Genomic DNA, 144,179 nt, shown 5'->3' with positions numbered 1-144,179 from the left:
ATGTAAACTACTTGCTAAAAAGCAAAGCTGTGAGCAAGGAAGCTATCTCCTGCTGCTTGATCCCTGTTGTATTCAAGAAAATTGTGCTTTAACATGCAATTTACTGCAGATTGCACTGAAGAAATTCTGGACTCCATCATCACTTCCTCCTCTTTAGAGAAACAAGAGCTCAGTGCCCGAATTTTGCATAGATGCTTAGGTCAAAAAGGTGAAGGCATTTTGTTTCAATACTGATGTTTGCTTATTGGCTCTTGGTAAAGGAATAGGTAGGCCACAAACTTTTATTAGATACTCTGTCAAGAGATGAGCCCTGTTCCAAAACAGTGTTTTATGTAGGCAAGATAAACAGAAGGTGTAAGGAGGTATATGGTGTACAAAAATGTGAGCATTGAAGCTTTAACAGCATTTCTGACCCTCCAGGGTCTCCAACACCATTCTTTTTCTTTGCAACCTCTCCTGCTTCCACTGTCTTTTACTTCAAAAATCATTCATTGACTGAGGTACCATTAACTGATTCCTGATGTCCAGAAAACAATCACCAAGTGTTTGCTGAGCTTCAAGTTTGAATTTCTCAAAATATTAGAGCTGATAGCAGTATTATAGTGTTGTCTTTTCCCAGTGATACTCTACTTTTACTTATGTAGCTTATTGAAAACTGATTTTTTAGCTACTCTCAATATAATTAAAAATGAAACATACCCCCTTTTTAATAGCAGTATGATTTGAATACTGAAAACTTGTGAGCCTCAAGGTAGTAGTGGCTTAGTCTATCCTTACAGATAATTTAAAATGCATGAAAATATGAAGCTTGTTTTTGCCAATGTGGGAAGTGAACATAATTATGACTTTCCAGCTGCTTCTACTAAAGAAAACAAACAAACAGTAAGACACACACTTTTTATTGCAGCTAAAAAGGAATATGCTCAAAGGGAACATATTTATGCCAGAAAGAAGAAGCCATAACCAGGTTATGCTGCCCTATCAAACATGCAAGCACATTCACAACTAGGATAGGAAACTGAGAGGAAAAAAAACCACTTTTTCAGCATCCATTGGCAATATTTCAAAAAAACCCAAAACAGCATTGGAAAGAGTTTTGGCTATGAAAGTCTGTGTAGGTATTCTGGGTCCGGGTTCATGTAATAGTGACTTTTTTAGTATCCTAGGCCAGAAGCCTCAGAACAGTCCAATGCCAAATCAACTAACTCCCAAATTCCCAAATAATTGCCATTCATTAAAAAGAGACCAGCCTTTTTGGTTTTGTTTCAGCTTTTAGTTAGTTCATTTTGTTTTTCTAAATGCTCAACACTTTATAATTTGTCTAGCTTCTTTTGTTCTCTACCATTGTTTTTATTGCATAATCTCTGGAACATTAAGAACATGTGTTCTATAATTTCTCAAAGAAAAATTCTTGGAGTGGAGACTAATACCTTGCTGAAGCAAAACTATCAGTATGTCATTTATTTATGTTCCTGTGTGATGTACAGCATAATAATAGTATTACAGGTCAAATAAGTTGGGGCAAATACTAAGCCATGACGTGTTTTTTGCTGAATTTTATAGAGAAGGCTTACCTAGTGAATAAACTCTTGCCACATTGATTTCAAATTACATGGGTTAATCTGCAGACCAGAATAACCCACTGTTTCAAATTGCAGGATGCAATGTAGATCAAGTCCTTATTCTTACTTTATATGTTGCTTGTTCAACATAAATGCAGTCAAAATATCTGGACAGCCTGTATATAATTTGATGCCCAAAGGTATATAGAAGAGAGGAAAACTAATGAAGAATATTAATTTGCATGAATCATTCATAAAATATATATTTTGTTACACTTTTAATGAAGCCCTTACCAGAGAATTAGTAGGAACAAATATTTATGTCTCCTGATGAAGATCTTTTTTCCACTTATTATGGTCACCTGCAGTTCATGCACTGTTATCATTAAGTGCCCAGAAACAAAACATGTACAGTACAACAACAATGCGTTCTTTATTTGTAAAATGAGTCATATTGCTTCTATCCTGCTTCCCACAGATCAGAGCTTTAATAGGGATATAAATAAGAAACTTAACATATGTGACCTTCTGACCTCAGAGTGTTAAATTCCAGGGACTATATTGCTGCACCACTTTTTTCTTTTATTTGAATGTGTATTCATCATAGTTCTGTTGGAAACAGCATGATTTACAATTTATATTAGGTTATGATATGAATTACATTCAGATACAGGGAGAGGAAAATTGTGGAGGAGCAATTCTTGCTAAAGATGCTGAAAACAGTTTCCACTTAACCTTCAAATGTTGTGGAAATGACACAATTGTATTTAGGTAAAGTTTTATCTTTGGGAAACATCTGCTTTTCTAAAAAAACTTCATTTTTTTCTGTCTAATGTAATAGTTACTGTTAACATTTGGATCTTGAAATATACAATTCCACAAAGGAGCATGTCACTTGACTAATGAAGTCTGCCAATAAAAATATTGCTTAGTCTGTGCAAAAAGTCTTGAAATAAATCCACAGAATGCTACTGTGCAGAATGTACAGATCCAAATAAGGTTTCGCATCTTGAAAATGTTCTGACATTTGTTAGAAACTTTTGTTATTATCTTGACAATATCTGAGTGTGAAACAAAGGCAAGCCCTGAGTACAGCAAATACATCTATTTGCTCTTCATTATTTGTAAAATAGTGATTTTTTAAATAAAATTCCAAAGAAAATGAAAATATAATATAAATTTCTATTTCAAACCTCCAATCAAGATATGCTAAGTATTCTTTAGGAGAAATAATCATTGGAGACCTCCAGTTCAATTCCACTGTGCTGTGAGTCCCAGCTATTCTGAGAGAAGTTTGTTTTGTTTTATGAGCTACTTTTTCAGTGTATAGATTTTTGCTATTTCATCCAGAGCTTCTCCATACACAGAAATGCTTTCAAATTTTGCTGTTTTTTTCCTATTTTGATGTAATTGCTCTGATCGTCACAAAACATGTCAGCTACAAAACTCTTCAGAATATAGTTCAATATCCCTAATCAATAATTACTAATAAATAAGCCTGGGACTAGCAGAAACACTGATTTGGTGTAGGAGATATCTTTCAGTGAGTTCACTTTCTACTCTTATATAGTAAGGAAATCATATTTGGGATGTACCTGTTTGCACAATTTAGAATTAATTTTCTTTTAAGAACAACCCTGGTGTTTTCTGAGGTCCATTCAAGACAATGTGTTAGGTGCTGCTTCAGAAACCACTAAAGATGTGAATCAGATGCAGGAAGCTTATGACTGTGTGCTTTGTGTGTGGGAAAGAAGACTTAAGGAAAGTTAACAAAACTGTGAATTGGCTGAAAATGCAGCATAAGGTCTGGCTCTCAGCTAGGACAGATTTTGAGTGCAGAAGATGAAGGATTTGCTATTACCTTTGCCTGCAAAGTGAAAGTCTGCAGTAAGGCCTATGTTTTGGAATCAAAATCATGATGTTCAAAGTGTGCTTTCTGGATGACTTTAAATTCTTCTAAAAGTTGTGCCTGAGGTATATAAAATGTATGCAGGAAGACCAAACTACAAGAACAGCTAGCATTAAGAAAATGGCTTACATTACTTTTTAGTGTTTGCAGAAAGGGTGTGTTGAGGTATTTTGTTGGTTGGTTGTTTTTTTTGGTTTTTTTTTTTTTTTTTTTTTTTTACTTTCTGGAAAACCTACTGGACAAACTGTGTAATAGTGCTCTGTTTAAAAAATATAGCAAGAGAGCAATTTTTATGACATTGAATGTGGTGTTGGGAAGAAATCCATTTTTGGGAGTAAGTGAACCTAGAGAAGCTGAAAATGAATCCTTGTAAATTCATATTTACTAGTTAAATTTTATGTATGTCTATTATTATGTAAGAATATATCTTTTTCTTCTGTATGAAGAAAGGATAGAATTCTTTTGTTCTTAAGGTTTTTTTTAATATCTAATTGTTGGTATGAATGAACTTTGTAGTCAAAATACAGCATTCTATATATTAGGCCTGGAGAAATCTATAGCCTTTTTAAACGAAGTACTTGAAACACTGAAAGTGGCTGAAACACTCAGAGGATTTTTCTTTGTGCTAACGTTTACTTTTGGGTGAAACTTAACTTAGGGTTCTGCTGCTACTTAGTAAAGTGCACAGGAGCTGAGGAGTGGAGTCAAGTTGTGCTGGTCTCCAGTCTCCCATAAAGCAGAATGATGGGGTGATTTGTGACATACCATGGTCATTAGAAAGTGGTATCTGTGGAGAGAAGAAAAAATATGTATTTGTCAATGCACTCTGGGCTTCATCTTTTGTAGTCAGAGGGACTGGCTAAGTCTTACTCATTCTCATTTCTTTACATAACGATAATTTTCCCATCCTGTAAGGATCCCAAAGGTTTATTGGCTATTCTGTGGTTCAATCCGTAATCTTAAAACTGCCTTTTGCTCCTCACCTATCCTGACATCAATTGGAAGAGCCAAGAAGTAGCTCCAATGGCACTGCTTAAAGCAATCTAATAACACTTTTTAAACAGAGGAAGGTCCTTGGCATTTTTAGGAGTAGCTTTCTCTGGAATATTGTGCAGGCATATCTTTCTGTGCAGTAGTGACTTTTTAAAATGCCCATTGTCTAAATATGCAGATTAATAGCTCAAATGGGTCTGAATTTTTGTTTCCTGAACACCAAGAACTTGTCTTTCAAGGTTGCCACCAATACTTGCATATACGATTTCTATTCATTGGAGGTTACTTATGTATTATTTTTTCATGAATTACTATTGCTAATTTGGCATTCCTGGACTTTTTTTTTTGGGGGGAATGTATTCTTTCCAGTTAAAGTAAGCCATTAAGAGTCAATCCCCCCCTCTGCTTCCCACCTTGAGACAGCAAACTCAGCTCTCCTCATGTGGCCAAATACTTCATGTTGCAGCAGTGAATTCTTCAGTCTTTTTTAGGATATCTGACTTGCCCAGCACCAAGATGATATCCTGGTACAAGCTCTTCTTTAGGTATTAGCTTTGCTCTGGTGCTTAAATCATGACTTTTCAGCATTTATATCTAGCTGAGATTGACTGTTCCTAATGGAATTTCACTGCTATTAGTCCTTCTGAGTCCATGTAATTGGTCTGTAGGCATACGAGTTGCTTTCCCTTGCTCAATGACTATTTTTTGGGAGGGGCTGAAAATGGGAGGAGTGACTAAAGTTCACATTGAAGTTTACCTTAGTTAGAAGGAAAAATAAATGGCTAAAAATTGGTAAAATGTTGAATTTTTAATAAGAAACTTTCACATTACATAGTATTGCTAAAGTCAGCAGATGAAAAAATTGTTTGACTTTTTACTTTCTCTGAATGATCTTTTTCTTGAGATTCCCTTGCTTATCACCAATTTTTGTATGCAGTTAATACTGCCCTCACCATACTTGAAAATACATAGTTTATCTAAACTCTAACCAGACTTGCTGTGGAGCTCAACATGGAAGGCAGAAAAAAGCTGAGTAATCAGAAATGATGGTGGCTTTGACTGGTTAGAGTGAGGGACAATCCTAATTGGGTATTAAATGTTGTTATTCAAAAGTGGTAATAGAAAACTGAAAACAGGCAGAACTGTAAAAAAATAGTGATTAAAATGATAGTGGACCAGTACCCTTAGAAGTTTAAAAACAGCGAACTTGTTTTTGGAAAAGAGGCATGATAAATTTAAATGGCATCTAGCTCAGATCTGAGGAGGAGCAAAGTCATGCATCAAAGGTAATTGAAGGCACCCTTTGAAATGGGCTGAGGGGAGATGACTCTTGACCTTGGATTGTTTGGAACTTGCAGCAATGTGCAGGAACTCCTCCATCATGACAAATGATTTGAGTTTCCATTAAGTGAGTATCTGAGCATCATTTATGCTGACTCCCTGATATTTCACTGCCAAGAGGTCAACTGCTATATTTGAGCACAGATGAGAGTCACTTGAAGATGAATCCAGGTCTGGACACCTTGCAGAGAGCAGCACTTAAGGACTGTGTTAGTAGCAGAACTGGGGTTTTTTTTGCTGGATATTAGATGGATAGCTGTGATTGAACTGCCACAGAATTGGCCATCGTTGATGTCTGAGTAGAACCAATCCTGCCTGAAAATCAGAGCATGAATCAGTGATTTCTTGGCTCTTGACAAAGGATGTGATAATGACCAGACTGGATAGCAAGATCAGCTTCTTGTTAGGATTCCAATCCACAAATGCTACCCAGGGGCTGATGACTGAATAAAGTAGATACTTTTAAGTTTGAGAGAGACTGAAATTCAGCAGTGCCTATCGCTGTGAAAACACAGTATCCTGAAAACCCAGAAACTATTTGATTTGCAGAGAATAAAATCATATATTTTGGAATGCAGAGGGTATTCTAATTGAGTATAAAGAACATAGATATGTAACACTGGGGATTGTTGCAACAACTTAATGGCCCACAAAGATTGTTTGTGAGAACAATCACAAAACAGGAAACAGGAAACCTGGCCATTTTTTGCAGCTCCTGCTTAACCCAGTAACACAGGATTCTGTAAAGTATATGAATGACACGTGTTCCTAGAATCTGTGAACATCTTGTTTTGAGCAGTTGATGCTTGATTGTTCACTGACATTAGAGATTAAACCAAACCCCGGTGTTTCATTGCATACTTAGGTCTTTTCCCCTGTAAATCAGGCATGTTATGGCCGTGTATACAAGTGTGGGCCAAATTTCAATACGAGATGTAGGATTTCGGGTTCAGCTGTTGTTCTGAACATTTGCATTGTTCCTGATACTCCACAAACTTTCTGCCCCAGTTTCCTAACTGAAAAATGGATGTGATAAATGATTCTTTCTTTTCCCAATCTTTTGTTTTTGCTTTTTTATTTGTTTATTTTGTTTTGATTTTTTTTGAAGAGTATATTTATTTTGCTCAAAACACATCTAAGTAACTTAAGGCAGTAAATAGTAAAATGCTTGCTGTCAAGAACTGAAAAGCTTTCATGATCTGTGAATGGAAAATTTTCTTTTGACTTTTCCTTTTTGTTTCTATCACAAGGGATTTCTTAGGGAGGTATCAGTTTCCTACACATGATAATTAAGATTCATATGACTAACTTGACTTAAAATTCAGTAGAATACTCATATAACCCTCTAGCGGTCCCCAAATCCTAGCTTATTAGTCTGAAATTGGCAAGTGGAAAATAGTTGAAAGAAAACTGGGACAGTTATGTTTAATATTAATGCAAAAAGATACAGAAAAACTATAGTGATAAAAATAAAATTTCTTTTCCTATGCAGTGGAAGTACCTCAGGCAAAAAAAGTTATAATAATACACATTGAACTTAACTGAAATACAGACATAAACATTTAAAGATATTCCCCTGTTTTTAATGACACAAAATATTCACTATAGTAATTAAATTAGGCATTGATTGAAAAAATAGTTGGTTGTGAAATATGTTTCATAGTATTTATATATAACTACAGGAAAAGAGTTCTCCCTCTTTTTATCTCTTTGAATAGATTAAAATATTTAATAAATTTCCACCAGGAATAATTTGTACTTAAAATTGAAAGATAAGACAGACACCTTCAACAAATTAAATTTTAACATAAATAATGCTACTATTTTAATTATATCTTTCTTTTGTGTGTATGTTCTGAATAGAAAAAATATAAGAAAAATGTTTCCAGTCCAAAGTCAGTTAAAACTTCAAGCATATAGGTCTATATTAACTCATTGTTTACAAGTATTGTATAGCAATAACATTAATAATAAATAAAACCAATACCAAATAATAATATTTTTATCTGGACTTTACTTGCATTTAAGTGCAGTTGTTGGCATAAGAAAAATTGATGTCCTTTTCACTTGTTCTTTTACTCCCAACTTGAAGACCTTTGTGAGCATTTTTGTTGTTAATAATAATTCCATTCATTTATGGATAGAGGTAAAGTCACTTTCTGAATCTTTGAGAACAGAAATATCCTTGTCAGAAAAAGAATTTCAGTGTTTTTACCAGTGATCTGAGGTTTTTGGTTGATAGGTTAATTTTGCTGGTTTCTTTTTCTTCTCTTCGTTGTCTCGTGTTTTTGAAATTTTTTCCAGTTAGTATATGGTCCTTGTAAATAACACAGCATTTAGAATTTAAAAAATTTGTGCTACATTATTATCATAAAAATCATGCAAAATAAGAAATATTTCTAAATAAGAAGCCGAAATGTTTAGTGAATGCCATATAGTATTTTCTTGTTTCGTTGGAATTATTCTTTCAATTCAATTTAGGATTTTCAAGTTTATGAATTGTGATATGAACTACTTTGAGGAATTCTGAAGAAAAGTAACCCCTGCTTTAGCTTTAAAGCTGGCACAGGAATCAGTGTGCTTGAATATTACCCCCAGAATTTTTCCTCACTGGATTTCTAAATCCTGCCTTGGTAATATTCTTTGTTTTCTGTTCTCTCCCCTCATCCATGTTCTGAGCTGCATACAGATCAAAGATGGTTGGAAAATTCTGTTAAGCATTTCATGTGTATTTTGATGACCAAGACTATGAATCTTTTGGTAAAAGCTGGGGACAGTGTGTTTGGTGCTGAATAGATGCATATGGCAAGTGCTTTGAATCAAGACAGAACTAAGAGGAAATGATCTGCAGTCCTCTGTTTGAGCACATGTTTAGGTGAGATTAAAAAAAAAAAACCCATGAAAACAAATTGAAAGACTTTATTAGGCCTGAAAGTGGGAAGCAGATGTAAAGTTTAGGGTAGTAAGGCTTAAATTCTCATGTAACTCTTCAGAAACAGACATGTAATAAGACAAACAGGCATCTTTGAAATTAAAAGCCATTGTGATTTTAGTGTTGCCACAAAATCAATATCCTAGCTTAATTTACCAAAGCCACAGTAAGAAAAATGAAAAGAAATAGCTAAATTCTCTTCATGAGGTCAACCTGTCAAAGAAACTTATACTACAATACGATTTTACATTGCTCAGTGGCTTACTGAACAATAGGTTTCTTTTATCTTTTGAAGCTTACAATAGGTCCCAAGAGACATGAAACACTGCAAGCATGAAGGCCCTGTCACCAAAGAAAAGCACATGTCACCAAAGAAAAGTAAAATGAACTCTTAACAATGGATTAAATTTTTTCCTGACTAAATTCTCGCTTAATTTAAGGAAATGAAGCCATGGTAACCTCTTAAACTCTGTTCTGTCCCCTTTTGAAGGTGGAAAAAGTTTGGTTTCCAGTGTGTCAATGTCTTGTCTCCTTTCAGAAGAAAGATATTTTGATAAGGAGACATCTTTGTCATCTGCTAGGCACCATGGGGAGAGAAATAGCATTCTTTAGGAAAGATGGAGTTATGAGCATGGACCCATCCTGTCTGAGGCATTTGCAAGAGTGTCATTGTGGTATGGCTATGAAAGATGGTCCTTTGTTTCATTAGAAATATTAAGATTTTATTTAGAGGGATGATGGTCAGCCTGGGTCAATGCGTGTGCTGGATTGTAGAAAATCCTTAAGGTCTCTTTAGTACAGGGCTTTAAATAGTCTCCTCAGTAAAAATAGTTTTATAGTAGTTATTTCAGGAGAAATCTGTATTGTAATTTTAGGACTAATTTAGTTATCACTTAATTACTTAGTGGCTTAACGTAAGCTCCCAGAGATGTAGGAAGTAGCTATTATGGTATTGGTATTGTGTGAGATTTTATCACTAAATTCTCCTGTTGGTTGCACAAGAGAAATATTTTGAGTAAAAACTCTGAAACTAAAAAAACAACTCATTAGCTCAACACTTCATTTCTCACTCTCAGCACATCAGAAATGATCCCTCACAATATGTCTACATTGAGCAATGCAATGTTACAATTGCAGCTATTGCCTCTTTCTGGTTGACTAAATCAGCTTCAGTGGAACACCACAATGATTTAGCTGTACTACTGAGAAAAAAGCTTGTCTGAGCATGGAAATGCATTGTGCTTACAGTCACCTATTGTCAGGATTTCAGTTTGTCAAACACATAATGCTGCTTTTACTTCTTGTTAATTCTAAGCTGGATATGGAGCTTGGTAATGAAAGCTGATAAATACATCTTTAGCAATCTTGCAAGAATGCTGTCAGCAATTGCCTTAAAGTACAACAGTGATAGTCCTGACTATGGTTGATTAGAAGGAGTAGGACATTTTCTTCTATTACACATCCATAAATGAAAAGGAACTTTCCAGCCCTTTTTATTTAAAGACTTCACCTAAATCCTGCTAAGATCAGTAAAAACCCTTTTGTTGATTTCAGCGGTAGATGAGTAATTGGTTTGCAACTGCCCAAGTCGTTTTGGCTGAAGAAAAGAAGTTGGAAGGTTTAGCAAGTATTGGAGAAATATAATCTGCTTAGAAGCCAGACCTTCCTAACCAGTAGTACAGGATATAAAAATGAAAATTAGCTTTCAGATAATTATGAAGAAAACTTTCCCAGATTCAGATAGGAAACATGGTGATTTGTGGCATCCAGTGCAGTAGAACAATAAATGGTTGAGTAGAAAAGAAATCTAATTTAGGAAAAGAATAGGAATTCTTATGTGCTATCAGTTCTTGGAAACATCTATTTTATGAATAAATTGAAGGTGAGGAGGAGGAGTATATCTTGTATTATTTATTTGTGATTGTGAGGATGTCTCAGGGTGAAGAAGTAGTTTTTATTGGCTGGCATACATGATTGACTAAGATACAGATACCCCATTGTTTTCTCCTTGTGTAGCAAATGAACAGCAGAGATTTACAGGCGCCTGGATGTTCAGTTTCACATAATCCCTGACAAAAGTGAAAACCATACCTAAGCAGTCTTTAAGATCTAAGAAAGAACTTTAAAAATGCAACAGTAGTGGAGAGGTGATTTGACAAGTCACAGTCTGAACCACAAAGATCATTCCTCTAATGTTCAAGAAAATGAAACCTACTTGGTACTTCTTCATCACCATGCATGTACCCTCAATTAAAGCAGTGCCCCTGATAGCAGGCAGTATAATCTGCATTTTATTTCACTCATGAGCAAAATAACAAGTTACTCAGGCCTGCGGCACTCATGAGTGATATGGGCCGTGTAATATCCTCTCCATTGAGTTTCCTATTATTAAGTTTGAAATAAAGAGTTCAAAATTAACTGTGACAATGATTTTATCTAGTGTTGGCATCACCATTAGCTTCTGCAGTTTACTGCTAATAAAACTTTAAATTTGCTATTACTTGTAATAACCTTTTTGCCACCTTAGCTGTAGAAATTAGACAAAGAACCCGGCCAAAACATGGCTAATGACATTTTCTATTTGCACGGAGGAACTGACTAGAAATAATGGCTGTTATTTATAAAGTGTTAATACTATAAAGTACAATATTTCAGATTTCAGCTGATTAATTTGAAGCACTTGCTTTTTTTAACAGGCATCAGTGTTTCATGGTTCACATATTTAGCTGACCAACTTAATATGCAGTGTGTCAAATGGATCAGCATTCTCTCTGCAGCTGTCAGGCTGTTTTGAAAAACAGACACACAAGCCAATACAGGTAATTTCCTCTTTATGACGTGCTGCCAAGATCTTCTGTTTAGAATGGAGGTTAATGAGGTAAAATCCTGAAATGCTTTCAGGTCCTAAAAAATTCCCCCAAAAGACCTTTATAAGATGATATCTTTTCTTTCCTATACTGTTATAAACCAAGAAAAACTGCACTCAAGTCATAGTTTCAAGTTTTGGAACTAAAACCCGTATCTCAAATTTAAGTTTATTTTCCTTACAATCTTTGTTTATCCTTTTGACGTATTTTCTCATCTATTGTTTCAAGCTTCCTAAGTGGAATTTGCAATAGTTTCATTGAGGCGAGGACTTCAGCATCTTTCATGTGGCATAGTGACATCCAGAAGCACAGATTGTAAAATACCAATGAAACCACAAAAGAATTAAGTATGGGTAGACCAATGAAGAGACAGTAGCAAAACGCTCGAGCTGAAATGCAATAAGCCATTTAGATTCCCTTAGCTAGAGTCTTCTAAGAAAGTACACAAATTCTGTATTGCTGCACAGTCAGACACGTCCTAAAAAGGTTGCAGAGGGAACAAGGACCCGTGCAAAGTAACTGATAAGGGAATTAATTAATACTGGATATGTGTCAAACACCTCTTTTCCCAAGTTTTCACAGCTTGGAATACTGGCTTTAAGATATGTGACTATGTTTTTCTTTCAAGATGTATTTTCCTTTTTAGGATGGTCACTTATTCCCTTTTAAATAAGGTATCGCTGGTTAATGCACATATGCAGAGTGTGAATCTGACTTTTTACATACCTGTAATTTGACACTTTTAGACTGCACATTATTCCAGGGACAGATATCTAGTAAGGCTGTTACAGTAAGTAAAAAAACCCCAAACCCTGAAACAACCCAAAAAAAACCCCACAAAAAAAGGGGTTAAAAGACTGAATAAAAGGGAACCTAGGAGAGCATAGGTCTTTTACCTAGGGATTTGGATGTTGCCAGGAAGAGAGGAACCTCTTGGTTTCAGTCTCTGTTCCATGGCAGTCACAGCACTATGTGACACGTGTTAAATGTCATTTCCAGAACATAGGCTGCTAGGTAGTGTCTCAGCTCCTAGAATGGAGAGTATTAAATGAGTGCAATAAACAGAGGGAGGTCATGCTCCTTCTTGTTGCTTTGCTCTGGCAGAAGCGATCTTTAATCCTTCATTATGCATGTAGAGCAACTGTAAAAGAGACTGTTTTTTCCCTTTTCTGCCTTCATCACAATGGGATGGTTGGGAAAACATGCAGGGAAATGGGTGAAATTAACATGAATTCCACGAAGGACTAAAATGAATGGAATCAAGGATCTTCAGGACTACAGTGGCCTAAGTGCTATCTAAATATATGTTTTCTTGATCATCCAGGGAAATTAGAACATGAGAAAATAACAGAGTTGTCAGGAAAGCAAGAGGAAGAAGTGAGCTCTTAATGATGCTCATCATGTGCTTGCAGTTCTAATTTTGATTGCTTATTTCCTCTTTCCCTACTGACTCATCATTACTTCACAGGAACCAGGCAGAAAGTTATGGACCATGGGAATAGCAAAAAGAAGTTAGTTTAATGAAGACTGACTAACATGTGATCATATGAGTCAGGAAGAAGAATTCAGGTGACTGTGAAAGCTGGTAGAGAGGGGAATGAAAGAACTGAGGGAGGAAGAGGCAGTACAAGGCTGAGATATTATTTTTCTGCTAGTTTGTGTTATTGTTCTTAAAGCTATACTTTGATTACCAGGGCAATTCAAAAGAGAAAAATTACACTTACATGATCAAATCTGTTTTATTTTGAAGAAAAAATTGTAGTATTCCCTTTGTCTCTGTTTCCTTCTTCCTTCCATCTCAGGATCCCAGATTGGATTTTGCATATCATGTAAATTATGCCAGTTAAAGCACCACCTCTTCAGAGTGCTCGGACAGCAAGGAAGTAATTTAAATAATGAAGCACTACACATCATGCAAATATGCACATTCAGTGCTTTGACCAGTACTTGTAGTTCTTGGTCTCTTTCTTTCTCCTAAATTTTAAATTCATCTTTAAAAAGTAATTTAACTAACTTGCTTGAAAACATGGATGTGGGGAGACACAGACTTATTATTTTGATGCATCATTTGAGAGAAATCCCAGCAGTGAGGATGATGATGAAGGGTGTAATACATTATCTTACAAAAGGTCATTTGGATGCTGCTCTTCTCAGCATTGCTGTCAAGAATTCAGGGCTCCCAGTAATATTCTCAGAGTATGTTGGGTGTAGATATTGATAGATATGTTTGGATGCTCTTGAGGCTTTTAAAGCAGTGAAGAAATCTTTTTAAGTGGAGTGGCACTAAGTTTAGCCTTAAAGCTCTGTTGATGCTAATTCTCATTTTCACAATATATTGACTGTATTGTGAATAATTTTAAACTGGTCTTAGGCAATGCATTTCCCAGACTTAAAAGTTTGAAAAAAACTGTTCCCAACTTCCATTTGAAAATGCCGTAGGTGTACTTGCGTGTGATGCCTGAGAAAGCAGTGAACAGATGATAAAATGCTCTGTCCCTAAGTAGCTTTAACATGCAAAATGTTTTGTTCTGTGGCCTCTGCTTCCTCCCTAGAGGAGAATGCTGAGAAAGAGAGACATTAACAATATTTTATCACCAAAAGGTTGGATTTCCAATAGCGTGCTTTTTTGCATATCTTGCTACCTTAATACTCTTTTTTTTTTGTAGGTGTACAATAATTAAAAAAAAATTCCCAACCTTTTAGGCCTTATTCTTGAAAAGCTTGTTCTTATCTCTGTTGATATGCTGAACTCACAAATCAGTGAGCACCTCTGTCATGAATAAAATGCTAAAAATTTTATGTTTGTGTAATTATTCATAGAAGTGACAATAGGCAACAATAACTATTTCCTTAGTTGTTCTTCAGTCACAGTGACACCAGTATGTATATCAGTCAGATATTTTCATTTAATTAAGAGATTTTTGTGACCTGGTAAGAAAAATAATGACAAATTTATGCCACTTTTGCTATGTGTTTAAAAAAAGAATGGATGTGGTACTCAGTGCCATGGTTTAGTTAAGGTGGTGCTGGGGCATGGGTTTGACTCGATTATCTTAAAGGTCTCTTTGAAACCTAGTGATTTTGTGTGTGATCTTTCAGGGTTTATTAGATGTTTTCTAGCATGTTTTTTGCAAAATACATCTTGACCTTTGACAGATTTCTCTGAGTGTTAAGGTAGTGGTCCCACCTATGTGATTAGACACAGATTTTACCAGTATATTAGGATTTGATATGCTTTGGACATGATTTCATCACCTTGAGGGCTATGCCTTCAGAAAGTATACTTTCAGCCAATCCCCTTTTAATTAGAAAAACTAATTCAAATTTTATTTTTTCCTTGCACAACTGAAATTCTTGTCTTAAAATTACACTCCCTTTCCTCCCTCCTTCTGCCCTATTTTAAAATTTTTTTTGTGTACATGTCAGCCATGTGAGTATGTGCTACCTTAAATACCTTACATGATCCTTTCACGATATATCTGTTAAAAAAAGGGGTCTGGGTTTTACCTTCAAGGACCATGGCCAGCTTAGCTTGGTGGCAGACATACTAGAGGAGTAATGTCATAATCAGGACAATTTTTTGATGAGAGGCACTAAGAGAAAGAACTGGATGTAGAACAGCTTGAAATTCAAATTGAAGAGCTATGAAAAATAAACTTTCATCAAAATCAATGAAAGTCTGTCATTTAGAGAGAAGGCATTACTTCAAGTATCCAGGTCTGTGAAACAGTCCTTCTCAAAGGGCACTTGTGTCATTTATTTCTGAGCCAGTGCAGTGGGAAAAGCCTCCGGGGAAGGAGGTGTGGGCTGTGATGTCCTCAGCATTCCAAGTGCAGTGGGAGGCCTGCGGTGCTGCTGTGGTCACTACTTTGCCTGCTTTGAGTTTCCCTTCCCTGGCTCAAGGTGCTCTCTAACTGGTCTGACCAGCAGGCTAGTTTCCAAATCTTTCCCTGGCCAGACAAGGCTATTGTGAGCTGTCTCATCTTCTCCTGGAGCTTTTATGCAGAGCAGCTGAATTTTGTGGTACAAGTAGAAAGAGAAGAAATTATGGAGGAAGACGAAAAATACGAAAAATTTCCTTTCAGTACACCGTTTCTTTTGACTAAATTAAAGTAGCTGTAGAAGTATGACTGTAGAAGCAGTAAACTCCCAGCTAATGACAGAAACAATTGTTTTAGAGTAACTTAATTATGTTAATTGATTTGACAACTTGAAAGAAAGGGGTTTTTGTATGGATGAGTGTTAGCTGGAGAGAATTCCTGCGGAGTGGAGACAGAAACTGCAATTTAGCACCAGTGCGTGGAGGGAGATCAGTAGGATGTACAGTAAGAGGACTGTAATGGGCCATAAAACTAATGTCTTTATTGAGTCCATGATTTTTAGTATCCATTAGTTATTGAATTCCTGGATTAGCTCTGGAAGGTTTTCAGTAAATCTTATGTGTGGGTGAAGGCTGAAGGATCTTTGGGGAGGGGCCATTTTGTGAAAATGTTTTTCTGCTAATAGCTGTATTCTTTCTTTTTAGTGATCATATGAATTTAGTTTGGCACAAAATATGTGAATTGTTTTTTTAAATGGTTGTTATGAGGACACTGTCCTCATCAGTATAGAGTTCACTAGATGGTAAAATAACATCCCATACCATCACAGCTTGCCGTAAAAGTCTATAAATCCAACAACTACTCCAAGAGGCTTTTGTCATGGGCTCATTCTCCCTCATCCTGCTCTCAGATGCTGAATTTGTTGTAATGGCCAAATCTCCAAATATCCAACAATTATGTGCTATTAGGAAAGTGTTCTGAAGTACTCCAGAGAAATAAATGTTCTAAGGAGAATTAACGGGTTTTATTTGAGCTTTTATCAAATCTGCAAATGAGGAAACAAATTCCCCAGTGAAGCATTATTAGACACAACTGTTGGCAGAGGCAGTGTAACAGTGCTGGCACGGACAGGTCGTGCTTTCCTCCACTGGCATGAGGCCTTGCCTCTTTCCTCAGCTCCTCTGAATCCCTTAGTGAGCTGAGGCAGCGCACTCTAATGCCAGAAGAATACTTAGATGGTTGACTGTATTAGTTTTTTTCTGTCTTGTTGAGCTGCTTTGGCTCCTGCATGGTTGGTGAAGCCTGCAGGCAGTGAGAAGAAGGATGACAATAGGGGCAGTGAGACTGGGACAGGGCACCAGCACAGCGGGGCAGCTTCAGCAGTGACCAGATGTCAGGCCAGCTCAGGCATTTAATTGGGCTCTGTGGCTGTGGGGGTTAGTCCATGGCATCAACTCCTTGATTCATGGGCCAGCTGGACAGCCAGAGAGAGAAGGGAAGTAGGAGCTGAGGAGTGAGAGGCTGTGAGCAGGAGGAGGTGTATGAGAAGAGTGTGGTGGGCCATAACCAGTGCCTCACCTGGGTCTGTGATAAGGTTATGAGATTCAGTTTCTATGAACATCTTCTGAAGGTGCTTTGTAGATCTCAGTGGTGTGCAGAAGTGGGAGTAATGGGTTTGAGTGTTTCTAGTGCTAAAGGCTGAGCCATCAGAAAGAGAAGAGCTGTAAAAACGTTAGCTTGCAAAGACTACATGGAGCTTAACATACAATCCTCTGTCATTGTAAGCAGGAACTGAGGGAAAATCCCACTTTTTACCTTAGAAGGCATTTCATTAATGCTGTCCCTTAGCAGCTTCAAGAGAAATTGCTCTTCTGAAGTTTTTAGTTTGTTCTATAAGGTTCACATGGCAAAAACTGCTGACAGATCAACACACTGAACAGTCTTTTGAGAACTGTAAGCAAAATTTTCCTCAAATATTGTCTTTTGAAAAGCCATCTTTCTGCTCAGAGATGGCAGCTAGTCTATTGGCTATGAAATATAACTGGCTGTGTTATTGCAACAAATCAGGCTTCTGGTGGTAGGCAGAGGAGACACAAGCTTGTATATACAGTCTCAGCTCTTGGAGAAATTGTAAGCATTTAAGGGGACTGGATTGGTGTCATGACATGAGACATTATTATTCCAGCTGGTGACATCCGAAGATTGTCTCATCTTTTTATTAAAATTAAAGAAAAAAACAAAAGCAACAACAACAACAAAAAAAACAAAAACCAAACCCCCCAAAAACCCAAACCACCAAACTCAAAACACTGCAAGTTTGATTGAATACAAATAGAGTAAGTGTCATGAGAATGAAGGAATGTTTGAAACGGTAAAGCAACTACAAGAAATTAGGTTGTATTTGCCTGACTCTTGAGATAGCCTGAAATAATAGTCCTGAATAAAAGTGTGTTTTCCAGGCAGCTCAGATTTAATTCCCAAGTCCCATTACTTGATTGCCCTTGTCCAACAGAAAGCTTCAGTGACTTCCCAGTGGAGAGGCAGAGATAGACAGGACCTTTTGATGCCTGTAGGCATTTCACAGTGAGTAGCTGCTGTGCCCCTTCTGTTAAAATCTCCAGTTTTAAAGAGAGAAGGAAAACTACGTGCTTGAAGTAGAATTATGGTCCTGAAAGCATAGATCTGAATGAGAGGGATGTTAGCATTTATATCACTTAGATAAGCCCTTTGGTCATAACCCTGAAGAAGCTTAAAATCACAATTTTATTATACCATAGGAAAACTATTTTAGGTAGACTTCAGGAACATAGGTCATAAGAAGCCAATGCTATCATGTTGTAATAAGAGTATCTTCACAACTTATTTTCCTCTTCATATTGCTGCTAGATTTATAGCATTATAAGCTACCAGAACAACAAATGTGTCTGTGTTTAAAATACAAACTTTGCTGTGTAATGACTTACCACTAAATCCTAATGCATTTTTGTTTTGTTTCATTTCATTTTGTGGCTCATTTCTTGCTCTGTGCTCCCAAAGATCTTCAACTCTGCGCTTTCTTTCTGAGTCAGGGATGCATTTTTAAAATAAGCACTTGTACTGTGAACCATAAAGCAAAATACAGAGATGGAATCAAAAGAAGAACATAAATTACTTTTAGTATTCTGCAAAGAAACTTCCATTTTGCTTTTCCTAGTGTTCTGAAACTATGGAAATCAATACTGAGACATATATTCTGAAGGCAAGTCGTCTGTGATTGGGGTGCTTGCAGCAGTGAGCTCTGAAGGGGTTACTTCTGCCCTGCCTGACACAAATGTACAGTTCTTTGCACTAAGTGTCCCTATAAAGCTACATTTTAGCCGCAGCTATCCATCTCAATGGCTGTTACTTTTTACTGTTTCAGACTGCTATCTTTTAGTATGGATTCACTGATAGATCAATATGACAAAAGCAAGATAAAGGTCAGCTAGATGTACATGTCTATTATAAGCTTGGGATGTTAGAAAGTGTTTTTTGGGGGATAGAAAGCATATGGCATCCACCAGAAGCCTTATAAATGCTACTTTCCTGTTAAGTAAACCCAAGTTTCCTTTCAGTTTCTCTCAACTTTACTGCCTGAACATTTTTATTTTGAGATCCTCCTGGCCCTTCAACGTCATTGAATTGAGGAAAATGGATTTGAGAGGGGAGAGTAGAAGTTGCTGTGAGAAAGAGGCAGTAGATGGGAGTGATGACATGTCCATACCGTAACAAGAGAAAATTGCAGTATGCGTGCTCTATTATAAACTTTATTATAAGCCAAGGTAAAACTTGACAGTTTGAAACTGACAGCATAAAAATAAAGAAAAGTATGGATTCTGTGAGGAGACTTCAAAACTTCTGAGAACAGGTGGAAATTGCCATAATTATATCTCTCCTATGAAGCTGTCCAACAGAATAAAGAAATACCCTGGGGCTACTTTTTCATCTGGATAGGAGGGAAAGCTTTGTGGGTCTGTAAGACCAGGGGCTGGCAGGAGCAGATTACTGGGTGCACGACAGACATCTGCCCAGGGCTGCAGGCACTGCCTATGAAGGCTGCTCTCCTAGAGCTCTTTGGTTGCCTTTAGGGTCAGAAAAATATAGAATTAACTTTGAAGCTTTTCATGAAATTAGGATGTATATGAAAGTTTCCTTTAATATTGGTTCCTTCACAGGAATACATGCTTAGCAACCTGGCTTCATGAAATATTCAAAAAATCTCTATGAAATTCCTTTCAGTTTCTTGAAATTGGGAACAGTTAGAAAAATGATTGTCAGAGAACACATATACACACCAACTATGATAAAATTCTGTTGCTAATATGTATAATATTGTCCCTCATCAAACAAATTTCCATTTTTACACAAATTTGGCACCAATTTTTACCTTGGACTTTACCATCTATGTTTTACCTCTCAATTTGAGATGAAAGCCATTAAACTGTGGACTCACAGCTGAAGAAAGGCTGAGGAACTGGATGTTTATAGGTTTTCACTTATAGGTCTGCTTTCCTGGAATTGCAGCCATAAAATAAGGCATCAGTAATAGAGCAATAAATGTCTGATGAATCGTCTTGCTAGAAATAATTTGCTTTGGAGAAAATTTCTCCTTAGTCATAGTTGGATAATACAGCACCATGTCCATTTTGAGTGAGTTCAAAGAAGCATGATACATGAAGACAGTTTAAAATATTCCCTATTTTCTTCTGAAAGGTGTTCTCCTTTCATCAATTTTTTTCTTAAATACGCAGCATTGAATGCATGTTGATATTCCCAAAGCAAACCAACAGTATTTTTAAAGGTCAGCGTGTAACTTCTCCAACTCAGAAGTGAGTAACTCAGAAGTGACCAAACTATTATCAGCAAGGAAATATCCCAATCTGCTCTCACTTAAATGATTTCTTAAAAAGTGAGGTCCAGCAGAGCATCTGTGTCTCCAAAGGCAGCTATGCTGAGCTGTGCCAACCTTCTGGCTTCATCAACACGCCCGGTGTGCTTAACTACAAGCAGTAGTGAATTAGTTTTTACAGATATGGTTAATTGCTCTGTCTCAGGAGGTTATCTGCAGCTGAAATTTAAGGTAAGATTTTTTACATGCTGTGTAGTTTGGAGTGATTCTTCCAAGGAGGAGAGATCACAGAAACTGCTTTCACAGAATACAATGTATTTCAGTTGAGGTCGGCTGATCTGTTGTTTTATAAAATGACTGTTGGTTTTACTGGGGGTTTTGTGTGTTGTTCGGGTTTGTTTGTTTGTTTAATTTTCTTTTTCCTTTGTTTCAAGTCAATTTGTCTTTGAGCAGAGCCATATTTCTGAAATGTCCCCTAATGCTGAATTTTGTTGAGCACCAAACTCTTCTACTGGGACTGTGTGTGCATTGGGTAGTGTTAATTTCAAACTGTGAATTCAGCCCTAACTTGATATTTCTGAATTGCCTGCCAGAAAGTATATGGAAGGCAAACATGCAGATGAGTTCAAACAAGTAGTGATTACTTGAATAAGAAGGGTGAGAAATTGAATTGATAAAGCACTAGATTCTTCTTCAGTGGCTCATAGTACCAATGCTGTACATGTTCTCAAGGGTTAGCACCACTCTGCAAGGAGCTATCAACCCCTTTTTATATTCAGTCCCTCACAGTAATGGTAATTGCTGCTGCTTTTTTTTTTTGAATGAAAATAGAATGTCTTTGTCTGAATATTTTTTTAAATGGCACAAGAAAAGTGGCATTGTTTGAAAATCCCAGTGGTGTCATAACAAGACTTCACATAAACATTAGATCAAGCAACCACAAGCAGCCTGTGAATTATTCTGGGAAGTTTTTAAAATGTGGGATACATGGCATTATTTAAGTATTTATAAATGTCATCTCATCTGCTATAAGGAAAGCTAATAGACTATTTTGCAGACATTTCAGCTCCAAAAAGCAATTGCTTCTGTAATCTATTTCTATAAAATCGGCAAAAGTGGAAGCAGGCGTACTGTGGGTCAATACCAGTGAAAGGCCTCTCTGCAGACAAAAGATTCACAGTCCATTAAGTTTCAGGTCTGTCCTGATATGGATTCCTCTGATGTATTACTATTATATCCTATTTTTGTTGACTCAGTTGCTGTGTCAGCAAAACCAAACATTTTGGCTTGTGTCCCAGCATCAAGCTGTCTGTGGAGGATATGTGTTTGCCTCCACCACGACAGTAATGAGAAACTGGCATTAGTTTGATTTGCATAATTGTACGCTTCTAACTTAGACTCTGTGTCAGTAGGAGACAACTTATTGTGATGATACTCACTGCACATTATTCGTTTTGTGCAATCAGCATTTATTTATGCAAATTTCATCATTACAAGAGGTCATTTTCCAACCTTCTACCATGAAATCACTTTTTCTGCCAATGAACAGTAAGAAAACACCATAGGAGAGCAGCCAGGTATATTTGTCATTCACACTCCTTGGCCAAGGCACCGCAAAGGGTTTATTGTGTGTGTGCATATGTGTTTAAAAATATGTTTTATGAAAGACTGACAGCTCTAATGACAAAACTAAAATTTGATAGACCACATGTGATTATTTTAGACAAATGCTGTCAAAAAAGGCACACACAAAATTCAAAACAAAACCAACTGTCTTGCTAGTTATGAGAGTTTCTATAAGAATAATTTATAGACTGAAAAAAATATTTTGTGTTCCCCAGATGATCAGTGGAATGTTTTCTGTGATAAGAAGCAGAACCCTGTAATTTATTCATGTGAGAGATAAAAAGACAGAATAATAAACTAGGATGTCCCACTTGTAATAGAGACCTGAAATAGCAATAAATGTTGAAAAAGCTTATAAGAATAACTTGGATCTTAAGGATTCATGAAGTAACCATCAAGATTCTCTTGATAAAAATGCTTCCAAGGTCACATTGTTTATCATATCACTAGTGGTAGAGGGACCTCTTAAGGTTTCATTTGCAAGTAGCTGAAACAACACCAGAAATCCCTCTTTTCCCTAGACAATTGCTCCTAAGTTTAAAAAGACTTGGAATATGTCAGTGCTTATAAGGGAGGAAGAAATTACACAGAACAAGTAATTTGGGTGCTGGTTGACTGAGAGAGTGATGAGTACTTAACAGATTGTGTCTTCACAAGAGGCACAGAGAGTTCACTGGATTTCCTAGCATGCAAACTATTGCTGAAAAGAAAAGAATGAGAGTACAAATATGGCTTTACCTTTTATCCTCCCCAAAATAAAAGAATCTGTAATTCTGAGCAGAAAAATTACATGCACTATCCCAGCAGTTAGACTACAACATAAGTACTATAACTAAATACAAAACAAAACCCACAGGTTACCACTTTTACCAAGAACAGTTGTTTGTAATGGTCCTTTGTATGTCAAAAAATCTGTAAATCAGAGGTTGTACTACACAGGAAAAAAAAGGCACTTTTGAAAATAATGAGTGTAGCTGAAATCTGTTTATGTGCTCACTCATAAAGAAGCATTCCGATAGCACATGCATCTGGGAGAGAAATTTTTATCTGCAGGTGTGCATGAGATGATTAGCTCCTAAATATTTTTGCAGTCCTTTCTTCATGTGGGAATAAAATCCTCTATCCTGACATATGCTGTTTCATAATTCTTGAGTGAAAAGGTTCTTAAAGAAAACTCAGTTGGGCAGCCAATGCCGTATGAGCCCCATGTGGTAAATGAAGCTATGTGAGCTCAGAGTTTAATAAGATGATACTGCTCTTTGTATCATTAACCCACAGTCAGTCGACATGCTGGATTAAGATTAGAAATTGTATGGTTAGGAATTCCTGATTTTTTTTTAAATTATTTTTGGTTATGAGGTAATTGAGAAAGAAGGAAGGCTAAGTTAAAAGAACTGTATTAAGACTAAATTCAAGAACAGAATGAGGAAATAAAAGTCCAAAAAGAAGAAAGTCTGTAGAAGGAAAGTGAAGAAAAAAGATAGGAAAAAAGTGGTATAAAATACAAAATCTCTGAGAGGGGAAAAAAAGATAAGAGCCAGTGCCCTTCGAAGGACAGAAAAAAACCCCCACATTACCCAGAGTAAAAGAGGGTCAAATAAGATGAACCTATTGGATGAAGACAAGAGGCAGAAATAATAAAAGTGTGAATAAAGGAGATAGTCATCTGCAAAGCTTACAGAATCTTTGTGTTAGCCAAAACACAGGAGATGTATCTGTGAACCACCACCAAGGTGAACCCCAGGTACCATGAATGGGTGATTAAGAATGGACAACATAGATGTATGATAAGAGAAAGACAATTGTCTGGAGACTTAAAAACATAGAGTATATCCAGTATTTTTGGGAAAGTATTCGGAAAACTTAACACATGAAATGAAATACTCTCAATGGCCTATTTGAAGGAATTAAGAGACACCAACAGAGTAGCTGAAAGGAAGAGGCAGGAAAAACTGATAATAGCAGCCTGAAGAGCAAATGGTTGTATCTGGAAAAAAAATGAAGGGTAGATTTTTTCTCTGAAACTTGACTTTGAAAATTGCTTTCAAACAGAACAAATCCCTAACAGTGTTCTTTGTAATTTCACTTTTATGTTACTGAGCTGGCTTAAGTAACAAACAAGAATTTTCCCTCCTTCTTAATTAGATAAGTATATCATATGCAAAAACATTATGTAGAGACATTTTGATTTCATGAGGTCTTCACTCATGAGTTGCTCCAGGCACAACAGTGATAGTTAATGAATGCTTTACTCGTATGTGACAAAGAGAATTCTTCCCATTTTCTCTGAAACAAATAGGTACTCTTTAACTCTCAGATTTTAATCTCATGTCATGCTAGAGCTAATACAGGCAGAAGGTGAATTATATAACCCACCTTCTGACTGTCACATCCCTAGCCCAATTATAACAGGCTCAGGTTTCAACATGGCTCTCATCTGGCACCAGACTTGCTTGTCAGAATTCAAGACAAATTTTTCTGTAAAAAATGTCACATATCCAAGTTAAAAATTCCAAAGGTTAGCCTGTTTTATTTTGACCAAATATTTATGATTCCTTTGATTGTACCTGAATTTTTAAGTTTTACTGACTAATAGACCAACCTCTTGTGCAAGTCTTCTGATATGGCCTGGCTGTGGTTCATCCAAAATATAGCAAAAATGGTTTGTCTAGAAATTAGAAAATGAGTACTGGGTAAATCACAGAGAAGATATTTGTTCAGATGTGCTGTCCACTGAGATGCATGAGACCATATATCAAATCCTAAAGCTGCATTGTCATGGTAAGTTCTTGCAGTCACTGCTTAGATTCTCTGATAACTCAATATGGATTGTCAGGACAAATATATGGAGAACTGGGGAAGACTGTGGGGTCTTGGAAGTGGGGGCTTGATGTCTGGAACTGTGTGAACTCCGATTATAGTCTAGTGTTTCAGCCCCGGTCTGTCTCTAATTTTATACCTGCTCTGTGTCTGTGTACTATAGAGTGCTCTTTCTGTTAAAGGACATCACATGAGGTACATATTGCTTAGCAGTCATCCACACCGTGCCAGTGGGTTTCTTTTATCTAAATCAAGAGCATGTGTGGATGCTTGTTGCAGATTTCAAGTACACTATGCCAATGATTCACACAAGGCAAAGCCCTGTTTGTTGAAAAGAAATCTATGGCCATGGCAATTATGATATAACTGAACTTTTCTAATAGTGAAATGTCTTTGATTCTATATAATAAAAACCATGCAGCCTTGGAAATATTTATTATAATGTTTTAAAATATATTATAACTATTGATTTATGGATGGGCAGAATGAAAAAAACAGAAACATTATGAAAGGTTCAGGAGAATGCCAGCTGCTTTGAAGTTGTGTTTTAACTTCTGCAGTTACCTTTTCAAACTGCACTGGGTTTGATTCAGACTCGGGGTTAGGGTCAGCTTACCAGTCATTAGCCATCAAAAGGCAGCACTTAAAGTTTGTCACCGAGGCACCTTTTGTGGCCAATAGAGAGACCAGGGTCCTTCTGCTGATCTTTTGTTATCTCCTGCCTGCTCCTCTGGAGGCACTTGCTTTTTCCACACCTTCACAGTGGAAATGGTGACTTGCTTAGTGTGGGTGGTTCCCTTCCACTGAGGCTGGAGGAGCCTTGTAAGTCTGGGCTGACGTGGATGGCACCACACACCTGCTGTGTGTCACACAGCTCCCTCGGCAGAAAAGGTTTAGAGACATGCTGAGAGGTTTCAAAATGGGAAGGCTGCACCTCCACTTAATTCAGATGGATGAGTTGATGTAAAAGCCACATACTATGAGCTTGAAGTACTTGTAGAACTCCTAGAAAAACCTGCTAACAACTATTCTGAGCAATTTTGTTGATCTTTGAATGAGAGAGTGAGCTGGGGTTAAAATATGGAAAATCCCTGACATAGGCTGGAATTAGAATCTGAAAAATAAATTTTTATCTTTTGTCTTCTCTCAATTTGATTGACTCTGAGAGAGCACAATGGGACTGAAAATACAACTTGGAAAATCTTCTGCACTGAATTTCATAACCATCCGGAAATTAAAAAAAAATTAAATCAGTAACTAAGCCTCCCAACTTGAATAACACAAATGGCTAAATTTTAATTTCATAGCTTAATTAAGAACTTTAAAATAAGTTTGCTTGTGGTCACCTTAAAAGTAATTAGAATTTTTCATCTACATAGACACTCCAGACTTCCATTTTCATTCAAATGACTAACTGATCTTTTTTCTTTGCTTTCTTCATCCTTCTTGTGTATAGTAATATTTAATTCAAATTAATTAAATATTTACAGTCTTTATTTTGAATATAAAACACCTCATCTTAAAAATAGCAAAAAAAAAAAGATATTTTATTTCTGGGATTATTTTTCCATCAGTCAAAAAATTTTGCCAAATGCAGTACTGGCCACAGGTAATTTCACTCCCAGGTTTAATTCTGTGTGAATTCCTTCTTAGAAAATACTGTTTTGATGTAGTGAAACATTCAAATGAGTGTAAACAATTATCCTTTAAAATTAAAATAGAAGTTAAAAAATAGTTCAAAAAGCTTTAAGAAGAATTTACATGAAATTGATAGTGAAGTATAGTCCTGACTGTGCAATGATTATATGCTTGCCTAAATTAACCTAATGTGAACTTCTAGCTCCAAAAATAACAATGTATGTTTATATTTCACCTGCAGAATGCTTGGAAAAAATTTTAGTGTCTCTACAGAACTAATTTAGTGCACATCCAAATTAATTTTAAATTATATTTTAAAATGGGGCTTACTTTTTCTGTATGCCCAAATAGATTCTCCAGTTATCACAGTTTTAGTGACTATGGAATAAAAGACCTGTCTGTTATGCTTATAGAACTTCAATTTTATAGTAATCCTAATTCTTCAGAATAATTTTATTTAATTCTTAGGCTATTTTTATGGTATTAGTTGAAAGGAATCCTCTGTATTGATTAATCTTAGCAGGATCCCATCGTCTGTAGCAACTGTACAGTATTTGGGGTTTGGATAGATGATCTCCAGAGGTCCCTTCCAGCCCTAACTATTCTGTGATTCTGTGAATTACAATTTCATTGCACAGTACACACGAATTTAAAGATCTAGTATTCTGAAAATCAATACTTTAATATAATTTAATACTTCTTGCACCTCCCTGAATTCTGATTTCCTCTTGTACTTGGTACACATTCTTTTTTTCCTTATACCAATATAATTTGAACAGAAATGGCTTTTCTGCTTCATATTTCAGTGTGTATGTTAATGCTTATAAATCCCAATTCTGTTGCTTATTTTATCTTTCAACAGGGTTCTTGATAAAAAACAGCTCTACATGTTTCTGGGCAGAAAGTCACTTCTTCAGAGTACAGATTAAAAGTGTAACAGTAATAAAAGTAATATCAGTGGATGCACCTGACATAATTTTCTATTTTTGTAACACATTAAGATTATTATATAGAGCAGATGTATTTTATGTTTATTCTGGCATTTAATTTATTTTTTTTAACTGAAATGAGTGGGCTTGACAAAACTAAATGGGGTATGAGGAGATGAGAATCAAGGAGTGTTTATTGATGCTTCTCCAATTCATCCCTCTAGTGGTCCCATCTAAATGGGAGCTTTATCTGAACTGCTGCTTTGACAAGTTTCCTTCCCCTCTTTATCAGGACTTGAGAGGCAGTAGTATGCCATGGCTAAAAAAGAAGATTACTGCTGGCAGAGTTTTCTTTATTTCAAATGAATTGTCTAATGCCCTCATACCACCAAAGTTATGAAAAACATCTGATTTGTCAGTTCTAAACCATCATATAATGTTACAAAAATGAATCCAGATATTACCATTTTTAAAGAATCTGCTTTGCTTACAGTGATAAAAAAAATCTCATCTGAGCATATGAAATGATGGATTTATAATTTTTAAAGAAAGACTAAATAGGCTTCATGGTGATGGAGGAAAATAAGTTTGAGAACAACCCTCTGTTTTTTTCAGAATAATGCCTGTAATGGTCCCATATATCCACATGATGAAAGAATTAATTCATGTTGCCATTTAACTTCTGTCACTGAATACTTATGGGCGGGCTGCTAAACATGAGAATCCTCACTCTCAAATGCATCACCACAAGCTCTGACAGATTAAGTGCCCACATTATAGCTGGTATCTTCACTGGATCATGACACATCACTGTGCTTTGGAAGCACTTGGTTAATGACATGATTTACAGCTCGCTGAGGGGAAGAGGCAAAGGGCTGTTCCAGAGTGAGTGATGCCCCGTGCATGTGGGCTTTTATGAAACGACATCTTCATGGCCATTTGTGCAGTTGTCAATATCCATCCCTTAACAAATGATGTTTCTGGTTCACTGAACATTGGTAAATGAGACACCTTACGAATCAATTCTGGTGTGTTTGTGTTGTTCAGTGTCACTGGACAGAGTATCCTGTATGTTTGCTGACCTTTTAACTAATAAAAAAAATAAGTCATGTTAGTGCAGAAAAAAGAGGGGATTTATGCAGAACAAGCTTAGGTGAAGCACTCAAGTTTTATTTCTGGATGATGGCATATTTTAGTTACTTCAAGACTCCATGATATGGAATTTAAAAGAATGAATCTAGTAAATATTTGCAAAAATCAAAGTTTAAGTTGGAAACAGTAAATCCTTACACTCTAAATTTTCAGGCAATTAAAAGCCATTACTTAGAAAATATTTGTGATTTCTATTACCTTGACTGTAAATTTAGTTTTAGGAAGTCCTTTCAGAAATTTTATCGTACTGTAAAACAGGTCCTGTGTAGTTGTTTCCACACCAACTCTCTAATTATTTCATTCATGAATTGTCAGAGGTAGTACAGGTTTCTGCCTTTTCATCCTTTGAGGTCCTGCAGATGTTGTGAAATATGCATGGCTTATGTAAGGGAAGGTGCTGTAGCAGTTGTAAAGGATGTTTCTTGTGATCTTCAACTCTAATTTTGCCTTCAACCTCTGATCCAAAGGGCAAAGCCTGTACTTAGAGGGGAGGCAGCTGAATGAAAAAGTGCATTACTGTGCTCCATTTCACTCTAGGTTTCAGCATGTCTTTGTTTCCTGTGTTTTTACTGCCTTGAATTTCCTTCAGAACCCAGGAGCATTGGCAGGAGCTTTCTTTATTCAGTGGCCCTTGGCTCTATTACATGCTGATATCTGTACCTCTAATTTCCAAGCTGCTGTGAAAGACCAGACAAGATATTTCCAATGTTACCAGTATAGCTTCTGCCTGAACAAAACCATTGCAGTAGCAGGGCTTGATGTTCTTGATTTACCTTCTAAGACCAAGACTACTACTGGATATCCTAAGATAAGGTGATCATCTTGCATCCAAAGGCAGCTCTCCTTCCTCTCGTATTCCAGATGGGTATCAGAAGAGATCATATTCTTCAAATTCTCAGACGTTAGTGCTGATAAAAGCCTACATTGCTAGGTGGAAAAGAATGTAACTTCATAAGGACAACATCCATTCCATCCCATTACTGCATAGGTAATTGGTTTTGTTGGTCTGTTCTCTCATTTAAGTAGTTGGTGCTTTCATTAACACTGTAACAGTGCTCTACATTCCTCACAAAGGCTAATTGATACCTACCTCTCTTGCCTTCAAAAGGCTTTGCAAGAATTTTTCCACCACTAGTAGAGCTGCCTCCCCATTCTCCTTTTCTCCTTGCCTCACTGAACTGTTGCAACTGCTCATATTGTGTCCGCTGCTGTATATTGTTATGGCAGCTTGTTAAGTAGCACTTCTAAAGCCTACAGGAATTGAGGGGATGCTCTTCACAGAACCTCCCTCTAAAGTAATTTGAGAGGAGTGTCTTAGGCCATAATTCAAGTCCTTAAATCTGTATAATTTCATGTTCTAATCAACTAGCCCATTTCCAGAATTTTTTGCTAAACTACTTTCTAATCACAATTTTCTGGAAATGGGGTTTACTGTTTCCTTGAAGGTTTAAAAGTCATCAGTGTGAAGGCTATGTAGTCAGATAGCAGGTTGTGTTAAAGTTTGTAATAATGTAGTAATTTAGGATTCCCATGTATTACATTCATTGTAATTAAAGTCGAGTCTTCTCCAGCACATCCTGCTGTTTCAATTTTCTTTCTACTGATGTTAGTGCATACAAGGAATTTACTTGGTATGATCAGATCTTACTTTATTGTTATGCTCTTTAAACATGGGTGTCTAAGGTTTCATACAGCAGGGGTGCAAAATATGTTCTCTTGGATTAGACTGCAAACCCACTGCAGTGGCCAGTATATCACCTGGGAATCACAGAGTACCCCCAGTTATTTTTTACCTGCTCCAATTCCTAGCATTGTGGAGTTCTAATACAAGGGATGTTGTGGAGTAATGAAAATAAGTAATAGGTGTCCTTTACCTTTTTTTTTTTGCTGTAGAACAGGACCAGAGTAAGATGCAGCTACATCTCTAAACCACACAGATAATCTGTGTGGAGCACAGGTATGGGACTTGTCTGGGGCATTTATTTGCTGCTTTTTCAGGCTTTTGTAATTTTTCCTCAAAGACAAAACTTTTATTTTGGCTGTTCTTGATGCCTACTCATTAGGTCACTTTAGAGTTTAGTTATTCTAAGGTGGAAGCATGAAAAGCAATACTTGCTTCTACCTCCATGTGGAAGAAAATAAATTGCATAAACTAAGAGTCTGCTTAGAAGTCAGCAGGGTTTTGGTTATTTCTTAATTATTTTTTTAAACAAACATATAGTGATTTTGTGTTAAAATAAATATGACTTACAAGAGTCTTGTCAAGCTGAAATCTTGTGATTTTTCTTACTTTCCCCAATAACACTTCCATTATCTCTTGAGCCATTGCTGGTAATCAACCATTTTCTGAAAAACTGATGTGTTGGAGTCCATGAAGTAGGAGAGCTTGTGTCCAGAATTTCTCTCATACAAGGAATAAAACGAAGAAATATCATACCTCAGTAACAGGTCAATCTGTGAATAAAAGAGTTGCTCCCTTTCCTCCAGAAAAGAAGCTTTTCTCTGTGATAAAGTGTACAATGCACAAAACACCAATAGAGAATTTCTTCCTTCAAAATATTGTGAAGGCATCTAGCATTTTGCTGGAAGCTCTCGGCATCTCGCAGAATTTTGCCATAGGAGGGCACGTGTGATTCTTCTAAAGGACATAAGGAATTGGTTGAGGACTCTGGGCTCTTGAACCAGTAGTGAGGAAGGTGATGAATAGATATGCTGCAAAATGCACAAGGTAATGGAAATTTCAGCCCCAGAGTCTGCAGGATGCTTAAGCTAACTGAAGTGGAAGGTCTGAAGGAAAGCATGGACTGAGAACAAAATCACAGGGCCACCCCCAAAAGGATTGTTGCATCTACAGGAACATTAAATAGTACTAATACCACAGCTGGCCATATACACAGTCAATTATTTTTACTCTGTGTTTATGTTTTGAGGTCTGCTTTGACCAGAACAGAAAAATGGTGCTCTCTGAAAGGTAGAAGGTTTGTATTTCATTTTGGCACCGTATTTTACCTATAACAAAGCTGACGATCAAATGAAGTAGCGTTCTGGCTTCACCTAGAAATGGTAGTTCTATACCTGCACACTGAACATCCTGGGGAAATGCTCCTCTCCCTGCAAATGCTTCAGGCTGAATACTTGTGCACCCTCTTAATGCCTGTGACGTGTTTAGAGCACATTTTATTGAAATTAATAGAATACACAAAATCAAAAAGACCTGAGAAAGTGTTAAAAAATTTAAGAATACTGGTAAATGATCAGAGCACACAAAACCTTAGATGCCTTCCATCTTATTTTACATATGAGCCTCCTTTGATCTTCTTCTCTTTTACATGTCTTTCTTGTGCTGTTATAATTGTTCTGCTGATATTGTAGCAGAATGAAAGAGTCAGTCAAAATCCAGCCAAGATGTGGGAACTTGCAAAGATTTGGACATCTGTTTAATGTTATATATAAGTGTAATGTTTTTAATTCTGTGTAAAAATTCACTTAAATTAAGCAGTTTATATACATTTTAAGAGAATTGAAATTTACTCAGTATTTTGGTGAATAGCAGTTTGTATCACCATCTCTTTAGGTATTATTTGTTATGACTAAATGAAAAATTAAAGTTTAGAAGTATATCCATCTTAAGAAGGAGATTGCTGTCCAGTTTAGTATTGTAACTTGTAAATTTGATGTAATTCATAATTTCCTTAGTTGAAAGAATAGACTGAAAACTACCACTTATTAAAATGTTGTAAATGAACGTGGTAATTTTATGACTGCTGCATAAAAAAATGTAGGACTAAAACTTATTTGTATAAAGTGCATATAAGAATTAAAAGAACTAGCATCTCTTGCCCCATATGTTCTTCCATTTCAAATTCAACTGTTTAATCTTCTTTTAGGATTTTTTAAGATATGATGGATGGTGGGTATTAATTTTAGAAAACCTTATGTTAATATGAAAATGAAGTAAAGAGGAAAGATCATGGGCTTATCTGAGAAGCCTGTGGCTGAACCTGGTAACCCATTTAGTACAATCAGGAAGTGTGGCTTGTTAGCATCAGGCCTAATTCCTTATGGAACATTTAGAGTGACGCTAAGGGAATATGAGATGATAGCTTTCAAAATCAATAGTGTTTCCTCTTCTACCAAGAGCACTAGGAACTGTTTAGAATAAGATTGTATGCCAGTTTCCACTCTATGTCCCTCTTCATTTCTGTAGCAATTGTTAGAAGTTTTACTTTTAAATTTTGAGGAAGTCATTAACCCAATAGCTGTACATTAGTGTTCAATCAATACAGAGGAAAAAATTTATAGAAAGTAGTTCTAGAAAAAATGTTGAAGGCTACAATTTGAAAGAAACTGCATTCTTTACTGAGTGGCAAACAATGTCTGCCTTTGTTCCACAGTAAATCTCATTTGGTCTCTGTTCCTCTTATTAATATGTTATTACTGGTATCATACCTGGGAGTATCATACCTGGGAAAAAATACACCAAGAGTTACGTAGGGAGAGCGCCTCAAACTGGCTCCAGACTTTAGCCTCTGAACAGGTGTGCCTATTTTAGCATTTCAGTTTGGATAAGATTTCAGTTTTGATGTGCTTTTGAACAGAATGTCTGGATTATCCCTCCTTCCTGTGTTTTGATTCCCATCACAGAGTAGATTTCAGTCACCTGAGGACTGTGGAAAACTCCAGCTGACTTCCCAATGATGTATACAGTTTGATCATACTCCTCTGGTCAGCCATGGAGATGGTGTGTCACAGAAGCAGTTTTCTGAATGCCTAGGATATGTGTCCTAGGGAGAGGTTGCAAGGGAGCAGATGTACAGGTTGCTGAAGCGGGATTCCCCATTCCTTAGTGCTTGACTGATACTGAACTGTTGCTTGGCACCCAAAGTCTTCTTAGAAAGGTGAGAAGAATTCAGAGGGTTTGAAGGTCCTGCAGACAGGCTGTGGAAAGCCTTCCTGTAAACTTTGGAAACTCAGCAGCTAGAAAACATGCTGAAGATGTTTTATTTTGATGAGAGGATTTTAATTAATTGTACAATTACAGTATTGTCATGAAACACTTAAGAGTCCTCTTGAGCCTTGCCAGGTTTCCAAAGAACGAGTCTCAGAAGTAGTTTCTGTTAAATACCGTAGGAAATGCTGCAATCACAGAAAATTTAGCTTTCACATTAAAATACATAGAATGTCCTGATTTGGAAGTTTAGCTCTGTGAAATTTTATGTATAAATGCAAAATGAAATATGTTTAGCTCCATTGTCTTTTGGTATTTTAATGTGTGGAGAGGGGGCCTGCACACACCTCCACATAAAAGCACCACCCATTTTTATCTCCAGCCTTAGACATACACTCAGAATCTTGCAAGGGGCCAGTGTGTAATGCAGTTATACAGTCACCTAAATTGCTACACAATTATAGTTCATTTTGAATGTGCCATATAATAGTGCTTTAGGATCTGAGCTTTCATTGAAGAAGTAATTAAGCTTCTTCTCCTTATGGTTACAAAGATAACCTTCAAAATGTCAAATGAGCCTAAGCAGTTGCCTCGATTTCTGTCTGCATCTGCAGACAGCTTGAAACAGTAGCTTCAAGAAAATGATACCATGTGCTGCCCCCTTCATTGTGGGTGCTGCTGCTCGGGGAGCCTAGCGAAAGCATTCTTGTTAACTATTTCACAGCTGATAGATCTAGTCTAGCAGAAACAGCCAATCCAAGAGCTGCTCTGATCTTTTTAGACATAATTACAAGGAAATAAAGTGTAGTTTTTATTGATACCATTGATTTTGTTAAGCTTATCCACAGTAGGGAAGAATTGATGAATTAATTTGTTTGCTATAATTTAATATCCTTCTCCTTGTACTCAAGATATTGAAGAAGGTGGTGCTGTAGTCTTTATCACACCCCTGACAAAAATATCAAGTAATGAAGTAACAGCTCTGCTGTTTTCCATTCATCTGCTGAAACTCCATCCTTATCATCAATGTCCCATGTCACACAATTGATGTAATGATTCCAGTTTTTTTAATAAATTCTCTTATCTCTCCTTTTTCATCAAATTGAGTTATTCTTCTAATAACACAACACATAAAATAGGTGGATTAAAAATGGCAAAAATCCATATGTTACAGAAGAGGGCATATGTCCAGGAAGATAGTATAAATCCAAAAAAAAGCTTTTCTGGGAACTGTATCAATGTAGCTAGAGCAAGCTTACTGTAATACAAGACATCTGATACTGGCTGTTCCAATTCTGTATTTTTTAGGTGTAATATACCTTTAAATGAAACATACTGTGCTGTTTCTTGTCATAAAGAGTCCAGAAAAGGTCGAGGGTATGATTCTGCTTGCAGCCTGCCTGGTGGTTTTTGCAGGATGCTGGCTGGTACCAGTACAAGCAGGATGTGCTGCTGAGTCCTGTTTTCTGGGAAATTGAACAGAAGCCCTGAAGATATGAAAGCTTCTGCTTGACACTGCTGCTTTGGAAGCCTAGTGAGGACTCATGAGAACTATTCATCTGTTTCATGACAATACTTTAATCTTGCAATTAATTAAAATCTTTTCCCAGTATACAAGCCTTCCTTCGTCAGCCTGACATGCCACGCATGGAAAAGAACAAGAATTGGCAAAGAATCATACAGATTTGTGACAGAACTCTGAATAATGCCACATTGATTATTTAGATCAGCGTAGGGCTAAGCTTTCATCTAATGCAGTGCTTAAATGACAAGGGGAATTCACCCTTGAGAAAAACCCAGGTCAGGATTCTAAGTCTGCATTTTTATCCTGATTGGTTCACGACAGACTCTTGTATTAGCTGCATGAGACTTTGTTACTACAGTGGTCTTTGTATTGCTCTTACAGAAACATTCCACTGATTTTTACATGTTATTGTATTGCATTTTGATCTATGCACCATATCATTTCGGTGCAATGTACACAGTTCAGTTGAGCTAAATTTGAAATTTTCCTTCAATCAATAGAAAAACTGGTATTAGATTGCTTAGTATTAGACCGACATAGGCTGCTTTAGGATAATTTTAATTTAAGGAAATATATCTTCCTAATCCCTTTCTATGTTTACATATATGTTCTCATTGAAAACATTTAAAAACTCACTTTTCCTACCTATCAAGAATGCAGTTGTCCTTAATTTCAGTTTTAGTATCACTACTACTGGTACTTCTAATGTCAGGAAGGGAAAGCTCCCTAGAACTGTGCTTTATGCAAATGAACTTCACTGCAGAAAAAAAACAAACCTAGAGATGTAATAGAGAAAAAATCCTGAAGAGCTAAATTCTAATATGATGTATTATTATATTATAATATAATATAATGTAATATATTATAATATATATTATATAATATTATATTATATTTCAGGAATTTATTCCAGTGCTGGTAAAAATTGATTTAGAAATAGATATATAATGAAGGGAAGGGATGTCTTCTTGTAATATATTACATTTCCATGACATGATATCATTTCACTCAATTGAAGCCTCAAGTGAGCAAATAATTTTTCATCAGTGTTTGTTGGGGAATACTTATGTTTCCCACAGGTACTCTATGAATATGGAAACAATTTGACAAATATTCTCAGTATTTGTCAGACACTAAGAATGTTTCACGCTGTTTTGGGCATTTTCTTTTCCAAAGCTGAAGACAAAGCCCAGTAGCGTTTAAGCCTAGGTGGATGCTGTGGACAGAAAAGTTGTACTAAATCTTCACTGAAGGTGAAAGCTCAATCTTAGCACTAATTGATGTGTTACCTTTTCCTTCCTGGAATGGGGTACTTTATAAATTCTTTATTCAGCCCAATGCCTCCACACACCGAAGAGAGTTTTTAGATGAAGCCATCTAAGGCGGAGCGGAGCAGCTTCATTCTTGTTGCCAGACAGAGCCATGGGATGGGGCTGGAGATGGTTCAGAAATAGATTTTGAAGCCATGTGTAAGTTTGGGCTAAGGCTGCCAGGAGCAACAGTCTAAAATAGAGGCTGCTCTTCTCACTGTCAAACCTCTAATCACTTTAGCTTGGTTCTGTGGAGAAAACACCAGGAAAAGTTATGTAGCTCTACCTGTGGTGTAGAAGGTTAATTAATCTGAACTTGTTATTCCACCATAATTGTGTATCTTCTTGGAAAGCAAGGGTGTCTATGAATAGCATGCAGATGAGGAGGGTGGATTAATGAGAAAGACTTAACTTCATTGCCCATTCATAAGTACAGTCAAGAGAATTTTCTTCCTCAGCAGGTATTAAATTGTAAAAAGTAAAATGAAACTGGAGTTCCAGGTAGATAAACCTAGTATTAAATATTACCCAAATTCATCCGTTGTTTCAGGAAATTGCAAATGGGGGGAAATTATAAAAGTTTTGTATTATTATTTTTTGAATAAATTTATAGATTTTTCTTTCCAAAAGTAACACCTTTTCAAGACTGACCCGCATTTAAGAGCAAAAGTACCTGACATCTGACCTATCTGCTAAGGAACATCAATTTAGTCTTCAGTTTTTTCAAGTTAAATAGACAGACTGATTCTAAACCTTCTGTTTGGCAGAAGTTACAATTTGACATTGACTTGAATGAGCGATTCTGTAATCTCTACCTCTTCTATTTGTATAGTATCCAAAATACAAAATTATATTGTTCTCATAGATTGTTCACACTAATAAAGAGAGTGAAGACCCCCACTTTTGTAGAAATTTTGTGTCAGAATAGAGTTCTATCTACTAAATATCTCTCCTCTATTATTTTTTAAAATCTGTTTCCTCTTACTTCCCATGTCCATGTCTTGATTTGGTAAGAAGGGCTTGTTTTAAATCCTTTAGGCTTGCCAGGGGGAAATTTTGTCCAAAATTTGTAGAGTGAATTTTTTATTCTACCCTGATATTATGACAAGATTTTAATTTTGTGGATTAATGACAAAACCCCCCAAGCCACAGTTTAACCCTGTCTTCTGTGGAACGGCGTTGCTTGGGAACCCCGGGTTCAATGCATCCTCCCAGCCCATGGGCCTTTATCAGCATTATCCTTGTGCACATTACAGCCCTGCCCAAAGGTCCCAGCTGGAGGCAGGCCCTTGTGAGACTGTGCAAGTTTCCTGGAGACCTGAGTTTTTACCTCAAGAGCTCACAGCCTAGGCTTCAGAGCCTGCAACTGGCAGTGAGCAGGTAGAGTTAAGCTCAGTTGTAGGGCCAAGGCTAACTCAATACAAGTATAATAAGTATGTGTAAAAAAAACAGTAAGGAGAAATTAGGAGAGTGAGAGTGAGGATGTAATTTATCAGAACATGGGCCTGTACAGACAACTTATTGTACAATTTGAGGGTTATGAGAGCAAGGTACCAAAAGGCAGCTTTTTTAATACTTCCTCAGTAAATTTCTTTCAACTACTCGTGAGTAAAAAACTCATTTTTTTGTTCATGGTTTTTTGCCTTCATTCCTCCTCCCATCTGCATAGTAACTTTCTTCATCTCACTTTTCTTTATTTTGACAATATTTATTATTTATCTCTTGACAGAGATGCATGTGAGAGATTATGACATTGCTACAGTATTTACCTTTGCTTTACCTTTTTATTATCATCATGTTTCTTTGTATAACTTGGACCTGTGACACTTCATGGAATCATTGACTAGTTTGGGTTGGAAGAGATCTTCAAGATCATCCAGTTCCAACCTCCCAGTGTAGGCGAGGACATCTCCCACTAGAATTGACTTCCACTTTCTCAGTGAAGTTTGATTATTTGTATTTATGGAGACTGTACACTGAGGTCTACATGAACAAAGTATAGCCTATAAGTACTGACTTTCAGGTGCACTATTTGTGGAGATTTTTTTTCATTTCTTTTAAGAGAAGCAGGGAAGGGGTAAGAGCAGCAACCTGTGTTCTCTTGTTTCTTTTCTCCTCCCTCAAAGAAACACCAAGCCAGCACTGAGCTTCCCCACCTATAATTAAATTTGTGATCCAGAAAGCTACATTAAATTGTTTTCCATAATAGTGGCACACTGGCTTCTTTCATTTATCAGAAGATCCTTAAAGTAAGGGATTATAGCTTTTCCTGTCAGAAAGCTTCCTCCCTTTTCATGAGATTCTACAGCAAATGTGTATTCTAGTAATCCATAAACTTTAAGTATCCACTTGTGGGCCATTATATTGTTTGCTCTTCTTCACAAATGTCATAAATGGGTGTAAACTTTGTTAGGTTTTAAGTGATAAAAAAATCTTTTTGTAGTGTACAATACAGCAACACAATTGTAATTAAACTTATCTAAGTTAAGGCCAAAAGCATCAGAGTATTTATGTCATGTGTTTTGCATCTCTTTCCAAGTTATTTTATTAACATAGGGTGTCTTTAATTATGCAGAACTGCAAACTGCATTATTGATATTCTACAAACATTAACTACAAGTGTCTCTAATGAAGCAGGAAGAAAACATGCTTTCTCTTTATTTGTCAGGACTTGCAAAGCACTAAGCATTTCAGATGCTCTCTTTATATTGCATAAAGTAGAAGGGGTCTGAGACATGTGACATACCAGCTCAGTATTTCTACTAGGCAATACATGTATAAATACATCTCTCTCTCTACACATATACACATACATACACACATATATATGTGTAGGTATATATGTGATTTCTAAAGTGGATTTAATTCCCGTCAGTGGATGCTGCATGTTTTAACGTTCAAAATCTTTAACTGTTTGTTTTCATTTATATCGCCATACTATATGGAGAACAGAAGGTTAAAAACCCAGGTTATAGGGTTTTTCACAGTACCCTGGTCACAGGGTACTAATTACTAATAATTACTAATGGAAATAGAAATGTATGTCAGCAAAAAACAGTGATTTACCTGAATAAATTCACAATTCCAAACCATTTTCTCTGAGATGAACACAAATTTATTTGGACTCCCTGCATACGCATGTTCTGACCTAACGTGTTTGAGAGTGTAGTCATAGTCTTTATAGCAAAGAGGTGGAGAAACTGAATAGGAGACTCCCAAATAAAGAGGAGCAGATGTTGTATCCCAACAGAATGAATTAGATAGTTTGCTTAGTTAAATTGACACATTGAGCCCCAAAATTCTGGCAGAAGAAATGAGTTTTGTCAAGACAATATTTTCATAATTTTTTCTACTCATAATTCCCCTCCCTATTTATTTATTTAATATCAATTAAGCAGCTTAGAACTGCTTAACAACAAAAGAGACTTCTAAATAATTTCTGGAGGTAACATACAGTTGCCCTTTCAGACTCATTCAGTACTTTAACTTTGGCTGAGTACAGAGTGGTCCAAGGCACAATGTTGGGAATCAGTTTTGATATGCTGACCTGCCCTGAAAATGAAAATAAAAAATAAAAAAAAGAAAGAAAGAAAAGAAGAGATATCTGCAGTAATAATGAACTCCGGCAGAATATTATGTTCTATGTCTCTCTTGAACATTATGTCTTAAGAACTGAAATTGTCATCTAGAAGAAGAAGAAAACTAGGAATTTTTGAGATTCAACATCAATTTTGATAAAATTATTCTGAACAGACAGAAAACTATATCCAGGCCATAGCAAACAGAAAACAATATCCCGTTGTCTAAGTGTAAATGCTAACATAAGTGTGATAACACTGCTTAGCTAAAGTGACACATATTAAGGCCATATAGCAGGGGCTCAGCTGCAGTATTTATGCTTTTATGTCTTTAGATTCGGAGTAAATCTTGGGCATGGGAGGGAACCTGAAAGTGCCTTTCAAGAAAATCTCCCTCAGACCTGTTACTAAGCAATAGAGGAAACTGCATGAGGATCCCACACTCATTTAATGACCTTAAAATCTAAGGGAAAGCTAGAGATGTTTGATTTCTTTGTTCTTGCATACTGTAATAGAAAAATCTTTGGGAGACATACAACATCTTTTCCTATGGAATGATCTTAAAAATAACATAATAACATTGATGTAGTACCATCAGCTGTATTGCCCAGTAAAAAAGAAACAGGAAAGGTATTAGTCCTTAATTTCTATTGAATAGCCTCTGAGACATTACCTTGGAGTAAATTGTGTCTTAAAGTTTTAGTATGCTTGTGTTTGAGGCATGGCTGAAGTAGTCTCAACCATGCCAGAACCATGCAACATTTTGACTCTACGCTCTGACTGTGCTAAAATCAATTTTGAAATCTAGGTATGTTGCTTTTATGTCATATAACTCAAACAGGACAAGGTAAGAGACCCTGTGTGATCACAGTTTGAATGATGTCTCTTAGACAGAGATCAGCATGGATGTTTAAGTGATCCCCACTGGCTCCATATGATGGCATTGGAAAATTAAGTCCCATTAAATTAATTCCCATTAAAGTGACTGCAACTTCAAAACTATTTAAAATAGCCTACACAAGTATATTGGAGGGTTGATTTCTGTAGACAGCGATTAAAGTCACAATGAAAATCCTTAGCTAAAGTGGCTTCTTATACTACTGGTTTAATGGAGATGTGGGCGTTCACCCTCAACATTTTATGTCTGACTTTTGTATTGAGTATTTATGTAAACAAAATAAACAAGTACTGGCAGAATTAAACAATATAATTATCATGTGGTGCTGTTGGGCTGGCTCTTTCCATCCTGTGTCTTCCACAAAACAGGGTAAGAATCAATTAAAGTGAGGGGTGGTCACATGAAAAAAAATGATGTCAGGATCCACAGTTCTTTGGCCCTAAGAGCTTTCAAAGAGAAACTTAGAAAGAAGCACAAGAACTGGATCAAGAGCCTGCAGTGTGTCAATGAACTGCTGATGGATGCAACATGACAACATAATCAAATCTCATGTGTCTTTGCAATGACATACCAAGCCTGCAGAATTCAAAACAGCTTAGCTTGCTGAAAGCCATGACCAAAACATGTTTTCTCTTAGCTGCAACTATTTGGAAGAATTTAAAACTAATTTTTTAAAGGAAATTCTCTGCTGTCCAGAAAAAAAGGCTTCTGTGACGCAAATATTGTCAGTGATACAGAGCTTGAACTGAAAAAAATTCAACTCAGCCAGATGTCATCTTAAATTTCCTATCAATGCTTGAATCTGTAGGAAAGATATGACACCTATGCTATATTAATTAAAGCCCAAGTTCCCTGTTTTAGATTTTATAAGAATCTTTCAAGAAGTCCATTGAAAGGATTTTCAATATTTCATACTTCTAGTGTAGTGTCACATACTGAATGTGTTAGAGAAAAGACAGTCTGGCTAGCAAATTAGAGATAATAACAGCAAATCTCGAGTACACTAATCATTATGTTTATTGTATAGTCAGATTACACACACTAGTTCCTGGTTTTTTTCTTCCTTGGTGTGTTCAGCATGTTGTCTCAAGGAAACAGTGCTTGATTACATACTTCTGGTTTATATTTTACTCTCTGTAGGTGTACACATTACGATGTTTTTCTCATACTTTCTAGAACTGCATTTCCAGTTAGTTTTTTCCCTATTGCATGCCTTGCACACCAGAAGTACTTCTGTAATTGCCATATCACAGTGTAAGCTTTTATGTAGACTGACTAATTGACTAAAAGCTGCTTTTTATGCTCCTGTTTGTTCTCTGAAGTGTCATTTGTGCTGTTCAGTATTCAGTTGTATTCGGTATTAACGGTACTTTTTGGGATTTAAAAGTAATGACTTGCTGATTGTCCTTCAGAAAACAATTTCCAAAGCAGTATTTTTTCTTCCAGAGGCTTATGTTACTATATTAATTAATACAATATTTTTGTCTCTATCAAAAGTATGGATGTTTATTAAGCTTGCATAAATTTTTTGTTACATTCATTTAATAAAGAGCAAAAATACATCTAAAGGACAATAATGACACTTTTTATTTTTTAGTTAAGAAAGATGTTCTGTCTATGTATAATCTTATGCAGATGTGCCCATGGTAAATATCCATTCTGACATTCTTTGAAAATGGCCAGAACTGTATATTTAGACACACACCAGACAGATTTAAATTACAAAATGGTATTTTTCATAACTTTTTTTTACTTGCGTCTCCTTCTGAATATAGTAAGTAAAGTTTTCATTTCAGAGACAAGAATGTCTGATTTCTGCTAATCCCACAACTTAACCATATTCCAAGCCTGCAGCAGAACCACAAACAGGGATTCATTTGCTCATAGCTTGAAGGAGAGGCCCCAAGTGAATTTATTCTCTTTCTCAGTTTTTTCTTTACATTCCCAGGGAAATGTCATACAAGCTGTCTGGAATTGGTTACTGAGGGACATGGTCTTTCAAGCAATTTCTCATCAGTCTTTCTGTTCTATAGGGAAATAAAACGGAATCTTGCTAAATAGTGAGTCACAATTCAAGGCAGATATTGATATGATTCTAAATAACAAACAAATATCAAATAATCATAGAAATTATTACTGGCTCTGTGCTTGCAACTTTAGTATGAAGGATTTTCTTCCTTCAAATTTTTGTGTGTAAAATATAAATAAATTTGTGAACATTTACTGGATCAAAACTGAATATGGCTTTGCTCTTTTAACATATTGGTTGTTTCCACAGAGCAGGGTACTAGAAGGTGTCTGGGTGTGTGATTTTAGGTGAATGTATGTGCTAGTTTTTTCTGTCACTCGTCAGCTAGGTGGTTGTTTGGGTTTTTTTGTTTGTGATATTTTTTAAAAATCTCAATAAGGTATTTGTTTTATTGAGATTTCATAGGTACTAAAAAATTAAGATATTTAGGCCTTGACTGCATACAGAAGTTTTCCTGCTAAAACAGCCTAATTCCCTGTATCCTGCTATGCTGGGCTCTCATCTGCCTGTGACGCTGAAGAGGGCAGTCCAGAGACCCTGGAATTGATCCTCCCGTGTGATCAGCCTTGCAAACTCAAATGTGTCCTCATGCTTGGCAGCTCAGCTACCAAACTGCTCTTTGGAGACAAAGACAACAGTGCCTATGCCTGCGACCACAGTAACTCAGAATTTCATCAGTATCAAGATCAGTAGTCTACAAATTCACATTTAAACTCTTCATGAGATTCTATGATTTAAGGAAAAAAAAAATAAAGAAAATCAAGATTATCAACTTGGCAAGTTTTGAAACACTGAATCTGCATTTACCTGAGCAATGAGGCCTCAGCACATGCATCCCTTATTTTGCTGATTTATTTTGTTGAATCCCCTGTGAAAAGAGCTTAATCTTTGACCAAACAGACTGCACTATGGTTATGTCCCTCAGCATTCTCTTCATGTATCAGTCAGGCATTTTGTCGTGGGCAGTCAGTGCCTGTGGAAAGCATCTGAGTTCTCTGTCTTAACATGAATGCAAATGTCCTTTTGCAGAGCTCCCTCTGGGAATGTGCACAGTAATATCACAACACCAACCTGAAGTCACAGACATTTGCAGTCACTCTCTGTGGGGATAGAGGAGACAGTGAGGGTATCCTGACAAATACTGCACTTGCCTTTGTCATTATACTTTCACAGGACAAGTGTGGCACAAAGGATTACGGAGTCAATGGCTACTTCCTATTTAAATATCAAATGTATTTAGAGAGAGTCCCATGATGATGGGAATCAATCACCTGCTAATGTTTTAAGCACATAGAAAAAATGTACAGCCATAGAAATAGTGCTTATAATAAAAATAACGTTAAAGTGAAAGGAAAATTCTAAGTTAAGGAGGCATTACATAGATATGAGAGGCAAGACAGACTAATACTGAAAGATTTTAGTAGTTACTGTGCAAGGTGTAGGCTTTTTTTTTTAATAATCAAAGGATTTAAAGAGTGAGACAGTATCCTTTTTTAGGGACTATGCATTTTCCCTTGTGAATTGGAAGGCATTATTCACAGTAAGTTAGTGTAGTATTTTTCTGATTTGCTAGTATGACAGCTAAGGTTCATAAAGCTACTTCAGGCTGTTGTGCTCACATCAGTGATTTGCCAGAGAGAAGCTGGTAGCTGATATTGGTTCACTTTTATGGATTTGATCAGATACTCATAAAGTCATCAAAGTTTTTTGTGATTGTGTTTTAATTGTATCTTTAGTTCCATCCAAAATGCTTTTTTGCTCATACAAATAGCAATGCCATAAAGCAAATGTTCATCGTTATAGTCTAAGATCTGTGTTTATATTCAGAAAAAGTTTGTAAGTAATTCATATTTTCTTTGAAACAAGAATCTACTTATTCATGTTTTGCAAAAAAACCACAAAATAAAACCATGCTATGTGTTTACAGTAAATAGTACTTATAAAAACCTAGGGTGGCCCTTTGCAGAAGTAAGTTCAAGTATTCCCTACTTCTCTCAGGAACTAGTATACAGGCAAAAAACTTAAGCAATTGTGTCTGGAGAAAGGCATCTAAATTTATAAAAAGCAGTGGCTTGCAAATTTACTATGCAAAAAATAATGTGTAGTGAATTTTATCCTTCCTTATACATATTTAGAAATTTACAGAGTTTGTAAGCTTAAGAAAATACTTGACATATGTTTCAAAATGGGCTGGTTTGTGCCTGTATATAGTTCTGTTTATTTGTCTCATGGCAAAAAAAAAAACAAACCAGTTTACTCAACAGTATTAGAATTAGGCCATACTGTATTTTAGATCCAGTATATCTCTTTTTTTCTGAGTCTGTTCTTCAATCTCTATTTTACACTTTGCTGTGCTCCAGTCACTGCAGCTGTAATGAGTAAATGCTGTAGCTTTCAGTTCTTACCTCTGGGACAAATAAGAAAACTCTCGAACAGATGGAGTGGGCTTTCTCATACATGTTATCCATTAATGTCAAACAACAAGCTATAGAAAATGTTTCTATTACACAGGTGAAAAGAAGATAATAATATCACCTGTTTTCAATAGTGCCTACATTCACACAGTTTAAATTTCACTTTGTCCCTGTGCCTTACATTACCTGTGGGCTCTTATCTAGAGCCACAAAAGGTGCTGAGCCCATGGGAAATGCTAGATACAATGACTTACAAGGAATTTAGGCCATGTGACTACAGGCCTTTCTATATTAAACATATATTGTAGACCCAATACTCTTCTCCCCAGCAATTCTAAGGAGGCAATATTTCTTGTTTTGTGAGATGAAATAACCATTTTACAGCATTAAGGGCTTGATCCTACATAGCCAATGGTATAACTCCAGTGATGCTCCACAGTTTAGGCCACTCTAAGGTTTCCAGTTCAACTTGGCTGTTGTTGAACAGAGCAATAGTATGTTGGGTCAGTCAATGCCACTTCTTGGACTTTTGACACTTGTGCACAAATTTGCAGCTGGCTCAATTTTAGTGTTCAATCAGTAGCCAGACAATTGTATTTTTTCATTTATTGATATGGATTCAAAGTATTTTTGTTCCAGTACCTCTGTAGAAATTGATAACAGGCACTTTTACAGTGTCGTTCACCCTACATATCTGAGGGTTCTCTTTGTTTATTTTTGTACATGCAAATTTGGAAAATATTTTAACTTCCCTTTAGTTAAATTAATGGTCAAATATAGTGCCCTTAGGCTAGCTTTTTTTACTTGGATGAAACATTACCCAGGTTCATTACCACACGGCTTCATTTTATCAAATGTGTTGAGATTCAGTAATTCTGGTGATGATTAGATAAAGCAGGAATAGTAATTAAAGTGTATACTTAAAAGTACTTGAGAACAAATCCACTTGCAAAGGTACTTGTCATTTTGGATTTTGGAACACTTTGCAATATAAAGGAACCTCTTAATCTAGAGAAATTATGATTCAGTATTCAACATATCATCATTTTGATGGATAGTCTCTAACTGCAGCCTGTATTACTGCACCGGGAAATTCACTAGAGCCAGGGTTAATGAAACTGCATGGGTTTCAAATCTGTCAAAACAGGCTGCCTGAGAGACTGGCTTATGCCTTTGTTCTTAATGAATGCCACAACAAAAAGCATTCCTGTGGGCTTCTTTTTATTTTTTTTTTATTTTTTTTTTGACAGAACATGCTTAACAGTTAGTTAACATGAAAGGACCTTCTTGCTTTCTTGTGGTATTTCCTACTAGGGGTCTTTTTCATAGTGTGTACTTGTTCATGAAACTTTGCACCAAAAATACTGAAGAAAAAGATACCAAGAAAAGAAAAAGTGCACCATTTAAAAATGGTAGCTACAGATGTAAATAATATATTCCTTTCTTTTGGAAATTCCATTAGACAGAACTTTCTTGTGTTACAAAATGGAATGTGAGACTCAGAGGCAGAGTACTTAGGAGTAGAAAGACCAAGAAACTGAGAAGCTCAGAGCATGAGAACCAAACCCCCACCTTCTCCTAAAGTTCAGAATAGTCTCTCTGTGTTTGATTAATATGGTTATTATTATTATTATTATTATTAAATATTAATAAAGTAGCAAGAAAATGTAGGAAAAAGTATGCTGAAAAAAGTGAAGGTTTTTCCCTTCTTTTTATCGTCAGTCTGTTTCTCCTTTATGCTGGTGTTATAGGTAATGATCAGGTCGATTTTTAGTCATAACCAAGTAATTCTCTCCTCTAAGTCTTCAAACCTGGTTGATTTTTGTTTTTACCTTTAGAAAACTTTTGATCATAATTGTATTTTTGGGAAACTCCTGTGTGTGGCACTACCTATCACAGCTCCCCCAAAAGTATTCTATTCTTGTAGGTAAGGATACTGAAACTTGTAAGGAAATGATATCTGAACATGCAAAACTCAAAAATTACAGAGCAGTTCTGTCCCGTAAAAGAGAAACTGTGTTCTCTGGAGGAATGTTGCCTCTACTTTTGAACTCCTGTTGGTTTCCTACAGGGTTTTGTTTGTTTGCTTGGTTTTTGTAAGATACAATAAGAAGATAAAACTGTGGAAAAGTGCAGGTGAAGACTTTTCACTGGGAAAATTTTTGCTTTCTGAGATAATTTTATCATTGTTAAGTTCCAGAACATCTCGATAAAGAGAGAGACTGTTAATAGTTATTTTAAGAACAAAATACTGTCCTTGTAGTCAAAGTACTGAATAGAAGTTGATCCAAGTTATTGGAATTATTGCAGAAATGTTGCAGTTCTTTTTATTGCAATTTCTTCTTTTCAATATCATCTTCAACGAAGACAAATCCTTAAGGAGAAGCTAAAGGTGGATATATTGGACTTCAAGAAAGCATATGTTATTTCACTTTTACTCTAAGAATAATATTGAAAAGAACTCTGAAAGACAAAAATTACCCCTACATTTCACAGATCTAAAGAAAATACTTCACAGTTGTCATAAATGAACTTTTTTAATGCTACTATGTAATAGAGAAATAAAAGACATGATCGGTTCATATGGACATGAAGAAACCCATGTTTCAGGGTCATGCCAGTGGCAATCAGGAATGCGTTGTGTTGCTTCTGCTATATGGCATGGCCCTCTATTTTAATACAAGAGAAAGTACAAATAAATAATTGGAAACCAGGCACAGAAAATCTCAACAAAACTGTGAACCCTTTTTATGTCCTACCTGACTTTTCACTGAAGAAAGCACATTTGGTTTGTTTTTACACCAGGAATGAGTAATTTGCTTAATCTGATGCAAATCACTAGTAGATAAAAACTCTCAAAGCAAAATTCTATAGAAACAGAAAGAGCTAGAAACTGTTGAAAAACAATGAAGAAAAGCTGTGACTGTACCACATTTCTAACACAGAACAGGAGAATGGACAACAGATTGTATCCTATTGTTTTGTTAAGTCCTGTTGATTGCCAATGCCAAAAATGTGGGGTTTTTTGTCTGTTTTTTTTTTTTTCTTGCATGAATTTATTGTTTTTGATTCGGAGCTCATCCTGTTTGTGTTACTTTCATGATCTGAATGAATTTCCTAAAATGAAAAGCAAAAAATCCCAGGTGGTTTTCCTGTGCACTTAAGACTGCTCTCACTACCTCCATGACAAAACTGTGTTTTTTACACCAGTTACCTAAGCCATCATCCAGTCATGTTTCTCTGCATGTTCGATATCTCTGCAGATGCAGGAAATACTTGCTACACACTGCTGGCAACACCAGGAGCTGAAGTTCCCCATTTTCTCTGAAACAGCAATAGTATGCGGAATGTCAATTTACAGTTTTGGGCTTCAAATTGGTTCCTTCGTAAGGAAAACCTTGGCCTGCTGCACTGACAATGCAAATAAGTAATCTGAATAACTGAGAGGAGATCAGAGTTTTCGCTTTAAAAAAATCCGAAGTCTTTTCCCCCCTCCTTTTTGTGTTCTACACAAAAGTTACCTTCCTGGTCAGCTGGTGGAATTCTTCAAGCATAAAAGCTGAATTTTTTTCTCTCAGCTTCAGAAAATCCACAGAAATTTTATTCTTCTTCTGATGAGAAGTAATCCATGTAATAGGTTAGTAGGAGAGAGGACTTTTTAAGACCTTTTCTGCCTACAGCCCATGTGGAAAGCTCAAACCTAGGATCAGTTGAGGCAACTGCTGAGACTGGATCATTGACAGCTCGCCCATAAAGTCTCATTTTAGAAACTAATATGTTCTAATTTCTCTGACTATTGTGAGTGCAGCTGAGAATGTACGCAGTTTTTTCACACTATACGTGCTTTTTGTAAATATCTAAAAGAGATGCATTCCATTGGGTTCACATTTCTTCTTCTAATTTATTCATGTGTATGTACATTGCTTTTCTCCTGCAGTTCTATGGCCCATTACTGCATGAGTAAACTGTGCAGATTTTGCAAGTCTCTGCCAGAAGATGTTTATTACTCTCATCATTCTTATGAAAATCATGTTCCAGCAGATTCAGGCAATGTGTAAAACATGGTATGTGTGAATTGGCCATTTCACACTACACTTACAATATTACCAGCAATAATAATACCAGGGAAGGGGCCTTAGGGAAGGGGATAGACCGTACGTTAATTTGGTCATGAAGCTCTGATTTGTGATCTTTGTAAAGCCCAGAGGTGTAATGAACAGTTAGCTTCTTCTCAAAAGTCAGTACCAACTGCTGACAGAGCTGACAAGCCAAAATATTGATGCAGAAAAGAGCTTGCCAGTTTTTCCACATTTTGCCCATTTTGGGAGTATGGTTGTGGTGTGTCTTGAGGGTTGTCCTACTGAGTAAGAGACGGTGCTCTAAAAAAAGGTTTGATATTGCATAAATTGAGAAGAAAGATATACTCCTGACTGTTTAAAACTTCCCTTGTAAGGCAGTGCACATTCTGGGTAATTGCAGCATGGTCATATAGCTGGTGTGAAAGTTTCAGGCATGCTGATTAAATAGTTCTTGTAGTAAAAGATACAACATAAATCTTCTTTTGCTGCATTAATAGTAACTGCACTGGAGCACCCCTATTGTTTATCTCCTTCCTTCAGATGCCACTTCTGCTGCTTGATCTGGTTTACTCTTCATTTGCCTTTGCAGTTTCTGTGCAGTTCTTGGATTCCTCTGCTGTTTTTGTCCAGTAAATAGCTTTTCTCTGTGCTCTGCTTGAGATATAGAAGACTTCATTGCTTAGGATTTATTATGTTTTGGCAAATGTTTCTTGGATTTTTAAAAACTCTTTTAAAGACTTAAGTTATTTTTTTTATGCAAATGAATTTATAAATGGTAAAGCTGAAGGGACCAAAATGATCAATTATCATAAAAAGGCCTAGTACATAATCAGAGACTGTAGTACTGGCACATGGCTTTTTGTCCCTGCATTCTCATGGTTTATGTTTAAAAGTGGGCATGACTACAGCAGCAGAAGGAAAGTTTCTGCTTTTTCCTCCAAAAAGCATTCATTACTTTATTCCACACAAAGTCCATCATCCAATATATGTTTAAACAGACACCTAAGGCAACCTTCAAAACTAAAAATCATCAGATTAGCAAAAAAGTCTAAAACAATTGAGTCAAACTGTGACGTCTCTAGATTGCTTTTACCTAGGTGTTTGTCTCCCCACTAATATTCAGGGTTTAGAATAAACCTGGAAATTTGTTTTTCAGTGTTCTTTGGGTTTTTAACTGGCAATACTTCTTCCTTTCTGTTTCCCCCAACCCTTTACTTGTGTATCATCTCTGTACTTCCAAAAAGAAAAAGTTGGCTTTTATAGCTGGGGGAGATATCTTCTTGTCAGTACAAAAATTTAGTATCTGTAGACTCTTAGGTTCAAGATAGTTATTTAAATTTCACTCATGTGAGCATTTCAAGAAGGAGATGTTTTTAGTCAGGTGCTTTAGAATAATATTTGAAGACTTCAAATTTGAAGTCTAGTTTGAAGTCTAGTTTGAAGACTTCACAAAATAATTAAGAAAACCACTAACACAATAACCAGTAGGTTTTAATTTCATCTAGTTCATACTAGATGAAAATTCATACTAAAAACTGTTCCTTCATTTACAGTTTCTTGTCTTCAAATCAGTATCTAAAGTATGACATTGTTTGATTTCAAGATCTTGTTTATTTTGTCAAAAGCTTTAGAAGCCCATATAAATATTTGCTGTTTCTTCTTCATTCACTTTTGTTTACAATCCCCAAAGTGCTAAATAGATGACAGTGACACATCTTCTATTGTAGGAGCTGTGCTTGCCTGTCCCTACATGTGTAATTTATTCTTGTTACAGTTGTTTCAGCACTTTTCTTTTTTTTAACCTTACTAGAGTCTGGCTTCCATAATCACCCCAATACCTTTTTGAAGGATAGACACAAATTAAAATGCCCCCAAGTCCCCTGCAGAAGTAGATAATTTTAGGCAGATAACTTTTTTTGCATGCTACTCAGCCATTTCATTCTGCAATTGCCTTAGGATATCTGCGTGAAGATTAGTTTGTATTGCAGTTAATATGTATGTTCTCTTGTAACCAGGCCAAATCTGGGGATATGGCTACTTCTGAGAGGATGCAGAATGTTAGCTGCCTGTGTCCTAGATGCATAATGAGAGTAGACTTGCACCATTCTGTAGGTGAGGAATCTGTGAGGAGCATGAGGACCAGAACTATGGGACTCAGTGCAGAATGCATTTGTCCCGCACTTTTATACTTTTTCATCTTTTAGTAGAGTAAGCTAGTGAAATAAGTCGTAGAACAAACAGAATGTGTCATAAATCTCATGATACTTAACAGGAATGAATCAGTAACCTGTACTTAATGAACAGATCAGAATGAGGATAAACAGTTGGCAGGTGTGTGCAGGGAATAACTCCTTTACACCAAAAATGGTCAGGAAGAAACTACTTACCAGATTCTGAGAGTCCATAAATCTTTTGACTGATAGGTGTAACAGAGAGGAGATGATACTCAAGGCAGTCAGTCAGCAGAGCCTGCAAGAACTTTTACATCTGAATCTCAGACATAAATTCAAAGTGAGCATACTCTTGGGCCGGAGTAAAGTTGCTGATCAGTGACAGTGACATTCAGGACAGAGGTTATGTTTGTTAACCTTAACCTTTGCCTCCAGTGTGTCAAATACATCTTGAAATCCCATGTATCGACAGTAAGCAATTAAAGAAATATTTCATCAGTAAATATAAGACTTTAGTTGAAGCAAGATTAGTCTAAAATTGGCTTTTACTTGTGACCTTTTGTATCCAGTGCTGTAGCTAACAGGGAGGTTACGGTGCTGTCATCTCCAGAGAGAAAGAAAATCTAAAATGGTTCATGGAACCACTGGGAATCTTTTCTGTCAAGGAAGGGTTGTGTAGCCAAATGTCTACTCTTGCAGGAGAATAAAAAGAGAGAGACATTTCACAGCCACAGACACACCTCTTATGTTCCCACATTAGGTGCACCCTGCTTCAGGTACTCTATGGAGAGGTAGTTGGCCAGGTACTGCCTCAGTGCAGTACTCCTGCCAAAAGTAATTCAGTTGTTTAGAACTTGCCTTCTGCTCATTTCTGATGCATTTTATTTTTTAGTATTCTAATGTATCAGTATCCTTCTCTTGCTGAGTCTTAGAACTAAATATTTTATTATTTTATTTTCAATTTGTTTTGTTTTGCATCTTTTACTTTCAATACCAAAATTTGATCTTAATTTCCTTTGGGTCCATCTTTCTGCATGAACTATTTTCTTTTTGCTTTTTTTGCTGGCCCTGAACAAAGGCAATAATATCCCTAAAGCAGTCAGCTCAAAAATCCCTTTTCTAAACTTTCCTAGGCTCTCAGAACATTCATTTGGATTTGTCCAAAACTGCTAACCACAGAGGCTGCATCTCTGTTTTTAGATCTCCCCATTCAGCTGCACTGAAGTCGCAGTGGGAGCTCCCAGCTGGCCCTCGCTGCTGCAGGAAGGCAGCAAGGGATGGCTCAGGCGTTGAGCACCTGGTCACACACACACAGAAAGCCCTGCACAGATGGAGCTCTGCTCCTCTTCAGGCTGTAACAATATTAAGAAATCTAATTTATATACAGAGGGCTGTAGTTGCCTGTTACTGCTGTTTTATTAGACTTTATTTTCTCAGTGGGGTCCTGCCCCATGGCTGGGGATTGTGAATGTTAGAACAGTGCTTTGAGTAAATAATGTGTAGGGAAAATATTCAGACTAGTAATGCACAGCAGCCTTATTTGCAGACCATGCTGTCATTGTACTAGTCACTGTTTAAATACACATTCCCTGATCAAGAGACAATTAACACAATGGCATTTCCAACATTTTTGGTTTTTGTTATTTGGGCTTATATCTATACAGGTGTAATTGATTTAAATAGATTTTACAGTGTAGTCTTCTCTCTGTGTTATATTCTATATGTTTAAAATAGTGACCTCCCCCCAACTCCCCTTATATGTGCTGTGTTCCCTGCTGCATGGTAAAAATAGGCAGCTCTGATGTGGGACTGCTTTGCTGCTTCTGTAGAGACATTCCTATTTCCCTGCTCCTTCATTTCATCAACTCTGGCCTCAAGGTGCTATAGCAGTGCTCTGAGGGCCATTAACTGCTTGCACCACGTTTGGATCAGACACATCTATCTAACCTTATCTTTGAAAGGTCTGGAGAAAATAACATTGGAAACGAGATCTTCTGTTCAAGCTTGTGCCCTCTTGACTAGTTTGAATTAACACCCACTTAGAGGGGGTAAGAAGTCAAAAATGTGCCTGGAAGGTTAAACATTAAGTATGTAAAGCTAGACTTCCAAACTTTCTTAATGCATGAAAATGTGTATGTAAAAAAATGTCTGAACAAACCCAAAGTTTAACAGTTGATACATTTTAAAGTATGGGAATTTTAAAGCCTTTTTGAGGTTCCCTTTTGCTGGTTGCCTTCAGGGAAGGTGAGACAAATTTCTAACCTTTGCAACCATCTCAATGGAAGAGAGGGAAGGAAGAACACACAGGCAGAAAGAAATCTCAAATTTCATCTTGTTGTGTGATCTTTGAAGGGCTTCAAGAATAAAAATTTTGAAAGCGAACCCCATAGGTGCTACATGATCTGCATTTTGTCAGTCAGGCTTACAATTGCCACAGGAGACACAGATTTACTGCCACACAGTAACCCCTCTCCTCAGCTGCCTTGTCTTTCTCTTCCCCTTCCCAGCTCTTAGGTTTGTAATTGACGGCTCTTCCAAACAGTTTGTTGTATTTTTAGGTATCCACCCTGGATGTTTCTAATGACAAAATGAGCCCCAGCCTTGCCTCAAGTTAATCTTGTGTAGGGGTCTCACATTTCATCTTGTCCTTTCCTAAGTTTAGGGAGAACTTGTCTGGCTTAACAAAAATACTCCTTTCCTTTGCTGTTTTTATACAGAGTTTTTAAAAGTCGGGCCAGATTCCTGATTCAGTTCATAGCATGTCTGTGTTTCAGTTGCCTGGGTAAAACAGAGGTAACTGTGAGCTGTGGGATGACAGCAAATGGGGGGTGTGGGGTGAGCAGGAAGTCCATAATCTGCAGAAGTCTGTATATTGTTAAATTATAGCCTCAGTCCCAAAAGTTAATAGAAATATATCTGATGTACCAACAGTCCTGTGCAGGAATTCAAGTAGGTTCATTGTGCTGAAATGCAGATGTGTTTCTGTATCTCTATACCAAAGCACAGAGAGAGTCTTTGCCTTAGACTTTGGTCAAAGGTGTTCAGTAGACTCTCCTGATTAAGGTGCAGCCTATAATAATCATGGCAGTCATTCAGTATATTTTTAATAGTGTCTATAAATATTTCCAAAGTGGTAGAACCCTTTGTCATTTAATAATTTTCCAGTCTAGCTGCTCTTTGTGTCACTTTATGAGTTTCTGAAGTTCAGAGCATTGGTGAGACAAAGGCAGTTGAACATTAGTCATTTAAGTAAAAAAAAAAAAAAAAAAAAAAAAAAAGCCCAACCAACTGAAGTTGGTTTAGGATCTTCGTAAATTTTTTTCTGACTTTATCATACCATCTATCACTTAGTCATTTGGTCCTGAGTAAGATTGAAAAATGATATATGCAGCTTGCTGCCCAGTGTCAGCACTGACAAGCTTGTGTGACTGCATTTGAGCTGAATATTTCAGCAAATAGCATAGCCCAGCAGCAATTGCTGAGCCCTGTCTATATCCTCTCCTTGCAGTGAGCAGGGATTTTTCATTTCATACATCATTTACAGCTTGCCACAGTGATTCCAGTTAGCCAGGATATATTTTCAACACAAAGAGAAGAAAGAGAAATATGTATCATTTGTTGCAGAAGCTGGGTATATTGGGTTCAAATTTAATTAAACTCCAACATCAAAAGCTACACTAATGGAGAAAGAGTCAACTATGCTTAACTCAGAGTTAAATAAGATCAGTTTTCTTGTTGCTCAAGAATTCTACCAAGTAATTTTGCTCCTTTGATACATTGCATCCATAATAGTCAGTGCACATACTTAAACAGGTACTGTGCATATATCATCCATTGAAGTATTTTACAAAATAACAGATGCCTTCAACCCTCTTGGTAGAATTGCCTTGTTAATGGCACTTATTACTGCTGGAAAGTGCAGTTCCTATTTCTTTAGCTCCTGGAGAGTCTTTAGCTTCCTCCTGGGCAAGACAATCAATTAGGAAGGGGGGTCTCAGCAGGGATCTACTGACCGCAGGATCTGTGTGACCTTAGAGGGAAGGCTCACTTCCATTTTTCTCTTTTTTCCTCCCCCCCAGAGCCCTATCAACATGTCTCTATTCTGATCTGCAGTAGACAGGATAGGTTTTATTAGTCATCTGAGCTGATTTAAAAATAAATAAAGAAACAATAAGCCCTTTTCTGCAAAATGCTGGAAAACGTCACAGTTTCTTTGAAACTCTGGCGATCCAGAGCATTTCCCTTTGAAATCAGGCCCACAGATAATGCATCTGTAGAAACATGTGCAAGAAACACAGATCATAGACCTTGATACGTTCTTTTCTCATTAGGGCTTCATAAGAATTTTTCATTAGAAACGAGAATGATTCTTTCTATTTTTAAAGGCCCAGAATCACAGAGAAGGCTCAGGAAGATCTCTTGATTTTTGAGACATTTGCAAAACCTTCATTTATTGAACTGCCATGACTGCTGAAGCCTACATAACAAATAGGAATTTGTCTTCAGTTGAAATGCAATAAAAGCTGAATTTGTGAAAAGTAGAATATTTGAAAGATACACAGAATCTAGAAAAACATTTTTATTAAATTCTATTGTGAACCAGGATGCAAGATAGTAATTAACAGTGCTTGGAGTAGTAAACAGAGTGCTATTGCATCATAATTGTCAGGGTCTGGGTGTGCTGGGGTGCCCACCATCAATTTTGGAATGGAGGAGTTTCCTTCAAATGGAAGAAAACTTTGAGATTTTCTCCTCCCCACATTTCCTGAGCTTTCCCTCATAATGTGCTCCTTAGCTTTGCAAGGATAGGTCAATTTGCCCTTATGACCTCATCACTACTGAAATTGGTTTGAAGTACCTACTGTGTACAGAGGTAGGAGAGTGACAGCAGTAGGAGTTTATCTCAAATAAGGCTCATTATTTAAGGAAAAAATCCTGTGTAAAAAGATGGTGGTATTAGAGTATGGAAGTATTTCACCTGTTTCCAAGGCACTGCAGAAGGAGAGCTTGGGGCAGCTGTGCAGGGAGCAATGCACTTTCCATTAGCAAATAGTCAATGGAGACCTGACGGGGCATAACAGAGTTTTATTTCAATTCTTCAAATGACAATAATAAGAAAAAAAACCTGGCAAAGTCTTTCCTGGAATCGTCTGTGGTTGTCAGACTTTGTCAATGTGCTTTTGACACTTTCTTTAAAGTTAGAAAAGCAGGGAAAGCTAAATGCCTGTAGCCTTGTTGACACTGTTTCCTTGTGGGGGAAACTGAACTGATGAGCTGTGTTTGTTCTTTCAAGTTTCATTTGTCAAAATATATAAGGTCATCACAGTTGTATGTATTTCACTTTAGGAGATGAACGGCTATAATTAGTAACAATACACTTATTTTATTACTTGCTTTGATAGAAGCCAGTTTGTAAAAAATCTTAATTTCAGAGTGAATTATATTAGCTTTTTGTTGTTGCCTGTTTGTGTTAAACTCTTTTTTTTTTTTTTTTTTTTTTGGTGTAATTAGCACTCAGTAAATTACTTTATTTCTGTTTTGTTTAATTGAGGTAATGATGTCTGCAGAGGAACATGATACCAAGGGGTTGGGTTTTTTTTTTTCTACTCTCAAGGGGCTCTCAAGAGTTTCAAACCAGAGACTCAAAGCTATAAGGAGTGCATCAAGAGCTGTCCCGACATCTTTTAAAGAGCCTTTTCCTTCATTGCTGCATAAAGGTGAACCTAACTAGTACAGAAGACAGCTTGAACAGAAGCAGACAGAGCTGAGCTGCCAGAGGGAGCATGGCTCGCAGGCTGACCCCTCTGTGTAAGTGAGTGTGTGTTTTTTCCTTGCTGAGAGGGCAAGACTGGTACATTAATGAGCCATCTGCCTTGCTGGGACACAGTTTTGAGAACAACATGCCTTCCTGTCCTTTTCATGCTCTGCCCTCTAGAAAACGTAGCTCTACCTTTCCTTATGACATGACACTCCGTCATATCAAAGGATAAAGAAATCAGTGATGAAGAGAGAATTAGGGAAATGAGGGGAGTTACAGGACAGAGAGCTTAATTAGAAGGATAAAAAAAAATCAGGGAAGAAGAAGATTTAATGAGGCTCCTGTTTATTACTTCTGCTAATTTAGGAAGTCTTGCTGCTGGCTGTGGCACTGGAAGGTTAAATTGTACAGATACTTTCAAAATTAATATTGCAGTGAGTCAGAATACAGGACTTTAGTATTCACTTGCATTTAATGGCTATATCTCAGCCTCCGACTGTGGTCATGTTAAGTTTCAAAAGCCAAGGCTCTTTCAGGGGTAAACTGCTTGCTCCTTTCTACAACAGATTGGTCTAGATTAAGGCTGCTCTGCTCTGTGTACCCTGATTTACACATTGTTACAGACTTTTGTCCTTCCACCCACACCCCACTCCCCATTTCCCATGAGTCCTGTTTCTGCTTGGACACTCTCTAGTTCTGAGCTTCACAACTCTTTGTGGGGCAGAAAGGGCCAACACCAGCCACCTTCTAAAAGAACTACCTAAACTACCCTTACTGGATCCTTTGGAATTCTTACCAGCAGCTGCGCAGGTGCAGTGCTGTCTGTACCTGCTCTGAACACAGACCGCACTGGACCTGGGTGTCCCATGCTGGCAAGTCAGAGTCAGCAGAGAGCATCATGGGCTGTAGGTGAAGAGTGGATGTATTATCTGGTGAATGATGTCTGAGGTGCTGTGAGAGTGGTTCTGTCTTGGCATGATGGAAATTGTACTGAGCTTCTTTCTTCACCTCATGTAGCTTTGTCTTTTCCCCCCTGACTTTTCATTTACGATTTGGTCTATCCACAAACTAACATTTCTAATGCCGCATTTCCCAGCTAAGATTATAATGTTTCATTTTTACCATGTGATGCTTCCTTTAACTGTTGCAGGCACTTTTATGAATATCATTCCACGGCTACACTAGCATTTGGTGCATTTTCCTTCATTATTGCCATATTTTTAACATCACCATTTTTACAGCTGGAAAATGGCAATTACATAACTTTCCCTCTATGTGATATATAAAAATCAGCAAGTTAATATTTATCAAAATTTTGAGGATAGAAAGGATTATGCATGCACTGGACATTCAGGAGCCAGGATTAGATGCATGTTTTTTGACACGTGGATTTTTTTATAGTTCTCTAAGTTCCTTGTGAGTTCCTAATGATTCTAGGAATTATTAGCAGTGATCTTTATTTTTGGGATTTAACTTCTAGGGTAAGCCAAGATTTAGGCCTTAAAGCTGTCCAATGTTTATAGTTACTATACTCTTTGTTCTACTTTTCAAATGACTTTTTGAAGCACTACCTCTAATGTAGATCCTGCTTGGCTGTCATTAATATCCCAATTTATGGAATTTATTTGATTTTCCATAATAAATTCGTGGCAATGACACCAGACCAGTGAAATCCTATTCACTGTGCCTGAAATACTCAGTGGCCCAGGGCCACAGTCGCCTTCCTGTGATCTCTTGATCAGTGCTGCATGCCAAATGGGATTTCAGGTTGGATGAGATGCTGACCTGTCATACAGCACCTGGCAAATGTGTCCTTCTCATCTGCAGCCTGGTGCCAAAGACATCCTGCATTGCTATGGGACCCAGACTGCAGGCAAGCCTGTCCTGCCTGGCATGGTCCAAGGGGAGGTGGAGTCCTTTCCAGACTGGCTGGCTCATGAAAAGATGAAGGGTTGATAAAATGGAGATGAATGTGCCACGCTGGCTGCATTGATAGAGTTCAAGCAAGGCAATTTCAGCTATTAGGCACTACCTGAAAGCTAAGGTTTTCTTTTTCAATACAAGTTGTCCTTGCTCCTGTTTGCTGTTATTGATACACTAGATAGTGTTTTGTGATAACAGCCTCATCAGGGAGAACCATGCTATGTCAAGAAAGATTTTTTAATACGATTTATCACAAGAGCAGTAAAAGAATCACTAAAATATGGAAGCAGCTGTATTATTTGAACAAAACTAACTTTTGTAGAGTTACAGGTCTGGCAGAAAAGCTGCCCTTTGAAATTCTTACGTCCAGTGAAAGCTCTTTCCTGGTATTTCCAGCCAAGTAGCGGGGAGTGTGACATCATGCTTCTCAGCAGATACTATTAACTCAATTATGTTAAAGAGATATAAAGTAAATCACTGCATCCTAATTATACAAAAAATGGATAAACAAGCAACAAAAAACAATTATATAATTCACTCTGAAATTAAGATGTTTGAACCACTAACAATTTAAATCAAAGAAACAGTAATAAAATCAGTGTAATGTTACTAATTACATAATTTCATCTTCTGAAGTCAAATACATAAATTTTTGTTGACTTAGTGTATTTTGGCATTTGTAAGTGTAGAAAAGGAACAAGAACGGGTTTGTCTTATGCAACAGTGCCGAGATCTTCAATATCTTCTGCAGAGTGAGAAGCTGAGCTTGTAGTGATGGGGAAAAATAGGCTTGCAAGGAAGCTTCATGCAGGCTGGTGGGCTGTGCCCAGGTAGGAAACTGGCACCTGGCATCTTGCATTGTTCATACAATTGTATGAAAATAACAATTATAATTGTTATGTACAATTTCTAATGTACTGATTATAATGTCCTTTCCTACATAAAAGCACTTCTGTATAGACCTTAGAAAGAAAATTACTTGTGTTTTTTCAAGAGTTAGAAGCTGAGCTTGCAGTCATGGAAGAAATGCAAGGGTGTGTAATAATCAGTGCCCACAATGACCCCAGGTTTTCTAACAAAATCAGCTGTCAAAAGATCTGACCCATCCAAATACAGGCTGTGGAAATGCACCCTTCTACACCATTGCCTCATACCAATCAATAACAATTCAATCTTGGCAGAATTCAGGCAGCACCTATTATAAGCCATCTAAAACTGAATTGCTGTCAAAGAATTAGACATGAAGAGGATTGCTGAACTAGTACCTGATGGGAAAAAATACTGCCATAGTTTAGTACAGTGAGACAGTTTCAGGTTGCTCAGTGACAACTCCTTAAAAATACAGAATTATACTGAAAATATTGTAAATACCTAAACATAAATTAAGGTTGACAGCCTCAGCTTTGATCCTAGAAGGAACTGAGGCAAGCAAAAATATGGTTGTACTTATCATTTCCCATTGGTCAGAAATCTGCTTGACCCATGTCTTGATTCAGAATCAAAGATAGATTTCACTCCCAAGTATTTCATTTGTTTAAAGCTCCCGTTACTCCTGAATGAAAAAGAACTCATCATTTTCTTTTTACAAGAGCAGAGGAGGGAAAGGTATTGCAGCATCAGATGAAATCAGAGGAATGCTTTTTCTTCTTTCTTCTTTTTATTTTTTTCCATTGAAGAACTCAGAATGCTCTTACTCTTGGATATTAAAATGCTTTCCATCAAATTGTTATTTCATATTTTTATTCTAATCTGAGGGCAAGCATAGGGATTATCAAGTGTTTTGCCACTAATTGGGTATGTCCTGTGACATAATATAGAAGAGGAAATGTTCCCTTTTCATAACAGTATTATTCAGAGTAGCCATTTTATTATTAGCTGTCTGCCAATGCATAAAAAAAGAGTGAAATACTTTTTATTGCCTAGACGGTAAAGCAAAAAACCACCTCATTTTATATACTGTACAAGAAGCACCCTAACAATAAGAGTAATCTTCTGCTACTTAGAAATTTGGTTAGAGGGAGGTACCTGGAGAATATTACTTCTGGAGCTTACCGATGCTTTTAGGACAGGGTTGGAAGGACGGTACAGATGGGCTCATTATTCAGTACCCCTGCTGCCTGGCTAAGTGCACTGTTACAGATTGCTGCCGTGGATGTGCTGTGAAGCAGCTCTCACTGCCCAGGGAGATGAAACGGGGCCCATTAGGGAAACAAGAAAATGTGAGGTAATGACTGGTTAATACCCTTGGGCGTGAGGGTAGAAGGTATGTGCTCTTGAACCAAGCCTGTCAGTGAGTGAAGAGGTAATTTCCATGTTCTCTTGGACTGGTGTCCAAGGAAACCATTTTGGATTGATAGGGGTAATCAAATGTTACTTTAATTTGAGGGCTACGTGCACATTTGTAAGTCCTCGGCCATTTTACCCCCGTGGTGTTTCACCCAAGGCATTCCTGTCCACAGAGTGTCTCACCAGTTTCTCCTCCTGCCTGCATTTTTCTTTACCTCCTGCGGTTGACATCTTTCCTGCCAGCTGTGTCTTTTCCGCAAGGTAATTCTCTTCACTGCTGACTGTGGTCCTGGGGGATTCCAGGGCTGTCAGCCACACTTCTACCTTCTGCAGTTTTGTCTCCTTTCCTTGCATGTTTTCCTTCCTTTGCTTCTCTCTTGCCACCACTGCCTTGTGTTTCTTTCCTAATCAGGACATCACTGTGCCCTGTAAAAAAAGGAAAGGCTCAGCCCCAGTTAAGAATCATAGAAAGGGACTGTAACAGTTAAAAATCACTCTGTGAAGAATATAGTCTGAAAGAGAAAGCCAGAGATTAAGGTTTTAACTGCTCAAAGAGGACAAAATTGCATTTGTGGTTATAAATAGATTTCAAAAGGAAATACATTTTTTTTCTTTTAATGGAGAAATAAAATACTTGGCTCTGTATGTGACACTGAAAATCTATGTATTTCTTGGTTCTTTAGCTTGCAACTTTTGCTCCTTGGTGACAGTATCTAGCAGTTGACAGCTGCCTTTGACAGAGTGTAGTATGAACTAGTATTCACCCCATATGTTTTCTCTGCTGAACATATAGAAAAATCACAAAAAATATTGAAAATGGTTAGACATTGGTACAGACTTACTGAGACATTATAGATTCTTCTGTACTGTCAGTTCTCTTCTGTTGAGGGTCCCTTCTTGTGGCTACCTTGGCATATAACTCAGGTACATCTCCTGTCTGCATCCCCAATTATTGTAGTCTTTCATATGATAAAATCTGTGAAAAAAGATATTTAAGTGTCCCATTAAGAGCACATGAATGCTGTTTATATTGTTACCCAAGAGTACAGTGAATTAAGAAACTTTCTAGCTTTTCTTTGATTATATCAATGCAGTTTGTAAATATTAATTCAGGAGCATGAAGCAGTCCCCCGAAGATAACAAGCAGCTGTGCCATGTATGGTGGTAGTTCAGTGTGCACTGCTGCGATCAGCGCATCAGACGGCTTCATTCCAGCCACATCGGGTATGTCACGGATGCAGCGTGGCTCTTACAGTTTGCTTTTAATTTACCCTTTCACTAACTGTATTATCTTCCCAGTAGAGCTATTTATCTGGGTGGCGATTAAGTAGCATCTACTTTACATTATGTCTTTTGAAAAATATCTAAATTAGGATGATCTAAAACTCCAGCAAATTATGGGTACTTCAGTTGCTTCTGTTTGTGCTCCATGGGCAGCAATTTACCCAGTGTTTTTCCAATTCAGCTAAATGGGAGACAGCTGGAGGTTAGCAAGACTCATCTTACCAAATCATAGATATTTTAAACAGCTGGCAATAAACTGTAATTTATATCTATAACGTAAAATATTTATCCAGAAGAAGTACCTTTAGAATATACTTGAAAGCTGCATCTGAGCTGACATGAAGGAGAGCTTTGTATCTTATTGCCATGGGCTAGGGCTTCAATTTATAATTAATTTATATGCTGTTCCTCTGAAATGCTGTAACTTTTATTATTAATCAATTTAAATTGAAAAAAGTAGTAGTTCTAAGAATTAAAACCAGACTTCCTTCAGTAATTGAATTCATCAGACTAGTTTCATAAGCAGTAAATGCGACTGAACTCTGCTATGAGAACATCAGTGAATCTAAATTCATGTACAGCAGGAGCTTCACAAAGTCTGTATATCGCTCATAGTCTTTTCTAAACTGTTATCAGTGATGCTCTGAAGGGGCTGAACAAATGAGTTTTCCAGTGCCCTGACAGTTATGATGGTTCTTAAAAATCTTGACTTCACTTTTCCGCATTTCTGAATCTTGAAGGTTTTAGATGTGCTTCCTTTAGAAATCTCTTTCCTCTCCACTCTCCAAAACCTGGAGATACTCTCTCAAAACAGAGGCACTGTTACAAGACTTGAAAATCACTCTGCTTCTGCTCTTCACTAATTCTTTTAACATGTTACATCTTCATTGACCTCGGTGGGGCAACATGGTTTCATCCCCTAATTTGATGATTTTGTAGTAGGATTCATGACATATACATAATGCATCTGTCTTAAGTGATCAGAATATCTGAGGGACCCCTTTTACTCTGTGACATTGAATAAAATCAAGATGATTTGGGGTTTTTTTTGTAATAAATTCAGTGCATATGAAGAGATGAAGGGGTGCACTGAAAAGCTGGAACATTTGAGCTGCCTGCAGGTAAAAAGAGATGAGCATGTAGGAACTCAGAGTAACCCAAAGCAGCAACAAGTCTCAAGAAGTAATATCATTATTTATCTTCACACATATAGGTAAAAACATATTTTCCTAATGTTCCAAGGAGTGTTACAGCTAACTTTTAAATGTTGCAATGTTTGTTCTGACGTGATAACATTTTTTTCAGGTGGGCTGGAATACTGTTGGTGGAGTTTGCCACTCCATGTAAAGCCTGAAGAAAAAAAACAATAGAAGAAGACTTCCAGTGGAATTTGCATTCTTTCCTTCTTTGCTCTGTGAAAGGAAGGTTAGTAACTGCTATTGCCTGTTAATCTCAAACACTTGCTTGGTAAAGTTTAGCTGCACTATTGGTGTGGTACTCGCCAAAGAGCTGAGCCTCTGTGGTAGCTAAATGCATGTGGCAGTCAGTTTCTCAAGTCTCATCTGCCTGTGACTCCATCAAGGATGACTGAATTTCTGCACTTTGGCAATACTGTGGCAGAGACTAGAAATTAGTAAATAAATGCATTTGGTGTTTCGTTTGGGGTACTTGGCATTCAGTCTAATCTTCTGGAGCTCTAAAGCAGTCTTGGCCATCTGCTAAGCAATAGTAAGACTCTACTGAATGGTAGTGCTTTTTGAGCTAGCCCAGTCTTCAAATTAGCTGGATTGCTCTTTTTCACTTCAGAGTTACTTTAAATAATGATTTTGCCCTCTGACATTTTTCTCTACTAAATTTCACTTAAATTTTAGTTTTCTCTTTTGTTCAAGTGTTTCTACTGTAAATTTAGAATATGGTGTTATGTGGTAAAATATGCACATATGCTGCTTAGGCTGAATTTTAAGATCTTATGACCAGTGTTTTTATTCTTACTACCTTAATAACTTTCTGATATATTTAAATATTTTTCTTAATGTCACAAAAATCATTGTTGTTATTGCTATTATTTATTATTTTATTGGTCAAAACCATGACTTATAATTTTAGCATACTCTTGTTTATCTGAATTTTCCACTGGGAGATTTTCTGTGGTCCATAAATAACAAAGATAAAATAGCAGCATAGGGATTAGCTACATAATTGGATCCTGTAAAGAACTGAGTGACCCAACTTAATAAGATATTTGGCTGTCTTCTGTTATCTTTTTCTGCCTCTGGTTTCTGATTCTTGTGGTCTATTTTGTTTTCTCCCAAATGTTACAAAGTATTTTTTGTTGTTCATTTGTTTTTGTTTCTTTGGTTAGGTTTTGGGGTTTTATTTGTTTGTTTGTTTTGTTTTACCAGAAGTAACAGAAGCAACAGAAGTAATAGAAGCAGAGATCTTGGGGTTTGGCAAGCTCTAGTTGTATTAAGTCTCCCTAGCTCTTATTTGACTATGAAGTCTAGAAACACTTAATTGATACTGTGTAAATTCTACAGCGTGTGGCACTAAGTGAGAAACAAAGATGTGGTAACACAAATACTGGTTTTCTTAGAAGGTGACACATGACTCAGTGATTTTTGGAGCTTCTGTATTCCTCCGTGCTGTGCATTAGCTAAAGCATCTTTGCATTCTGTTGGTTATTTTGCTTCACCCCAAAGCCCCTCTCCTGCACTCCTGTTTTTCAAGACCTAATAAACATTACTTAGTCTTATGGTTCCTTTCCCAATTCTCCATATATTCTTTAGCATCTTTTTCTAGAAAAGGGCACATGGAGAGCAAAAAATTAAGCCTTGTCAGTTCTGACTGAAAATGATATTACAGTGAAGCTCTCTTCTGTGAAGGCACTGCGATGGGTTCAGCACTGCAAAAGCCATGATAGCTGTAGTCCAAGTTTTACTACCGTGATTTCTTTGTAAATATATTTAGTAATCTGGTTTATTTGCAAAATTCTCTTGCTTTAGGTGAAAATACATAGGTAAATATATAATCCTATTTTCTCCATACGTTTCCGTTGTGGAAATGGAGACAAGCTGGAGACAACAGGTGAACATACCCAAATGGATTACTCTGTAAATGTTGCACAGTAAAATTGTTATAAAACTGTATATTCCCAGTGCATTCTAGTGCCTGCATCCCTGTCACCATGATAGAACATAATCTCTTAGTTTAAAAGTCACTCTGATATGTTGAGATTTTTGGTTTTATTCTATGCATACTGAACTAAAATGTGATACGCCTTGTAATCAATACTGGAGTTGAATTTAGGACTCTGATATTATAAAATATTTACTTGAAGAAGCAGAGATGCATCAGCTTTTTCACAGGAAGCTGTGAATAAGCTAATGAAAGAAGGGAGTACACTATAGCCACTATTTATGTGGTAACAACTGCAGACTTGAAAAGCAAATGCTAATAGCATCTTCTGCATTAGTTATGCAACAAAACAGTACTTTAAAATGCACATTTAAAATTTAATTTACTAATATGCTAAGTTTTGCAAGTTTCTAATCTTTGTTTTATTTATAAATCTCAAAAAAATCAGCAACCATGGCATTGTGAATTCTAGATAATGAAGAAAAGTCAAATGTGATAAAATAAATTAATGTCCATACTAGAAGCAAATAAAAGTAGAGCTACACAAAACATCCCCAAGCTATTTCTGCTTCCCATAGGTGGCTTCTGTAAACACAGAATTTTCTATTTATCTTAATTTTTCTATTGTTGAATCACTTGTACATTTTCCTTTACACTTCTATCCATAACTGTTGATGCTTCTTTGAGTGATTGAAGTCCATGAAAAGATGGACTTGAAAGACTCCATCTACATCATAATGCCAAGAAAAAGGGAAAAGTGGATAAAATCTTCAAATGACAAACAAGAAAGAGAAATCATGTCTTAAATTTCCCTAAATGGACTTTCTATGCCAAAGTATGCTAGCATTTAGGCATGCTGTCCCATCAGCCAGGAAGGTGATTGGAGTTTATTCAGTATTTTTTCATTTTTCTTGGATTGACAATTTTACAATTTCAGTATAAAGGATCTCCATTAGACATGGTTAAAAATCTAGTCAAAGGCTACTGCCACAAGAAATTTAGGAGTGAATTCATTTCATACTGCAATGCCATCACTGAAACTGCAATCTGTCAGCTGCCTCTCAGCTATTTGTTTTGTCCCCAGACTGCAACATTTCAGTATGTTCTAATTTGTTCCAGAAAAAGAGAAATGAAGTTTCTTTTTCTTTTTTTTTTTTTTTTTTTTTTGCTTTGAGGTATAACTTTTTTCTCTTTTCACAATCTGTAAATGTTATTTCCCAAGAATATCCAAAAGGCATTATGTCTAGAACTACAGATTTAATCCAACTACTGGAATATCTGCTACAAAGTGCTGCTGATCCAGCTCTGAAGTGCTAGGTCATGGAGGGCTGCTCTCTTTTCCTGCTTCTGATTACTGGGTCTGATCATTGGGAATACTTTACAGCCCTGGAGGCTGAGAACATAGGTTTTATTTTTACCAAAAAAAAAAAGCTTTTCTAATTCCTTTTGAAGGATATCTTCCATTCCATTGATTTTCAAAATAATAATTAAAACCCCTGACTGGACAAATGATCTTGTAAAGTTTTTCCAAAATAAAGTATTTTGGTTTTGATAATGTTTTCCTATTTCAACAACACGTTGTTAAACTTCTGATTTCTGTCTGGCTGGTATTATGAAACACATTGCCCATTTATTTTTTATTATCTGATGTTCATGCTTGCTAGCTAATACCAAAGTATAGGAGTGGAGGATTTAAAAAAAGTTAAGCTGTTTTTAAATAATGCCCTCTAACTATGGTTTCTAGAGAAAACTACCTTAGATTACACCAGCTTTTCTGTCTTCATTGTGAATCAGAGTGTGAGGAGAAACATGTCTTCTGCTGAAAAAATATATGGAATATAAGGAATGAAGGCATCAGTTGGACAATTTAATTTAAATTTGTAACATATTTAAATCTCTTAATTATCATTGAAAAGGTTATCTTAGTTATTGTCTCTTTTCTGATTTCAGAATTCAGTTCTGAGGGCTGTCTGAGGGTATTTGTTCTCAACTCCTTCTCATCGTGTTACTTTGTCTTGTGCTGCTGTATGCTTTAGTAAGAAAATTTCCTTTGGTTTATTGAAACTCCTTTGTTTGCACAAATAATGGCTGTCTTTTTCTTTCAGATTATGTCTCTGAAAATGAATGACAAGATGGTATATACTTAATTTCTGAAGTAGTAACAATCTTTTTCTTACTTGCTAGAAGCAAATGAAACACTAATTATAATACTTACAGTATATGGGTGCAAAAAAATTCCCCAGTTTTGGTTGCTTATGAATAAAACCTTTTAATTTTGTCACTTTAAATGATCTCTAATCTCGTTTTAAAGTAATATGAGCTCAAATTTTATTGCAATGATAGTGGTTTTGGTTGTTCTGAGTTGTTTCAGAGGGCTGCCTTCATAAACATTGCCATCCCTTCCAGCCAGTCACAGCAGATTGCCACGTGTGCCCTGCAAATGCTTACCATCCAAACTGCAAACAAGTGATAGGCCAATATGGCACCCCAGAAAAAGATACTCAAACCACGGAACAAGTATCAAACTGCTGCTCATGAAAACCTGTCCTCATATGAACCACAAGAATTCATTCTATGTCAAAACAAACAGCAGAACAATTCAGCTGGGTGACAGATTTGGATATCAGCTTGTATTGTTTTTTCTCAAATTGTTTAACATAAGAAGACATTTCTGCCTTTCTCTGTCTGCAGCTGTTTCACATCACCCCTTTGCTCTCTCTCTCCAAGCTGCCCGTTCAGTGTGGACAGAGCACGGTGGGTGGCAGGAGCTGGAGGGCTGAAAGTGGTGCTTTGGAGGGAGAGGAGAGGTGCAGTGCCCCAGCTCTCCTTCTGCCTGAGCTGGTGGCAATGCAAGGCTACCAGGGTGGCGTGCAGCCCTTCGCTGCTCAACTCTGCCAGTAACTTTGCCCTGCCTCAGCTGAAGCAGATGTTATAAACGATTGGATTTTTCTAGTCCTCACCCAGGGAAGTAATAAGGCATTTCCTGTGCCTGTTCCCCCATTTACGTCAGGCCAGGGCCTTGGCTGTGTGTGAGTCGCACTGTGTGAAAGAGGGTGTTTGTTCTTGGCTTTGGAGGACCTTCCTCTTGCACACTGAAGGGGGAATTGTACAGTTTTGTGGACAAGTTTTTAAAAATTTTGTTAGCTTAATGTAAACACATGTTGGAGATACTAGGATGTTAATGAGAAATTTCTCCACCCACGTACAGCTTTACAACTGGCTGTGTAGCCCAGAGGCCTAATGTGTCTTAAACTGCAGAAGTTCTGTAACAATCATTATTCTGTGTCAGGACAAAATTACCTTGTAGGAGCATTGCATAATGTCTGGTATATTAATCATTAGAGATATTTTTGCAGCACTCAATTATATTACGAAGGCTGGGTTATGTTCTGATCTTTCTAATAGTCACATGTAAAGTACTGAAGCCTCCATTATTTTATAATAAGTAATGCATATCCGACAGAATAATGCATTATGCACATCCTCTCCTATATGACTCTAAAGGTCAGCTAGTAACTTGAATATTTTTGTCCTCCAGAACATTTCACTTTAAGGGTTCATTAGAAAGAACATCTTTCCCCTTTCAATATGTTCTAACAGCAGGCTATCACAGTACCAAGTTTGACTATTTTATTTTCTACAAAGTAAAATTGTGTGAGCCGTGGCCATTGCACACATTCACTTACAGTTATTAATTTAAAAGCATTGCAGGATCAAACTAAGCCAGCTTTTACTGGGAGATATGACAAAAGTAGCAGCCCAAATGCTGTAATTTACTTTGGGTAGATGTTTCAAATTCATATGTAAGAACAGACACTAACAGGCACTACCCTAATTTATGGATTCTGGCATTGCCAACAGGTGCTTAGTTCTTAGTCTGATTGCTGTTTCTTCAAAAAAAAAATGTACAAGTAGACCTTTATTTTTGAAGTGTGGAACCCTGCAGTAAGCCTTAGTGATTGTCAAAAACTGTATCTCATTTCAAACACACCAAACTCTTATATTTAGCAGTGGAATATATTTTTTCCAAAGCTATTGACTTAAAGTTTAAATATCTTATCCTGTTTGAATTCCCAGGAGTGCATGCTCATTTTCACAAGCAGTTTGATTTCTGTGGTATTTTAATTACTATCCTATTCAGAAAACATGTGCAGAAGTGAGAAGTGGCATGTTTTGCCTATGCAGTGATTGCATGTGCATTGCATCTGTGAGCCACAGATTTGCCCAAAACAGCTGATGGGAACCATGCACACGAGGTCCAATTATGTTTAAAGAATCAGCTTAACTTTGAACATAAAAGTGCTACCCATATACTCAAAATGATAATCTCATTGTTACAATTTTGCTCTAGAAGAGTGCTACTGGAAAATTGAAGCAGAAAGTAAAGCCTGTACCTTAACAGGCCAGCCTAGTAAGACGAATAAAAATGTAGGATAGGACCCAATATAGTTTTCTCTCAGTAGGAGGAGTGCCTCTGACCTTTGCTTTCTCAAATATTTAGTGTCTAGATCTGAAGTGGCTGTTTCAAATGCTATACACTTTCTCTCTTGTTGTTGAGAAGCTCCTATTTGATAGAGCTGAATTATTGTGATGGGTTAGTCTGGCAGAAAACTGGCTGGAGGGTTTTGTGATAGCTTTGGGGCCAGACCCTAATCAACAGGCCATATGTTTAGATCCTTCTCTAACAGATGACTGTGCGTGCACGCTCCCAGGTGCAATGTCATTGGGATTGTATTTGCAAACATAAACTAGTGACATTCAATTATTTTCATAGGCAATGTTGTAAAAGCCACAGAGGAAGTAATTTACAACACTAGCACAGTATGCAACTCTTTGCTTATAATCAATTTTTCATTATATAGGAATATGGTATACTATGTTCATATTTGTTTTTCTAATTTGTTGAAAGAGCTGATAATGTGTAAAGTTTGTCCCTTTCAAGCAGCTGACATTTGAGAAAGTAGTGGGCCAGAAGAAATTGCTACTAAAGAAATATCAATATATTTTTATGAAGTTTTAATTAGAAACAAAACCCTGAACCACCAGTGTATGGGCCTGTCCCTGAGATGCATCTTACTCCTTTTTTCTCTTGAAGCATGTATTGTGCTGCCAAAGTGAAGTGGAGCCTGCATGCACCACACAGCCCATTGCAGGTTTGCTCTGGCTAGAGTTTGCTGTTTCTTTCTATCTGGTCCATTTTATTTCCTGAGATAAGAAAAATAATGCCGGTTTTTGGTGATGATTATACTAGCAAACAGTTTTTTGTGGGCTTAGAAAATATTTACCAGGTTTGATTGTTTCTGTAAGCGTTCAGATCAGGACCAGTTTCTAGAGTCTAATTGCTCAGTGGACTCTCCAGTCTTATTTTAGCTTACCCTGGTATTAAAGTTTCTCTTTTCTATTAAATAGGCAAGGAATATTTAGGCTGGGGGGAGTATCTGATGATGGAGGAACTTTAAAGTTTGTCAAATTGAAAATATTGTTAGCAACATATTCAGCCATTGTGCAGTTCTTATAACAGAAATAAACAATCATATTGCTAATACAATTATTAGTTTAGGAGGTAATAAATTTATTCTGCTACTCTGACTTTATTTAACAAGTTTTCTTTCTATGCTCTCTTAACTTGGAGGGCTCATGAGGCCCCTTAAAGATAATGCTGTCCCAAGCAAGCATCATGTATCTTTAAGGAACTAGTTGCTAGAGGAGTCCATTTATCAGCGTTGAGGTTGCATTAGGGACCATACTCTGAAAATGACTGCAGCTGTAAGTTTGAAAGTGATATTATATGAGATGTTCTTAGGGAGAAGCATTGCATATTGCAATCCAGCTTGAGGGGGACAAATGGCTAGCACGAGCTTGGAAATGGTAGCACGGTCTTGAAAAGCTGATACGCTCATGCAGGCAGGATCTCCCTCTATTCACACATACTGTCTGTCACTTTTCTTCATGGTGAAGATTAAGCCCAAGCAAATCTAAATCGAATTAAGAAAAATGAATCAAGTAATTACTTACAAATAAGACTTTTCATATTCTCTTAACAAAATTGTATTAAATGTTCTCTCTCTTCTTTGCACGCCTACATTTTCCAGAAGATTTGTATGTTAAAACCGGTGCATTTTTACCTGGTGTTATATCTAATCATATTAGATAAATTATTTAATTTATTTTTCCAAATTTTATCTTGTGCTTTGATTTAAGGTTGTTTGATTTAACAGCCTTTACCTTATTTTTCAGTAGCACCAAAATATACTGCTATCCTTTTCTTTTTTTATAATGGAGTGGCAGACTGCAGGATTTGAAAAATAGGTAGAAAAATAGGCTCAGGCCTACATAAATACATTATGAAAACAGGGAAAATGCAGTATAAGTATAAGGTCATACTGTAACAGGAAAAAAGAGAATAAATATATTAATATAAAATAATAGGAAAAAAGAGAATAAATATATTAATATAAAATAATAGGAAATTGTCCTCGGGCCTCTATTTATAGTCTCTGCATGTTGCTATTTATCATGGCTTTTGTTCTCTATACTTTATCTTTTAGACTATTTCAGAGTGAATTTTCATTTGCAATGAAGAGCATAGGATTCATATAGCAATTCATGGATGCAACAGCAAAACATTGAGAGAATAGTGATTTCTAAATATTCTTATTGGAAAGCTTTATTGAACTTTCTGTTTTCGTTGAAATAATTTTACATCAAATTACAAGTACAATTTTAGAAAGTTTTTTCTCATTTTGTGAGAATGTATTTACATACATGTCTGACTTATTACTCCAATTGAAAGCAATGGACGTAAGTAAATTTTTGCTCTCAGATGACCAAGCTTAGTGTACCAGCATGGAGTGTATTGTGGTGTCTTGATCCTTTGAGGTATGCTCATCCTGGTGATTGAAATTGCTTTCAGCTGGAACTCAAAGGGGTTCTGCCAAAGAGACAATAGTGATTGAATCAAGTATTAAACATGAACTGCACAAATGATATATATTTTTTTTATTTATCATAAGTTTATTTATAATCACAAGCAGAGAAATGGTTAAAACTAAAACTGGAGAAGTATTTTCTGGAATTCACAAAAATATAAATTAACTGTACACTCCTATATTTATAAGTTAGAATAAATTCTCTGTCAGTGTTTAAGCAATTGTCATAAAGCTCAGAGTTTCCAGAATAAAGCATCATGCCTTGATAAAACATTTGTCTACCCTGCAGCTTCCCAGTGAACAGATGACAACTATATTTAGCAGAGCTGAGTCTTTATTTTCCAGTTTTAGTCAAGAAATTGGTCAAGGCCAGGGAAACACAAGCTGAAAGCTGAGAGTAATCCAGTCCTTACCTTTGCTTCTGAAATCTTGCTAGTTTTTGACTGCCATCTTATAGTGTTTGAACTGCTCACTTAGGAAATTAGATGTAGTAGAGCAAATTGAAGGCAGGTGCAGCTTCTTATGTACAGGCATAGCCACCTCTTTGCTGAAAACATGCAAATCAAATTTGGAAGTAATAGCACTGGCTCTGCAAACCATGGGATCAGTTAAATGTTTGACAGGGAAGAATGTATGTTCGTGACATGACTTGCCCCATGTTCCGAGGGCAGCATTGAAACCATAATTCTACTCGGTGGAGCCATAGATCAATGAGAAGATGGTCTCATAAAGAAATTGTGTCAGGCAAGGTCATCTTCCTCTTGTCTGACTTCCTGGCCGTATAAAAAGCGACTCATAAAATGTTCACTGTACATGCTCTTTAAATGACTCTTCAAGCAAAAGAGATTGATGACTGAAAAAATAATCACAGCAGTTTACTCAATGAAAAAATGCTGAATAAATCTTTCTGCTTAAAGGATGACCATGAACAAATAGCAAAGTATTTAAAGTTAGTCTGTATTTGATATTTTCTGAATAATTTTAAGAATAGCAAATCCATTCTTATCTTAATGCTTCCCACTCTTTATTGATGTTGTACTGAAGATTAGTTGCAAGTGAAATGTGTGGTATTGATTCCCCTTCAGACAAAGTATAACATTTCAAGGCAGGTGGGATTAGCGTACCTTGGTGTTGTGATAGATCTGCTGTTTACAGTATCCCTCATGCTCCTATGGCAGCTAAACCAGGTGTTCAGGAGGGCTTCACCAGCAGGAAAAACACAGCCTGAGCATCAGGGAATGCCTCTGCCTCCTGTCCTGGCATCAGCTGTGCTGCCAGGGCTGGACAGGGCTGTCTGCTCCCAACTGTGTGTGCAACGCATCCGCTGGGGCAGCTCTTGGGACCTGCCAGGAACACCCAGCCTGTGGGAGGAAAACTGCAGGCAAACAGCACAGAAGGAACACTGTTGGTTTCAGATGTGTCTTTTGGCCCATGTACCTCGAGACTCCTTCACCAACATGTGTGCAGGCCATGCCTTTGTAACGCCACGCAGAAAAGTTTAAACGTATTTTGTTTTGCGGTGCTCTTGAGAATGCGTACCCCTGTCCCATTTGATTTTTCATTGTGGCAGCTCTGGCCAGAGAGTTTGGAAGTTCTGTTGTATTGTCCCCTCTGAAATATAATACTGTTTGATTGGAGAATTTTATATGTGGGTTTAAAATAAATTTTAATTCAATATATTTTGGTTTTTTAATGCCTTGAGTTGCCCACTTGTTAGCAGTATAACTGGTCTTCTGTTTCAGTCTGCCACAGTAGTGCCTAGGCAGGGCAGAGAGCAGGATCATACACGGGCACTGAGGAGGGACAACTTTGTTTCTTTCCATTTCTCTTTAGGCTTCAGTTCTGAATTACCTAACTCAGCCTGGTGTGACTGAAAATAATTAAATATAACTGAATAAAAAACATAATAATGCCATGAAATATTTTCTTTGCTAACATAATCCACCACTTACTTTTTATCAGGGTATCATAAACTCAAACCCCTCTGTTAGGTTCTCTCACAAAATTAGAAGGGCTACTTCAGCACCCATCTTTACATTTTTGTTATAGAACAGGTTCCAAAGTCTCCAATAGGTAAATAATACATGATAAAATCTACTGAAGTTATAGAACCCTTGACTAGTACTTTTCTTTAAATATTAAACATTATTTTTGAAGTTGTTTGAACTATGTACAGTTTCACACAACAATTTTCCTGTTAGAAGGGAAATATGCCATCCTCAGCCAGTTTTTTGTTTGATGTCCACGAATACTAATGCTAGTAGAATCTCTTATTAAGTGTAGTAGTTCAGAATAAACTATATGCAAGCTCCGTAATTATTAAGTTCTGAAAGAAGGGAAAGGAAAAGCTTATGAGCTGCAGTCGCAAACTTTGTGCTTGTTACTTGCTAATGCAACTCTCAAAATGATCTGGTTTTTTTTTTATTCATTGCAAGATAACTTAGGCACCCACAAAATTAGGTTTTTTAAACATAAATAGACAAATCTCCATTCTAAATAATATTTTGGAAAAAAATTCCCTACTACAAAGCTTCATTTGATACTGCTTAAGGGACTTGTAGGGCTTTCCCTGTTTTCTTATCTGGTAGTTTGTCTCAGCCTCTGAAATCTGAGGATAAGTTCTTGTGGCAAACAGAGGACAAAGAAAAAGTAAGTGCTATAAAGAAACTTTCTGTAAGATATGTGGCTTAATAAAAGCTTGATTTCAGCAGAGTACTACAGCAAACACATGCTGGGCTTCCAACCATCCCCTGTCTCTGAATGCTTCAGTGACACAGTCGTTTAACTCAGGGGTTTTATGTGCATCCAGCAGAGGCTGTCTATTATATTGATTTTAGAAATTTCCTATTACAATATTAAATTTCTTTGTCACATCTAAATGGTTGGTTCTTCAGCTATTTCTCAGACAAAATTTTTATTCTTTGAAAACTGGAAAAGCTCCAGAGCATAGTTTATTCATACCTTTGGAGCTGGATTCATTATTAGTTATATATATAATGAACTTACAGTACTTATGCAGTGAGATTTATGAAAAACAGATCAGTGTATCAATGGGTATGGGGAAGGGTTACCATTCTAAATATAGCCCAAAGTCTTGGCTGAATGCAGAACATAGTGAAAATTTACTTATTTTTTCAGATTTTCATAAAATTAGGCTAAGGGCTAACTACAGGGATATGGAATACTTTGTTTCAGAAAAAGGAAAGAAGTATTGATTTAACCGATAAGACGAAAGAGAGCTATTTAATATTGATGCAGACCCACCATAATGGGATATTTGTATATTTGCATGCATACTAATAGGTGTAGCAACTCTTAGTGTGTCTCTATAGGATTGGCTTTATGCTTATGCTTCAGAATGAGTTTGTTCTTCTGTGCTGATTGCTGATCTCACATTTTACAAAAGATTCCTTCCTTAGGCCAGTTGTGGGGTGCTCAGATGCTGCTCTGCCTGTGCAGTGTTAATACCTACAGTGCATAGGAGAAGCAAGTAATGGGGTCTGTGCCAGGGGATCCAGTACTGATGAAATTTGGGTTGACAGTGAGTTACATGGCAGCAATAGGAAGTACAGCTTTTTGACTAGAAAGAATGGGCACAGGTAAAAAGCTGTAGTATGAGTCTCTTCCTTAAGATAAATTTATTAAAAAGACACTGACAAACTTTATAAGAGATCATTTAATCTTAAATTAAAGTATGATTAATCTGCGTTATTTTAAGAATAAATTGACTGAAGTATTTGTGTAACTTTATTATAGACATTTGAAATTAATCTTTTGGTAAAGCACTTTTAATTCTCCTTTGTTCTCATTATTTTGGCTGCTGTCCCCCTCTGTGCCTCATTGGCCTAGAAATGACTTGCAGTGTCTATTCCTCTTGCTGCTGCTGTTCTGTTGAGTAGTACATTTGCTGCCTCACTTGTACAGTCTCTTCACAGCTCTTTTCATAACCAGTTCAATTATAGTATGCCCAGACTTTTTTTTCTTGAGTAGATTTCTAATTTTGGAACTTTCAATCCCCAGCCAGCAGAGTAATGAAGACTCCTTGGTCTTGTAAGTCATATTCAAAGTAAGAGAGTTAGCTAGTTATTTTATGTATTCACTGTGGGCAAAAACTCATCCCACTCCAAAAGGCCTGCAAAAGGCCCCATCATTGCTAAAGCCCTCAGGGCCTTATTCGTCACTTCATTTTATGTCAGCCTAAATCACACTGGAGAAATACAACCGTGGATCAGTGAATTTAATTCAAGTACTAAATCTTTACTGAGAGGACTTTATATGGGTCAAGCACAAGGAAAATGGGGAAACAATTTCCACCCTGTGAACCTAGGTCCAAAGAGTGGCGTTTCTGCATTACTTGCTACTCTGGACTAGCAGGGACTGTTACACTGTGCCACTTGCATAGAAATTTGGGTCACTACATATTGGAGAATCTCTGACCTATTTCCAGCTTTAACACTGGGCTATGTTGGTCCTTGAAGACCTGAGTTTAAGAAACCTCCTCTGTGGTGCATGAGGGTGGAGAAACCCCTTTTATGCATAGCCTTCCGTTTAATGCATCAAAGACCAATGTGAATAATAAAGTATATCTTGTGTGTACCCTTCATTGACACCAGTATGCAAGCCACCTCTTGGAGTGAGAGGTGACTTTTTAGGTGCACCTCTGGACCACTTTAGCTATTAATAGTAAGATTTTAAAATTATTTTGCACAGACTGCAGTAGACCAGACTTTGGTCATCTGAAAAGTTGCAGTATTGCCATAGCAACACTGTTTACTGAATGTTCTGATTAAGGCAAATGAATAGCAAAACAAGCAACAGAGCTATGGATGAGCACGCTAAATAAATCTAAATCAAATAATAAACAACAATAGCAAATGGACACATATGATGAATGTTTTTAGTACTTCTAAGGTAATTCAGAGTGGACTGGCTTTGCAAAGATCAAAATCCCTGCATTTGAGATTGTGACATGTGAACCGGAATGAATAATCAAAATTTGTTGGTGTCAAGACTTTACAAGAAGTCTATTGCACCTCTGAGTAGACCTTGTAGTGAGAGACCTTTGTTCTCATTATTTTATTATAAGCTGGATGGAAAGCTGTTACTTTTCCTTAAATATTTTTAGAAATGTTGCAGAATAGCTTGATAATTTGCATTAAATAATTTGCTGCAGTGGAGAGTGAGCTTTCTAATACAGTTCTAGTTTATGAAAATGTTTCTGAAAGATCAGGACTGAACAACCTGCAGAATGCAGATCTCCATGAATAACCAAACAGTGTGTCCTCACAGGGTGATTTTTTACAGCAGCTTGAAGCCGTTATTCAACATAAACTTTCAGATAGGAGCCATGTAATGCTCTAAAGGGGAGTATAGGGAGAATTCCTAAAATCCATTTAAAAATATCAACAGAGGTACAAAATCTAGAAATAGCAAAAGCTATATCTGTATAATCAGACAAGCATAGGATGCAAATCTTCAAAATAATGGAAGGAGGAGATCGCTGACAATTCTATTTAATGAGTCCTTATGTCCTTATGTAAGGACAGCCATAGAAACCATTGAAAACATGGAAACAAGAGAGTGTCCACATGTGAACAAGAGAGTTCAGTGAACTCAATGAACCAGAATTTAGAAGCCATATGGGATATTAGCTTTCCACTTACTGTCTGTATGGGAGATGTGGAGGAAGGCATTGTCTGCTGAAAAGAAGAAGGAAACTCAGAAAACAGGAGCTGCCAAAATAACATCAGTGTTTTGGGATTTCTCAAGAGACAGGAAGATTCAGACTCCATGGGGTAGTTTCAAAAATGTATCCCAAGAGAGCCTTCAAATTGCACTCACTCTGTCTAATTAAGAAAGCCAAGTGTAACACAACAATAGATAACTCCAGGGCCAATGATAAAATCTGGGCAAAAAACCTACCATTACTTTGGCATGGAAATGAACGACCATCTGTATGTTAGCAAGAACATATATCATTCACTTCAAGACCAGCAAAGAAAACACAGCATGCAGAACCTAGTTGCCACTTCCTTACATGAAAATATGCCACACATACTCATATTTAATATGAAAATCATGAACTATTTTGCCAATTAACACCCTCCTACTTAATCTAAGACAAACATCTGAACATTCTTCATCCAAAGCTGTCCTGCCTAACAGTGTGCTGAGAACGCATCAGATAGATAAAAGACTAATTGCAAAATCCTGTTTGGGTGAGACTTAACAATTAAAATCACCAAATAATGCAAAATGTGTGTACACAATCTGCTGTATCCACTAATTGCTGTTAATTCTCCTTTATATTTGAGGTAATGAAAAATTACTTCCTGTAAGGATAGTCACCACTTTCAGGGCTAATATTTCTTTTTATCTGTTGGCGATGCCACTTGTTCAGAGCTAAGGTAGACCAAACATTTTTGCTGTCTGAGAAAAAGTATCGGAACCAGAAACCTGTAAAAGGCACATGTACGTGTGAATATGGCACAGCTCTGAGAGGTATAGAAAAGCAGAAATTCTTGGTACTGATTTTCTCAGAAAATGTTTGCTTAAGCTCATACCACATCTTGGAGATCAGTACTGATCCTCTGAACTTAAAATAGAAGGGGATCTCTTGTGCTGGATAGGCTGGGGCCAGTCACAGCAAGGGAACTTCAAGTAAGGCAAGAGGACTTCAAAGAGCACAGAATTCTAGTGCCAGGTCCCAAAAGTAGACACCTGCAGGGTATTTAGTTGGGCAGAGGCTCTGCAAGCCCTGGCATGATAATTCTTCCTGCCCCTGGGAAGGCCCTGCTTTCATGGTCTCATTAAACAGCAGTATCAGATAAAATGTGCAGTTCTTTTGCAAATCCCTAGTTTTGGAGTCATGTGAATATTATTTCACCTCTGGAAGCAATAACCTACTGGGCTCTTTCCATCATCTTTATTAACAAGGTGGTGTTCCACCCTTATTGCTCTCTCTCTCTTTCACTGCATCTTTTTTATCAGGGAGGGTGAATTCAGCCCCTATTTAAAGTAGAATCCTGCACAGCTCTGTATTCACATGGTCTTACATACTGGGAGATAAAATAATTGAAATTCCTTTTAAACTCCATTGCTCCATAAAATTCATGCTTATTCAGGCAGCTGGAGGTGTGACATAAAGCTGATTTTGCAGCACTTAAGGGCTTTTGATAATGGGGAGGGGAGAAGGGAGGAGGAGAAACATCCCTCCTCTCTTCTGTGGGCAGGGACAAAGTAATCAAAAGAGTCATTAACAGTGCAAACCAACCAGGGCATGGCCATGCATACGGTCTCCAGTGTGGCTCTGGTGGGAGAGCAGCTCCATAATGCAAGTGTGAGCTTTGTTTGTGTTGCAGAGGGTTCCTTTGCTTTGAGGGTCTTTTAACATGCAACCACTCTGTTTGCTGGGATGATAAAAGACTCCTCAACTTCCCCATTGCCTTTCTTGGTTATCCTGTATCAGAAAAGCCTTCACGGCTATCAGAAGGAGATCAATTTCCAATGTGGTAAGAATGATTTTAAATCCCAGACTTTAGCAGTTCTCTGTTTTTGGCATTATAACAGGTTTTTTGGTGTCCATGTAAAGAATGAAGTGAAACTGCTATTTAAAACTGAGAAAAATCTTATTTCTTACAACAGTTAAAGGCTTAGTCTCAATGAACCAGAAAGAGCAGAAATCTTATTTTTCATTCTATTCTCTCACTTGCTTTTTCTGCTGCTCCTCATTACTCAGATTGCTGAACTCTTATTTGATGATAGAAAGATCCATGACCTCACCAAAACAATTTTTGTTAACTCAAATCATTATCTTGTGACAGAAAGTCTGAGACACATCTGCCATTGCTCACATTCTGGGTCACCCTTCAAACATCTGATGATGATTTGAGAAACAAAACAATTCCTCCAGTGAGTTTTTGACAAAGAGGCTATGAAGAAAGCCTGAAAACACTGTGGAATTTAGCTGCTTTTTAAGCACCTTTTTTTGGTAGATTATGGTACTGAAGAAGAGCCAATCACTTAAAAAACAAATAAGAAACAATTTAAAGAGTGAGTCTCTACTTTATTAGTAAAAGTAATCTGTTAGAATGTCCCTAAAAATATCTGTGATTAGTTTTCACTTTGCAAAGCAGCAATTTAATATACTGACTGCTTTCTTCTTGTGAGTGAATAGGATAATGGGGGTATTTCCTGATCCTCTTTAAAATGAAAGTGGTTCTTTAAATATAATTCCTATCAGGTTTAATTAAAAAAAAAACCAAACCAAAACCCAAAAAACATTATAACCTGCATATATATTTCTAGATATATTTCTAGGTATCTACTGTATTCTAAAGTAGAATTTATTCCATGTATTTTTCCTAAGAGCCAATCTCCTCCTTATACTGTTAGTGGATTTGGTTTCTTATGCTTCTCTATTTGCCTAAAAACACCCTCTACACCCTCATCATGATTTATCTCCTCACTTACCTATTTGTTGTTAGCATTTTGTTCCCAAGCATGTGAATAATGGTAGATAGCAGGGTTTGAGTCATATTTCTTCTCATGAGATCTTCATTTTGTGAGCAGACTATATGAGACATGTTTTCCATGGAATTTTTGTACATTGTAAACTATAAGTAAAGACTTACATGTTGTGCGTTCCTTATTCTGAAAGCTTTCAATCCTCTCTTTACTGTGGCGTTCAGTATTTTTGTACAAGAAATCAATCTCAGGTGCATTGTCTATAATTTTCCAAGTGTGGTGGATATATTGTGTACATGGAAAACACACAGAAAATTATCTGTTCATGGAGAAGGGTTGCATGTTTAATCCCTATGAATTAGTTGTTTATTTAGAGAAGTACTTTGTGGCTCGAGTGACTGTCCCTTTGCATAGTAATGAGTATAATAGCTGAATTAGCTGTGCTTCAGTGTGGGAACTGCAGAAGTGTTTGTTTGTTTGTTTGTGCCGTTCTCATTCTCTCCTGTTGTGACAGAGAGATATCTGCAAGCACTTAGTACTTGCAAAATGCCTCCAATGGCAGTTTTTCCATCTGACACGCTACCTCTTTGCAGGTCTCTTGAATACTTTACACCAGCCAGCACACTGGTGCTCTAGCTGAGTGTAAGCAGTTTTACAGGTTTTCTGCAGACTTTTATTACAGCTGTGACACTAGATTGATGGACTGTTTCCATCTTGTTCTCTGTCAATTGTACACTGCAAAGAGAACTGACAGTGTGATGGATGCATGATAGTGCCACGTTAGAGAGAGAGCTACTGCAATAACAGTGGTTTAAACCTAAAATGCCTTTAACCTCATGCAGTTGCCTTTAATTTATTTTAATCTGAAACCTAACAAAAATCTAACATCACGGAACAGAGAGGTGGGGAGCACAGTGGGTTTGTAAAGTAATGTAAAAAAAAGATGACAGTCATTCTTGGAGGTCCAATTAGGGCAATTCTGTGCTTTAAAGGAAGAAGTCCTCCAGGAATCTTTCAAAAGAGAGAATATTGTTATGCTCGAGACAAAGTCAAAGGTTAGGCTGGCTAGAAAGAAGATGTACTTTCCACTGAGGGAGAAGGGGAAGAAGGGCTTGCTCTGTCACAGCAGGGAATACCCAGGTCTTGCCTGAGAAACAGAATGAACTTGCCAGGGAGCAGGCTTTTGGAGGCTGTGTCAAAAGGAATGCTCTCTGAGACAAGCCAGCATTTCCTTTGAACACGTAAAGGTTTAAGGTTTATTTACTGTTTCAAAGAACTAGTGGTGTCTTCTCTGGAGAGATGAGAGAAAGTAAGAAGGAATACTTGCACTGCTGTTTTAACCTTTGAAATGCCATCAATGATTTCGTTAAGCTGGTGGTTTATTCCTCAGCACAAAGGGAGAGCTGAGGGTCCAGAACAGCTACCAAGACTGTGTGTAGTCCTGAATGTGCTTCATCTGCGTGGTGAAGTGAAGAGGCTCCTGTGGGACTGAGCAGGGGGTGGCTGCAAAAGGTCTCTAGTGTGGATGTTCAGCTCTCTACCTCACACCTTCTGTCATCCCAGTGTTGAGATGAGATAGAGGAGGGTCAGGCTGATGGAGAATGAAACCTATGAAATTAATGACAGCCTGCTAGGATGATTTGAGGGACTCATTCCCATCTAAGTATCTGTGTAATTTAATCCCTCTTTTTTGTTAAAGTTTCAGAGCACATTGTTCTCTGGTGTGATCCTGAGAGTCAGTTGCTAGAATGGAGCCAATGCTACAAGACAGTGCTGATTCCATTTTTAAGGTGATTTCATTCCACTTTTTTTTATTCTTTTGACATACCTGCTGCTTTTATTTTGGGGAATAGCTTACCTTTTGCTGAAAGGCAGTGCAACAGTGATCGCTAACAGGAAGAGCAGTGGAAGTGGCCAGTTTGAAAGAACACAGGATCATGTTACAATTGGGAATGAGGGCACATGGAATTTCACTCAGGCTCTGTAATGAGACAAGTAAAATGTGCTGTGAATGGTATATTTAGTCAAAATCCTCTAGACTGAATTTTTTTGTATATGAAACAAATTTCATATGCATACAGTCAACACCAATAAGGATTTGAAATCACTGATTAATACAGGCTGGTAGATGTTTTTGATTTATTTGTGATCAGCTAGTAAATACATGACCATGAATTAATTTGATTTACCAATCATTAAAGATTATTAACTGAAATTCTCAGGGTGGTTTGGGATTGCATCTTAAAATTATTCATAGTACAGAGTTTTCTAATAAAAATGTCCTTGATGACATATTATTTGGAGATGACAATAGAATAAACATGGATTTTACCCACATGGGTGGACTTTTATTAGAATGCTAGCTGATCATGTTCAATTCTAGTTTCAGTAGGTTCAGTTTAGCTGAAGTTAGAACTGTACCTGCTTTTATCAGACCTGTACTTATTATGGCATGGCTAAATACATAGATGCCTTAAATAAAAGATGAGATGCACATCCAGAGTCTTTGAATAATATTGACAAAAAGTGGAATCGATCTTGAACCAAGCTGATGTTGAAGTGAGATCTTGAAGTCATGCAGGGATCATAAGCCTTTGATAGCACGGTTAATAAAGGAACAGAGGGTAATGAATCTTAGTCTCTTGAAGTTGGTGACATGGAAAACAAAGCTAAAAGTACAGCTACTAAAGTAGTGTGAATCCTCAAATCCTCGAAGTCTTTTTTTCTTTCTGGATCATACTCTTGTGACATAAATTGGCCCGGGAGCTTTTTTTAACCCAGAGGACTACCAGAAATCTTTTCAGATGTGGATTACTAGAGTAAGTCTTGTCACAGCATCTAGTATTTTATTTGATAATGAAGATTTTAATATCTATATATATATGTACACAATTTTGGATTAGAATAAAGCTAATCCCCTGAGCAAGTAAGCAAGTATTTTCATTTGTCTGAATGGTTTCCCTTATTTCTGCTTCTTTAATTTAAGTATAATGCCTTTGATACTGTAACAGGATACAATATGATGTCGTGATCCATTTTAAATGAGATTCCATAAAGGACTCATAGTCTTTTTCTTTCCCAGAAGTTACTTGTTCTGTTTTTTTTTGTGTGGCATGGTATTTATTGAACAATTAGAAGTATGTTCTGTGTCAACATTCTCAACAATAAAATGTTAATTTGCAGGGGATTAAAGAAGTGCTGAGTCAGCTTTTAGAGAGAAAAACAAATAACAAGAATTATCTCAATTAGCAAATGAAAAGGGAATATGGGGAAACCTCTAGACTTTTAATGAATTAAAATCTACAGAATTTTAATACTTACTTAGCTAGCCTACGCTAAAGCGAGGTTGTATAGTGCCACTGAAGTCAGTAGCAATAATACAGTGTACACTAACAAAGAAATTGAACCTGTGTTCATAAATTTGAAAGGATTTAAAAGAATTGTAGTTCACCATAATCTGGGTTTTGTGGGCATGAGTTTTAATGGATAGGATAAGAGCAACCCTACAGGAAATGCTGTCTCACTGAGAAACCACATATTCTTGCCATCCACTCTTATCCTCTTGAGGACTGCTGTGCAGCCTGCAACTGTGCCAGCAATAATGAATGTTACTCACCTGTTGATTTAATTCTTCTCACTCCTTTTGGATTTATCTTCTGGAAAATGCTGTGCATTCTAAGATTTGTCTTTAGCATTTTAATTTCAAGTACATGACAATGATAAACAATGCTCAGATGACAGGAATACTGATACACGTTATGTTTAACTCTGCATTTTTTGGCCTGCAAGACTTTTTTTTTTCCTCTAGATTCAACTGTTTTTAAGCACTGTCTTTAAACTACTGATAAACTGACTTATCTCAGCATTTTTTTTAATTTGTAGGGGAAGGTGTACTTGGATTTGACTATACCTGCCTCATATTGCCTTCTCACTTGTATAGAATTCTTGATATAGAGTCCTTGGATATCTGGCATTCATAAGAAAGAGTGTAAATCCCTGTATAATTAAGTGGAAAACCATCTAAAACTCATCTAGTCAACTTGAAAGGTCTGTACCTAAGAAATAGCTAATGGCTTCTAGACACCAAAATTTAAAAAGCAGCCCACAGGGAAGAGGACTGATTACGGGGTTAACTGTTTACAAGAAAGGGTCAAAGAATTGCCTTCACCCTTGCCACAGAGATTTGAGCAAAGTTAACAGAACTCTACAGGTGCTGGGAGAAATGAATTAATCACTGAAGAGTATTTCAGTTTGAATGACTGTTTGTGAGTTCTGATACAGAACTCTGGTAAGCAGTATAAATATGAGTTTTGAATAGAAATTTGGTTGTTTTTTTATTTTATAAGAGTCCAAATATAAAATATTGAAAATGAAACTGAGATTATGTAAGAAAGTGAAATTACTTAAGTTTTTAAAAGAACAGAGGGGTATTTTTTGTAGTAAAAAGATCAACTTTAGAGGATAACCTTCTTTGAAGAGAAAATTGAGTCTTGTGCATACTAAGGAGTCTAGTGCAGTCTAGGACAGACTGAGTCAAATCTGTTTGCTAAGGGAAGAGATGTTTACTATATATGTAAATGGAGGACTTTAGCTTTGTTCAAATAGTAAACAGATCATTAATGATAGATAAGGTATAGCTATCAAGGACAGATCTAGAGTCATCTACAGTGTAAAACCAGTTGGCACTCTTTTGCTTGTTACTAAGCCAAGTGAGGTAATGCACAATCCTAGTGATCTGCTGCCCAGCCTACAGTCAATACATTTTCATTCAGTTTTCAATAATCAAAGTTGCAAGGTGAAAAATGAGTCAAACTTTATTTCCTTTATACAGGCAGAATTTTGCTGCATTTAAAAAGCTTTTGTCCAAGTAAAATAAAATGTTTTGTAGTGAAGTGTATTCTGCTTTAGCCATGAGGAATCTAACATGGTTGGGCAAACATGGGGCAGCCTCAAAGCAAAAGTGAAGAAAAAATATTCTCTGCCACTCTGGGATCCCCCCTTACCTGTTAATTGGCTTTTTCATTCAAGGTCTCTCTGTCTGATCCACAAGCCAACAGTGTAAGGAACTTTTACTCAATATTGTGGTATATTTGCCTAAAACTGGTTCCAGAAAGATCCCTGAAATTATTAGCTGCATCACTTAGTTACTTCAAAGTTTGGTGGGTTTTTTCACTTCACACATCACACTGCAATAGATTTCATCTCCCTGCTCTGGAATAGGTAGACTCTATTTTTAAAAAATGCTTTAAAGCATAGAGAATATCCTATTCTTTATGTTGCATTGTCAAGAAATAATATTGATAGAATGCACATTCCTTGAACACTGTCATCTCAATTAATATAATTGCAACAGGCATGGAAAACCTATGGGAATTAAGGATGGGAATTTCCCATAGGAAAACCTATGGGAAGCTATGGGAATTTAGCAATGGGAGCCTCTTGACTCTTTGAAATTAGGATCAATTTGCAGATCTAACTATCAGAGAGAGAGTAATCGTTTTGAAATTGAACTGAAACATATTTGGCACCAAAATGACCAAGAAACAACAAACATCAAACAATCCTATCTTTAGAAGTCACTTTTCAGAGTAGTGGCATTTTAAGAGAACACTGTAGAAGCTCCAACATTCAAATATACTTTAGAGTAAGCAAATACACAGGAAATGTCACCCAAATACTAAAGGCATAGAGCATCTCCAGACCATACAGACACTTAGTGTTCGCATTATTTATTTTTGAATTGAAAGGATTTTTTGAAAGTGAACTATATTTTTTCTGGTAAATACAAGTTCTCACAGTGATAACAAACTTGCTTTATAGGTAAGAATCTGAAAAATGAACTTCCTCAACAAATGTTTATTATATATCCTGCAAGGCTAAGAATCCTGTTTGGTGTTCATAGGTGAAATCCTTTCTGAAATGTGAGAAGTCAAATGCTGTGATTCTAATTTTAGACCTTGTCACTCAAATATACTTCTACTTCACTCAGTTGTAGACAAAGTTTCTCACTTAAGCTGCAAAATGCTCAATTTCATACATGTTGATTTTGTTTTGCAGACAAATGTGAAAATTTGAATTAGCGTAAGAATTATTCAAAAGTTAACAATGAAGGAGACACAACTAAAGTGTTTATCACCAGCTCCTTCTGGCTTTAAAGTGAAAATATTGAATTTTCTGTCACAAGATCACTGTACAGAAAGTTAATTACTATATTATAGTCACCTGATTACACTGCAGTGATCAAGAATATTTGCATAGCATTTCTGAGTCTTGCACTTTTGTTGTGAGAGATTGTACAATTTCATTTTCAGCATCTAAAACCACTGCAGGTGTGATATCATTTTTCTCTAGCAGAAACATATCACACTGCTATGAAATTCCTTAAATTCCACTGGTGTTCAAAATAGTCAAATAAGGTAAGTGGTTTGTTATCACTGCCATAAATGTTTATATCTCATGGTGACAAATGTCCAAGGAGTGCAGAGTGTGTAAGTTTAGCTGCTCTCCCCAGGCCTGTCAGTGCTTTCCTCATCTCTCGAAGGCCCCTATTGAATGACTCTGCTGCCTGGAGAGGACCCACACTTTGCTCTGACTGGCCATTGCTAAGACATCTCTCACCGAAGGGGTCTGGCCCAAATCCCACATCTCTGTTTCTGGTTTAGACTCTATTCATGGGACATGAAAATGTATTCAATTGTCTTTTAATCCACATGATGTTATGGGATGCATTTAAGAGAATGGCACTTCCCCTGCATCAAGGCAAGTGTTGACATGTGTTTCGTGCATTCTCTTTGATGCTGTGAACAGAATTCAGTGAATTCCTGCTGCTAGTAAGCATCAATTGAATATTTGGTGGAAGACCCTTTAAAGGAAAGGGCAGCTGTTTCTTCAGCCAGTCAATTAGCCATATGCTATTTTTTTTCTTTTACAACTTCTGTCACTGTAGTTGATGTTCTAGGCAAAATGGAAAGATCTCTGATCACAATTTAATCATAATCTCAGCTCTGAATACTATCAGCAAATAAAGCATGCTGCTTCACATCGAATGTGCAACAGTGTGACAAGGATCATTAATTGAAATAGGTCAGTTCTTAAAAGCCATCAGTTACACCACATTGTGTTACAAACATGTGGGACTACAAATCTGGTCGATTCTGAGGAATAGACCACATTTGTAAATGCATCACAAAATTTGAATTATCTGTACATTAACCATTTCTCCCCCTATATATCAATAGAATGAGACAACATTTTACAACTCTAGCATTTCCTATAAGAAATAGTTTTAGCTACAATGAATTATCTAATAAAATAATGTTTATTTTCATACAATGGCCCATTTCAAATGTCTAAAAACTTACTTTTATTTACATTTGAAATAATTTTTCAACATTTAATTTTGTTAATAAAGGAGCAACTATCACATATCACATTCTGAGCACTTAAATAAAACACTATTCACACTGAAAATTTTTTTTGTTTTTCAGAATTTTCAGTGGTCCCTACATAGTCTAATTTTTTTTTTTTCACTATTCTACTACGATAATGAGACTGTCACTTCTGGCAGAATTGAGGAACATGGGCATGGTCTGATAATGACACTGAGAGAATTGAGTCTGGGAGGTCTAATTTTTCTGATAAACTCTTTTCATCTGTCTTTAATACATGTACTTCAGAAGGGAAAATAAGCTGAAATAAATAAATTTTAAATAAAAAAAAAATTTTAAGTGGAACTATAGCTCTCTACAATTGTATGTCATTTCTAAAATTTGAGTGTTCAGATGCTAGCAGGAAATGAAAATAATTAAATGAATGCATTTAGGACTAAAATTTCTTATGAAAATAAATGAGGTACTGTTTTTTATACGTGTCTTCTAGTATTATCGTAAACGTATGGATATCTGTCAAGTTCCCAACAGGCAGGGAAAGCCTGTGTGCTTTACAGGTCCTGACAGCAATTTCACTGTGTTTTTGCAAGCAAACAAACCTGCCATGTTTTAGAAGGAATTAATAGCTGAGCTAGGTAAGTGTTTGCAAACAGCAGCTCTTCACAGGAATCTTTTATAAGACTTGTTCATACTTTTTTTTTTGTCCTAGTAGTGTATAAATCCCTGCCTCTTCCATTAAGTTACTCTTCAGTTTATGGATTCAACCAAATGTTTAAATGTACTCCCCAGGCCAAAACCACCCTATCGAGTCAGTAGAATTCCTCCAAAAACTCTGTCTCAGAAAAAATTTCTCATTTTAATTATCTTTTTTTTTTGCCTGAAACAGTTCATTATTCATGATGGTGTATGGACTGCATGTAGAACTTGGCTCAGGCGTGCTCCTTCTACACTTGGGTCTCTAGTGAGCTCTTAAAAAGGCCTTAACACATTCATGAAGCTTTTCATTACAGTCTACTCCAGGAACAGGAATGATCAATCTCTATCATGATTAAATGACAAGGCATGTGGAGCCTGCCTCTGTTTAACCAGTTGGTGTCATGTGTAGGGTTTTATCTGCTAGTTACATCTTGAATAAGTTTGTGTTGGGGCACACTACATTCCTCTTGGACGTTTTTCAGAAGCCCTTTTACAAGGCTATGGAAATAGGAACAGATTTTTTTTCCTCCTGCCTTATGAAATCACTTTGAATTTTTTCCCTTTGGGTCTTTAGCACGTGGGGAGATTAAATGTGTATCCATAGGCTGGGGATATTCACAAAGTTATCATTTCCCATAAGTTTATTGTTTAGATCAGTCATGTGCATGCCCTGCTTGTTGACATACACTTGACTGTTTGTATTGACATTTATGGTCTGCATTATATTAATGGCTATGATTACCTTCTAAGATTGTTACATGTAAGTGAATTTGTCCTCTCAGAGGTACATCTTCTGTGTCTGTGTTGGTTTTGCAGATTCCTGTGCTTGCTGAGAAAGACATGACTAATGATTCAGAATGATATATAACCTGATAAGCTGTCAGTGACAGATATACATTACATATGCTAGCAGGAGTCCAGATGTCAGTGTTAAAGGATACTATTCTCCCTTCAGCAGTCCTTAATTGAGATTCAGCTTTGTTTTCTAGAATTTATGAAAGTATTAAAAATTACTGAACAGAGTTATTTGAGACTGGACGATGGATGTGTGATGTTTCATATTCTCTTCCAAACCCATTTTATTTATGTAGGATTTCTGCAAAATAACATAGGTGACTTCTAATTCTTCATCCTACAGATAGGTGTATTTTGTTGAAGCAGGCCTAGCTCCCAAAAACAATCAGTCATGATTTTCCTTTTATTTCTATATTTTCAAATATACTCTGGAAAATTAGGAGAGAGAAAGTGAAATCAACACTCATTCAAAACTGGCTTATTTAGTATTTTTACTAATGTATGGCATCTGTTTTTAACTCTGTTTTTTCCTTTTTCCTCCTATCCTTTTCATCTAAAAAATGGTAACAAGGGTGCTTAAAGTTAGGAAAGGTGTTCTGGTAGTGAAGACACAGGAGCTGGGATTCAGCTCTTCCACAGGCCTTGAGGATATTGTATCAGTTCATTTGGTGCTTGCATCTCTCTACCAAAAAAAACAGACAATCTCTCAAGAATCATGCTGTACATAAGCAGCCAATAACCACTAGCTGACTTTCGCATCCAGTGATGAAATTTATGATACAAATGGAAAATATTATATGCTTTTACAGATTGTGGCCAAATACAAAGTATCATTTGCTAACAAGAGGGCTTTGTCTCAGTTAAAAGAACTCAGTCGTAATCTTATAATGTGATTTCTGTGTTCCAATACTGAACATGTGTAGCTGGTTCTACCATTTCCTATGAAGTGATTCTCTTTTCTGACAGTAAAAGTAACAAAAGGCTTTGCAGGCATGAAGGAGGTGAATTGGTCCTGATTTATACATGATTTTGTTGCTTTTCTCTGTAAAAATATATCATAATGCTGAGATTCCAAGATAATACATCTGTATACCCACTCTTCAGTACTGTAGTACTTTGTACTCAGAAAAAACTTTATGTAATTTCTTTGCATTTATTTACTTTTTCTGCATTTTTCTTTCTTGCTTCTGGTCAAGTTTAGTTATACTTTGAAAACGGGAATGCCTTCAGGTACCTAAATGGGGTTTTAGTTATAATATAAAAGTTTGAAAATTATTTAGTTATCCTAATAGTGTGTTGTAACTCTTAATGTGGAGAAGCCAGCTTTGAATTTCATAAAGGTATAAGTTCTTATGGCAGTAAAACATCAAAGTATTCTATATCTGCTATAACATTTGTTAGTGTAGAATTTAAGTTGACACCTGCTTTCTGTTGGCAAAGGAATTCACTCAGACTTGGGTGGAAAGGTGACTGTTGATCCTCGGCACACAAAACCAACTGATTATTTGAGACTTGTTCCTTCTGCTTTTCATAGAAATGAAACTCACAAAGGAGTTTAGAGCTGCCCTGGAGGGACCACAGTGACAGGCATCATACAGGCAAACACCAGCTTTTCTTCCTCAGTTGATATTTCTCTGGAAAGGCAAAGCTCATTTGATGTTTTGGATCACTACATTAGTACTAAGAAGCTTCCAGAAACAGTATTTTCTCATCTGTTTATTTTCCTTCCAGGACACACCCAACAGTTGGTCGGGTATTTGTCCTCCTGTGTTTTGTTGTTGTTGTTGTTTGTATCTTTGTTTTAAAAAATGTAAGGCAAAGCTGGTAATGCCAAAAATAAGGTGACATACTACTTGTGTGTGCCAGTAATGAGCTAGTTAGTATTAAAAAATTTGAATTCTGTCATTATTCAACTACAAAAGAGACTCTAAAAGATTCAAATCATGTAACTTCTTACAACACCCTGTGGTGATGCATTTGAGACATTGAGGAGTTGGCACTAGAGGAGCAGTAACTTCTTCAGAGCAGCAGAAACAGCAAAGACACCATGCTCAAGCAGGCTGGCAGCAGAAGTCACATGTTCTGCACCTTGGTATGGTCCTTCTTTACTGTTAAGTGAAGGCACTGAAAGAAGTAGCTTAAATTTAGTGATGTTTTCTTTCTAATGTGCATTTTTATCTTTTACTAGGAATTCTCATATACTGCTGTGCATGAGGCAGACATGCTAGGAGACAAAATTCTATAATTTTTCTGATTTAAAGCTCACCTGGAAAAAATAAATTACACCTTTGGATTTTTTAGTCTAAGCTGATGCCAAGAGAAATTTTAACTCACTCTGCATTCACTGATTCATCTTGAAAACCTTTCATGAGTTTTTGCCCAATAATCTTCCTTGGTGTACCTGATAGAATTGTGTTGGTAGGGAATGAATTCTGACAAGTTTGGGGTAAAAGAGGAACCCAATTCACCTTTCCTACTTTCTTCCTGTCATCATGATATGTGATTGTCTTTACTGCAAAAAAAAAATTCAGTTTTTCCTCTGCCACCTTTGCCACAAGGTGCATCAGAGAGGAAGCATTTTGAAATTCTAGTTCCTGAGATGTAGTGCTTATGGTCTTTAATTTGGATAGAAGGACAGTATAGAAATGGGAGTAAGATTCAAGTTTATATCATCCTCTCCACAGATCTTGGAAATTTCATGTTGAACAATGAAGAGGAGCACTGTGACTAGATGTAAAAAAATAAAAAGCTTAGGGGGATAGACCTACCTCAGTGTGATTCATTGATTTAAACACAGCTATATATGTCAGGTAGTGATGAAATGTTGAGACAGCTGAGATTGTTCACTTTAGGGAAGTCAATCCCTTAGTAAGTGTTAGTGGTATTGAAATGAAGTGTTAGAGAATTAGTTAGCTGACTGTGAAAAAAAAAAAAAAGAATAAGTCTTTCAAATTACCTAATGGAAAGCTAAAGGCATTAGCTCCCAACCAGGGAGTATTAAAGGCCTTGTTCTGCATTCATTGACACAAATGGAATGACTATGAATCAAGCTCTACTACAGAAGAAAAACAGCTTTCTGATAAATACTTTTGGAAGGAATCCACTGTAATGCATTTCAGGCTTCCCTAAAATTCATGTGTGCTCAGACTGCTGAGCTTATTGCTACTTTTATTAATCACTGCACTATAATTATTAAAGATCATCAGTAGTGTGTGTAGAACTTAAGGGTAAAATGAGTTTAGTGCCTTTAAAAAGCTTAGAGCTTAATGGGATATTACATTTCTCCAACAAATTGTAGCAATTAGACTTCTGTTATGATCATACTTCTGAAGGATTTTCTCAGAAAGTGGGGGAGCTCTACCTAGAGTTCTAAGCTTGCAGAGGTTTAAATCACACAGAAAAACTTTCTTCTTCTCACTCTCTTTCTGTGAAAGAAGTTGTCAGCTCTGGGCTGAAAGGCAACTGTTGCTCTTGAGTCACAGAACAGGTAAATTAGAGTATTTTATTAATGAATGGTTTCAGTGCTTTCAATTGATAAAATTAGGAACTTGGGTCTGCCAGCTGACAACAGAGGAAGAATAAAATACTGTCTGGAGTCATAGAAACTAATAAATCCTCCCATGACAATATTTAACAGGTTGGTAGAGGGGATAAAATTACCTTACATAAAAATGTTGTGCAGATGGAAAAGCTATGGGAATTAAGACTGCATCAAAATTCTCTAAAAACATAAAATCATGGAAATTGTAGTGGGGATTGATTAAGTTGGTGTGGAAATTGCTTCTGCATTGTAATCCTCCAAGGACTTGCTCAAATATTTTGGTTAGTTGATAAATCATCCAGTGATTTTCAACATGTGCTGTGTTTTGATACTTGACTTAAACCCACAGATTTTACGAGTTAGTGCTTTATAATGTACCTGGCCTAGTCTTGTATGCATGAAGGGAACTCAACAACTGGATGATTTCTTAGATTTTATCCTTTTCAGGAATCAGACACTCATTCTGACCCCTGTGTGAGTATTGGGTCCACTTGAGAGAGTGGACCCAATAGTTTCTGTACCAGGAGGGACATGGACAAAGGCTTTGGCTTCTCCAAAGAACTTTGCCACCAAACAATAGATCCTCAACAAACCTCAATACTAAACTATATTATTTTCATATACAGGCAGCTTAACTGTATTTACATGTGTAGATTTCTCTTAAATAAGATTCCCTGATTATTAGCACACTGAGGGACTGTGATACTCCATGTGACAGTGGTGGAGAAAAACACTTTAAGAAAATAAGAGGCTTTGTGTCAGAATTGTATCAGCCTTCGCTGATACTTTGATGAGTGAAGTAAAATTTTATCTGTTGCTTCCTCAGTGATGCCCTCACACCTTATACTCAGTCAGTTTTGTGTTGGGTTGCAAAAAAAATGGGACTAGCTGAGAGAACTTGATGTCTGACTTTACAAGACAAACTAGGTATATCTGTAGACCAAAACCACATTCTTTTGATTCTGTACTCTTATTCTTTTCTTTCTTCAATACTTTTCTGAACATACTTCAAAAAGAATGTTGTGCCTTTTTAAGAGACCAAATGTATATTGACATTTGATTTGAGATAGAGTTGGTTTGAAATATAAACAATTTGTAACTGTTAAGATGCTTGAAGGCTTTTTCATTACATTCCTCTAAAATCTGGGCCACATAAAGGTCAGCAGAGAAAAGTAATAGTTGGAAAACAAAAAAGAAAAATTTTGTTTCAAGCAAAGTGAATGAAAATGAATAATTTTCTGTTAGATATAGATTTGCAGAGGGTCTGATTAAAAAAAAAAGTGTTTTTTAAAAAACATTGCCTTCTCTACCAAAATGTTGTATATTACTAGCATGAAATCCTTGTACAAAGCAAAGTTTTCTTGATTTATGGTGTTTACTTTTTGCATAGCTCAGCTCAACAATGAAAGGAGTCTATTCAGTTGCTCTTGGGCTTAAAGTCAGCTGTTATTTAGTATCACCAGTCTATCAACTAATAAAAGCTACAATGTTTGATTTACAAACATCTCCCTCCAGGAGAAAGATTTTGTTTGTTAAAAAGGACCTTTTCCACTGCTGTAAAAAGAATCACAGAAATATTTGGTGTTTGGTTTAGGTTTATACATCTGGCCTCAGTTTCCTATCAAATATTTGCACTTCTGAGCTGAAAAATGCTGGTTTCTGTCAGCAGTGCACATATCAACAAAGGAAAACAAGAACAGTAGTGGGAGTGTAAGGCTTTGATCTTTCACATTTTTCTCTCCAACTGCTGATGGTGATTTTTGACCCCCATGCGTTAAAAAGGTCAAAGAATCCACTGCTAAGTTCGTGCCAGGTGTCCTCAGATTGACAACAGATTTGTTTTATGGAGCACTGAAAATGGAGAGACAAAAGATGTTTGATCAGAGGTAACACAAGAGGGGAAGAGTGAGGAAAAAATGCTTGTGTGGGCATTGTGCTCAAACCATCAGAAAAACACTAGAAGAATAAAGTAATAACAGCAGTGGTGGCCAGTGATAGAGTCCCTGTCAACTAGGAAATCAGTTTTGTGAATGTATGTTATTTAGTAAATATTGTTCATAATGATATTATGAACAGGGTTTTTACAAGCTAAGCTAATTATAAGAAAAAAAGAGAAAATAATAAGTAATGCACATTCTGGGTCAGGAATTACCCAGAGGCTTGAGACTTGCCACACATTCATTTATTGTTGGTCTGGAAAAAACTACTTCATGTAAACACTTTTTTTTCCTGCTGCAGGAGTTGAATGATTCTTACAATGCTTTGTTTTCACACATTGAGGTATGTCAATAAAGTGAAATACTGAGTATTTCAGTAAGTGCCTAATATTACATTATAGAATTAGAGTGCTTTCCCTAGAAAATGGTAAATTAAGACAACATTGACAGTACACTAAATTATAGATTTTACTTTGCAAGGTATAGTCGTTTTTGCAAAGCATTTTAGACCTCCTGAATTTGGTCATTCTCTAAGATATTTCATACTTATCTATTAGAACCTTGCTCCTGCATACTGTGAGCTCACGTAACTTTGCTACAACATGCAAAACCATTGAAACTATGCTTAAGAGTACTTTTAAACTATCACAGCTCTATGTTGTTTTTCTAGACTCCTTTTTATAATATACAAATATTACTGGCATAAATATTTAATGAAGTTTTTTCATAAGAATATGTAATAAACATGAATGGCTTTGATAAGCAGGTATTATTTATTTATGTACATCACAGAGTTTTTGAAGATTTGTTGTGGTAGCTGCTTTTCCCAGTGCAGCAGGTTGCCTTCAATGTGTGCAACAGTAAGTACATGGGTAATTCTGTTGAAGTGTGTGCATTTCAGCAGGACTGAAGTCAAAGTGAAAAAACATACCTTGATGGAGAATACCCAAAGGCAAGGCAGACAAAAAAATGAAGGGAAAAAATGTTATTATACTCATTTTAGTCATAGCAAGTAGATACACAGAGGTTAAACCACTTGCCTCAGGCCGTAATGAAAGACTGTGAAATAGTAAGGAACATAACCTGGTTTCTTTTATCAATCCAGTCTTAAGCATGAGATATCCTTCCTTCTGGAGAAAAATTGTCTTCTGTAATTTTTGACAATGTCAGAGTAGGATATTTCCCTTCTGCAAATGCTTGTGAGTCACGTTCTGTTCTGGTGGAAATTTGCAGCAACTCAGTACTATTCAGAAATTGTGGAAATTTGATGCTAGTGTGTAGCTAAAATAATTATGCTAGCATAATTACTGAGAAGTTATGACTCAGTTATTAAGAAACTCAGTGTGTAGAAGGTTGTGTATATGTGAACATAGGACAGGGAGGCAGTTTTCCAGTTTTACTTGTATGTCTTTTCACATTTCTTTAGATTTATTTATTCATTTGAAGGGCTTAAATGTGAATCTGGCTTGTGTAATGCAATTGTGTAAGAATGCAAATCATATTCATCACTGTCTTATTTACATATTTGTGTACATAATATTTGTTGAAAAGACCTAAATTTATATAATACTTACTAAAGAGAAGGAAAGGCAAAATAACCCAAACTCAGAAACCCCTTCAAATGTAAAATAAATAGGAAAGTAGCAAAAGAAAGAGGAATTTTTCTGCTTGTTGTGAAAAGCCCTCTACTGACTCATATCCATTTGGGGGCTTGGTGCTCATGTGCCAACTCTTTTCCTGCTTGCTCCCTGTGAAATGCATGATTGCTCTTAGACAGGTTCCACCTGGGTCATTAGCGTGATGGGTTTTTTTTAACTCGATGGTGGTGATTTCAAGGCTAAAGTGGTTTTCTTATGCTCACTACTTTATATAATTAGTTGTGCACACCTTTTCTTTCTGGAGGAATCAGGGAAACAGCCTTTTCTGGTGTGCCAGGCAGGTAATTACATCCTTCAAATTCTGTGTACTTAAGTTCCAAATGTTTTATTAGTAAAGTACAGAGAAAGAAAATGGAAGATAGTGGTTTGTCTTGAAAAGTAATGTTAAATTGTCACAAAAGCCTTCAAAATTTTGAATTCATTAATATGAATTAAAAATTGATTTTCATTTTTAAGATCTGTGCTCAGCTTAGTAGAAGAGCTCACTGTGTTTGTGACACAACATCTATATGCTTTCTGCCTTCTTAATTTCAAAATTAAAGATCGAATAAGCTTCACTGAAAGTTACTCACCAATCTAGTTTTTTAAAACAAAGGGCATGATTTGACACTAACTACTGTATTCTAATTACACTTAGAATTAAGCTTATAATTGAAGAATCTGGCTTAAAATATGAAGAAAAAAATCTCCATGTGTACTTTACTTGCTGTTTGGTCAATGGACACATTCCTTGGGTTTTCCTTTAAAGAAAATAAATTCATTGTGTTAGAAAAAGCTTCTCCTTCCGTATAGCTGAGAGGCCTTTGAAGTCAAAGAAACGGTGTGCAGTTTCTGCTCAGCTATTAAAAACTTCTGCTAAGTATTCTCAGTCATGTGAGCAGAGGCTTTTTGCCATTTGTCAAACCTCCAAAATAAAGTTTGTTGCCTGGCTGGCTCAAGATGGAATATTTAACTGTGCCTTTTGTCCTGAAATAAACATAGCCTAGTTGTATTTGTGAGACTTAATGATTCCCATTGAATGTATTAATGAAGTGGTCTTTGGCAGTCTCCCCAGGCTTTTGACAGTCAAAGGTTGTTTAGATAAAGGGAGTATTGGTGAGAAAAAAAATCAATATGAATTTAATATGGAATTATGAATTAAGCCAGTTAAACTTGCATGTCCTGTTAACTTTTCACTTTTAAGTGCTTCAGATATTTTCTCTTTTCTCCATTAAAACCAAGTAGTCTATCTTAATAGCTTTGTCAAACCTCATGCACAGTGTTTTTCTTCTTTTAAATTCTTTCCATTGTCTCCCTGATACTCGCACTGATAGAGATTTTTAGGGTACAGGAAACCCAAAAAATATTTCACTGTGCATCTCAGAAAAATAACTTGAGAAAAAAATTAAGATTGGTTTCATCTGTCTTTAAATACTTGAACAAGTATTTATCTTTTCTTTTTCATTTTTTTTTGTCCCCAAATAATATTTGTTTAGAGTACAATTTCCTGCGTTGTACCCCACAGTAAGCAGGATGTTTTTTGATTCTTGCTGAGCAAATAAAGCCAAATAACTTTCTGCCTCAGCTGAGCATTTTATTCAGGTCATGTTTTAGATCATTTCTAGAAACATTCTTACTTGGTCAAAATTGAAGCTTTGGCCATAGGAACTGGGGTCTTGTTCTTATTATGTCTTTTCCTTAACCTGGAGTGAAAATACTTCAGTTGACTTTAGCGGAAGTGACTTTAATTAGATCAGACTGTGCTAAATGTGCAGATGCATTCAGGATGGAGAATGTTTTCTCATTATTGCTCTATACTCGGCAGTTTATAAATATGTTCATAAAGCAGCTTAGACTGATGGGAACTGATGAGATTCTGAGCGATGTAATTATATACTTTTGCCATCTAGTACAACCAAAAAATGTTTGTCTGGTTTTTTTTTTCTTGTCTGTATTAATAAGCTGTAAAAGTAAATAAAAACCCCTGCAGCAGTAGAAAGCATAATCATCCTGATTGTTTATTCCAAAAATCCCATTCACTTTAAGGGCTGGCAGTCTTGTCTTGAGTAGCATCACTGAGCAGATGCTTTTGTTGTAACAACCAGAGAGGAACTTGGACTCTAAAGATTGCATTTTTAATAGTAATGCAGCAGTTTTGGCATAACAAACTTCGTGGTGCTCTCTATGCATGTGTATTCTTGGACAGCTCATGGTGCAATCCTTACAGGTACTATTTCACAAGGATCTAGGTGATATCTGGATATAATAGCTCTTCTGAGCCTTATGTGCAACCATATGCCCCTGCCCCCGTTTTTGAATCACTGGTGTAATTGCTGTGACTGGTCCTATCAAGCATAACACATACTGATATTAATCATCATTCTTTTGCCTGTCTCCTCTGGGGTTATTCCTCTGCCTCTCAGCCTGCTCACTCCTTAATTGTATCTGGGGGCCCCAGATTTTCCTTGCATTTCTCAGGTTTTGTCATTAGACCATTATTACTCTGCAGACAGACTCAGCCTGCATTACCTTTGTTGGCTTTTTGCCAGACACCTACTATTGTTTAGATAATGTTCAGGTAACCCATACGAAACACTGCATTGCCAGAGCTTGCCCTAAAGCAATTTTACAAACTTGCTCAAGATTTCTGGGAAGCTAAATGGGGAAAAAGAAAAAAAAAAAAAAAAGCAAAGCATATAACTCATTATAATTTTCTTTTAAAATTCACTTACAAATATGGCAACAGATAAAAATAATATAAACCCAGAGGAAACTCCCTAAATGATGCCCAGGTGTACTATGACGCAACATTCAGAATAGACTTATACCTAAAAATTTCTAATATACCTCCATCCACAAGACTGCTCACTAGAATATGATGGGTAGAAAAGGGAAAAAGGGCAACTTCAAGATACATTTTCTCCCTAAACTTTATGTGTAAGCCAAAAATTTTTCACATTTTGGCTGCTAAGATGTGTCTTTCCTTTCTTACAGTCCCCAGGGAAAAAGAGCTGTTTTTCTCATGACAGGTTATAAACAGTCTTTGAAAAAAGAGCTTGCCCAGGCAGCCCTGTTGATGTGCCCACAGGGATAGGGAGCAGTCCCCTGCTTGATAGAGAAGGTGGCTGGAAGCACTCACCACAATTTTCTATGATGACGGGCTACTGTTTTCCTAAAGAATGATGAAAATAGACTTCCCTGCATTCCAGCATCCATGGATCAAGTCAGATGGTAGAAATGGTTTATGCATGGATTACTTATTGACCAGCTGCCAAATTGTTACTGATGCACTTGATTTCCTCATGTTAACTTAATTTCTGGTGGACAACTGTAACATAAGAAGATTTCACGAAGTCGAACTAACAGCATCTGGTTTGCAAGAATATAAATTGTACCTCAGGTAAACACCACAGAGCCAGCCACCAGGAGGCCACTGAGTGCAAGCAGTTTACAAGGCAGCAGAGGCTTTTAGCAGATAGGCGGAACATTTCTCTTGAGGAATTCACGCCTGCACAAAACTTGCCTTCGATGGAATGGGCTGGGATTTGGCACATGGCAGTGTCCTTGTGCCAGTTATTTCTGCTTGAGCTTTGAATTGTCACCTTCCACGACAGCTCTCCTGTCAGTTCTGCTCTGTGTCTTCCAGAGCGCTGCTTGCCTGCCACTGCCAGGCAGGCCTTCTCTGCAGATTATTAAGCCCCCAAGGAGCATAGTCTGTAAAGAAAAAATAACAAATAGAGATGATTTTAAAACTATATGGCTTCCTATTTCTAAAAAGATAGATGGAAATAGTTTTTATATTAGTGTAATCTGTTCAAGACAGAACTTATTCCTTGGTGTTTATCTCATGAAAGAGCCAATCCCCATATATTCCGATACAGCTACCTGAACTTCAGCCCCTCAGTTCATGTGTGACTCAAAGGGACTTTCAGTTCAGGATTAAGCACCTGTAGCTCCCACTAGCTTCACTGGGAGCCATTTTTTACTCATCATTTGGGATAATTGGGCCCTTGGAGATTCTGGCAACAGTACTTACAGGCATGGCCAGGAGGTATCCCTGCCTGTGGCAGTCGTGGCAGCCTGTGATTTCAAATGTTCTTGCTAAGTCCAAAAAACTCTAACAATGAATCAAGGGAGGAACATTTCAACCCTAAAGTTTGGGATTTAAAAAATTTTTTTAAATTTTATTTTTATTTTGTTTCCATTTCATTTTCCTGGTAAACATACATTTTTATGTAGCTCTTTTCTCAAACCCTCTTCCTGCCTTGCAGAAACTGGTCCTGTAGATGAACTTCCCTGCTGCAGGAAGGAAAACCTGCAATCCTGCAGATTTACAGCATTTTCAGACTGCTTCTTTCTATCACAACCAAATCACTTTGCCAGATAATCTTGCTCTCCTCTCACTTAATGAGAATTTTCAGGCATTTTACCAACACAAGCCCTCAGCTGATCTGTGCATACCATTTTTCATTCTCTGTGGTTCACCTGTGATTTGCAGATACTATTCTTTGCATTTTGTGGATGCTTCTCACTAAACTTGGGAAATTAGGCAGGTCTTTGAATGTCTTTTGATTGGTTGGCAGTAATTCTTGATATACAATTTTAGAAAAAATATTAAATCATCAGTAACTAATGGTACTTGTTAGACCTGAAAGAGATTCTGTGATTTTTAGAGGGACTGTTTAGTAGCATGGTGTTGTCTGTTTTCAGCTGTCTAAGTATTTAGTAGAATATTTTCAGTATAACTTTAAGTTATTGTAATATTAGTCAAACAAGATTACCAGAGATGGAGGGAGTAGCAGAGAAGCCTATTTCACCTGCAGAAGGCTATGAAAAATCTACTGCTTTGTTAGAGAGATAGACAAAAGGCTGAAAGCAGAGAGAAAAGAGGATATTTAATGTCACAGCTAAACAGCCATCAAAAGACAAAACATACAGGGACTCTTCTGTATGCCAACAAATCAGAAAAATATATCTGATTTGAAAATTGCCATCCTGAGCCCTTGGAATTAGACTTCACTTCAAATACCTATTACATGTGATTGTGTACAACAGGGTCATCAAGCTTAACTTTTGTCAGGAGATGGTTAGGAATGAGAATTCTCACAGTCTGTGCATTTTCCTATTTTGTGTTACCATGATAGAGGATTTTGAGGACTGAGCTACATTGCTCCTTTTTCTTTTCTTTGTTTTTTTTTTTGGTCTCTTGTATGGAGGTCTCAAACTTAAAAGCAGGAAACTGCCTGTCAATTTTTTAATGTGGTTTTAGGAGAGGGCAAGTGGTAATTTTTTTTTGGGTAAGAGGAGAAAACTAGGTGTGTTACAAGAGCTGATCAATGGGATCCTCTCATGGAATAGGGTTGCAGTCAGAGGCTGTAGCTGCGTGAGCTCCTTTAGCCCTATGAACCCTGGCAGTTTCATTGGCCTCTCCCATGGTCCATGGAGAAACCAACATGATCAGACTCTCTGGACAAAATTGCATGAGGAGGTGGAAGTGTCTTACCCCTCATCTTTCCTTACAGGGAGTTGGATTTTTATTCCTGTGCATTTTGGAAGAGGTATGTTTTCGGACAGGCAGGTGTAGCAGCTTGCTTCTGCACAGGATCAATTGCTGGAAGGGGAGTGTTGACTTTTTTGCAGCATCCAGAGCACTGGCTGATATGGAAGGATCAATATCAGATGGTTGGATGATGAAGTTTTGACAATTGTTTTTATATCAACACTTTCCTGAAGCAAAGGAGGGAAATTCTCTCTTGCTTGCCAAGGTCTGCATAAACCACCAGTCACTTGTGGCAGATTGCATATTGATCCACGCTTTAACATTAGCAGTTCTTGATTCTCAGGGGTGAGGGAAGGGCTGACTACATATTTCCTTCCTTTTCCTCTTCTGCTCCAGTCATCATGTCAGCTCAGCTCAGTTTCTTTTCTACTTCTCAACAAAATCTATGGGCTATAAAAGGCAGGCTGGAAGTGGCCAGGCAGAGTCTGGCACAGGAATCTGGAATATTGCAGCTGCTTCCTGGAAAGAGCCACAGGCTGGACTCTGCCTCTCATGCCAGCTACTGTGGGAAGGGCACAAGGGGCTTCGACCCACAGCAGGCACCTGCACCCCAGTCCTGGTGCCAGCCAGTGCTTCCAGGACAATTACAGTGCCAGGAGCCTCATGGAGTCACAGGGTCACTCTCCCAGGGTTACAGACATACAGAACAAATGTACAACACTAAGCAGTCACTTCCAGTCACTGCAAGACTTTGCATTCAGTTTCTGGTTGATTTATTAGGGCTTTTAACAGGGAAAAGAATGGCAGCTCCATCTAAGCTATAGGTGATGGCAGCAGGCTGACAGCTGACTGAAGGCAGGGTGAAAACAGTGGAAATGGAAGTGGTGCTGGGTTGGTGATAGGCCTTACTTTCATAAAAGGAGCAGAAAGGAATCTAATAGCTAGGAGGATTTAGTGAGGCTGTGCAGGATCCTTCCTTCACTGTGCTAAATAGCAAACAGTTTGAATAAAAATGAGCTACAGCTGCTGAGTAGGGAGATGGTGCCTGCTCCCCATGATATTCCAAGTAAGAAGTTAAACTATGAAAATTAACATTGGGAAATACAAGACACATAAAAATTGTAGTGGAAAATATGACTACTCTAAAATTTCTGTTACCTTGATAGCCCAAAGATGACAGACAAATTATTTGAAAGCTAATTATGTTATAAATAGTTTGGGAGGGATTTTGATTTAAAATGATACTGTCCCTATAATTTCAACATTTTATTTGTAATTGTGAAACAACTAAATGAAAGAAAAAAGAAAGTGAAACACTGTGATAGGTGATGTTCAAGTCTAAAACTTCAGTTAAGCTGGAGTACAGCTATATTTAACAATATTAATGTTTTGAAGGGACTAGGGCAAGAAGAGTAATTTCTGGTCTCTAAGAGACAGTGTAAAAGCATGAAAAAAAATCATCAGCCATATAAAAATATATCTTTACTGTTTTTAAATAAAAGCCTTTAGTTAGAAACATTCTGAAACAGAAAAAGAAAAATGCAGAAATCCTTCAGACCCAAGCAGCTGAAACAACTGGTGAAGATCAACATATCTGCCATGTAATGCACGTAAATATTTTCTAGTAACTTCTGTCACTAAAGCTGTGGCACAGCTGAAAACAAGATTTCCATGCATGAAAAAACACCACGACATTGAAACTAGAACTGGACTTTAAGAATTATAAAGTATTTCTGTCTAACAGAATGATAGGATCTAGAAAGTGTTTCCATATGATTTTTTTTTTTCTCTTAAGATAAAAACATCCTAAAGGTTGAAGGGAAATGAAAGTGGTTGGAATAGCTTATTGGTGTTTATCCAGTTATTACTTTCCTGACTAAATATTGCATAAATATAGATATAAAATATAAAGTCTAGAAACTTTTCTATTAAAATTTTACATCAGTAGGCCCTTGATTAAATAAAGATTAAAAGTTTGACGTGATTCTAAGAAATTTGTGTGGCTTCTCTGATGCACAAAATAAACATGTAAGCTGCTGGATGGTATCAGGACTTTGCATTGAATACTTTTATCTGATTCAAGATAAGTATGCAAAAGAAATTCAAAGTTTTTAGGAAAAAATTCCTATCTGGGTGTTACTTTAAGTAGTACTCTGATTGAAATGATGATGATGGTTAGAAAAATAAATCTGACTGATTTCCAGATTTTTTCCAAGATGGAATGGCCTTTTAAGGGGAAAATTTGACAGGGAGAAAAAAGATTTTTAATACAGAGCTTCTTTCATCTGAAGTTATGAAAAAACTACCTACATCCCATTATTAACTATTGTAAATAACAGAACTTCTGAAAAAATCCAGCTACTTGTAAGTAGGAGCTAAGCCATGTCCTGCAGTTTACAGGTCTGGGTGCATGGTGAATTTTTTCAGTTTAGCAGTGAAAGCAAAAAATGGTAAAACCCCAAACAAAACAAAAAGAGATTACTGAGGATATGAACTTTTCTACTGATATTTCATTAACACCTCAGCGTGACATAAGAGACGTAGACTTACTCTCTCTTTGCCATCCCATGGGAGTAGAAGAGGGAATGAATTTACTTAGTCATAGAGAATGAGGATAAGCCTGGGTAGAGGATGAAAAGAATGATGCAGAACTCTGCATTTCCCAGAGAAAATCAGGTCAAAGCCATTGTCTTCAACATGACTGGAATTTCAGTTTTAATTAAATAAATTTTTCCTTTTTAGTTAACTTGCTTGGGGGGATGGGGGGGGGATATACCATATTTTACCATCTTCACACAATCAGGATCCATGGCTGCCCATCCTTCCTTAAAAAAGCAACTACAAAGATGAAAGCAGCCACAGTTTAGAAGTGCTTTTCTAGAACTCCAGTCTGGTTTTAGGCATATGGTGGCCAGCTGTCATCAGGCTTATGCTGACATGCCAGGATTTGTAATGTTGTGCACAGCGCAAGTTTGTCAAATATTACTTTTAGAACAAATTTAGGGGGAATAGAATAGAAAGCAGAAAGAGCAACTATTTTTAAACTGCTGTTTATAATATCTTTTCCAGGCTGAACACTCTCAGAGTTGACATAATCTTGAGCATTTGATTTCAAGATAGTAATTTTTCATGCTCTCCAATATAGTTGTAGAAATATAGTGGTCATCCTACAGATACACCTGCACCAGTCAGCAAGAGACAGCTTCTGGATCAATATCTCTGCTCTCTCAGTGACATGGCTCATGAAAGCATGTACATTTGCAAGGAGGAGGTTGTATCTCACAAACAGTTATTCCTAAAAAATACTGTCCCACCTTCCTCAGAGGGGTGACAAGGCCAGTGTATTCCATTATTTGTATAAGATATATGTTAGGGAGCTATTTCACTTCACTTTTCATGTATACAGAATCAGCAAAGACTGGCCAGTGTCAGAAGTAAAAGACTGGAAAGGAAATGCAGGCATCATCTATTCGATCTCATCTTCCTGCTCTACAGAAAGAGTCTCTTGGGAGATGGTTGTCACACTGCTTCTTAAAAACCTGCCAGCTGCAAGGATGTCAGAGCTTTCACACATAGGCTGTTCCAGTGCTTAATTGTCCAGGGCTTGACCATTGACAACTGCTTCCTAATACATTAAGCCCCCACTGCTGTCACTGAGTATTCATAATTCCTCAAGGAACCATGGGGAAAATCAGTCTTTATACTCCTCATTGCAATATGTCATGTAATTGAAGAATTCACAGTTTCAGATTTTTGGTCTCTAAATTGAAGAATTCAGCTTTGTCCCCTACCTTTCTGCAAAGCTTAACAATTTCCAAACCCTCAGCATTTTTGTTGTTCAATTTAAGATTCTTACTAATTCCTCTAGCTCCTTCTTAATGAAGCACTTCAGCCATGACATTGTCCCAGGAAAACAAGCACTGCTTGTGCTTATGGGTGACATCTCAGACAGTGCTTCTTTTCTTGCAGCACCTGTATATTATTAATTTGACTTATTTTATTGCTGTATTGTTGCTCAAACATTTCTTGAGTGTTGCTGCCAAGACAGTAATTCCCCAGTTTATGTTGGTATATTTGCTGTTTTTCCTTTCTAAATTACATACTTTATACTTTTTCAATGCTGCTAATATAAAAACAGCAAGACTTACTAGAATTATGTATTGCCTATGCAACATTGCTATAGAGTATCACCTGATTCTTAGGTTTAAAGATCATTAATGTTTATTTAACAGTACCTTGCTATTTTATTTATTGTATTTTTCACTGTGCTCTGCTTTGTATATGCTTATGCTTGCTCATGCATACTTTATGAATATAGAAATTAGATCTCATTAGCTCGGTAATTAGACCAATGATAAACAGCTGTTTGTTTACTGGGCAGGGCAAGATTTCTACAGAATTTCCTTACCTTTTTGCACTGGAATCTCTGTTGCAAGAAAAAAAAAAGTATATGGATCTGTAATATCTGCTCTTAATTGTTATTGCCATCTCAGTACAGTATCAGACAGAGAGAAATAAAAGGGAATTGAAGCATCCTTTAGGCATCCAAGAAGCCATGATATGATGTGGACTAGTAAAATACTTAGATCTCCCTGCCTTATACTGGAGTTCTCTAGGCTGTACAAACCTGCAGAAAGAACCTTCCAAGAGACAGCAATGGAATACAGACAGAGGGATGCACAGCAGTATTATATGTCATTTCTGAAAATTGAGTTGGATTGAATGTTAATGACATGCAGAAGCCTCTCACAATTCAGGTTTTCAGAACTCCTGCTTGCCCTTAGATTTCAATCCGCTTTTGTCTTGGCCCCCTGCTTCCCCCATATGCAGCATTCCCAGGACAAGGAGTTCCCCGTGGATTTGTGATGAATCAATCCCTATGATAGAGGAACTAGTCAGAAGAATTAATATTAATCTTTTGAAGGGTACATGATAACAGGTATTTTTAAAGATCAGAATAATACAGTGCTGCAACACCTGGAGAAATGAAGGTAACAAATCAGTGTGGGTATCCACAGTGCTCTGAAAAAGCTCCCAACTGGTGGAACTATTTCCACATTCCTGAGTTAATCAATTAGAGCAGGGCACAGGAACCTGCCAAAAAACCAAACCAAATCAAACCAAAACCCCTCAAACAAACAAACAAAAAAGCCAACCCAAACAAACAAAAAAACCTCCCACCAAATAAAAACCAAACTCCCATCAAACAAAAAACCAGAAACCTACAGTTATTCTCATCTCTCTGAAACAGCATGTGTTGGTTGAATTAACCACCTTCTTCATCCTGTAGTGTTTGCTGATTATCAAAGTGGGAAGTAACCAGGCAAATATGCAGATATGCAGACAAATTCTCGTGGTGGGGGGAAAAAAAAAAAAAAAAAAAAAAAAGAGGTTGCAGAGAGATCCTTCCATTACCTGACTCCCTGGAGAGGTCCAGAATGAAGAGCAGAGAAATGTAAGAAATCCTTGCAGAGAAGGTTTCGTGAAACAAACTGCATTCTCATTTAAGGCAATACAGGGAAAAGATCAACCTGTTCCTAGACAAACCCTTTTTTCAGTTTTTTTATCCAGCAATGATCTGCTTAGCTAGTCGAGTCTTCAGGAGGTTAACAGCATAAACCAAACACTCACTTAGGTAGGGAGGCCTTTAATCATGTGTTGTCTGTATGCTTTCGCATGATGAAAAATGTCAGAGTTAGAAAGGAAGGAAGCATTAACCATAAGATTATTTGCTAAAAAGTTTATCAGAATCAGGCAATTAGCTGACTATCTCATTAGTCAGATTGCCAAAATGTAATTGGTATTCTATGTTTTGTGCTGTGATTTTTTTTCATTGATTTCTCTGGCCTTTCAGTTTATTTTTAGAAATAGAAAATGTGTCATTCTGGCTGCTTTTTTTCATTTCTGAGAAAACAGAATGTCCCACAGTGGGAGAGTTTTCAGGTATTCATCAGCTATTCTTGAAAAAAACATATGATCACACCATGGCTGCTCTGAATCTCAGTAGATGAAAGTGGGGAAATAAATTGCAGCATGCTTTAGGATGCGAGGAGTCGAGAAGAATACATATATTTGAGTCTATTTTTTATAAATGGTAGATGTCTTTTCTGAGAAACTTTATCCATAGTGCAGGAGAAGTCTTTGCTGAGTGATGTAAGAAATTTTTATTTAAAATTCAAGTTGTCTGAAAACTAGTTTTTCCAAATCTCAAAGTGATTCTGATTATTCTCAAATATAAACAGAAAAGAAAATGTTCATTATTGATATTTTTTTTTTAAATCTTGGAACAAGTCAAATGATTAGTAAGGGGGACTGTGATTGCAGAACTGCATAAAGTGTTTGTAATCTGGCACAATTGGCTGGCATGAATTTGATTTTTTCTTTGAAATCAGTGGAAGTCTTATTAATGATACCATCTTTCTCTCCTTTTTTACCCCTCTGCAAGTTTAATGGATACTCCTCTAGGAAGTGTACTCATCTCCCCATACCTCAGTGGGGAGAAATAAGAAGGACTTCAGAAGTCCAAGTATGGGGAAAGGAGCAGCTTTTAGAGGAGAAGGCAGAGAGGCCAAAGCTGTGCTCATCCTTTGCTGAGAAGATGTATGCAACATAAGGCTTTAATGCTTGTCCAAGTCCTGCCTGAAAGTAGTTCTCTGGTTTGAGCATGATTTAACAGCTATGTTCAATTCAGTTACAAAATCTGTTGTGTGAATGGCTTGGGAATGTGTTGTCAAATAGCCAATGAGAATGACCAGGAGCTGGCCTAGAGATAAGGGGCTTCTCTGCAGTTGTCTCTGGCTTCCTCATGATCTCTAGGAATCCCTGGCAGGATTCCAGAGGCTGTGGAAGACCTTAGAAGCAGTAAAACAATTGAGAAGCATTATTTTGCAGGTATTTTCTTTCCTTGGCATTTAATTTTCCTTGGCATTTAATTAATAATTAACATTATTTATCAGAATGTGATTGAAATTTGTACTATGAAATGCAATGAAATTTCCCCAAAATGTTCCACAGCTATTGCTTTTAGTCATATCGTTCTGGTCTCTGTGCATTTCCCCCAGTTACTCAAAATATGTGTGTGCACGGGTTCACCAAGTGTTCCTTTCCATCTTGAAACTCCTGTTCTCTTAATAAAATAATTTAAAACTTGCATTCTGTGAGAGTTGTTTATAACATACAAAGCAAAATTAAAAGAAATTATTTCTTAGATGATCTCTGTGACAAACCAAAATTAATTAAGCAACAATTTCAACATTAGTTAGCTAGCAAGAAAGTATGTATTCTTTGAGACGAAGTTTATAAATTTAAGAGACCAGTGACATTTGCAAAATGTGTGGAACTCAAAAAATTAATTCTTTGTTGCGAGCTGTTTTCTCAAGTCTAATTAGTATTGATATTGGCTGCTACGCTGTAAGTAGACAGTTGCTGCACATCTAACAGTTGATTACATGCAGCAGAGGACAGAGTCCTGGTTTCCTAAAAGCATGATTCTGTGATAACTATCATTGACTTTTCTGTATTTGAATATCTCCTATGTTATTTTCCAGGCTATGCTCCTATTTCCAAAGAAATACTTAATTCCAAACTTACAGATTTCAGTTCATAAGTATCTTGTGAGGAAGTCTAACTAGCCTTTATGACTGCATGTAAATCAGGTAAGTTCCTTAGCTTCCATTGTCTGTGGTATGTCTCATCATTGCAAATGATGTAGTGCAGGATGATGACATTGGGCGGGCTCCCTCCCTTTGTGATGCTGATAATGTATGGTGGGTATGTTGGCCCCGCAGTAGGTGATGCACTGGAAAGTCCCATCGCAGTGGAGGAGCAGTACAAAGTGTGGAAGCAGAAGTCCATCTTCGCTGGAGGACGAATTCAGGGAAATTCTAAGCTAAAGGTAGCACAGCTAGCATAGCCCTAGTTACAGGCTGGGGGAAGGACCTCCAAACTGAAGGTAGGAGAACGTAAGTGGAGTTGCTGTCTGCCCACTGTTTCATCTAATAAACCAGTGATGGAGACAGCTCAGTGGAAATCAGTTGTGCCCCAAATTCCTGATTCAGAAAGTAATCAGCAGTCAACAGGAGTAGGGCATATTGACAGGACTCCACTGTCTCTTAGAAGCAAGGTCAAATTAAGTAACATTTTACTATGAAAAGGTAAGTGCTGCAACTGACTGTGGAAAGACTTCAGTCCTTCTGGTCTTTGCACCATGAGGTGCTGCATGTGGCCACAACTTCAAAAGAATGTATTTTCTGGTTTCTTGTATCTTGTAGGAGGCAGGGCTGTGAAGTCAGAATTCCTGCTATTACTGTTGATGATAGATCCTGGGTACTACAGTCTGACTGCTTGTCATTAATGAAATGATAATTAATGAAAAGGAAATCTCATTGTAGGGAGCAGAGATTGGATCAAACAAAAATCCAGGAAAGACACATTGAGAAGTCACCACATTAGGATGTGAACATTAGTCCAAAGAAGAGCACAGCAGGTGAAAGAGAAGAAGATGCATGAGCTGTTAATGTGGTCTTTTGGACAGCTTTGCTTTGAAGGGAGTATGTAATTTATGTGCAATTATGAAGAAAGCTGTGAAAAGCCACTGCTGGAAAAGAAGGGAAATTGGGACATTTTAATTGCCATACTCCCTTCTACTTTAAGAAGTGACAGGTCACATTCCAGTGGGAGAATTGTGGTTTCTGCTACAAGATCTATAAACACCCCAAAAAGTTTATGGCAAGTGAAAGAACTGTGAAATTTCCCTCTGCTCTCTCCTTTCAAATTTATAACCTGAAAAATGATCCTGTACAGTGCTGTGGGAGACATGAGTATTAAAAGCATTTTGCAAGGCAGAAAGATTTCCCTGGATTGGGATTCCTTTATGTAATGAATCTCCATCCAAGCATGACCCTAAAAAAATTACGGAAGATTTATCTTTTGATCCTTACTAGTTTAGCTCATGATTCTGTATATTTTATATCTCACACTACTCTCTGCTGATGAAAGTTGATTAAGGTCCAAAATTTTGTGCCAGGGATGACAGAACAGGAGATGAAGGATCATGTATGTTACTCTTTCTTCATATGTGCATTTGGTTGGTAATGCAATGCTTCTTGCATGTTGACTTCATGGGCTGTGCATGGTTAAAGTACTAGGAGAGGAGAAGTGTCCTTGGATGTAAGTTTGAAAAAATGCAAATGATGAATTTCTAGTTGTGAAGTGAATTGAATTTCAGAAAGGGTTGGGTGGCTTTAGAGAAAATCCAGGTTGGTGTCTTTGGCAAACTCTGTGTCTACAAAGGCACCCTGAAATAAAAGGGAGAAAGTCCCTAAAAAGCTAATTACCTGATACATATTCCTAGCAGGGATTGTCTCTTTGTTTTCTGAGAGGGCATAATGGGAACCTGATTCTTGGCTGAGGTTTGAAGGTAATACAAGAATATAAATAAAATATTAGTAGTTCTGCACAAAAGGAATGCCAGTATTATTGTAGACCTTTTACAAAGTAATTTATTCCATAAATCAACTCTTTTGCTTTTTGACAAAGGAGTGCCAGGACTGTCTTTTCTATAAATAAATATCTTGATTTGCTTTAATAGCCCATTAAATAAATTTTAGCTATGTGTTAATTTAATATTAATCCAAATTTTCTTATTATATTTTTTATATTTTCATCACATCTGATGTCAAGCTCAAATGAGCTGGTTCAAATGCCTAGATGGGAAATCAGTCCTGCCCTGAAAAGCTGACAAACTAGACCTTACCAGTAAAAACCTCTGTAGACCCCAGAGCATATGTGGGCCTCCAAAGAAGACATCACACTCCAGACCATGGGGGGAATCTGCTGTTGCCAGTGGCCTCTGTGCAGAACAACAGGAGGTTTCAGGTGAAAGATGGTATGGCTGCACTGTGGAAGTTATTTCAGCACTGTGACGTTGGCACATGCAAGGGAAAGGGAAAGAAACTCCTTTTTTCTCTTAACTGTCTCGAATCGTCAAATACTTCCAAAGAATATGGAAAAGACTGGAAAGCAAGTTTAGAGAATGGGATAGCAGCCTTGAAATATGCTTTGTGAAAGGTGTTTGGATGGGATAAGTGTCATGGAGGGTGAAAGGAAGGTTATGAGTAGAAATGGGAAAAAACATCAAGTCCATCTCTTGCAGGCAGCTGTGTTCCTTTTCAGGTGCCACTCCTGTTCAGCAGCTGGCAAAACTACTGCTGCATACCTAGTTTTCATAGAGCTTTAGAAAGTTTTAAGGTGAAAGGTGTTAAAAATGAAAGAAGATTATTACTGCTATTATTGCTTTCCCTATGCTCTTTGTTCAGAATTATCGTCTAGAGTTTTTTTCTTTCTTCCCACAGTAATTTTCAGTCCCAAACAAACCCCTGCTTTTTCTGCTCAGACCGAGACAGGACTGAGGACGGTTCTTGCTGGAAAATATGACAAGCTGACTATGAGAATTACTATAGCATCAGAATATATATATTATATATATAGTCAGTGAGGAAAGTAAAAAAAATATTAAGAACTACTTGATTTCCCTTGTGAATTCTAGTTTCATTTATGTGAGATGTAATTAATTCATCATTGAAAATCTATGCAGTGGAACAAGTAAAACTTGTCTTACACTGTGCTTTGCAAAGCATAAGGGAATCAGCTTCATGCAGGCTTTTGTTTTGTTTTTATGACAATCAAAGTGTACTCCTGAGTTTATTAAGTATTCTTCATACAGAGAAACTAACCTTCATGGCAGCAACGGTAATCAATAGTTTATTTTGCAGATTAATTTTTTATCACCGTTCAAGATGATGGGTACATTTATATCCTGTGTTCCAACGTGGAGCTGGTTTTCACCTGAGACTTGTCCCTAGATTTGGATCTATAGATGGACAAATGCATGAGCTGCCTGACAGAGGGGTGAGAAGGGACACTTAGCGTTGACTGGCTGAACTTGTGACACTCCTCATCACTTAGCTGCCCTGTGCTCCTAGTGCTACTGGAGATACAGGCTAGCCCTGCTGTGCCATGGCAATGGGCAGGAACTCTGCCTCTCTAGCCTGCAGAGCCATAACCTTTTTACGCCTTCCCTATACTGGGAGCTTCCTCTTGCTTGCTGGCAGGCTAAGCAGGTAACAGCATTTCACCTGTGATGGGGAAAGTGAGTTTTCTCTCTGTGAGACAATGAAAGGCAGAAGAATATTTTTAATACCGGGGAAAAAATGAATACAGGGGATATCTGTGTACTTATACACACAATCAAGTCCATATAGCAATTAAGTGATACTGTGAATCCTAGTTATTCCAAAATTTTTCTTCACATGATAATATTATAGAATATGGAAGCCTGATGAATTTTTCTTGGTATTAGCTAGCTGACCAGTAAGTACTTGCATATTAAAACTAGCCTCAACCCTGCTGTCTCTTCCCCAGTCATATTTTCAGGTTTAAAGAAGCACTTGGGATTATAATAGGGTTTTGCAGGTAGGAATTAGACAAGGGTACAAAACTGTATGAAATAAGTTTTATTTATAGTATGTGGAAACTGAGCTAATCCTGTGGTCAGTCAATTCCAGATGCTGGGGCTTCAGTTAAAATAAATCATGGTATTCACACAATAATAGCAATGAAGCAAGAAAGAATATGCCAGTTAAAAAAATAGAGAAAATAATACAGTCAAAGGAAGAAAAGAAATTAGTAAAGGGAAAGAGAAGGAATGTAATACCATAAAGAAAAATCTGTTATATAAAATTGAGTTTTTTAGAGATATAACTGAAAATTTTCAAATAAAAACTTGTTTCAGTAATATCATAATCACACAGTGTAGGTGGAGTAAAAAAGGAATTTTTTTTTTGGCATCTGTTTCAATTTATCCTCTACGCTGGATATCACAGAGAAATCCCTTCAAAGGATCACTTTAGTCCGTAGACAACACATGATTTTTTTTGCGATATGCTCCAAGACTGTATCAATAACTGCGTACTTCAATAAAAATATGTCTTCAGAGAATTGTTCAGTCCTCTCCATATCCTTCCTCAGAGGGCTTTATTTCCTTTTTAACTCTTCCCCTATTTTACTTGGTAGTTTATGGACTGCTAGAAAGATGATGCCTAAGCTGTTTCCTTCTTGTAGTTCAGCCTTTCTGATTGAAAGTGCATGGAAAATGTAGGAGTGCAGAACAGTCATCTGCTCATATACTTGTGGACATGTCAGAACAGACTTAATACTGCAGCAGTCAAGAGCAATGGTAGTTATTATATTGAAATTCACAGGCGAAAAATCTAATCCTTTGTTAGATTTTAGACATCCTGTCAGAGAGCTGATGTTTTCAATCGCATGCTGCACCAAACTCAGGTCTGGCATACAATTTTCTTCAAGAAATCCCTGAAGTAAGTCATCAGCTAAACTTCTGTATTTCTGTAACAGTTGGCATTTTTCTGTAGAATTCTATGTGTTAAATTTCATGGGCCAAATGAGCCTCAACAGTCAATGCCAAAAATGTCATACATGGGTATTAAAACAATATGAAAGGATACTATCTCAGAAATCTTTATCTGTTTAATTCCATGGTAATCTCTAAACATTTTTCCCTCTTTAAAAAAGTAAAGAAGAAAAAAATTTTAAAAAGTATTAAACATGTTAGAAAACCTGTTTCAAGCACAGGTGCTAGTCAGTATTGGATCATGCACTTAATTAAGACAAGTAAGTCTAATTCAGAGCAGCTGTTCCTAACATTAGTTGTAGCTTGAAGCTTCAAGTCTAGCATTTTGAACACACTTAGACTGAGTTTTCTGTCAAGAAGGGCTATTCTTTAGAAAACATTGGACTTTCTTCTGAAAGATAGGGTAACGCTGGCAAAGTTTTCCTCTACCTCCAAAACACATGGTTAAAAATATATCTTAGGAGTTTATAATTTTGCCAAAAATTGTTGCAATAATAAAGCTTTTCTGTCTCATACATTCTGTCTCATACTAATACCACAAATATCCAAAAAGGTCTGGTTAGGTAGAAGGCCCAGAGTTTCTGGTCTCTGTTTGGGAGATCGCTCTGGAACAGATCAAATGAGGAGTGCAGCTTTTCTTCATGGTGGTGCTGGTATGAGGCATAGGAATTTCTGGCTAATGTGACAAGAAAGCTAAGTGGTATAATAAAATTGAATGGGGAAGAATAATGTCAGGGTTGATTTAAGGAATTCAATGCAGAAAAACCCAATGTACTGCTTACACAGCTTCTCCTTAGCTCCCTGAGGTCTTGCTGCAGCTTTGGATTTATCTTTTTTGTCTCTTTGCCTGGAAAAACCTGAAGTCCAAAATTTGAGTTGAGTTTCATAAACTATGCAGACTTTAAAACAAAATAATATAAAAGACGGATGAAAATGTATTATTAATAAAAAATAAATAAAGAGAAAGTAATTTTCAGAAGGGGCAGGGGGGATAGAAGCTGTGCAGGCTTGCAGAGCTCTCCAGGCAGTGTGGTGTGCTCAGCTCTTTGAGCAGTGGGCAGAAGTGTTGGGTGCTTTGAGGGCCATCTGACAGGACCTGACTCTTGTCAGCTGGCAGGGCTGTGTGTGTGCACCCACAGTGACACTCTTCTTTCTGTAAGGTTTGGGCCTCTCACCCATTCTCCAGAGCCTTTCTCTGTGGCTGCACTGTGGGAAGGCTCAGATGCTATTAGACATCAGTGGGGTCTCATGATGCTACACATCTACAGGAACAATTATCATTTATGGAATAGTGCAGACTTTCTTAAGAAGATGACCAGTTTTAGAGTAGGATGAACTTTTGCTTGCCATTCAGTACCATACCCCTAGGGAAAAAAAAAAAAAAGAAGAAAACCAGTGAAATACTTTGGAAAAGACAGACCTTGACAAATGACAAAGCTTTGTTCAATTACAAACAGTAAAAAAGCAGCTAGCCTTCTCAAACCAAGCCCCCAAAAATGCCCCTGGCAGTGGAGATGAGAGTAGCATAAGCAAGATTTAGGAAAGAAAACAAAATGGTAGTGAAAGAGTTTTTTTGCTTTTTATGTTTAAAAAAGAAAGAGTGGACTGGTGGGACACACCAGACCTTTCCCCATGTGCTCATTAAGCACGTCTGTGTGCTGTGTCCCAGGGTAAACAGCTGGGTGGCCTGCAGCTTGAACAGCCTTTTGGGCTCTGAGCATTACTTGGAATGTGTCTTATGGGAAATATAGTCAAGTAGAGCTGCAAGAACACTTTATCTTGCTAGATTTAACAGTTGCAATTAACGAATTTCCAGCTTAGATCCAAGTAAGACAGCCAAGGGCTGGTTGTCCCCCATCAGCCTGTTCCTTTGTCCAAGATGAGCAGGCACCACATCTGCTGGCTGGGCTTTGGTGCTGGGGGTCTCGGGAGGTCTCCCCAGCGCCTTGGCACAGCCTTGTGCCATGGCTGTGCTGGGCAGGGCCGGGGCTGTTGCTTCAGTTGTGCCAATAGCAAGTGATGCAGCACATTTCTCCCTTATCTCTGGGCCTGTTGCTTTCTGAAGGAGGTCTATCTTGTTCCCATTCCAGACTCACAAGCTCCTTGTAGCAGCTGCTCTGGGATTGTTTTATCTCCCCCAAATAATCTCTCTTTTGATGAAGTATGACCCCTTGATAGAAGCAGCAGTTTCATTCCTCGCACTGTCCCCTGTGACCTGTGGCTGCTCTGCTGATTCATCACCATATATTATATGAGACAATGGTTTCCATGTTTAAGCCAGTAATTAGCCTTTTTGCCATAAATCTGAGTTTGATTTCATTTTCAACTTCACCATGCAGCCAAGACATTTCTCATGTGTTCTCCTCTTCCTCAAAAGAACTTGTATTTATTTTTTTTCTTAGAGAGGATGGTGAGAGAAATGAATTGGACAAGGTGTTTATGAGACATGCCAGTCTAAAAAATGCAGTGTTTTACATTGTTTGAATATTGTTTGATTTACTACTTTATTTACTACATAGCAGTTGAAAAACAACCTGACCCATCAACCCTGGGAGTATTTTTTATATAGTTGTGAAAAGATGGGTGCCTTTGGCTCTATCTGGAAGACTATCTGGCTGTTCTCAGAGTTGTATAGCTTGAAGATTATAAGCAGAAGATCTCTGCACAGGGAAAGCCATCTGCTGTCACACTTGGCAGAAAGCAGAGACCTGCAAAAAGCGGGAAAGAGGAGAGGGAACAAAGGAGGTATTTTCATAGTCCATATTTAAATGTTCCTTAGAAGTCGTAGCTAGGTGGTTATCTCATTAGAGCAGCAGCCAGTTTTATCCACTTACCACTTTACCAGGACTAAAAGTCTTACAAATGTTTTTTATATATATTATCAGCCAAATACAAGGCTTCAAAGTTTTTCATTGTTTTATAGAGCTAATCATCTCATTAAAAAGGTCTCATACTAACCAGTTAAGCCAATTCTGATAAGCTTCCAAAGTCTTAGATGACATTTCAGATAATATAGTGTAATTTGACATTGAGCTGTGGGAATTTAACTGGGGGAGAAACCTTCAAACTAGCAATTTAGCCAGGGCTAGGAGTAATTGTAATTACAGATTTTCAGGCTGAGCTATGTGAATCATCCCAGAAAGATACAGGGCAGAGCTGGGAGTCTGCTTCTAGCAAGTCATGTGCATGAAAAAGGAAAAATTAGGAGCTGTCTGCTGCCCTGGTTTTCTGCAAGAGGTGATGAGAGGTGTCTGGAAAACTTTTGACTGTGTCAACGTGCAGACAGTGATAGGAACTGGACACTGGCTTGTGACCACTTGCAAGCAGGCAATGCTACAGATAACAGTTTTTTGGCTACATCTCTGGATGTAAGGGGAAAGAAGAGACAGAGGCATGCTTTCTGTGGTGGGGCACAGTGTTGCATGGAGCTAAACCTGAAGAAAATCATCAGTGGAGAATGGAAAATGCAAAAACCATCTCAGGGAATGACTGGACCAAGCTGCATGCTCTAAGGAGGTTGGCCTGAGGTAGATTTCTCATTTCTTTTGAGCAACATTTAGAATCAGTGACATCCAGAGATCTGGGGCCAGGTACAGCCCGACTCCATTAATTTTTTTTATTGGCAAGACATGTATATGTGGCCCTTTAGGGCATGGTCCAGTGGTGGACTTGGCAGGGTTGTATTTATGGCTGGACTCAATGATCTTAGAGGTCTTGTCCAACTTCAGTGATTCTATTATTAAAGGAAAAGAAGACAAACAAGTGACTTAACTCCGTTATGAAGATCATCACTTAAAGGATTTTTCTAGCAGGCATTATCTTGACAACAGATTTATGCTGATAATAAAAGAGACTCTGTGGAATCTTTGTTCCTCACTTAAGAGGGAAGGAGGGAAAGGGGAGAACACCATGTTGGAACTTTTGTGAGCAGCTATAGAGTAAGAAGAAGAAGAAAATATTTGGCTACAAAAGCTGTTACAAAGCACACCATGGCACTCCATATCTATCATACGTGCAAATTTGCTGTTGATATATATGGAGAGGGTGATGACGCTTTGTGAATGGAAACCCGATATTCTTCTGGCTGGTGAAAGAATAAGAAAAATCTGAGAAAAGTCATGAATACCAGTAGCTGTGAATGTCATGTTTTAGATTATATTTAAATCTGTCTTTCCATTTGCTGTGTTCACAATGCTCAAGACACAGAAGTTAATCACAGATTGTGCTGCTATTTTTGTCTTTTTCTAAGATAATAGTGTTTATTAGCTATGATGTAAGGCATATAAACTCTCATGTGAACCTTCTGATGCTAGTTTACCTCTTTAGCCCTCAGTAAATTGCCACGTGGGTAGTTTTATTGGGTTTATCTGCACATAATTGCTGGCAATCCATCCACTCCCTATCATCATACTTTTTTTCAAGGCAGTGCAGAAAATAGCTCACAGGATTCTTCTCAACTGATCTTTTAAATCAGCTGTTTCCAACTCTTGCTGTTATTCTGGTCTTAAAACCCAGGGTCTCTTTATGGCTCTCTGCTGGTTGAATTTCTGTTATGGTTTCTATATTCTCCAAAAATTTAATCAGTTTTCTTCAAAGCAGTGGAATTTCAGTGGATAACTCTGCCATGTCTAGCTCATCCTGCCTTGCTGCAACTTTATTTTCCCTAAATGTGAAAGTTCTTGATTGTGGGAGTCATAGCGCCAAATTCATCATTAAATAAACAATTTTAGTTGATAATTAGCCTTCCTGTTGATAATGCAGATATACTTCTTGCATGTGAACCCATGTCAGGTTCTACAGGGCTGTAGCAGTCAGGTTATTTCTGTTTGAAAATGGCACGTCTTGTCAACCAGCTTGATCTTCTGAAACACAGCAGCAGTCATCCCAATCTGGGAGCTCACAACCTATAGCCAAAAATCCAAGTTACTTCTGGCTCTTCAAGGGCAGGCAGAAGAATAGAATGAGACATTTCTAATCGTGAAATGCTTCTGCATGACCACAGTCTGACTTCTGCATTTGCCAAACATTTCCTTTGCAGCAACATTTCATTTTTGGGTAACATTCCATTTCAGTTAACCTTGCTGGTCAGCATCTTGGGTCTCTTATTTCATGAAATAAAACTTAGCACAAGTTACAGCTACTAAACAGGGAGAGAGGAAAAAGAGTAACTTCTGTTTACATGAATTGGACTATTATCTCTTTTACAAAAAGAGGAATTTAGCATTCAGCTTTACAAATATGGTAACAATTATTTGTAATCATGAAACTGATTTGAAATGCTTACTGAGTGGTAGATGGTTTCATATTCATTGCCTTTATTGTCCTGTCTCACCCGTGAATCAAAGCAGAATTTCAGGGCTGTCTTTTCTGCCTGGTTCATTATCTACAGACTGTGGCATATCAAGAGAATATGCTTACTTTCATGTAAAGTATAAAGAAATCAAACATCAAGCTGTTTCCATTTTGAGGATTTAAAAACAGGACCTAATTCTTAGTTTTTTCTCTTTTTATTTTTTTCTTGCAAAGTATTTTACAACATTAATCAGGATTTCTGATAAGCAGCATTGCTACTGATATTGCCAGACACGACTGATGAAAAGTAACGCTGAATTGTTCATTAGATTTGGTTCAGATAATTTCTGTGTGAGAAATGTATTTATGAAAGACTGGCTTTCCCCAGAAAATGGTTCATATTTTGGAAATATTTTGGTGTGCCTGGACATGATCAAGTTTCTTGTCACAGAGGTTGTAGTGGTGTGCCATCAAGGGAGAAGTTAATTCTTATCTGAAGTAGAGCATATGGTTTCTTAAATAGAGAGAAAGGTTTATACTGGTAGTGCCTACTGCATTTCCTGACTACTGTGGCAGAAATCTCCTCAAAGAATCCCAGCAAGTTAGCAAACCATGAACCCCAAGCTCTCTCCTCTCTCCACTCTTATACTGTCAATCCTTAATCAAGCTGTGCTTCTTCAAGTGTTTTCCCATTTGATATTCTAGGAATTTCTCCCCACTTTCTATCAAGCTAACTGGTCTACGGTTTCCTGTTGTGTCTCCAGGCACTTTTAAAAGAACTTTGTTATGTTAGCCACTTTCCAGTCCCCAGGGGTCTCCTCTGAACTGAATGAGCTTGTGAATGTGCCTGCTAATTCCTTGGTTTCTCTCTCCACTTCCTTAGCAAGTTGGGATATTTGTCTGGCCATGGTTTTTAAGACTGCCTAAGCATTTTTGTAAAACCACTACCATTAGAGACCTAACAACAAAAAAAATCTTTCTCCTTCAACAGCAATCTCCTCACCTCTTTATAGAAGAGGCAAGCACAATAGTGAAGAATGCTTCACTTTTATTTTGTTTTTACCTCATATTATTAAAAAGGATTTGCATTCCCTTGTCCCTGTTCAGTGCACAGTAAATCTGCTGTGAGTGAGGAAGGAGTAGAGTAGATAGAATAAGCACAATCATCTCATTATCCATCTATAACAGTAGTTTTCACTGTGCCTAGTGGTGCTCACATTTTGTTTTCCTTGTTGTGAATGCGATATGCTGTGAGGCAGGGGTGATTAGTGACATTCTCAGTCATCCCAGCCACCTCTCTGCCACAGAGCCGTGGTTCCACCTGCTCAACTGTGCCTGTCACACCCAGGCTCGCCCCTGCCTGGGAAGGGCAAGGCAGTCCAGGGCCCTTTCAGTGATGAGCTGGGACAAGGCCAAGCCCTTTGTGGGAGACTGGGCTGATAGTCACACTATGGGGTAGCCTGTCTAATCCACTGATACAGACTTGTTCTTTAAAGTTCTATTTTTAAAATTTTACTTAAGCTTATGAATATTTTGTTGCATTTTTTATTGTCACTTTGAGACTAATTAGATGTTTCATCTTTTCATGGATAACCTTTTCCTCTTTATGCTCTATGAAAAGTACAACTTACCAATGTAAATATCAAAGTTATAATGCAAAAATAAAAGTTATGGTTGCTTATGAGAAGTGTACTGGCATAAGTGCACTGTCATGGGTTCTCACGATAAACACCTGAGCATTATTTTAGATAGAAATTTGAGGGAAGTAATATATTGGTGAGAAACAACTGGTGAGACGGAGTAAATATAATCTGCCTAATACAGGCAAAATCTGTTTGATTTTCTGAACTCCATTTAGATGTAAGGGAAAAATATATGCTCATATGTGGTTATGGGCAAGATATCCTGAAGTATGGATTGTTTTCTATTAGCTATTTCTCACACACATTAAAAGCTGTCAATTGTTATGTGTTTTTCTTACTGATACTTGAACAATTATACTTCTGTTATATGACAACATTAATTCTTGCAAAAACATATTCCATATCTTTATTAATCAAAGAGACAGGGGAATAAATCTAAATTTTCTTAATTAATTGATGCTAAAATGAAAGGATGAAACATACCAGAAAGACAAAGAAATAATGAAACAGTATCTACAGATAATCAAACGATATTCCATAAATACAAAAACTAAGTTCCTCTTGGAAACATGCAAGTGATATGTTTGCAGAAAAATTTTGAAAAGCAGAATTTCCTGCAATACTGAAGAGGGAAAAGACAAAAGGGGTGCAGTTATAAACAGAGGATTCTGTGTAACTCTCCAGCGAGAACCTGGATCAGAGAAAGCACTTTGAGTTTTGCTCAGTATATCTAAAAGCACTCCACCACAGAAGGAACAAGTTTTCCATTCCTGCCTGTGGTGCAGCTACATCTGGAAAAGTGATCTAGGTTCTGAAAAATGCAATGTCTGGGAAAAAAAAATTAGAAATTGCATATGACTCTCATCTTATGCTTCCTTGTATATGTGCAGCTTTCTGAGAACATCTAAGAACTGAATCTAAATCTGCTTCTTGTCATTGTCTGGGCCTCAAAAAAACTTACGAATGTATCTTACTTGATTTAAAAATCTTTATGCTGCTTTAAAATCTGAACAGGATTGAGCGCATTCTAAATTTCTAACTTTTGTATTAGTTTTGGTTTTTTTCTTAATGGGGCAAATAGGCCACAAATATCTAATTCTGCACATTTTAAAGTGAGAGTCTTGCCTCCCATTCCCCTATCACCAGTGCAGGGAGAAGGCAGTAGGATAACAGGACACTAAGCCCCCAAATCCTTCTTTCAAAGCTCTGTTCTAGGTGCATCTCATGCTGGAGGCCCCTGTGCAGGCTGGCTCCTCTCCTCTCCCTTCTGGGGTACCTGCCTGCAGGACACCCTCTGCCCCCGGCTGCTCCCTTCGCCCTGTCCCTGATGTCACACCAGTGTCACTGCAGCCGTAGCCAGCAGCAGGCGCAGAGCCTCTGCAGCCCTGGCAGAGAGCCCAGCCTGGGTTCCAGCTGGGTTAATTTTTTAATTTCTCTGATTGTTCATGCTTTACTCAACTGTCCTTTGCAGCAAGGATGTGGCCCCAGAGCTGCCAAGTGAAAAGCCCTGACAGCCCCATTTAAGCACACTTTACATGATTTCAGGCAAAGGGAGTTTGAGTACTGCTTGCTGTAAATGACAAGATTTCCACTTACTGCAAATGCATCCCTACAACCCATGAGAACTCAATTTATCATTTCACTTTACCAAAACAAACTGTGAATTGGCCTTGAACTTTGAAAGGAAAATAACACTTAATAATTAAACCAGTTAGATTGTTATGTATCAACAGGATTGCTCTTCTTTTTTTTATTAGTACTTACAAGTGGATGTTTTTCTTTACTTCTTTCACCTGGATTCCTTGATTTCCCAGTTTAGTATTAAAAAAAGTAAATAAATCTGGTGTAAAGGTTGGAAGATGTTGCAGTGCTCCCTCTGCAATAACCGGATGTCCATTTGAACTTAGAATGGAACACAGTACCTCAGCTGATGGCCTTTCATCAGTTTATGATGTGAAAAACCTTGCCAGAGATGAAGTATCAATGCATCAGCCAGAGAAAATATTATTTTGTTTGGGTTTTTTTTTTGGTCATTTATGCCTGACTTTTTCCACTGATGGATTTCTGACTCTTTGCCAGCTCATATAGTAAACAGCCAAACACCATAACAAAAGAATTGTCTCTTGTTGAAGGTTTAGGAAAGACAAATGCTTAAAGTTTATCTAAGCAGGGAGTAAGAGACAGAAGTTAGTATCTACTCAGTCTGAAGTTAAGTTTAAAATAAGAACATTCAAAATCCCACTGGGGGCAGTAGGATATAGAGGAGAAAGTATCTGAGGTTGATAATTAGGGAGGACATGCCCATTGAGACTACCAGTCATTTTCAGCAAATATACTGAGCACTTTATTTGTGTCCAAATGTAGTATAACTCTAGTTATGGAAAGCCTGTACAAGTTTGATTTATCCAGAGTGGAAATGGGACAAAGAAAAATTGGAGTGGAGGGCAGAACACTGAGGGAAAAGTAGACTAAGGATATGGATACATGAAAGCCTGGTGAAATAATAAGGAAAAATGATGGAATTTGAACTTTCTAGAACTGTTGAACTTGGGTTTACAAATATCTGCAAAGTGTAGACAGAGTGGTGAATCTCAGGTGGAGGGGATGGCAGAAAGTGCTGGTCATTCCCTGCAAAGTAGCACCCTCAATGTGGGTACTACATTTCATAAATGCCCCTAATTCTCTTAGCATGAGGTTAACTAACTCAGTTTATATCATTCTGTGGCCTTCAGCTGAGATACCCATGTGTTATTTATAATGTTGTAAAGGTTGGTGCCCACAGGAGCCTCTTAGAAACATTTATACGTTTAAGTCTCTTGGGTACAGAGACCTTAGGGCAACAGTGTCTTCCATTCATTTATTTTAGCATCAAAAGGTTGGTAGCACAATTTTAGTGTTGCTGAAGAGTGCACAAGGTTTCATCAGCTTCACAGGACTATCGATGTAGTGCATTGTTTCTCATTTAAGTAAAATACTGTCAGCGATGAGAACAAATGAAAGCAAAGAGCAAGTTATAAACTATCTTGTAACTGAGTTGTACATGCTATCAGTGATTTTGAAAGTAAATTTGACATATGAATTCTGTTAAATTACTTAATCTGTACAAGTATTTTTATCTGTTAAAGTTTTACTACTTCTCTGCTTTTCAGTTTGAGGGGTTTTTAGCCATGTGTATTTGAAACTCTGTTCTCAACACTTAAGTGTAGATATTTGCCCATTTTATTTGGTTTAATTCCTTAAACTAACTTCAGAATGTCTTTTCAAACCTGTTGACTTTGTCCCAACTCCAGGAAAATGAATGCTTTCTTTGTAATCCCACTATTGTGCCGATTGGAGAAGTAATTGAGACCTCTCATGGGCAATAGACCAGCCATTTTACATACCTCTCTTATCTATGTAAACATTTCCTGATCTGCTTTCTTCTCCATCCCTTGGGGTCAATAACAGTTCCTTAAGATCTCTTTATTTTAAAATAGTCAGATCCCTCCCTCCCTCCCTCCCTTCCAAAATTGTGAGCAGAATTAATGAATATTTTCTTTACTGTTCATTTTTCACTCCCTTCCTTTTCCTTTTATTGTACCCTGCTCTCCCACTCATAGGAACACTTGTGGGTTTGTTTTTTTTTTTCTGTTGGAGCTGGGCAACCCCTACCTTTAATTTTTGTAACCTGCAAGTATTTCTTTTGCTTTCATAATGATTTTTTCATTGCTATTTTTGGTCTTTATTTCCCCTCTTGAATGTTTCAGAGAATAACTGTAAAAAACAATTGAAGATGTTGTCATAATCCATCAAGTTACTCTCTTCTCAATAGGCATTTGAGACTAATGTTCTTTCTGCCATGCTAAGGATGGACAGGTGGCACATGACTTTGACTCCTGACTAATAAATCTGGGCACACAGTTGATTATCAGCAAGGTCTAGGTGACAGTAGTCTGACGCTGTTGATGAGTAAAATGGTTATCATACCACGCTGTGTGCAAAAGTTTCTGAACTGACCTAGATAAAAAAATTTTGACTAAGATAAATTTATGAGTTATTAGTTCAGCCTGTGGATTTTTTTGGGGGGATTTGTCATTCTTGAAGGTGTCATCAATTTAAGTTCTGATCATTTTCATGGCTCTGGGCAGAGCACTTCTCTGCCTGCGCTCAGCTCCACACCTCCAGCACCTGATGGTGAAACTCATGAGGTTTTCAATGAGCTCTGCTGGTTTGCCACTTCTCCCCCTCCTAATTGCTTGCTTTTTATATATGGGTATAATTTAGAATGCTGAGGGGTTTAGGAAAGCATGAAATCTCGTGGCCAGCTTCTTCTAGTCCTGGTGTCATCAGGAGCGCACCAGTGGCTCCAGCTGTGTGGAGGAAGCTGCAGGTAGAGCATCAAAGAACAGTATCTCCTGGGAACTTGACAGTCTTTCTGCTTCTCCTATTGCCACTGCCATGCTTCTGAGTATGGTTCAGACTATTAATGCACTAGATTAAAATAGATCAGAGTTTGCCCCTTTTATTGGGGCTTGTAAATCATGTTAATGGTTGTAACAATGAAATAGCTCTCCTCCTGCAGAATTTTCTGTTGAAAACTATGCTGAGGCTGCTGTGTTACTGATACTTTCCTGGATCCCAGATGCTTTCACCAAGAATAAAATGGTCAAGTCATTTACATCTATTGATCGGGTCACATTTTATATGAAACATCATAACATTTATGATCCCCATTTAGTTAATTATAGATTTTATTAAAACAGTTAGAAAGTTGTTAAAGTATATTCTGAACTTCTTACAGACATTGAATTTTAAGGCAATAGAGTTGATGGCTTCTACAGCTTTCCAGTCTTAAAGCAGCACATTGAATTGAGAGATGAGCTGGATGAGACAGTGCCTTGAGCTGGTTTCTGTTGACATTGAGCTGTATTATGTGGGTGTAAATGCTGCCACATCTGAGCTTTACACCTGTGCCATGCAGGTTTGAATAACTGCAAAAGCTGTGGAGGAGCTTCAGCCTGCAGACCTTTGTAAGAATTGCATTAACCACCTCAGGAAGTTTTTCTTCAAATTCTCTCATTTTAAGCACCTACATCATTACTTCTTGTTCTTGTGTGTATATATAGATAATTTTTCTTGGTTGCAATTTTTAATTGCCAGTTCAACTGACTGCAGGACTACCAAATCATAATTAAGCAATTTTTTTCAGCATTTTTATTCAGGCAGGAAATAATACTGGGTTGTTAAGAGCATTAGAAAAGTTTCTCTCATCAGCCATGAGCTTTAAATTTGCGTTTATATCTCTGTGTGATGCTGGTGTGTTTTCATAGGGTGCTTTTTATGCCCCACTCTAAAAAAAAAAACCTGTGAGGGCTATCACTAGTGGAAGAGACATTGTATTAAGTTTTGCTTCAAATTTATAGTGAGCAGGAAAAGACTTTGCAGTTCTGCTAGAGAAAGATTGTGGGAAGCTGTCAGGGTTACAAAGACCTAAGATAAACCTAATGGCTCAGCCATGCAAGTGCTAAAGGGCAGGACAACTGAAAAAGGAGAAATGTGCATTCAGTCCTCAATAGCTTTCATGCCAAAAGCTGTAAGATTCATTCTCTAATTCTTTGGTTTTGTTTCCTAGTTTTTTATCCTTATTGCACTGTAATAAAGCTGAGAGTTTCTTCATCATACAATGTTTAGGTTTCAGTATATCTAAATTTCTTTCGTTACTCACCCTAACTTTTTCTAAGGATTCCAATATATTAAACAAAATTTGCACTTACAGAAAGTTATGCTGGTTTGTGCCTCAGGTACTTTATACTGATATCTTTAATGACTTTCTCAACAATTTTCTTAAGTACTTAAGTGAGGATCATGAGTTTATAATTCCCTGGATCATCCTTATCATCTTTACAAGAACATTGACTATCTTCAGATTCTTCTTATTATAGCTGTAATGATAAATTAAATCACATTTACTTGGTGGTTGTTTTTTTCCTGGGAAGTAATTCAGGTAATAAGAATAGAACGTTAGTTGGAAAGGACTTAGCATGAGCATCTAATCTAGTCCAACTGACCAATTCAAATTTGCTGCATTCCATTGTAAAATCAGTTATTTCTTCAACTGCCGTTCAGTTTTGCATCAAATGTAGAATAACTAGGAGAAATGCTGTGACTATAAAGCTGAAATTCTGATTTATTCAGTCATTAACAAAAAAAAGCCCCATGCCATTTCAATGATAATAGAATGAAAATCCAACTGGTGTTTTCTTTCTCAAACTTGTTTTCCATAGAGATTGCTGCTCTTAGGCAAGCACCTATTTAAACCTTTGAAATGTATAATCTTAACTTCATACAGCTCTAGGAACCTAAATTTGTTAATGTTTCATCCCTACTTGAAAAGTATTACAATTTAAGTTTCAGTAATATAAAAAGCATTTGTGGAGCAAATACTAGGAAAATATCTTTCTGGGAATGATGTTACAGGTATGAAATAAGGTTTAGGGGTTTTTTTATTATTATCATCAAAGCTTTTCTTTACTGCTGCTTTTCAGACTGTTAATAAAAGAACTTGATATAAATCTTATGACACATAGCAGTAGGTGGTCAAAAATCATTCCAATGTATTTCTTCTATGTGCAATTAAGAAAAAAGGAAATCAAACATTCCAGCTGCAGTCATAGACTAGTTAACCTCGAGAAAGAGGTCTGATTATTGAAAGCAAAACCAATCAAAGTTGTAAACTTTGTGTGATAATGAATGCTGATATACTTGTGTAACATTAATAGTCCAAAACCATTAAATAGCATTACTGCTTGAGGATTGTCTAGGTAGGATTGACCTTGGGACAGCATGGCATACAAAGGCTCATTTTCACTTTTTCCTATTTCACATTGGTCAAACTTGCAATACGTGTCTCGTTTGTGTTTCCCCTTAGACTTCTGTCAGACCTGGTGGTTTTACTGAAGCTTTTATTCATTTAATTAGGGTACTATGTCCCAACAGTGGCTCATAAAAAGCACCAGAAGAGATGGAGAAAACATCCCCCATGCATTGTAGAGCAAATGTGCCAGAACTTTTCTAGGGCACTGGTGTGAGCTGGTGTCCCTTGCGAGGCAGAGGATGGAGTGGCCTCAGCACAAATGGCTCCTGGTTTCTATGAGTCTGGGTAATACCTGCTGCTTTCTCTGCTGCCAGGGGCAACTCTTCCCAAAAAGCTGTGTCTGGCATGGGGTTTTGCTGAACAGCAGAGAGCCACCACACTCTGCAGGACCTGGTAAGGGCTAAGAAACCTCTCTTGCTTGCAAAGTCCCTCTAACTGCATCCCTCTGAACTCTGACCCATGAGCATATAACATGTAAGCCCATCAAAGCCTGTCTCAGTTCTTGAAAGGACATAAAAAAGAGACAGAGGACTACTTGTTTGTGAACACAGGCAAATATGAAGGCAGTCAGCATCATGAGCTGCAGTTGATATTTTAGGTGACTATCCATCATCCTCTTTAGGATGAAATGAATATCTACTAAAACAAAAAACACCAAACAAAAATGAAACAAAAAAAATTGACCCTCTGACCCTTTGCTTATGGCTTAGCTAGAGCTGGGTTTATTTTATTTACTTGGGTTTTTTTATTACTGTATTTATGCTATGATTCTTTTATGCAAGCAGCATCTTATTGTGAAAGTCCTATATTTTGAATAAGTGTTGACCTAAAATAATACTGAAGTTTTGATTTATTTCTTATGGTTCTTTTTCAAGTGCTGTATAGCACATTTTGGTATTCATTTACCTTTACATTCTTTTTTGAGCCACTGGCTCTGTAGCTGACGGATGAGAATCAAATGAAGTGTGCTAAGTGTTGTTGCTGTAGGCTTCCATCTCCCTACATTTTGTGGTATGATTTATCCTGGTAATACATCATGTGCCTCATTTTCTTTTATTTATTTTATTTAGTGTTGTCACAAATAATATTGTTTGCCCATCTACCATTAGTACAAAGCAGTTGTAAGTTAATTAAATTAACAGAATCTGTGTAACTCAACTGTCCCAAATTTGATTAGGAATGTCAGTGTTGTACCAAGCCACTTAACTACAGATTCATTAATTAAGAGCTTTGAAGGATCTTCGCTAACTATAGTAAATTGTTGTGTGTAGTATTTGCAATTATTTTAATGAAATGGTTAAAAATGATTTTTTATATCTCAATCATGGTTGTTATTTTATGTCTCTAAAACTGATAGTTTTAGAAACTGTTTTGTTCTGAGTTACTGGCATGCATCCACCTAAATGCCTCTCCTCCCTCTCTTCCTGAAGTGGGATGTCTTGTGAGTAGGAGGTATTGAAAGATAATCTTAAACTGCCTTAAATACTAGGACTTATTGATCCCCCTCATTATTATTTTGGGTATTAATTTCAGGTGGTTTTTACTACTAATTGTTGTGCATAAGGTGTTTAATTACTTTTCCCACTCTTGGTGCAGCACTTGCATTGCAGTGTAATGTGATAACATAATACTGAAGTGTATACTTGACCCAAATCCAAGATGCAGTAACTCTGGGAGAGTGAGGAGAATTCTTATGTGTTAGTCAGAGTTAGTAAGAAGACAACAAAAACTACTATTCATGTGGAATGTAGTTTAAAACAGTGGTACACTCAGATATAGGAAGTTAATACCATAGTATAGTATTTTAATGGCACATAAAATATCTGATACATATTGAGACTCATGTCCTTGCAGTAAAAGCTGAACAAAGGTTAAAAATGACACAGGGAGATTCTGAAATGCATATGCCGGGAAGTGGCTGAGCTAGATATAAAACACTCAAATGTTCTGGACTAGCAATCATGTTGAAAAATGAGTAGTTGAAAGAGCACAGTGGACACACAAGAAAAGTAGGCAAAGGTTGATAAAAAAGCACGGAAGGTTGATAAAAGTGGGGAAACAATGATAACCGAGAGGTGGAAAATACCATTGACAAAGCAGAAGTTCATTAATGTAGAGGTATGTTCCTTGGAACTAAGAACCATATGGATACAAAAAGATTTAGCAACATCTGAACCAAGGTCTTTTTGTGCTATGGATGGCCAAGGGTGGTGATGACTATCTAAAAATCCCCAAGAATGATTCATAATCCCACTTCCTTATGTCAGATTGGTAGGGTAATGTATGTTAGGAGTCGTACCAAAGGCAAAATGAAAATACAATACTTCAGCTGAACAAATCTATCATCAATGTTATAAAAACTTTTTTTTCACCCCTGAGTTTTTTTCCTCCAATTAAATTGTCAGTTTAAACCGTTTGGGGATAGACTTCAGCACTTGTTCTGGGCAGTTTGAATATGAGCTCCAAATACACCACCTTGCTGTAGTTGTAATGCTTTTTCCTCCTATCTGAATGTGTTAATTGAACCCAGAGGATATTGGTACATGTAGGTCGTAAATAGCACATGCAAATAAAACTGCATTCAGCACTGTTGCATAATGGAATATTAATTATTTTATTATGGTTTATTTAATTTTTTTAAAACACTGAAGTTTCTGAATTCCATAAAGTTCTGATTTTGGCTTCCAATAGAAATAGGAGTATTCTTTATTTCTTTTGAATTATCTTAGCAGAATTGTGGAATCATTAAGGTTAGAAAAGACCTGCCAGATTAAGTCCAGCCTTTGACCTAATACTATCATGCCCATAGCTGGGTAAAATCAGTATTAACTTTACGTGATTTTGAACTGATTTTCTATTTTTGTCTTTCTCCATAAAAGGTTTGAGAATCAAAAGCAACTACAAAATTTATGAAAGCCACAGCACAGCAAGCAGAGGTGCTTGCTCCTTGACAGAGCACTAACAGCTCTGCTGTATGGATGGTGTACGGGAAGTTTTGGCTTTCAACAGTACAGCAACAGGTGAGGGTGAAAAGACACAAAGAAACACAACTATATTCACAAAAAGTATCTTGGCAAATTTGAAGTCCTTTTGGTAATGGTTTATAATCAATCCTGATTTTGAACTGCTGTTTGATGTGTTTCCATCTACTTGGCTGGATATCTATGTGTGTGTTTGCATGTGTGTGTATATGTATTTTGTGTGCTCTAGAAAGCATCTGCATTATGTAATATAATGACAGACTGAAGGTAAATTACTAGAAGGAAAAAGGCTGCCTTTATTACCCTGTGTATGGCTGAAACAAGTTCTGATGAGGTAATGCTGGGCATGATGAGCTCTTTCTCTCAAGACAAGTTTAAGGTCTCAAGAAGGGTTTCTCTTTTATAGAGAGTAACTCCAGTTCCACAACCCATTATGTAAAAGTGAGGTTTTTGCTCTATAACAGTATGGAGCAATATTGTAAAACTGATCTTGAGTAAAACAGAAATGGTTTTTAACAGATTTCCCTGACTTTGTACAAACTGTATGTTCATAACAGGCAATATTTTCCCTATGATATAAATTTCCCAGCACATATGTAATGAATCATACCATTTACATAATTTCTTAAAAAAATAAAAAAGAGAAAAAATTAGTTTTAGGGTCTAAGATTTAGATTTTTGTTCAGCCACTTGGCATATTTCTGTGCAGAATACAAGACAAAATTTAATTTTACTTTGTATGGCTTGCTAATGAACCCTACATGAAAGATTTTAATGCCACCTTGTACTAAATATATGATATCTGAAAACACTGAATACCATAAAATACCTTGCTGAAAATAGTTAGAGAATTAAAATGCATGCTCAGCAGGCTAACACTAAAGCACAATTTTCTTTACAGGCACTGAAGTCTTATGCATAACACCCCCAATACAGCTCTAATACAGTCTCTGCCACCTATGGTTCATCAAGATAGAGGTCAAGGTATAGAACCATTTAACTTAAATTCTTACTCCAAGTTATTAGCTAGAAAAAGAAAAGAAGGAAATGTGCAATGGAGATGTGTTCTACATGACCAGCATAAAATAAATTTTTACTTATAAGTGGCAATAGGTAAAACAGAAAAGGAGAGTATCTTACAACATATAAAACATTAGATAGTTTTAGCAGAGCTTCGGCTCTATTCCTTATAGCCTGCATGAAATAATTTATCTTAAGAAGGAAAAAAAAAGAGAGAGGAATTGTAAAGGGGAATGTGTGTATAAAGACAATCTACTAGTAATTACACATAAGGGTCTGCTAAGATTTTTTTGCATTAAAGTTTTACTTTCACTGGTTTCTTTGTGTGAATATTAAATGCACATCGCTCTCATCACACAGTTTTGTACAGTGTAATAGTGCAATACCTGACCCCTAAATTGCTTGCATTTTGTAACTACCTTACTTTCTATTTTTGTTATTGTATTATATAACTTTTCTTTACTTCTCTCCATAAGTAGAAAATTAAAAGAGTAGTGCGTATAATGAAGGATGGGGTAGTGAATGGAAACAGGAGCAATTATCCTTTTCTTGTGAACTTATAAATGAAGCTACTGTAAGATATGTATTTCAGACCAAAAATCTAAGTAATTTACATACAGGCAAAGCATCACAATTTCATCACCTTCTCTGCCTCTGCTCTTCCCCTACCTCCCATATAATCTTCCCTACCAAATTATCATTGTTGATAATGATATAGAGTTCTCTTTTACGCATACAGAGTTCTCTTCTAAAGAAAACTCTATACGTGACTGAAGTGATATTGTTGTCTACCATGAAAGCTGGAATAATAATTCCATTATAACTCTACAGTGCTGTATATCAGTAATACATTGGATATGGAAGGGGCCTGGCTGCAAGAGAAATACCCATGCTACACAATCCCCATTTCAAAACTGGCATTTTTTTGAACAGCTCATTGCCTCTACACAATCAGTTAAAAAGATCTTGTATTTATCACTCTGTTTCTACGCCCATTTTTAGTGAAATACTTGGTTAGGAGTGTATTCACTTATATGTGACTATGATGAGCTCTTACTGATCTGAGATGACTATTTGAGCTTTTATAGTGTCAGGCTCACCTAACAGACCAGAGTTTCCAGAGTAACTCCTGGACACTAAGAGGCATCTGTGTCTGAAGGCAGAAATCAGCTGCTGCTCTGGGGAAATGAAAAAGTTTCCTTGGGAGAAAGTTTTCCCATGTTTTTTTCCAATTTGCTCCCCAGTATATAGTAATATAGTAAGCACAGAGGAATTCAGGACACTGGGCATTCCAGACCTATAAAGAAAGCTCCTAAAAGGTTTCCTAGGTATGGAATTCCACATCCTCACAGAAGGATCGAGTAACTTGCCTTCATGGGAAGGTTAGGGTATGTGTGTGGTGCTTGTGCAGACATGCAGCATGTGTGTAAGGAAAGGCCGAAGGAGAGGCTCAGCAGTGAGAATCACTTCCAATCAAATGATTGGAAGGCAGATCTGATTTTATTTGAAACATGACCACTTTTTCGAGTTTATGAAAGTATCATAAGCTATAGAGTTGTAAGTAACATTCTGTAGTTTCTTACTTGTCTCAGTAAATATTTTGATGCAGAAGATCCTTTTTTTTTCCACACATGGGAATTTCCCAGGTACTTGTCACTGCACCATTTATCTAGAGAAAAAGGAAGAACAAGGTATTCGGGGTGGGAAGCCCATTTGGAATAAAGGAGGAAATCTGAAGAGATAGGTTGGCAATATTCCCTGATGGGTGCTGGAAGGGCTGATGTCAGGAGTACTTCCAGCTCCTGAATGTTACTGCTTCTCCTGTGTCACAGCAACAACAGGGTTCTGGCACAGACAAAATAGAACTCTCACCAGTTTTCTTCCCTGATAACATCCTAGCCTAAAAATCTGCTGTTTTGCTTGAAAGATGAACTTCTTTGCACCATTAGTGGAACACTGTCATTCATCAAATTGGGTTGGGAAAAATGAGTCCTATATGACTTCACACGCTTGTCCCTTTATGCAGTCACTCCCCTGCTCCTTCTGTCAGTCAGTGCAGGTCTGACAGATTGGTTATTCTGTGCCCATCACTCCAAGTTCTTCAGTGTGAGCTCTTGGTAACAGCTGATCATATCAAACCTCAGTGCCCAGTAAGTACAGTGCACTAGGCCTTTCTCTGGCCATCTGCACCAATGTGACTGTTACTCCATTGAGCTGTCATTTCAGTGGTATGAAGCCTGGCATTCTGGCTTAGAACTATTGCTGGGCTGAGAACAGTCAGGGGTTTGTTGCATTAGTCTCAGCCAGGAGTAACAAAAATTTTTCATTTTTACTGAATTGATAAAACTTGATCAAAATTGCCAAGCATGCACAGTTAAATGACAGAAATATAATTCCAGCCTGCACCCCAGTCCAGCAAGGGCTTATGAATGTATTTGTGTGCGCAGGGAGCAGTGTTTTCCTGGAGATGATTTGGCTTCCTTACGGCACAGAAAACAAAGCTTAACTCTAAGGCTTTGCAGAACCTGAGCTTTGGTGCTTTTTCACTCCTGAGACATAATTACAACCTTGCACTGTTGCAAGCTCAGTTACTGAAATCAAACTAAATGAAGACATGCTGCTAGAGCCTAAAGGAACCCAGTTGTCTGATTAGAGATGTTTTTGTCTGTCCTTAGGCAGTGATAGCCATAGGTATGAACTGTGCACACCAGACTTCCCTGCTCTATAATTCTGTAAGCAGATGTGCAAAGAGATGGATTGTTTGCAGTATTGTATTTGACACTATAAAGGCTATTGAGGTCAATATATATATTTATGTATATATGAGGTCTATATTTTTTTTGTATATATGAGGCATATTGAATAAATTGAAGGCAAAAGTTGACTAAAATCATATTCAGCAGAATATATTTTTGCTAGAAATTATTTTAATAGCTGTGATTTACTGAATGTGAGAGGTTTCCTTAAAAATATTTTGAATGATACATCAGGTCACTTGCCCTCATCATACCATGACTCATGTTTGATATTCTGCTATGATCTGTCAGTGTTATAAATTAGCTGATTATATCACTGTTTCACTTCTTAAATTTTAACTTCATTCTAGTTTTTGTCTTGCTTAGGAATAACAATGTAGAGAAACATCATCAAAGACTTTTTTTAAATCCTCCTTTTGATTCTTTTGATTCTGCGCTCACATCACTAGAATGCCAAGTACAGACTCTAAGTATGAGAGCAAAGTTTGTTTAAAATTGGAGAGAGTAGCTTCCCAAGACATGATACTTTTTGTTGTATAAATAGAGTTTTTCAGTGAAAAAAAGAGCAAACCACTCCCCCCCATGAAGTCAATGGGCAACTGCAAACTTGAAAACATTAGAAATGTAAAGGAGAGACAAAAATTAATGAGCTGAATCTCATCTGTTTGTCCTTTTGCTACACGTGGTAATGGCCACTTATCTGACTACCTGTGGATATGAACAGGTATTTGAAATGATGAAGAACCCTCCATTCCATGGTAATGACCATAACCCATGACATTTCTAACCTTACCAGCAGGTTAGAAACTATTTGTGTTCTCTTCCATTAAGAATTTTACCCCTTCTGACACATCTGTTTAGTTCTGTTTGAAAGGGAAAATCACATTAGTGTGACCAAAAACCCACAAGTAAAGACTGCCTTCTCCTAACTCATTTGCATATGTTTAAGTATTTATGAGCCACCTGCTGGGGATATGAGTTGGTTATCAATCTAATAACACCCAATGTTCCTTGAACTCTTTGTAAGCACCAAGGCACATATGCCTTAACACTAAATGAAACCAAGGAGCCGATAGTAAAATATTGAATATGTGATTTTTTTTTCTACAGTTCCTCAAAACTATCTGAGCAAAGTAAAGAATAAACAGTCTTTATGGATCTCAACCTGGAACAACTGTGTAATATTTTTCACTCAGCATGCTTTAACATTTTGCATCAGAAATGTCATTCTTCCTTTATAAGTAGGGCTACAATCTAGCTGTATTTTTAAGGCTTACAGCGGTTTTCATTTAAGCATTTCAATAGACTCACAAACACTTACCCATATTCTCTGGATTTTAAGAATTAATTTTGGTTGTGTTGTCCTTTCTTTACTTGTATTTTTGTGCTGTTGTTTTCAATTTCAAAGAGTAAGAGATATTGCTTGATGACAAAGGCTAAAGTTAATATTGTTGTATTTAATATCCCCTCAGTGCTTACAATGTAAAGACTGCAATCTAGGTAAAATTACTGTTGATGCTAGTGAATAAGTTATTCATAGTTTTGCAGAAGGAGTTGTGCTTCCAACTTGAATGCCTCACGAGTTGTTTATTTTACATCTTTGGATGTAAATTATCAGCTATTTTAATCTAGGAATATATCAGAAACAAAGCTGTAGGGCAGTCTGGTTTACTGCAGATTTGTCAAATTTACCGGTGTTCAGCTTATTTTCTCAAATTACATGGGTCAAAAAGCAAGAAGATTGTTTAGGATACATACAGAAAAAATATATTTAGAGATCTAATTTGGTTTCTGACCACTAATGACAAGTGGGGTCTGTCGTTCACCAAAATACTGTTACTGTTGTCCTTAGCAAGCAGCCTTTACTGTATGTAGGAAAAGTATTATGGATTCAAGGCATTATTTTGGTGCCCGGTAAATTCTCATATCCAAAAAGATGCTGATTGTGCTAAAAATAGGGCATTTTTCAGTGTATCATTAAAGTTGAATTTATATAGAGGTGCATCAGATTTTTGTGGTCCATATTTAGTAATAAATAACCTGGGACTGATATAGGAGAACATAGGAAAAAAAATACATTTCAAGCTATTTTTTTCAAGTTCTTATTGTTGGATTTTTTCCCCCATATTTTTAATTTCTGTAGTCCTGATGTTAGATTTCCCAAGTAATTTATTTATAATCTATCCATGGACTTGATTCTAATCTTCCTTGCTCCTAGCCTTGAATGCAAATAAATGCAGATGGCAAATAACTGAGAAGTTTTTATTGGAGTGACTGCTTAGTTTTTGCTACTTGACCCATTGTCCTCCAACAGATAAAAATGTCTTGGGAAAAAAACCCAAGGATGATGACAGATTCTAAAACCGTATGGAACAGATTTACATGTGTAGTGCTATATCACATCACAGCTTTGCAAATCTTGCTAATAGAATGGTGTTATCTAATTTCTGATATTTTTCTTAAGACCTGCAGAAGCATGGCTTGAATATAACACAAATTTAAATTCCTTCTATATTTAGCACAGGCCTGGCAAAAGTCAACCAGTAATAATCATAGAAATATGGATAGCTGACAGAAATTTTTCACAATCTAAAACTGGTAGTAACATGGTAGAACTTGCCATCTGACACAGAAGCATACAGAAATTCTCTGGGTAGCTTGATATCCAAAATTTCTCTGAAGTTTAAATTGTATTTACAGCCCTTATTAAAATATGCAAGAAGTTTTAATATATAAAAATTAGTAGCATTACTTTTCAGGGCTTTTTCTATATCCTCAAAACTGCAATAAAATAAAACTAGTTGAGCAAGTGGGAGAACAAATGCTGCATGTTTTCTGACAATCTTGGTTCTTAAATATCAATACTAATTTATTTTTTATATAGTTTTGTTTACATATAGATGAGAAAAAGTAAAAATATCTATCATCCACTGGAATAGGATGTACTTCAGATTTCTTTTGGCCTTTCAGAGAGTGAGTATGCTTTTGCAAAAGAAATAGAAATTTGGGAGTTCAGAATTCATTATATTAGTTATGCCTTAGTTCAGCAAAGCATTTGTTTGAGTACTATACTTCACTGATTACAGAAGAACTAAATTTAAGTAGTTAAGTGCTTTACAGAGTCAAACCACAGTTTCTTTAAATGCCAACAACCTAGACAAATGTAACCAAAAATTCTGTCTGGGAAAGGAAGCTACCAGCAACAACAAACAGTGAACTGCAGATAAATCAATATTTTTTTTCATGAAAAGTATAATGGAGTATTGCATGGGAAAAGAGAAGAATAACAATTACTGTAGTACAATAAGGATACAAAGAAGGTTAAGGGGCTATTTAGATATTTAAATTAGGTTCAAAACTGTAGGTCATATAAAATAACAGTGTCTTCAGGTCTTGTATTAGCTCCCTAGTAAAAGAATCAGCCTGTACTGTAAATCACCACCCTGAGTTACAAGTTCATAAGTTGCTGTTAATAAGTGGAGAGACTTTGTGGTGCCTTGAGCTGCTCAGACTTCAGAGTCCAGAATGCAAACGCATGGCTGGGTTACCTTGGGGTAACTTGGGGAGCAATTAGCAGCCTGCCAGCTGCTCTGACCTCGGTGGATAAGCTGTGTGTAATTTTGCCCACCTGTGATCACAGGGTGACTCACTTCCCTTTCATCAGCAGGTAAGCAGGTTCACATCAAATTTATTGGGAAGTAATATCAGCTCCATGGGTAAATCAGCTCTGTGAGCTGCTCCTTCACCCTGTAATTTGCCTCATGTTGACATTTTTTGTGTATTCATCATCTGGAGTCACTCGCTTTTGTTTTCCTTTATGACAAGTGATAAATCAGTTGATATTTTTTGCTATTTAATTTAAAATAATTTCATAATAAATGTATGTTTTAGGTGTTTAGAGATATTTTTAGAAATTAGAAGGTGTATATAACTAGTGAAAACTTTTACTGCTTTCCTACTATGGTTAGTAGAGCATGAGGCTGGCAATAAAGACATAAATAAAATGAATATTCGTGAGTAATAAATATTAATTACACAAGGCTTGTGTTCCAATTGCTGTTGCTTGTAACTGGTCCCACCTGCATGGCAGAGTGCACTTGTTAAATGAGAATTGCTATTGGAAAAACACCTAGTGGGATTTCACTAGAGAAAACTCTTTCATCTGCATTAGATGTTTGCATTTTTTGGCTCCAGCCCGAACCAAACAGAATTTTTAAGCCTGAGTTTCTTCCTCAAAGCCTGGTATGATTTAACTGATGTCTTCGATTCTAGGTATTCAGCATGCAAGTGCATGAACAAATTACCTGCTGGTTAGTATTTAAATCACACTCATAAAATAAAGGTAATATAAGAAAGGTCATCCACGGGTACTTCTTCTAATGTATGCATATATCTGTAGCCAGGTCTTTCATTCTGCTTCTGTGGCTCTAACAGCAGCTGTTCCCTGGGATGGCTGGAGCTGTGCGTGGGGTTTGGTTTTATGGGGAACAGTGAGAGGTCTACAAGGGCTGTTAATGCCCCTTTAGGATATCCCTGGTTGTCATGGCTAGACGCAGGCAGCATGTAGGCATACCTCATCATATATCTGTTTGCCTCAGAGGATCTGTTATACTACAAAAAAGTAGTCCTTTTGCCATTAAAGTTAAAAAGAAGAAAAAGAATTGTTCAATTGTTCCAAGTAATTTCTTGGCAGTTCCAGAGCTGCAGTGTACTAAGAGATTCCAACTCTAATACATGCTTTTGGCTTATTTGCTAGCTCACAACTCCTCCTGGGTGGGGGACAGGTCACAGACTGTTTCTGGCCCTATGCTGAGCACACGAGTGCAGGTTTACTGCAGAGCCCCATCTCCAACCTACAGTGTGAAGAATGGGACTGCTCAGAGAGACATCAGTGTTGATTTTGTTCTTTGGCCAAGGAAAATTGCAGATGCGTGAAGTTGTGATGACAAAAAGCCAGCAAGACCACAAGAGCAGGCAAAGAGGTTTAAAAAAGCCCCAAAATGGACTCCCCAAACCAAACCAAGACATAAATAAACCCCCAAACAATAAGAGGCCCAAAGAAAACCATATGCAATTTAAAAGGTTTAGTGAATTCACTTAAATTAAAACAAATACAATTAAAATTTAAAAATTATACATTTACCCAGGAGAACAGTCATGCACACATCAGGTACATACAAAAGGCACAGAACAAAGGGCAGAATATTCTGAAAATTTATAGGAAGTCTCAAAATGCTTCATTCAACCCTGCTTGGTAACTAGCAAGTTTTCTGACTCTTGTGATGTTTATTTTAATTTTTGAGAGAGATATGACACCAAACTTGGGAAGCTGTTTCCTTCCCAAAGCTCTCTTAGCTCTACCTTTTTCAAACTTTTGTACTTTGATTAATACTTGCTTATTTCTGGTAAAGCGCTATGGATCATAATTCAATAAAGATGGCATTTACAGCCATCTGTCTTAACAGTCTTTGAATAGAAAATGTGAAAGGTGAAAGGTTTACTGGTAGGGCTTATTGCCTCAAGCATACATAGAATAAGAAGCATTAGATACGGTACACAGTAATCCTTGCAAAAAATGATTATCTATTATTCCCCATCTTCTCCATCACAGCTGTACCTTCTTTGAGCCATTCTTTTACCAAAACGGCTTTTTTAAAAGATAAAAACCACAGCAACGTTGGGCTGTAGTCACTGCCTTTCAATAAAGTGCTGCAATCAGGACATGGAGGGTGGCCACCATGATTCCAGACTGTTTGACCACTTTTACATATGGGAAAGCAAACGAGGAAATACTGTATATTGCTTTAATGCTTATTCTGAAAGGTGAATGGTTTGGGTTGAGCACCTCACTATAATACATAATTTTCTCTTTCCAGCAATTCACTGCAAGTATTAAAAAGAAAAAAAAACAAAAAAAAAACCAACCCAAAAATAAGTTTATGTTTTTATTCAAAGTATACTTAACACATTAGCTCCTTTAATTATTGGTATAATTCATTGGAACTGAATGAGAATGTTTAGTGTAACTGAGTAGGATCATACTTCCATGATAGATTATCCTAATAATTCTTATTCCTGTAGTGTATATGGAAATAGCCTACAGTTTAAAAGAGACAGGGGAAATTTCTGGTAGCTTTAAACTAAAAAACAATATACAACTGAGGCTTGATTTTTGCCCATTCGATTTTTTTTCCACCACCTGTTTTAAGTATCAGTCTGGTATGAGGCAAGTCTGATTTTGAATTGCCTAGAGTGCACAAAACATGAAATACTGTTTTCAAAAGATGATGCATAAAAAGCCTGTGTCATTACTTTGCTAAAAATAAAGAAATCAGAAAGATCTAATTGTTCTCACTCTTAAAAGCCAAAATACAAAGCATTCTGCAATATTTTGTCCACAATGTAGAGAAATGATAGCAAGTGTCTTGTTTTTCATTGTTACTGGTTGTGATTAATAGAAGCCAGAAAATAACACCATTTCCTTTTTTTGTGTCTCTCTGTTTCTGACAATGGGAAAAGTATTGATACACTCTCCTTCCTTGTTTTCCATATGGTTCAAGCCATCATTAGTGTGATCTACTCATCATAATCCCTGATGGTGCTGTCAGTGCTATCAGCTTGATTCTAGGCCATTTGCTTTCCAGAGTACTCTCTAGCAACAGATTAAAATCAGACCAAAGGTCAGACAGTGAATCTTGAGTTGAGGTTTCTATTCTAACCGTCATGAAACCCCCCAAATATCCTGCATTTTATTGTCAATTTTAAGTAATTGTCGACCTAAAATATCTGAGTGGCCTTTTACTTGATACTCTCCTTAGACTCAGCACTATGGGAATGCTCAGAAAACGTCATTCTGAAATGAGATCCCCTTCTAGGGCATCCTTATCTATACAGTCCCCTTGACCCTGAGGAGGATGTACACTTGCACACTGTTCAGCCTGTGCGAAGTGGAATTGAGATCCAGATGATAGCATGTTGCTTGTATTCTGGAACTACCTTCCTCTTCTTTCATCACTTTGAAGGAGGTTTAAATTCTTTCAGGTTATAGCATGATGTTTTGTTGTTTTTTTTTAAAATATGTTGCATGGTACATCTTAGCTTTACAGCCTACAGCTAATTAAAAGGGGATAACACAAAGGACAGGGATACGTATGAGTTGCAGAGGCTGTTGATGCAGTGTTCTATGAAAGAGACAAGACGTCTAACACTTTATCTGCTCTCCTTCATACTTAACCTTTAAAGATCACAAAACAATAAAGCAGTTAACTTTTAAGGATCCAAACCAAGCTTCTTATGGACAGGAGAAAGCTTAGCTGAAGCAGAGATAGATCCTCTCTTTGTGTTAGTTTTCTTTTCTCTGTATCCTAAGTTTCGGATCACATCTAGACAATTATTATTCAATTAAAAAGGCTTCACTGATAAGGACAGACAATGTATGGACCACAGGCAGCAGTGTTTAGACCATGCTGAGGCCTGCTGTAAGTGTGTGTAGCTCTGCTGATGTCATTTGAGTTACATCTGCTTGCACTGGCTCTTAATATAGTCTTCAGCCTGCAAGAAGCATTATGGGTGTACTGAATGCTGCATGGTAGCAATAAATAAAGGAATTTACTCATACAAAGTGTCTTCCATCTGAGGATCCTCAAGCACTTGGCAAGCATTATTTTCTTTCATGAGAGAGGAAAGAATCTAAAGGGCTACCCAGATATCTATTCTTGATCCATTTGAGAACAGCAAAGATTATGCATTGCAGGAGGGGGGTATTTTCTTTTAAAATGTAATGATATATTTAGACATTAATGGTATAATTTTATATCATCAAGAGCTGAAAATTTTCTGTCCTGCCCAAATGTATTTTGGAAAGATGATCTGTGGTATACATGAGTTTGCAAACAGCATGAATATGTTAGCCTTTGCTGCTTTATCCTCTGCCAAAAATGTGGAGACGATAGCATCTGTTTCCACTACCCACGCTATCCAAATCATTAAAAACTCACAAGAGTTGGAAAAGAAGTTCTGAAAGCTTTCACATGTCTGCCTTTGCTAGGAAAATCACTCTCTTGTAACCGTGTGTTCAGACAGTCTTTTTTGCTTGTGGTTCCTGAATTTCAGGTGATAATGAGTGATGCCTGGAAAGGTGGCATCAAAATTTCGGTAATGAAAGATCTCAAACACAAATGAATCCTGAGTGTATGCTTTAATAAGTGCTGCTTCAGCAAGTTTTGAAATCATAACTACACTTTTCTCTCAATGCAATGAGATTTGGAAAAACCCTCTTCAGACAGATACATAGCTGAGTTCACAATTAGGTTTTGCTAGTATGGATCTTGGATGTCTGAATGACTGACTTGTTCTCTCCAGTGCTGGAGAAAAAAAAAAAAGAACTTTGCTTTAGAACAGATGAAGGTTTGGAATGGGTTCACTTTTTTCTCTGATAGTTTGCTAGCAGCTATTAAGAGTTTTATAAGATAATCAAAGTACATTTCCTCTCCCCATCTCTTTCCCACATTCTCTTTATTT

The sequence above is a fragment of the Motacilla alba genome, chromosome 8, assembly GCF_015832195.1.
Source record: "Motacilla alba alba isolate MOTALB_02 chromosome 8, Motacilla_alba_V1.0_pri, whole genome shotgun sequence".
Lineage (NCBI taxonomy): Eukaryota > Metazoa > Chordata > Aves > Passeriformes > Motacillidae > Motacilla > Motacilla alba.
This window is presented reverse-complemented; position numbering follows the sequence as displayed.